The sequence below is a fragment of the Trachurus trachurus genome (genome assembly GCF_905171665.1).
Source record: "Trachurus trachurus genome assembly, chromosome: 9".
NCBI lineage: Eukaryota > Metazoa > Chordata > Actinopteri > Carangiformes > Carangidae > Trachurus > Trachurus trachurus.
In genome coordinates, this window is record NC_139895.1 from 32,281,782 (window position 1) to 32,425,960 (window position 144,179).

Consider the following 144,179-nt stretch of genomic DNA (forward strand, 5'->3'; position numbering starts at 1 on the left):
ATCAAGGATGGATTTGAATTTGATTTTTTTTTTTTTAATTATTATTATTAAATAAGGTGAGAGGTTTGGAAAAAAATGTAACAAATCAAGATAAGGAAATAAAACATAACAAAGAATGGGAAAAACTTGAGTTTGATTAAAATGTATATTGTGTAGTAAGTGTCTTTTTTTCTTTTCAGTTGGGTCATATTGTAATTCTTGCTGTATTTATTGCTGAGTATTGTATGTGTATGTCATTAAGAGAAAAAAAACAGTAGAAAGCATCATGGACGTTAGTTAGACAGTAAACTACTCAGTCTTGCCTCACTGTCTTACAGAGTTGAGGAGTTTAACTGCCTGTAAACAGCAGTAAATGTTACTGATGCTTTACGCTCCAGTGTGTGTTGTAACACTCAGAGCCAATCAGAGCTGGAACTGATAAATATCTGAAATCAAAGCAGGCAGAGGCCAGATGTTAGTGGGACTTGGACAAAAGACAAGAGAGTGTTAAAGAGAATTGAAGGAGGGCAAACCAAAGCTTAATAATCCTCTCAGGAAATCCTTCCTGTGAAGTGCTGCCGGGCGATCAGCAGCAGGATTTAAAGTGTGTGTGGTTGTAAAGTCTTTTATAGAAACCATAAAATCTGCTCTGTGATCAGCTCCAGCAGGGGGACTGTCAGTGAAGAGTAGTGGGGGTGGGTGGAGGGGTGGAGGTCAGAGCTGCAGCGAACTGTGTTGTACTTTTACATCAGCCCTTGACACCAATCTGCCACAGGGTGTCAAAGCCCTCCAATCAGGGTGAGAGCCGTTATCCTCCCAGTTTCAATCAGAGAAGTCTGGAGCCTCCTCATCACATTGGAACGACAACGACCACCTGCTGAACACAGGCTGCAACTGGAGGGCTCCACGTACCTCAGCCAAAGAACTCACACTTCACAGACATGTGAAGTCTGTCAAGTGAAAACTAACTTTCAAGGTTAGTTATGATAATAATAATAATGAACTTTATTTTTATCACACTTTTTTTTCACAAAGTTACAAAGTGCTGTACAGGTGAAATACATTGAGATTAAGGTTAGTTCAGGGCCAAAATGTGAATTGCCACTTTCAGTACAGTACATTACTTGAATGTAAGGACCAGTAGCACTGCAATAGTTGCATAGTGAAGAAAACTATAGATTTATATAGTACTGTATATATACAAATATTTCATTTGGTCTATTTGTTTTATGTTATTCTGAAGTTTTAGAGGGATATTTCAACATTTTGGCAAATTGGACTATTGCCATAATCCCTATAGTTTTAGGAGTAGGTTCATTACCTTTAATTATCGGTGCAAGCTGTTTTTAGATCGGCGGGGCAGAGAAATGAGCTAACGCAACGGGGGCTCTGCATGGCACACAGTATTTCCGCTTTTCCCTCATCAAATACGCAATCCAACTACTCCAAAACACTTTCATGGACGAGATGGGACCTAATCATGGAATGTTACGAGACAAATGCATAGCCGGAACTAGTATATTTCAGACACAACACCTCGGCAGAGTGACTTCAAAAGCACAAGTAGTTCTGAGTGTTTCCTAAATGTGTCGTAATGTTACAAAATTATACGTTATTATTTCATAGCGTGCCGAATGTGCAGGTCACAACTTGTCCACGAGAGTGTTTTGGAGTTGTTGGATTGTGTATTTTAGTTTGATGAGGGAAACGTGGAAATACGATGAGCCTCCGTTGCGTTAGCTCAGCAGCTCACGTCTCTGCCCCGCCGATCTAAAAACAGCTTGCACCAACAATTAAAGGCAATAAACCAATTTGCCAAAATGTTGAAATATCCCTTTAACAGAAGAAAGTCCCATGGTTTAATGCACCAAAAAAGAATCTCACCCTAGAAATACGTTAGTAATAGTAATAATAAGAAGTAAGTGACCACTGAACTAACTGAACAGGTTGTCAACATTGAAGTGTATAGTGAAGCTACGCTGTGGAGCCCTGGGACTGGCTTCAGTGCAAATCCCTTGATCATGGTGGTAGGACACACTGCCCCTTCCTGCAGCTGCTGTGCCCTCTGGGTACAGGGCTGATGTGCACTGAGTCCAGCCAGGGGAACACACAGGGCCACAGAATCTGAGTCCATCAGGGGGATCAGGGAAGCGAAAGATTGGACACCTGGGACAACAAAACTGCTGCAGGAGTCCTTAAACCTGGGAATAAGCTTGTTTCCACCAGGTGGGTGCCTGAGATGAGCCCTGTGGTCACGACATCAAAACATCCCTGTGTTCTTATTCTATGATTTAAATTGTGTGTTTTAAAAAGGTGGTTGTCCAGATGAGACTATCAGAGCAAACATGAAACTTCACCTTTATAACCTCCTTGTGTTTAAACTGGCGCTTTCACTGAACTTTAGAAATGACAGGCTTTTGTAAAAGCCATTTATATTTAGGCTTTAAATATCAAACCCATTTGTATGTCATTTCTTGCTGAATAAAGGCTCATTAATGCTCCACGTACGGACAAAATTGTATGCATTTGTTTCAAACGTTGTTACCGTCACCGCCCACATACTTTCATGCTCCCTTTACGTTGGCATGGATGTTAACCAATACATCCACCAGGGGGCAGCTCAGAGTCAAAAGTTTATGACAGCAAACATGGCGACTATGAAGGAGATCTTGATAATGTACATCATAAATAAAAGAAGAAAACTGACTCATTGTAACAGGCGGTGGCCGTTAAATTCATCACAGCATTTTTTTCCTCACCAACTCGCACAGTTTCTCCTCGAAAAGTTCAGTCATCGTGTCTTGTTCTTCTTCTGTCTCACACTGGATCTAGGCTACGTATCAGGTAGTGACAGCAACACCGCCCCCGCAGTTTCCCGTGGTACTGCTCCGTTTGGTCCGTATCTGTAAGCTTTGTGGAAATGGAAGAAAAACGGACGAAATGAACTCAGAGTACGGACGAAAGGCTCCGTCCGTATCTGTATGCGTATTTAACATTTAGCATAAATGGGCCTTAAAACATGTAAGCAATGTTACTCACAGAATTCATTTGGCAATAAGACCAAACCCACTGTAAAACTCCATTGACTTTTTGTCAGGGGAACCTAGCTGATGTTAAGTTCTGATTTGGCCTCCAAAAAAAAAAAAAATACATCATCCTCCCATCACTCTGTGGTGAGTGGATTACAAGGAGTTTTATGAGAAGCAGTCTACCCCTCTGTCGCCATGTGGAGATTTGAATGGGATTGCTTGGCAGTGCAGACAAGAGGCCGGCTGTGATGGTGAGGAAAGTGTATGGAGGGAACATCTATACTGACAGCAGGGGAATATGTTGATCTGTTTCTGGAGCTCCACAACTGAATCAACAGTCATGTGAACAGAGGTGATAAAATCCTTGCTTTACTGCTCTCTGTGCACACAGGTACAACAATAAACGTTAGAATAAGATTAATAGGACCAGTAAGGTCAGGTGGCAATAACTGTCTTGTGTGCAATCATCTTTCTATTTTATGTTTATAGCGTATGCTGGTAAAGTGTGTGTGTTGTGTGCAGCCTGTGCTCTCATTAATTTACTCTTTTAAATGACTTTTTATGACAACTTCCATTTTTTCATTTATTAGTTTATTTCTAATAGGACATACAAAAAAATAATAGTAATTTGTTGTAAATATGCCAGATTTAGCTCAAGAGCTGATTTCTATCTATCTGTCTGTCTGTCTATCTGTCTATCTATCTATCTATCTATCTATCTATCTATCTATCTATCTATCTATCTATCTATCTATCTATCTATCTATCTATCTATCTATCTATCTATCTATCTATCTGAAGGACAGGTCTGTGTGTAGAATCGGTGAGTTTTGTTTTGTTCTTGGTTTCATACTCCTGAATCGTCTCCCTTTGCGGCAGCGGTGTGAGGAGGCATGTGTTGAGGACGTGTCACCTGGGACAGATGGACTGCACTTCACAGATGATCCAGGCTTTTGTCACTGGGATGTATGGGTCTCACAGTGTTGTGCATGCGCTGATGTAACCACATGCAGCTGCAGTGTTTCTCCTTCATGTCCAGAGTCCAGAGTGTCCCCCCCTCTCTCAAAGCAGCAGCTTTAAACACAACACACACCCATGTTTTCACTGTCAAAACAATCCCTCAGCACCGCTCCAGTTTCTTCACTCCACACTTTCATGGTTTCTCTGATTGCCTGTATTCCCACCTTTCTTTCATTTTTTTGTTTTTTTCTCCCAGTCCCCAGTAGATACAATCCAATTTGTTGGAGGATGGAAGGATTTGGGGGCTGCATATACAAAGAAAAGATGTTTTCCTGCTGCTTCTCTCCCTCTCTCCTCCATCTTCCCCTCCTCTCACATGGTCGTCACTCGCCCCTCAGTCTCTCTGGCTGCAGCTCATCCCCTGGTTGTTGAGCTCTGTCTTTGTACTCGCTCTGGTGTGGTCTGACTCCCTCCAACCTCTCTTCAATTATTCATCACATGCTGGTTACTGTAAGGCTGCTGACTTCTAGGGGCTATACAGTGTCCTCATACACTGCAAAAACTCTTAACGAAGAATATTTGTCTTATTTCTAGTCAAAATGTCATTTCTAGTCAAAACAAATCTATGCCTAAAATAAGACTCATCACATTAAAAAAGTAGCTTGTTTTTAGACACTTTTTACTTCTTTCAAGCATATTTTCACTTGAAATAATCTGATAGTGGGGCAGGTTGTTCTTTCTTATTACAAGCACAAAAAAAACTTCCTTTCACTGGCAGATTTTTCTACTTATTTCAAGTGAAATTTGTTTGAAACAAGTGAAAATGATCTAAAAAACAAGTTGATTTTTAGGTGATGAAACTTATTTGGAAAGATATTAGCTTTGACAAACAAGAAACAAAGACAGATATTCTTGGAAAGATTTTGAGTTTTTGCAGTGTATGAGTGCATGTGTGTGTGTCTGTCTACACTTGTACAGCTATACATGTGAGGACCAGTTTGAGTTTTAAACCATCAGAGTGAGGACATTTTGGGAAAGTGAGGACATTTTGGCCAGTTCTCACTTTCTCAGACCCCTTCCAAAGGCTGTTTGAGGGTTAAGACTTTACAATAACTAGGTTATTATAATTAGGTTTAAGTTAGGTTGAGAGTAATGGTTAAGGTTAGGCATTTGTTTTGGATGGTTAATGTTAGGGTAAGGGGCTAGGGAATACATTGTGTCAATGAGTGTCCTCACAAAGATAGCCATATAAACTTGTGTGTGTGTGTTTTATACACTCCATGTATCCTTGTTTGGTTGTGTATCTTCAACATGTTGAACCCTGTTAGTCACACACCAGATTAGCAATCACAACATGAGTTTTAATGACTGTAGCTAACAATGTACATCTGGGGCCTCTACACATGTGTTGCTGCCATCTGTTCAGTTCATGATGACATTTGGTAATCGCAACGGAGCAACAATATATATTAGCACCCAAGGACACAGTTATAAAACATCTCACTTAGTCATGTCTGTTTGTCAGTCATTCTAGAGAAATTGAGACAGAAATTAAAGCATTAATGACATGGATATGTTATTGAGCATAGGCTATATATTATCTGATTAAAAAAAAAAACACACATCCCTCCTCTTACCAGTGAGTTCAAGTTCCATTTCTACATTGCTGTTTAAAAGGCAGAATGAAGGTGACACCCAGAGCCAAGCAGCAAGGTGGCCTAAATGACAGTTGCTGTGATCTGTGTCACTGAGACATGTGGTTACTTTTTGTGGACGGTGCATGTCAGATCTATGTAACAGTGCGTCTTTCTTCTGTACTGTACAAATTGTGACTTGAGAGAGATATTGTTCCACAGAATATTTTGTTGAGCAAAAACCGGAACGGTTGTTCAATATTCATGTGTTTACGACTGCTCATTTTATTCCCAAAGCCCTGAAAAGATAGTTTGTTTAATGAGTATTTATTTTCATTTCTTAGTTTATGTAATTTCCTGCTCAGTATTATTATTCAATAATTGTTTTTGACTCCAATTATGAATATGATTTGATTCATTCATTCATTTTCTTTACCGCTTATCCTGCACTAGGGCGAGCTGGAGCCTATCTCAGCTGACTTCGTTTTTTTTTTCTGATGTTTTGATGACATAGATAGATAGATAGATAGATAGATAGATAGATAGATAGATAGATAGATAGATAGATAGATAGATAGATAGATAGATAGATAGATAGATAGATAGAATAATGGTGATCCTCAGTTTTTCATCTACCACCGTCATTGTACTTCCCAACGATATTAGCATGGTACACAATAACAACTAAGTTATACCATGGTCTGGATAACTATTCAATTCTGATTGGCTGCAGGGTGTCCATTAAAAACAGTTACAGGACGCATATGAAAAGATTTGAATTATTGCACTGGCTCAACTGCTAGTTGATAACCATGGCAACAAAGATGTAGAGCATAACAAATTTTTTTTTTTTCAGCGCACCACCCTCTGACCACAAGACTCTGTAAGAGGTGCACTGGCCTTTTGAAATAATGTAATGTGACTCATTTCCCTTTCATTTTTCTTCCTCCAGATGAGAGGTTTAGTCCACTCATGGCTTGTGATTTTAACTATTGGGTTAACACATGTAAGTATTAATAGGCTAATTGATTTAATATTTATTTCTTTGGTAAGCAGCATGGGAGGGGTGAACCGCCCGACATGAAGCCCATCCAGCATTATCCCTTTACATAAAGAACATGGTAAACCTTTTAGGTAATAAACATCTGTGTGTTGTAGCATTGACTGTTGTCACTTCCTACTGTATTATTAATATTAGTTTAGTTGATTGTTACAGTCAGGCATCAATTAACAATCAATCAACCTTCAATAATTTAATTCAAACAAACTTAATTCATGAATGTTATTGAAGAGGTGTACAGTAGGCTGAAGCTGTTCAGCTTATAAGTGCCGACCCTTTAATTCTTCATTTCAGTTAAACCTATGGAGCTCTTTATGGTTTCAGTGTAGCAGAAAATAACATAAATCTTATAATCAACAGATGAAGCCTAAATAAATAAACAGCATTAAAGCTGCAGTCAAATTCCAAATGATCAGTCCTGTTTGTATCTTTCTAGCATACTATGTTTTAATTAAAGCTAGCTTCACCCCAGCCACAGAGATACACAGGGATACACATGCTTTTTAATGTAGTATTTATGCTTGGTTGTTTTAAGTTAAGTTTCCCTCTTAGCTCATAACTCCCCTCTCTTTCCTTAATTTTTGAATATTGTTAGGGTGTAAATTATTCTTTACTTTGTATATTATCTGTGCAGTTTTGATTTTCTCTAAGTCAGCGAACTTTAATGTTCTCAATTTGATAAACAAATTAGTGGTTGTATCCTGCATGATTTACTATCCTTATGAGCCTTTTTTTGCACAATATAAAAAGGTTGGAGGTTGGTTTTGTAAGTGTTTCCCCATATCTCTACACAGTATGACAGGTGGTAATATGAGCATGTTGCAATTGTTAATGACATCACTCAGTCAATAAGAAGACAGTGACACAAGCTGTGTAGAACTAAGGTTTACTGGAAAAAAGTTTTAAAAACAAAATTTTTTTCTCACATGTACCCACATTGTGCAATGCAATCACATTTCTTTGCTAGTAGTTCAGATACAATAAATTTGCCACACTGGATTCAAGTTCCATCTATAATGTTAATTCTAAGGAAGAACCCAAAAGCTCATCGAAGCTACCCAGATATATTTGTTACTCTTACTAGTATCAAAATCAACAGATACAGTATACAGTAATGTTAATTGCTATTATACCTTTTTATAATAAACAAAATCTTCTTTATCAAGACATATAGATGATCAACATGTTTGTTTTGGAGCCTTAGCGCAGCAGCTATCTCTCCTAGAGTCTCTAGCTATTTTAAAATCTAATGCTCAGACTTAGAAGTTGATGCAAAGTGAAACAGACGTTACATAAACGCATTATTTTCCACTCTTCCCAAAACACAATCGCGGCCTGACTGGCAGCGTCAGGGTAATGAAAGCAGCATCTATCTATCATCCTCATCAAACTCAATCACACTCCCAACTGAGCCCTGGCAATCTTCACAGAAGCTGGCGAGCCTGTGTAAGGTGGGGGTCCGCGCCTCAGCCGCAACACAACGTCTCATTTAGAAACGAACAGGAGGGGGGGAGAGGTATTCAAAGACCAATCTGTTGATTTGTTTAATTACTGCATGTTCTTGTGAAATGGAAATGGATTCTACAGTGAACCAGAATGACCAGCACAGAATCCAGACTCTGTGTAACTTTGCTTGCTCAACACACTTTTCTTAATGGATTCACATTAGGATCCACATATACGGCCTGAGATTTGGTTTTGTTACGTCATAGCTGCCAGCGTCCACCAAAGACTTGCCAGGGCTGTCCTCCCTGCAGAGCCCTCTGCTCAACTCCTTCAGTGTTAGGGAAACATTATGTCAGGTGAAGACTCCTGCTTTCTCCAGTGCTCATATAGTAAGAGCCGATTCTGACCTTAAAGGACAATTCTGGGTAAATTCAACTCGGGGCTGTATTTTCCTAACATTTTAGGTCTAAAAGAAGGAATCTGAAGATTTTCAGTTTAATTGTTCCTGTTTTGCGGTAGTTGTGTCTGTCCCCGCATCGCCATGGCAGCGATGAATGGGAGCGGATGGGTGTTCCGATGCTTAGGCTGTTTACATCCCTCAAAGCCGCAATTTATTTCCAAAGACAGTGTCAGATGGCTACTCAAACATGCACCGAGAAGTTTGTTTACTTCAAGCAAGCCAACGTGATTGTAAAACTAGATCTAATTCAAAGTCTCGCGCGAGACCCAAGTTGACGCGCTCGGTGTGTTCACGTGCATTCGGAAGCTCCCGTTTGTGTCATAAACACAGGAACTGATTTGCTTGAAGTAAACAAACTCTTCGGTGCATGTTTGAGTAGCCGTCTGTAGAAAAAAAAAGTTTAGAATAAAAGAAATAGAATCGGTTCTGACCTGGTTATAACGATAAGAACAATAATTAGAGTTAAAACTGAAATAATAAGTGTGAAACCAACCTTTTCATAGATAAGGAAGCCTAACAACGTAACTCAGAGAGGAGAAGCAAATGGGATGATAAATTATTGTTTTTAGTGAGATGGTAGCAGAAAGCTAACACAAGACAAAGTTTAATCAGCTGCACAGTTTGAGGTCCTAGTAATGGTTTGTGAGTTTATTCTCTGATCACAGCCTCAGGAAGGCTCAGTGAAGCTTGATGGCAGATAATGGACCTGTATTTTCTTTGAGATCAGAGAGCTCATTATAAATGCTTCAGGCACGTGTCAGTTCAACGTTTGCTATTAAACCCGGCAGCAGCAGGATTAAATACACTGAAACAGAGCTGAGCAGGTATGTAATTAGGCTCCGGGGTTCAGACTCTTATCTTTACTGTAACTGGTAGCAGAGGAGAAAGCAGACGAGTCATTTCTGAGCAGGATTAGCGCGAGACTGTTCACCAGGAGCCGAGCAGCAGGCGGCCCGCATTCTGCTGTCACTCTGCCACACATTTATCACTTTGTATCTGTCCATCATCCACAGCACTGTAAAGCAATAGTCATTAAAATTCAAAGGTATTACACGCTAATACAATACCCTGAACTATGTATTCTATTCTTCACATGAAAAGAAATTTGAAACAACCATACAGAGATATAAGTGTATACATAGTATATTGCTACGGAAGATTTGGAGAGCAGGTGATAAGGTTAAACAAGTACATATCAACATGAAGCAGAATCATCAATGTACAACTATTACAAAGGTCTGATTCTACCTTCAAGCAAAGAGATAAGTAAGTAAGCACAGCAGACATACTGTAGGCCTCCAGGTTCAACAGTCAGGATACAGTGTTTTCACATTACATTAACTTTGAGGTTATGAACACAGAAGACCAATAAGAAGAAGAAACCTATATGTGACATCATACAGCACTAGTTCTATCAGTATAACAGCACTGATATTTAAACAGCGCTGTGAAAATGTGCAATATATTGTATATATCAATACAATTCATTTTCCATTAACAGCAAACCTGTCAATAAAATCATAAAAAGGGCTGTTTAGAACACAGAAGAAATAAAACAGATGAAATTCAAATCAAAGCTGTGTTCCTACAGTTATATGATCTTGTTACAAATAAACACTTTTAAAGGACTTGACTACTATTATAGATCTATGGTGTGCTGGATGAAGTAATGGCACAAACAATGGATCATATCAATGAAGTAGTAGTAGGTATGCTATAAGTGTAAGTGTTGTAAACCTCCCATACACCGGTGTAACCAGCCACCATGGTCTTAGCTGTTCATTGTTACGTAGTGAGTGATCTGGTGATTTGTTGCTACTGTGGTAGGTATTGAGTTGCCAGCAGTGTGTTCTGTATGTGTGATGACCGGGACACACTGTCTGCATTGTGTTTGCTGAACTGCTGCAGCTTGCATTGAGTGTATACGTATCCATACTGCAGCTCTGTTAAAATATAATATCTATCAATAGCAGAGACTTGATTGTTAACTGTTGTCATAATATTACATCAGGTTTCTGCTATGATGATTTACAGTAGTACTTGTGGCCTCTGTGGTCTCTACATGCAATTACTAAAATATCACATTCAGATAGACATAGAGACAGTGGTGAAAGGTGTCCACTTAAAGCCCCAGTATGTAACTTACTTGGGTCAGGTAAACAATACGACGTCACCATGACAACATATTGTCACGCCTGTATTGTTTTGCCTCGTGCTGGCGGACCACTTGTTTACATAGACGCTTGTTTATCCTGTTACATGCAGCGTCTGTTGTCTGTCTGACGTCTGCCCAATTTCATGTGAATGCAACATCAAGAATATGTTCCGATATGCAACCGCACCGCTAGATGGGGGGAATTCCTACACATTATACCTTTAATGTCACTGCATCTTGTTTTGTGTGATGTTACTGTAGTATAACTATCAATAGATCTTTCAGTCTTTTGTATCATGAGTGAAATATTTGTAAGACACTAATGCTCTAGAGGATAAGTGGCAGTGTAATCTGCTCTAACCTGTTCATGTGAAAACCCAGATGTTCAGCAACCACCATGCAGCACAGTCAGTGTGTCCGAGACATGAGCATTTCGATGTGACATTTGTAATAGAAGAAAGAATGCAGAAACTCTGTCAAGGCCAATGTCAAACATACAGCTGACTTCCAATGCAAACACACAGGTGAAATCATAACCTCCTAGACAGAGGCAGTTCAGATCATTTACACTGATACATGGATATTTTAAATACAGATAATATTATATTAACCCTCCAACTAATCAATAAGTTTTCAGTAAAGTCAAGAATTGATTATTTCAATACTCCATCTACTTAAAGGGCTTCAATCAAGGCAGTTAATATTCAATAGTGGGACTAACCTATAATATCTTGTCTTATTTAATTTTATACATATAGATCCTCTTTGGTAACCAATGGGGTGTTTCAAATCCTCAGTGTTTGGGTCAATGCCAATAAACCTAAATATACACTGAGACACAACATGTTCAAATGCAATGGACATTTCTTCCAGCTCAAATGACTTTCATGGATCAAGAAGCAACAACAACAAAACATTGCAATGTACAGGTTAGGCTGATTTACACACACACACAACTTTACATATGGAGGAAAACTGGGATATAGAGGCAGGATGCATACAGTTATGTGGACATATGAAACAACGTGTTATTATTCTCAAAGTCCATCCCTGAATCACCCCTCGCCTTGAAACTAAATCCACATCCTAATCACGGTCCTGCAGCCAAGCTACTGAAGATATGAAAAAAGCAAGCAGTCATTACTCCCAGTGGATTCTGCTTATTCTTTCCTGTCTTTGTGGGGACATTGGGTCTGCAGAGGTTCACCAACACACACACATAAAGCGAGTTTAATCAAATGATGAACCTGCATATTTGAGGGAGAATATTATAACAAGAGGACATGGCCACCTCAGCACAAGCTTGAGATGGAGCAGTGTACATGCCACTCATCCGCTCTGACAGCACACGTATCCATTAAAACAAACAACTCTCTCCAAAAACGTTTACTGTTAGTTTTAAGTAACTTTACGCTTCATTAGTGTGAGTATTTTGCAGCTTTACAGTGTAATAGGGAATAAGCCCTTCTTTAACAAAAATAGAATTGCTTTTCATAAATACAAGCTATATAGGCCAATAATGCATTAGGCAAATACTGGCATTTGTTGTAAAATGGGTTATAAATTTGATATAAGTACGACGAGCGAGCGAGTAAACTTAATAATGCCTCTGTGGTGGAGTGTTCGTTTTTTTTTTTTTTTACCCTAGTTTTAGTTTTAGTACATACAGATAAATTCATTTGTCATGATGAGGAGGACTCAACATGTGAAAATAAATGTATAATATACAACGTCTTCTGTCTGAAGGAAGCTGTTTAAAGTTGGAGAAAAAACACCTGATGATGTCATCGTGTCCAATGATGTCACCCAGGTTTGTTTGTTTATTGGGCTTCAGACTTACACTGTGTTGCAAAAAGTGGAAGTTAGAAATTGAAAGACATTGGTATTTACCATACAGAAAAAGACAGTCTCTAATTGCATTGTGGGAAATATAGGACTGTATGATGTATGTATAAATGTAGGAGTTTGACCCACACTTGGGCTTTAAAAGTCAATATATTTCACCCTCTGCTGTTTTGCCTTCGACCAGTCTCTTTTGTTTTACCTCAATAAGCTCAGTCATAATAAATATTAATGTATCTAATGGGAAAAAAGACATACACATCATTTAAACTATAAAATATAACATCTAAAATCTAAAATGTCAAAGGACATAATGTCAGAAATGATTGCGGTGTGGACTGTGTTTTGACAGACAGGCATTCATATTGAGATATTCACTAAAATGAATTAGCTAGCACTGGTTTAAAGAGTATATTAACACAAAAACAACAATTTGGTGGTGAGGAGAAACACAAATAACAAAGTGTGATATCACCTCTGCCACTCCATTGCTACTTTGAATGATTCAAGCTAAGTGTCTAACCAGAAATTCTCATTTACTCCCCAAAAAAATATGAGTAAATTGAGAATTAAAGTGAATAAATTATACAGTACGGTGTGAACGCTATCAGTGTGTATATGTGCCTATTTCATATAAAGACGCTGCCAGTGGTGGTCAGAGTCTAGTGTTGTAGTGTCCGCCTGCAGCCTCAAAAATGCAGGTAAAATACAGACACGCACAAAAAAACACAAGCACACTAAAAAGAATCAGCACTCACGAACCGACAGCTCAAGAAAGAATCGCAGTCGTCGGCTCAGCGGGGTCAAATATAACGCTGTAATGGTTCAAAACATGCGTGGATACGTGTGTCTGTTCGGCTACAAGTTGACCTGAAAGACTATGAAAAGTGTGGAAAACCTCCGCCCCTCCACACACAAGCCGAGATATGACATCCCTGACGGTGGATTGGCTCTGTGTGGAGTGTGTAGGCCTCGGATTCTGATCTACAGTATGTTGCCAACAGTAAGTCTAAGTACAATTCTTAGTACCAAACAATGGGATTTAACCTGAGTTAATACAACAGTCTGTACAAAATACTATACAGTTATTTATCTAGAAAAAAAGAAGAAGCTGTGTTAAGTCAAGACATCTAAATTTTCATTAGACTAATTTAATGTCTAGATTTCCACACGATAGCACGGCTGGGATTCTCTAATGCTCCAGTAAGCACTTGTTTATTTACATATAGGCTCTAATTCCCTTGCAAATAACCTCCACACCCGACAAAGAAAGCGCTTCCATCCTCTCTAAGCCTCCGCCGAGAGAGAAGAGACGAGGCAAAGAAACAAACAGACAAATAAGATCTGTCACCCTCTAAACTCTGGCTGCTCTCTGCTGTCACTCTTAGATCCTCTCCGAACTCAGGAATCTAGTAACTCTACTCAGTGTCTTCTGACACATTTAGAATAGGATGATGAGTCCCTCGCTTCTTCTCCTTTTCCCCCAGTCCTTCTCCTCTTTTTTTTCTCAGAGAGATAGGCAGAAAGTGAAAATGGATAAAGGGGGGGAGGGAGAAAAAGTACACCACTGGTTGAAACTACAGGGCCACCGTGTCGCTTCAGAGTGGGACAAACAAGACCCAAACTTGCACCGCTTGCTTGCTCCACTTCTGCCACAGAGCCGGTCCAGGCACCGTCCCCTAAGGCGCCGCCTCTTCAACCAAACGCCCCGTCCACCGTATAACAACAGTAGGCTCACACTGCGAGATCACCGGCCGTCAAAGCCAAAGGAAGGCGGGAGACGTCACAAGAGGTCGTCGTAGTCCAGCAGCTTCGAGTGCTGGCGGCTTTTCCACAGGCGGAACAGACGGAAGTCAAAGTACGTCTCAATCATCTCTTTGCCTGCAGTGGAAGGAGAAAAAAACAAAGAACAAGTTCATTATGAAAGAGAATGTGAAGATTCGACCAACTTTACAGGCTTGTTAGAGTTTGATCCACACTGTAAAAAAAAAACTGTTAAAAAAACGGTGAGTAGATATTACAGTCAAAATTCATTAAAATACAGTGTATTATAGTTGATAAATGCCCATTATACTGTAAAATGACATACATATTATGTCAAAAAAACATTGAAAACCAGCTACCTCAGTGGATGTGTTGACACAGGAATAACTGCTGTAGAGCTAAATACTGAATGAGTGCATCATAAAAACAGAGAGCAGCTGAGTTGTCTGAGGGAAGGTAACTATCAGAGTGGGTGACCTGCCAAAAAAATCACATGATAATATTTTGTCTAGACTCCACAGTCCACAGTCTTAAAGGGATAGTTTAGTGTTTTTGTAGTGGGGTTGTATGAGGTACAAATGTCCCCTCAGTATAATATCAGCAGTAGACAGCTCTCTGCTCTGCCCCAGTTAGCCATAGCAGCTCATAGAGCTGGAGAGAGAGTATGTTAACCACAAACAAGAAGTCCTATCTCATACACCTATCTCATACATCAGTTTAAGTGTAAAATATAGCCTATACAATAATAAAAAAAAAAGTTTATCTGAACTAACCAACTCACTCAATATTACACGTAGGTAGGCTGGCCGAGGCGCTGTATCACTACGCCTATTTGGGACGGACTCTTAGTGGTATGAAGAAGAGGCGGAGTCAGGGGTGTTCCTAGACACTTTAAGGCCCCAGGCAGAAGCACTGTGAAGGCCCCTTCCCCAACCACGGGCCACAGCTCTTAATTAATCCCAAAAGCCCAAACCATTAGTGATTAAATTTTGCAAAGCATACTATGCACAATGTTCTACACAGCCATTGGCAACATGTTGTCATGATATATACCATTGTCAGCCATCTCTGGGGGCCACCCAGAGGTAATTGCCTCGGTTGCCTGCCCTGTTACAACGCCTCTGGGTGGAGTGATACTCACTTATGGTACTTTTCCACTAGTGCGGCACGGCACGGCCCGCTTTTTTTGCTTTTCCACTAGCCCTAGTACCTGGTACCAGGTACCATTTTTAGTACCTCCTCGGCCCTGGTTCCAAGCGAGCAGAAGCGATACTAAAATGTGACGTCAGCCGACTGCCTTCCACTGATTGGCCAGAGCGTCGTCACTGGAAGAGTCGCAGGCGCTACGTCCGACATGAGAATCAAACCCAGAAATTTCAAAAACAGAGCGGCAACAGCGGCCGCGGATCTGTACCGAGACTGTTGTTATTCCTTCACCTGAGTTAAATGTTGCTGTGTGTAAAACCACACTGTGGTCCGTAATCGAGGAACAGACGAGTGAGTTTGGAGCTGACGAGCGGATCGAAAAAAGAGACGGACAATGTGACCCAGCGATCACCCCCGTGCCGCCCCCGCCCCCGCTGAGGAGGTACTAGGAGAACTCAGCTGTAGTGGAAAAGCACCTTAACCGAGCCGAGCCGTGACGTGCCGTTCCGTGAAAGTGTAGTGGAAAAGTGCCATTAGACTAGGGGAAGTCTAAGTGAGTTGGTTATTTCCGGATAAACTGGTGTATTATTTTGAGATAGGACTTCTTGTGGGCAGAGAAAATACCCTCTTAGTTTGGGTCTGTTCACAGCTGTTTATCTCCTCTATCTCTGTCCAGCTCTATGAGCTGCTAGGGCTAACTGTGGGAGAGAGCTGTCAACTGCTGATATTATACTAAGGGGACATTTGTACCTCATACAACCACACTTCAAAAACACTGAACTATTCTTTTGATAAAGAATAATAGTTAACCTGTATCCTGTTTCTGGTCTGATTTATTGTGAAAGTCCAGCATTCGTATCCCTGCTGCTATTACGATGCTCAGGTGGAGAGCTGGTTCATGTGCTGCTACAACCAAATTTGCAGAGGCTGCAGAACAGGACAAGAACTGCTGTTTAGCTGTTTTGCTCTAGCTTGGCAGAGACTGAACTTAACCTTTGTCTTGTATTTGCTTTCTGCTACTATCTCTTCTGTTAGGGTCGATTTTGACCCGTGTCTTCAGCACTAAAAATATTTTTTTCATCCAATTAGTTTTTCTTCTCTTGGTTACATTGTTAGTCTTCCTTATCCATGAAAATGTTGGTTTTAATATTTTTGGTGTGGGCCCCTGGGCCTTTTATGTCAGTATACCCCTTGACTTCGATTTTCCTCTTGTCAGCTTTCTGCTACCATCACTTGTGTTAGGGTCAGTTCTGACTGTAAAACACAATTATTTACCATTCTATTTGTTTCTCATTCTGTAATTCTGTGTATTTGATCATTTTTATGTTATGTGTAGGGACTACAGATGGAAATTAGCTGTGAGCTAAATCTGGTGCAACAATCTTTTCATTTTTTCCTGCAAATGATTAATGTAATTGCACACTGTCCCTTATTAAACTAATAAACTAAACTAAACTAAACTCATCTCTTGGTTACGTTGTTAGGCTAAGAGGTTGGTTTTGCACTTATGATTTCAGATTTAACTCTAATTGTTGTTTATATCTGGGTCAAAATCAACCCTAACACCACAAAATCATAATTTTAACCAGAGCATTTTAGAAGTTTGTGAATTTTGTTTTATTTTGTTTATATAGGTTCCTGATGAAGTCAAAAAGCCTTGATGGAATAAACAAATCTATGCGGTACTTTTATGCATTAAAAACCTAAAAACGGGTCAGTAGCGCCCCTAACACAAGAGAAAGGTTAAATATGTAAATACACTGGAGAAAGATTTTATAGTGTGATCTGTCCAATTAATCTGCAGAGTTGATCGTACTGTATGCCACAATATAAGGTCATCAGATCAGATGAGATTAACACAAGTGTTTAACATGCCCATGTGTAAGAACTAAAATATGGAATGACAACTTGCTTATCTATGCTAATGAATTCTAGTCTAATACTTTCCATGACCTAGAAAAAAAAATGCTTCAGTCTGCTCAAGGCGATGTATGAGCACTTCACTCAAGAAATCAATATGCAAAAAAGCGATCTGCTCGGAAAGAAAAGATAACCTCATATTCAAAATGCAAAGAAAAAGCCGAGGGCAAAAAGACAGCGTACAAACATCTCAGCCTCTGGCTTTCATCAGATACGGAGGTTTAAGTGCTGAACTCTGCCCTGCGATAGGCCGTTAAATTAATAGATGTTTCTATTATCTTTCAACACTGAGTCCAGTCATATGAATAAAATACAAGTGCTGGATGTTTTCTCGCAGCTGGAGAAAGGATAGAGATGAAGCCGAGTGTGCTGGCTGAATACAGGACAGGAAAAGCCATCGAGGGAATAATGACATTTTAATAGGGAAATAATTAGCGCGGCGTCAATAGACGTCGGAGGAATGAGTGATGATGGATGCACCGAGAGCTCAGCAGAGTTCTCACCTGTGTTTGCTCACACTCCCTTATGTGCTTTTTTCATTGCTGAGCAGCTTTACTGGCATTGATTAATGTCCACTATTAATATTCAGTGGGTGTGCTGGTGAGGCCGATAGCACTAAATCAATACGGATACTGTACGCATACGGTGCAGACATGCATGGCAGAGGAGGAATAAACATGTTTTATCTGTGTGAAAACAGCAATAAAGGGACATCACAACATCTGTATAATTGTATCTGTATGCAGTGTGTGTGTCTATGTGTGTGGTGCTCTCACCCTGTGCAGAGAGCTCTAGTGGGGACTTGAATTCGACTGAGGAGGGTCTCATCAGCCTCTTCAGAGTCTGGATAAGCTGCAGGGAAAAGGGGAAGGACAAAGAAAGAGAGGGAGAGAGTTAGAGCGAGGGAATGCTGTTTCAAATGCCATCAGGCGTTGGGAAGGAAAGCAGAGGAACCAGTGACAGAGATCTGAGTGGATAGAGAGAGCAGGAGGAGCTCCCGCGGCACTTTGATTCTGTCTGTGTGGCACCGCAGCCGAGTGTGGTGTGAGAAGGTCAACGTGCCACTTACACTGCAGTAAATGATTGTGTGTGAAAAGCACATGAAGCGATGTTTTCTCTGATCTGTAGAGTGGTAAAGGTCTAACAGAGCAGGATTCATGTTTTTATTGTAAACATGTACAGGTACAGTGAGCAGGGGGGGAGGGGCGTGGCACTGCCATTTATAAACAGACCTGGTTAACTGATACCAATGCCAATGCCAACAATTACGATTACGAAAACTTTATTATCCATTGAGTGGAAATTCCTCTTTGGTTTCACCATAGACATCAATAAAAAACATTTCAAGAATAGAAAAATATAAAATAGCCTACAGCATTAACTGTACTTCACACATTACCCATTCAAGTACATAATTTCATAAAAGCAGACCACAGTATGAATTAAGTTTACAATTGTAGGTCTAAGACCTGCCTTAGAACCTGCTGTGTAGGGAAACCCTCAGCAAAGGAAAAAACAGGAGTAAACAGGGTAAAAAGCTACCGCATTCTTGTCTTATTTATTGCGTTAACAGCTTCTGGGACAAAGGAGTTTTTGTAATGGTTCTTCCTTGCCATCAGTAGTCTATACCGCTTCCCCGAAGGCTAAAGCTCAAATTTGCTGTACATGTGATGAGAGGAGTCATTAATTATCTTCTCAGCTTTAATTCATCATAGAGGCAGCTCAAATGTTTCAATGGCTTCCCTAAAATCTTAGAGGCCATGTTCACTATTTTCTGCAGTTTGTTTCTCCCTTTAATATACTTTTTTCTGCACCACATGATCATGTTAAATGATAAAATACAACAATATATGTTGATTGCATGATAATCATGTATAAAAGCTTTTCAAATTGACGTTTTCATTTTGTGGGAATGAAAAATATATATATATAAAAAATGTCTAATCTAATACCTCTCCAGACCCCCTAGGAGCTGCGGACCGTATATTGAAGACCTCTGCTCTAGATTAATGTGTTAATCATGACTCATTAGTACCTTTAGTAAAGATGGGAGCCACTTACACAGTATAAAGTAGTTTAGTAATTTAGTTAATCAAGTACAAGGTACATGTAAATGTGTAGTTTGATCATAAAGCTTAAGCTAAGCCCCGCCCACCCAGACCCACCATTCAAATTCACATGATGAAGTTCCTCTGTTCCTGAGTATTTACTTGAAACTATAAAACAACGACTATAAAAACGGCTATTACTGAATTAATATAAATGAAATACAGATTAACTCAGTCAGCGATTCTGTGTTAAATGAGTTTCCCTGGGTTGGATAGTAGATTACCAGATGATGTGAAAATGTCTGTAGAGATTTGAAGGAGATTTCTCATGATCGACTTTATGACTAAAAACATACCAATGACTCAACTGACAAAGAGACAGATGGTTAGTCTCCAAGGCCGTCTTTACACTACACGCTTCAAGTGACCCAGTTCAGATTTTTGTCCTCTCAAGTGGCACAGTTTGGATCTGTAACCTTAACATGTAAACAGGAAAAAAATATTGGATTTGGGCCTCCTCCATGTGTGGAAATAAATCCTATACTGTAGGAATCAGATACTTGCCATTATGTCTGTAATCTATACAGACAGATCAGATATTTCCTGGCATTGGGAGTCATATGTCATCAATAATGTGACAATTAATTCTAATGATAGTGTTTGTAACTGATGTAGCAGTGTTTCACGCAAGCAAAGCAGGTGTAAATTATTTAAATCAAGAGGAATCGGATAAAGGCAAAAAAATTGGAACTGGGCATCAAGACCTGTAGTGTAAAGACAGCCTAATAGAGTCCAAAGATGATACACCGGTTGATATTATAGAGAGTATACGAGGACACCGAGCTGGTTCATTCCTGTAAGTGACTGATTGGATCAAGAAGTGTAAGCAAGCAGCCCTTCCGGGTTTCCAAAGCAACACATTTGCTTTCAACAGAGAGCTACAGAGAATGTCATTCATCAAATCCAACACTAGAGTAGAATGTGACTTTATGAGAGAGGGTGCACAGTTGTACAGCTGACATTTTCGGCCTGGCATCAGTCACCAGTTATTAAAGAGTTCACAGTAAGGCCACATAGAGTTTATGTAGTGAAGGACTTACTCTTCCTGTCCTCCCACTCTTTACTGGAAACCAATTTTTCAGCTGCCTCGTTGAGCTAATCTCACTCAGCGCCTGTAGTTTCCTCTTTGTGGCTGTGACACAGACTATCTGTTCTGTACTTACGGTCCTCATTTTGTCTGCAGTCACAACCACAACCACAGCCCAGCATTTCCTGTTTCCACAGCAGGCGGCAGCACATTATGTTTTATTAAGTCAGTAAATCAATCACTCTGGGTTCCTCCTGTCCACATACTGGGCTCTAGTTTCGTCGACCAGGTGAAGTCTGTGATCAGCGCAGCTTCGCCACGCCAACGGGGCTGGACCAGGTCCATTTCGCAAGATTCGTGGGCCGCGCAGTCAGACTTAGACCAGCGTAAACCCTCCCCTCTTCCCTCCCACCGGCGCAAACGGCGAAGAGGGAGGAGAGAGGGCGGGAGGAAGACAGGAGGAGGAGAGAAAGGCGTGGAGTGGGTTTGACACAGCTGAGTCAGATCTTCACCAATCAAATGAGCTCCTCTCCTCACCTTTAACTGCGCGGAGGGCGATGCGCGCTGCAAGTTTGTCATTTTATACTTGGACTGGACGGAGGAGACAGCGACGCCAGAGGCCGAACCTCTCCCCGGAGGAAACAGCTGTTTCCCCGGAGGTCCGAGCTCAGAGTGACCAATAATGAGTTTACTAATATACTTAACCAGGATTGATCTGATACACTGAGAACCCCTACGCAATCTAAGAAACAACAACTATAAACTAATAAAGAAACTCACATTTATTCAAACCCTGTGTATAAGATCAGAGGTGTAGGCTACACTAATCACAACATAAACACACACCATGTGGATGAAATCAGCAAGGACGCGCTCTCTCTCTCTCCCTCTCCCTCTCTCTCTCTCTCTCTCTCTCTCTCTCTCTGTCCGTCTCTTTTTTTCTCTTTTTTTTCTGTGATAGAGATGCTGAGTAGGCCTACTGTAGTAGGCTATATACTGACTATCTGATAGCGAGGCTGTTGTGGTGGACTAAGAGAGATAATGATTTGTGTTTTGTTTTTCATTACGGCTGCGTGATGCGGTCGCACGTGCTTATGAATTAATAAGTAAATAAATAAATAAAGCGATCATCACAAGGGCAGAGTGGTATCTCAACACGGCAGTGACATGCAGTCATCCACCCTCAGTCCTGCTTGGGACATCCACAGCTGCTTTTCAGTGCCAGTTCGTCCCTGCTGTGTTAATTCAGGTGGAGTTTCCATTACGCACCGACAGCCTTTGATCTCTGCTTTGATCTGACGTCAGATGTGACGGGACAATCTATATAGATATAAATTCACGTGTTGATTCCGTTAGTTGCATTAAATAGTGGTTATTGTGGATATTTATTGCATTGAAATGTGTCTGGAACTGTGGAGATCTGCCTGTGAGGTCTTGGTGACGTGTGTGCACTGCAGGTCAGTCAGCCAAACTTCCACTGCACCTGCTGCGCTCCGCGCTGCGCTGAGACTAGACCTGGTTGGAGGTGGCGAGCTTTCAGCGCAACTTCGGCGGGACATTTTCGGACGAAACTTCCACTGCACCAAGCAGAATCTGTGACGCCTCCCCCTGCTGCGCCGCCACGCCTATCTCAGCGCAGCGCGATCTACAAATCTCCCAATCTGACTTTGCGCTAGGCTGCGCTGGTCGAAACTTGCATTAGACCGGCTGCGCTACCTTGCGCCACCTGCGCTGCGCCAGCAAACTAGGGCCCACTGTGTCTGTGAGGAGCAGTAGCTGAGGCGGCTGCGTAACAAGCACAACGTGACAGCATCAAACTGATTGCAGTTGGATTTCTGTTTGAGGATAATTTGAGGTTGAATCCTTGACCCACATGAGAGTGAACAGAATAAGCCAGGGACAGGTGGGGCAGTAACCTTTTTTTTTCTTTGGAAATGTTATAATTAATGTCTTATTATCAGTATCTATTGATCAGCACTGAACCACTTCTAATTGCTTTAATTATCTTAATTGTTTTAAATATTTTATGTACTGTGTTATGTTGTCTGTGTCGGGGGCTCTCTGTAATGGATGCATTACATTTTACTGCACAACAAATTGATCTACACTCTTAGAAATAAGGGTTCTTCTAGAAAGGCTCTACCAGGAACCAAAAAGGGTTCGGTAACACTTTACAATAAGGGTCCCTTAATTAACGTTAGTTAGTACATTATTAAGCATTAATTAACTTTATTTCATCTCGCATTGACTATTGTAATTGTAATGCTCTTTTTATGTGTTTTAACAAAAAGGCTGTAAATCGCCTTCAAACCGTGCAGAACGCAGCTGCAAGGCTCATAACTGGATCTAAGAAAAGGGATCATATCACCCCAATTTTATATTCCTTACATTGGTTACCAGTTAATTTTAGGATTCATTTTAAGATTTTAGTACTTGTTTTTAGAGCCCTCCATGAACAAGCTCCCTTGTACATCACTGAGCTGCTGAGACCCTATTCCCCCTTACGTTCACTAAGGTCATCAGACCAGAAACTCTTGATGGTCCCCCGCACCCGTTTTAAAACACGAGGTGACTGCTCTTTCCAGGCCTGTGCCCCTCGCCTTTGGAATGCTCTACCATCGACGTTGCGCAGTATAGAGTCCACTGAAGGTTTTAAGAAAGAACTTAAAACTTATCTTTTTAGACAGGCTTTCAACTGATGTTGACGTTGTGGGGCCTCTGTAAAGTTTTCCTGAAATTGTGCTGTTATGTATTTTTTGTTGTGATCTCTGTACTGTATTGTATTGCATTTTATACTTGTTGTAAAGCACTTTGTGATTTTACCTATGAAAAGTGCTATATAAATTAAACTTACTTACTTACTTACTTACCAACTGTTTACAGGTATATTAACAATCATTATTATGTATTACTTAGGATTAGGAAACACGTTAATTAATGTAGCCTATTAATAAGCAGTTAATTAATGTTTACTACTCAAAGTTAGTTAATAAATTATGAAGTAGGGGTGGTGCGTGGTGCAGTGGTTAAGGCGGCCGCCCCATGTAGAGGCTACAGTCCTCAACACAGGCGTACCCGGTTCGAATCCCGCATCGGGCAGACCTTTCCTGCATGTCATTCCCCCTCTCTCTGCCTCCCCCTTTCCTGTCTATCTCACTGTGTGCTGTCGAATAAAGGCAAAAACGCCCAAAAATATACTTAATAAATTATGAAGTAATAATAAAAGTTGAACAATGTAATTAGTTATCATTATGTATGCATTACTCAGCATTAATTAACACATTATATATTAATGCTTAATAATACTAAGTACTAACTAACATTAATTAAGGGTCCCTTATTGTAAGGTATTACCAAGGGTTCTCCTATGAGGACAAGCCAAATAACCTTAAATGGTTCTAGTTAGCACTTTTATTTCTAAGAGTGTACATGTACAGCAAAGTCACCTGGACCCTGAACCTGCACAGTGTACTGCACCAGCACAGGGGTAATAACAGCTTTGTTGAGCCGTTCACAAACGTGTTGTTCACATCACAGTGACTGAGTCATGAACTGAAACATGAATTGTTCAGCCAGGGCTCCTGCCGAGCACTGGAGATTCAATGAAGAAATCGTTGGAACAAATCTTTTTAATGAACTGATTCTTGTGATTCAGTAAAAAGAACTGCTTTCCCCAACACTCGATTTTATTCCTTCAACAGAACTTTTTCGCAATAAAACTCCACTTTCTGTTTGTTTATACAATAATTCCGTAGATCTGTAACAAACCACTGTGTCACTGATTGTATCCAAGAGCTCTGCCGGCTGTGTCCCATTTAACTGGTGACAGTCTACAAAGGATGGATAAGATTAAAGAGGATTAATCAGAGCGTCATCACCAGCTCTCAGACACCTCAAAGGCCCCAAACCCATGTCTCCTGCTGGCTCTGGGACGCTGATAGAGCTTCTGTTGGCCCGAGGAGCCTTTGAAATGCCTTTTTAACCAACTGTGACATGCTCAGTGTTGAAATGTGGATTTGATAGATGGCAGCCCCTGAAATGGGACACAGCGGCATGTCTTTTGCTCCTGAGTGGCCAACCTCACTGAGCGCTCATACGGCTACATGTGACGTTTCTTTTTTGTTGTTCTCGGCAAAGACGTTTCAGTCAGAAACACGCAGGATTAACAGATAAAGTGTCTCCTCTGTATCTGTACATCTGGATGATTATCACACCTGATGATACTGCTTCTGGCAAACACACCTTCACTACCCCCTTCCCCTCCCCCTCCCTGTCCTGCTTCTCACTCCCTGGGGTCTGGTCCAGTGCCAGCTGGTGTGCCATCACACATGGAGCTTTGCAGCATTTGCAGGTTTCATCTCCCCAACACTCTGCTGTGTACCAGCACTAGGAGAGGGTCAGATTCATCTCTATACAGTACTTTTTCTTTCTTTAGTGAAAATACACTATATATAATTGATAATTAAGTGAGGTTAAAGTTTATTTTTCAGTCAACACATGATGACATTATTATTTTATCTGCTTTCGAAATAATTAAATAAAGTACAATTTCTGTTTAAGTCAGGAGATTTGGATGATAGTAAATCCAAAATGAAATCATTGTTTTAATTTCCTTATTTGCTGTTTAAAATAAACATCATCCTCATGTAAGATTAAAAAAAATAGTACAGCTTATCTGTGGAGACAAACTTTGGTATATTTCCAATGGTTATTTGACACTTCTTAACGTTTTCAAAACATCTTCATATAATTATAACCCAGTGTAGTTTCCTTAACTTCATCAAGACATTATGGGAGGTTGACTGTTCGTTAACAAACTCATTTATCATTGTAAATTAACTTTTCATCCTCATCACTAATAATATCGCAGCAGTGAGTGTGGAGCAGCTGTCCTGCTGTTATCAGTGTGGTACTGAACACAGGGGGGCAGCGAGCAGGACTGGAGTTCAGTTGAAAGGTGAAAGGTGACACAACCTGCCTGACACTGCGTGCTGCTCGTGCTGCTCATGCTGCCCCCTCCTGGCGCTCGGCCTCGGCATTTCCCTGTAGATTCATGGTGACAGGCCGTCAACAGAGCACGGTTCGTCAACAAGGCAAATGCTAATGCAGGGAGGAGGCTTTTAGCTAGTATTAATGTTTAACTACAGCTATCAATCAGATTCTTTTCTTGGATGCTGTTTGTAAACTCGTCATTCGAACTCACAAGGGAAATTCTGCACTGTACACCTGAAGTGAGAGTGTGCACCAACAGAGGGCTCAGATGTAGGTGTCAGAGGGAAGGGGGTTATAGTTCCAATCACATGAATCCATAACATCTCCTCCTGTCCCCACGGGTTTGCCTGGAATGTGGCTCCAAGGCCACACCTAAAAAACGAGTTGTTTGTTGTATTCACTGAATTTTACTATTTAAAGGTACAGTGTGTAACGTATGAGTTGTTAACAAATACATAGGTGGCGGTGCACCCAATCGAAGCTGCCATATGGCACTGCCATCTTTGAATACGGTAGGCGAAAGGTGACAAACTTGGTTCGCCTTTCGCGTTTTACCTTTAAATTGCATATTGCAAGATGGCGGCATACACAAATCAGTTGCCAAATTCGTCTATACAGTGATACATAGTTTCAATTTTCAGGTCGTACACACTATGCCGCCCATTGATAGGATGCGAGACTCCGGTCCTTGTTACTGATGTTTATTGACGCCACACCGACATCACCTTTACACCGTAGAACTGAATGTTCACATAAACAAAATAAAGACAACATTACTATTGTAATCATTACAGAAATAGCATTGCTTAGCATTGTAGCTAGTAACGATAAATAATACTCAGAGTAATACTGACCACTTTGGCCTGCTCCTCAATCAACAGCAGAATCATTCCCAGTGGCAGTCTTTTCCGGTCAAAAAATACGATTCTTCAGCTTACACTTCTCATAACATCACATTCACACAGTTGCAGCAAACACCACGAAGCATGGAGTGATAAAAAAGGAAAACAAACTAGCAGGTAACATCACCGCTACAGGTGCTCCTCTGTCTCTGAGTGAAGCTCTCGGAGCTAACCGGCGCTACTTCCGGTTCTTTACTCGTTTCAAAATAAAAGCACGCATTTCAAAATAAACTCGAAAAACCGCTGCATTTACACTCCCACCATCACACAATGTGTGATTCACAATGAAAATTAACATTGTTAACAGAACTTTATGATATTCTTTTGTAAATACACAAATATACCTTCAAAAAACAAAAAACAATCTCATTGAAGAGAAAACTTACTTATTCAGCCTCAAGTAATAATACTGTTTTGTGTATGGACCTCTCTAAATAAACTGGCTTAGTTGTGCGTGTGCCTTTACTGTCTAGTGTTGTGCCACTAAGTAACAGTTTGAGTTTTCTGACTCTTCCGTCAGTTCCTTGGAAGACTTCGATCACCTTCGCCAACTTCCACTGATTTCTTGGCGCACCATCATCTTGCAACAGGACAATGTCATTCACTTTAGCATTTCTCCTGTCCTTGTTCCATTTACTCCTTTGCTGCAGATTCAACAGATACTCCTTTCTCCGCCTGGTCCAAATTCATTGGTCAAGAACTGAACTCTCTTCCATCTTTTCTGAAGATAGAGATCTTCCCTCAAAAACTCTCCAGGTGGTGGTGCAATGATTGACGATTTCATGGTCAATATGTGGTTTGGAGTTAGGGGTTCTGGTCCCAATGGATCATTTAGATGTTCCGTGGTCAATGGTCGACTGTTCACTATAGCCATCACTTCGTAAAGAAAGGTTCTTAATGATGAGCTGTCTAGTCTTCCAGCAGACTGGTCTAGGATGGATGAGAGGACACTTCTCACAGTCCGAATTTGCCTCTCCCAGATCCCGCCCATGTGACTGGAAGCAGGTGGGTTCATGACAAAGTTGCATCCTAGCTCTTTAACACGTTCTTGCTCTAGTCCTTTCATTAATTCCTGGAATTCATTGCGTGCTCCGACGAAATTTGTGCCTTGATCACTTCGTAGTTGACTTACATTGCCCCTTATGGCAATAAAGCAGCGCAACGCATTGAGGAAGGCATCAGTGGAAAGGTCGTCCAATACCTCAATGTGGATGGCACGTGAGCACATGCAGGTAAATAGGAGCCCATATCTTTTTAGTTCTTTCCTTCCATCTTTAACATAAAATGGTCCGAAGCAGTCCATACCGCTGTAGGTAAATGGAGGGGTAGCTTCCATCCTCTCTGTTGGAAGGTCGGCCATTTTTTGTTCTTGGTTACACTTTCTGAGTTTTCTGCATTTGATGCACTTGAAGATGAACGACGACACTTCACTACTGCACCCCAGGATCCAAATCCCGCCTGAGCGTAGTTCATTGATGGTCATTCCGCGACCCTGATGTTTCACCTTCTCGTGGTAGTACTTTATCAGCAATCGTGACACATGATGACCTTTGGGGAGGATAGCTGGGTGTCTAACATGGGGGTGGAGTGTTGCTTGTGTCAATCTACCTCCCACCCTCAAGATATCTTGGCTGTCCATGAAAGGGTTCAACTTGTGCAGCTCGATTGACTTGCCTTTTTGTATTTCTTTCTTTTGTGTAAGAGACTTGATTTCGTCACTGAATGCTTCTTCTTGAACTACGCGGATTATGAACTGTTCAGCATCTTTTTTTTTTTTTTTTTTTTTTCAAAGGAGGTTAAATCGAAAGCAACTGAACTTAGTTATTTGTTTCCTAGACAAATAACTAAGTTCAGTTGCTTTCGATTTAACCTCCTTTGAAATACTATGACCTGGGCAAATGAGAATATGCACCGGCTTCAGCATCTTTTCTTTCTTCAAGTGTCGTAGCTTCATTAGATCTTGTTTGGAGACCTCTTGCTTCCTTTGCAAGACGTTTTAGTCTTGCTATGGCCCTTACGGCTCTCTTCCAATCTGAAAACTTCTGAAGCCGGTCTGATAGAGACTTCTCCTCATTCGCCTCTGTTGTGTGAACCTGTGCTCTTTTAATTTCTGGGTCGTCCTCATCGAATTCTCCCACCTTAATCTCTCCTTCCTTGGGAAGATCCCTTTGCCACAAGAAGCTAGGTCCCGTTAACCAGTTAGACTCTACAAGCTCCTTAGTGGAGAGTCCACGAGAGGCATGGTCAGCCGGGTTATCTTCTGAGGCAACATATTGCCACCGACTTGGTTCCGTGCTTGATTTGATCCGCTGGATCCGGTTGGCCACGAATACATGAAATCGTTTTTCGTCATTATTAATGTAACCAAGGACAACCTTGGAATCGGTCCAGAAATATTCCTGCAGATCTTCTATCTCCATTTCTCTCCTTAGCAGATCACTTGTCCTCGTGGCCACGACCGCGGCTGAGAGTTCCAGCCTTGGGATTGTTGTTACCTTCGTCGGCGCAACCCTTGCCTTCCCCATAACAAGAGCGCAGTGGACTTCACCAGACTTCGAAATAGCCCTGAGGTAAGAACACATTCCATAGCCAGAAACGCTAGCGTCGGAAAAGTGGTGAAGTTCATACTGCTGAACTTCCTTGGCTGCCAGTGGTATGTGATGCCGTGGAATTTCCAACGAAGACAGATTGTGGAGGTCTTGGAGCCATGCTTCCCAACGCGGCCTGAGGTCGTTAGGAAGTGGCTCGTCCCATCCTACCTTGTCCTGGCACATCCTTTGTAGGATCTGTTTACCTTTCAAAATGAGAGGCGCCACAAATCCAAGAGGATCAAAAATTGAGGCTACTGTCGACAGTACTCCTCTTCTGGTAAAGGGATGTTCTTTTATCTTCACTTTGAACTGGAACTTATCCGAGCTAATGCACCATTGGACCCCAAGAGCCCGTTCCATCTTGTGTTCTCCCAAGGCCATGTCAAGGTCGGCTGCACCTTCAGCACGTTCTTGCTTTGGGATTGTGTCAAGAACCCTCTTGTTGTTGGTAATGAATTTGTGTAGGCGGAGCTTACCAGTGTTGCAGAGGTCTCTTGCCTCTCTGACGAGCTGGATAGCTTCTGCTTCACTGTCCAAACTCGTCAATCCATCGTCGACATAAAAATTGCGCTATATAAACTTCACTGTAGCTTCATTAAACTTGCCTTCTCCTTCTGCAGCCAGGTGCTTGAGCCCAAAGTTCGCGCATCCAGGTGATGATGCGGCACCGAACAAGTGAACCTTCATGCGAAACACTGATGGTGGAGCTTCCATATTGCCTCTTTCCCACCACAGAAATCGGAGGTAATCTTGGTCCCTCGGCGAGACATGAAATTGATGGAACATTCGCTCCACGTCACACATGATGGCTACTTGTCCTTTGCGGAAGCGACACAAGACACCTACAAGAGTATTTGTAAGGTCTGGCCCGGTGAGTAAATGCTCATTCAGTGATGTATCCTGAAACTTAGCTGAACAATCAAATACCACGCGAATCTTTCCTGGTTTTTGGGCGTGGTAAACCCCATGGTGAGGGATATACCATGTGGTCTGATTGGTTAACTCTGACTGTGGGACCCTCTCAGCATCATCTCTTGTTATTATGTCCTCCATAAAAGCCACATAATCCTTGTGATATTGGTCATTTTTCTTGAGCCGTTTTTCCAGACCCCTGAGTCGATGTTCTGCACACACTTTGTTGTTAGGCAGACTTGGCCTCTCTTCCTTGAAAGGCAACGGCATTTCGTAATGCCCATTTGGCTTTTGCTTGATGCCTTCTTTCAGCTTCGCCAAGAACTTAATATCTTCTTGTGATATTAGAACTTCTTCACTGAACTTCTCAGTGAAGTCTGACTCGAAGACCTTGAGCATATCTGCCGGAGTGATCATTTCCTTGACTTGAGTTCTGTAAACAAAATGGACCTCAGACTTGAGCTTAGAAGAGGGTTTGTTAGCTGGCAGAACTTTCTTTATGATGATGCGGTGGCTGACACCGATTTCATCTTCCTGGTCATAATCAACATCAGTGCTGCTGTAGCCGATGATGCTCCAACCCAACACAGACCTTTGTGCATATGGCTGGCTTTCATTGCCTGTAATGACATCTCTGGGAAGTAAGGCTTGGGGACAGTTATAACCGATTAACAGTCCTACTTCACAGTCAAGCTCAGGAGACATTTCATCTGCCAAATGTTCTAGGTGACGCCAGGACCTTGCCGTTGTGCTTGTGGGTATATGGGATCTATTTGCTGGTATGTAGTCTCTGGTGTAGGTTGTTGGGAGTTTGATTTTAGTGTCAGAGCTGATGCCTCTTACCTGTAGTCCTTGCACCTTTTGGCTGTTCACCACCTTTGTTTTTGATGTTATTGTGGACACTTTAAGTTTTACTGGCTCTTTCTTGACACACAATGTTTCAACGGCCTCTTTCAGGATGAAGGTTGTGTCGCTCTGACTATCAAGTAAGGCATACACTAGAACTTCCTTATCTGGTTCAGTTGTCGTGGAGACATAGACTGGAACAATAGATGAAGTATGAGTGCTGCCCTTCTCTTGAACAACTCGGTTAGAGGTAGCCTGCTGTGTTTCTATAGGTTCAGACTGTTGGTTCTTGTCTCCTTTGTTTTCATTTGACCTTTCTTGTTTGTTTCTTACAGCTTGTTCTTGATCCTTCTTCCCACGATCTTGATGTAGGCATGTGGGATGGCGTTTTCCACATAAGTCACACACACTCCTGGATGTACAAGCTTTGGAGTTATGGCCGATCCTAAGGCAACCAAAACATAACTTCTCCAGTTGCACAAACTTAACCCTTTCTTCAACTGGCTTCTCCATAATCTTGCGACACCTAAGGAGAGTGTGGCCTTTCTTCTTGCAAAAAATGCACATGAAGCTTGTCTTCTCACTTGTATTAGTGGTGAAAGTCTTAGCACTGAAGTTTTGATTTCTTTGATACTTGTACTGTTCTCTTTCAGTTGGCTTTGATCTTTCTTGGTCAGTTGGCTTCACTGCATATAATGATGTGATGGGGTTACATGCAATTCGAGCCTCTGTATTGAGAAATCTCACAAAGTGTCTGAAGTCAGGGAACATTTTGTGTCCATCTTGATAAATCGTGGCTTCTCTATTCCAGCGTGAGCTCAACCAATCTGGTAGCTTGACAGTAATCTTTTGGTTTTCCACACAGTCGTTGAGAGTTTGTAAACCTTGAACATATGGCATAGCTGATTCCACACTGCTCAGAAAATCAACAAACTCACGAAGATTTTCACTGTCTTTGGGGCCAATTTTATGCCATGTGTGTATTTTGTCACGATATGATTTGGCAACTATAAATGGATTACCAAACCTGTCTTCAAGTATGTCCCAGGCCGCGCGATAAGCTATTTCTGTTCCCACAAGGAAATGGCCTTCAATAGCTCTCTTGGCCGAGCCACCAACATACTTGCGTAGAAAGAAGAGCTTTTCTTGAGTTGGCAGGTTCTTGCGATCAATCAGAGTACAGAAAGAAAGCTTCCAATCGTTGTACTTGAGAGGATCTCCTTTGAAAACGTCAGGTTCTGGGATTGGGACTCGATTAGCTGTGATTGCTTCAGCAAGAGTTCTCACAAGGTCATTGGGAGCTTCATGTGAGGTTGGAAAGGCTTGAGTGGCAGGAACTTGAGTGGGTGGGGCTTGTTGCATGAGCGGAAGGGCAGCTGGGGTGATGACTTGACTAGCAGGGACTTGAGTAAATGTGGTTGTCTGTGGAACTAAATGTGATGTGTACATGGAGGGATATGAAAGGGGGTTTTGGGGAGTTGTGACCTCATGTGGGCGATGGACTTGACTGGGCTTGGCTCGTTGAGCAGGAAGAGCTTGGGAGACTGGGGCTTGATGAGGGGGAAAGAATGGATCGATTAAAGGGTTAAGTGCAAGTGGTGGGTGAAGAGATTCTGAATAAACTTGCAGCCTTGCTTGTGCTGCAACATGCCCTTTAAGTTCTTCTAGCCGTTCTACTACTCTTCTTTTCTCTTCCAGCTTCATTTTTCTATCAGCACTTTCTGCTATGAACTGAGCTCTTTTTCTAGCACTGTCTGCTTCAACTTCCCTTTCTTTAGCTTCTCTTTCAGCCTTTAAGATTTGTTCTTCCACTTCAAGTCTTTGAATTTCTTCCTTTTGTTGATGTTGTGCATTTGTTATCTTTATCACCTCTTGCGTAGCTACAACTTCAGCTGCTGCTTGTTTTACATTCAGGGACAGGATGGAAGAGTGTCTGGATGCCTTGGATGAAGCCTTTGACCTAGCAGTTTGAGCTGAGGAGACACTGGACACTGTGCTGTCAAACACTGACTTCGCATCAGGCCATGATACATCTTCTGAAACGTCGCCACTACGAAAGTGTTGAACCTTTATATTTGCAATCCTAGTGAATGCTTGACATGTATCATTCATTCTCCGAACGTCAGGCTCAGGACTTGAAATGGCTCTTATTTCGAGGTAAGTTTGGTCAATATCAACTTGGATGGTGTTGATTGCATTTGCAATTTCATCAATCAGATCAGCATCATTATTCTTAATGGACCTCTTTAAGCCATTGATGTGATATTTCCATCTTCTGTACATCTTTACCAAACTCACGTTTAGATTATTTAATTTGTCATCTAACAAGGCTTTTCCCTTTTCAGTGAGCTTTCGTGTGCGTCCAGTTTTCCTGGTTCCTGGTGGCAGTTGTGTGTCATCATCACCAACCTGAGAATGTGTGTCTTCAACTTGCTCATCAGCGTCGGCTTGCTGTGGTAGAGTAGTCTGCTCTGCGTCACTATATTCTTGAAAGTCTCCATGAGTGACCTCTTCAGTTGGCAGAAACGTATCTTCTTTTGTGTGTGACATATTAAATGTGCAGAGTTTTAAATGTGTTGAAATGTGAATAAAATGTATTCTGTTCTCTGTGTGCAAATATGAAAATAAAAAATGTAAATATAATCTCTTTGATTACCTTAGCTTAGACTTTGCATAATGCACCTTTTAAACACAACAGTATCATAAAACACACTTCAATAAATGAGTAAAACAGCAATTAACAAAGTGTAAATACTCTTGGCACAGTCTAAATATGAAACACTCACTTATGAACAATACTTTGATATTAACTTCTTAGACTTAACTGGAAGAATGATTAATTTACTTAATATGTACTTAGTTTCTTTGCTTATAACTAGAAAGTCAATTGCAGGAAAAATGTCCACTGCGCCTTTAAGGAAAAACACAAATGAAATGTCTGTGTGATAGAAACTTAATGGCAGCTAACAAGTACTTGCGCTACTTTCAAGACACTGGCTTCGACGTGCTTGCTTGTGTAGCCTTGTCCGCTTGCCCCTTGATTCACACGAACAGTTCACGTGGCCTCTCCTTCACCGCATGTGGCCTGCAGCCGTCTTCCTCCGCTCGGAGTCTTCACCGATGCAGAAGTGTTCTACTATGCCGCCCATTGATAGGATGCGAGACTCCGGTCCTTGTTACTGATGTTTATTGACGCCACACCGACATCACCTTTACACCGTAGAACTGAATGTTCACATAAACAAAATAAAGACAACATTACTATTGTAATCATTACAGAAATAGCATTGCTTAGCATTGTAGCTAGTAACGATAAATAATACTCAGAGTAATACTGACCACTTTGGCCTGCTCCTCAATCAACAGCAGAATCATTCCCAGTGGCAGTCTTTTCCGGTCAAAAAATACGATTCTTCAGCTTACACTTCTCATAACATCACATTCACACAGTTGCAGCAAACACCACGAAGCATGGAGTGATAAAAAAGGAAAACAAACTAGCAGGTAACATCACCGCTACAGGTGCTCCTCTGTCTCTGAGTGAAGCTCTCGGAGCTAACCGGCGCTACTTCCGGTTCTTTACTCGTTTCAAAATAAAAGCACGCATTTCAAAATAAACTCGAAAAACTGCTGCATTTACACACACGTTTGTTTTCACGCAAAGCGTCATGTTTCCATGGCAACTGACGGGAAAAAGATGCACGTAACGTTATGTTTACATGACTCCAAATTGTAAAAATAAGTCTTGAAAGTATTGATAAACGTTAAAGGAGCATTATCGCAAATACAGCAGTAATAGCATAAAATAAGCTGAAATATGCAAAAGATGGGTCGGGGGGAGCCATAACTAAATTTACAAAAAAAAATCGCCAACAGTGTAGTGTCCGTGGGGCAAATGCAGCATTTGTCTTTGTTATGATCCAAGCCGGCCCGGCGCTTGCTGCGTTAAAATGCACTCGGAACTCGCAAATCCAACCCCCGAACCGGACAAATATGCAACAGTAAGTAATGTAGCAGTGTCAGGCTGCCCTACAGTCACTGAATCGCTGGTAGAACACTTTGTCTCCACGTCCCTGTGTCTTTCTTCAGCTGTCCTCTCAGCGTTATTAAAGCAGATATCAGCTTCACGGCCGTTTCGGCTAATGCTGCGTTCAAGGCAGGCTTTTGAAACCGTAAGTTACAGCTTCAAGTCACAACTACGACTTGGTAGCGTTCCAGGTAACCCGTAGCTCGTGTTTTTACCATCCTGTTGTCTGTGAAAGTTCCCTATAACGGCCACTCGTAACTTCCGACCCGTGAACTCGTACCAGATTGAACTGGTATGACTTCACAGGAAGGAAAAACACAAAGTACGAGTTTCTTTGAACGCACCATGAGTTAGCAGCCCCCGCCCTTGTCAGGCATCAATTGGTCCTCGTGCTACGTCACCACATTCACGCGCATCCCTTGGCTGCACACACAGCCCTTCATGCCGTTCTCTCTCCTCATTGGATAACACTTGTATCCCACAAGGAAAATTTTCTCCTCGGGTTACAGCAGAGCAGAGTGACGGAGAGACTCGTGTTTAGGCTGAAATACTTCATGTAAGTGATTGCTGACGGAAAATAGGACTATTTAGGACTTATATTAACAAAAACATTCCACTGATATCTGCTTTAAGGAGGAGGAAGTTGCTGTTGTTGTCGTTGTTGTGGTTGTGCGCGACGTAGAGCTGCCGCTTCCACTAGCGAGTTTTCTTTTTGTCTTTTTCTCATTTTGTTTAATAAACGGACAGCTACAGTTCAACTGTAGCTAACGTAGCTAACAGCGCTAACGGCTTAACATAGCTAACACGGCTAATGGCTGGAGCTAACAGGTACTCGCTGATGCCGATGCCGGCATATTTGGCAGTATTGTTATATAGTCATTTCCGATACTGGTTTCGGAATCAGAACAACTCTAGGAATGAAACACTCCTAACCTTTCACTGCTAATCTATAACATACAGTATCGTAATATGGTTTACATCTTCATCTCATCGCTTTATGATCCTGAACAACTCCCAGTCGTCTCAGTTTTGAAGACGGCAAGTTTTTTGGTCCTCGGAGTCCACTGTCACTTTGCCGACGGTATGGGTGAGCGCGAGCGCGCAAGTGAGCGCTGCAATCAGGAATCTGAATGCTAGATGTTACAGTTCCCTTCCCACTTTACACACTGGGCCTTTAATAATTTTTGCAATTATTAGGGGAAATAATAGGCCACATGCCATTCAGTGATTACATAAATATTTATGGTGAAGGGCAGTAGTTATAAAAAGCTCTCTTCTTCTCTCAACTAAGTTAACACAGTTTTTTTTTATTTTCTTACCTATCAGCGTATAGAAAATGAATGAATGAATGAATGGCCGCTCATATCAGATAACAAGATACAACTTGGAAAATAAGAATTAAACACATCGACAGTCTTGCTTGGTGAATGTGCATAGAGGCCATGGAGGTTGAGTGCATTACTCCTTGTTTTCTGTTTGGAAACAACTAAGATTTAGGCCTAAAGCAGCTTATATTAAAAGAATAGTTCACCCAAAATTCAAATTGCACTCATACTCACCCTCATGTCGACTAAGGGCTGGGAGAAGTCTCGGCATAACAGTGCAGGTCCATATAACGGTTGCAAATGGTTACCAACTGTCTTCGTAACAAAAAGACACACCAAAAAACATCCAAATACCTCCATGCTGCTCGTATGTAATGTCCGTCTTGTATTGAAGCCCTGAAATGCGAAATTGTTCCGAAAAAAATAAAAGAATTTCGCGAGATTTGGACAGACCAGGAAGAGGAGCTTCCGTTACCAACAAGCTTGAAATATAGACTTATTTAATTTTTTTCGGAACAATTTCGCATTTCGGGGCTTCAATACAAGACGGACATTACATACGAGCAGCATGGAGGTATTTGGATGTTTTTTGGTGTGTCTTTTTGTAAGACAGTTGGTATCCATTTGCAACCGTCATATGGACATGCACTGCTACGCCAAGACCCCCTGTAACTCAGAGAAGCCACGGAGGACTCTGAAACTTCTCCCAGCCCTTAGTCGACATGAGGGTGAGTAGATAATGAGTGAAATTTCAATTTTGAGTGAACTATTCCTTTAATGAGCACTGATGGGGAACGGCTGACTTTCTAAACACTGACAGATTCCAGCTGCTTTATTGTCTTTCATTCCTTTCTGCACCTCCTCATTTTGCAATACCGTGCAATACTTATTACCTGTGTCATTCCACTTTATTACACAAAACTTCCTTTATGGACATATGTTTTGATTTATTTGTATGTGTGGATTACTTGGATTGTTACCAACAATTTCATGTCAACAAAATGTGGAATGACAGTCATGGTGCAGGCCAAAACTAATGGACCACCAGAAAATATCCATGTTGGGCTGTTCACCACCCTTAAGATACATGACAACCACGGTTTTCCACTGGTCAAAATGAACCCAATACCAGCTAATTTAATTGAAGTCACAATTTGGACTGACTGTGCTGCTGTAAAGGAGCATTCAAAGTTAGACTGCTAATGTCACGAACCTTAGTGTTGATCTGACATTATTTGGGTCTGTAAATTGGCTGAAGACAGCTGGTGAGGAAAAAAGGAAAGTTGAATGTGTTTCAAACACAGCCAGCCAATGAGTGTTATTAAATCTGACAAACCATTAGTTACGTAGCCAGAGTAATTAAGTCGATTAACAACTGAAAGCAGCAAGGAAAGAAAGTTCTTCTGTCATGTTTCAGACTGATGGAAGTATTGGCCTGTGTTGTGCGGAGGGTGATGGCATGGGCTGAGGGGAGTGCTGCCGGGTGGAGTGAAGCATCATCTGAAGGTACATCAGTCTGTCGGTCTATTAATAGTGGCTTTCCAGCTGAGCTTGCAGGAGCGCACACAGGCAGCAGCAGGGGGAAGATTGTTAAATGCAGCGAATAAGCCCTTCCCCACTCATACCCCTCCTCTGTTACATGGACTGACTCACTGTGGAGAAGATGCCAAATGTCACCGCGGCTGTCACCCCCCGGCCCAGGGAGGAAGATATCTATCTATCTATCTATCTATCTATCTATCTATCTATCTATCTATCTATCTATCTATCTATCTATCTATCTATCTATCTATCTATCTATCTATCTATCTATCTATCTATCTATCTATCTATCTATCTATCTATCTATCGTTCTATCTATCGTTCTATCTATCGTTCTAACTATCGTCCTATCTATCTATCTATCTATCTATCTATCTATCTATCTATCTATCTATCTATCCATCCATCCATCCATCCATCCATCCATCCATCCATCCATCCATCCATCCATCCATCCATCCATCCATCCATCCATGTATCGTTCGTTCATTCTATCTTCTCTGTTACTGTAACATAAAGGACATCAACATACAGTAAACTGTGTGTCTGTGTTTTTAGTTTTTCCTTACAGTAAAGCTGTCCCTATAAAGAGTGGGAGCACAACCAACTTATTCCATCATCTTAGCTGTTTGCACACTTTGGATTACACAACACAACATATAACAAAAACATCCACGAAGCGATAACCTGTACAGTATATTTTCATTTTTCATTCTGGCCGGTAACGCAGTGTTCTGGTAGAACATCCCACTCCTGCACTGCAGACAGATAACATATCCAACAGTATGGACATTTGACAGAACAGAAAATTGCAACAGTTGCTTCCCCTCATTTTTACTTACTTACTTTTGCAGGGAGTCTCTTTTGATCACATTCAAGCTTCACCACTGACTCATTCCTAGGTGCGTATTGTTTTCTGAGAGTAGAACTGCAAGTTTTGCACAGCAAGTTGTATGCACATAACAACTGCATTGAGTAAAACAAGGGAAATGTTCATTAAGTCACTAATTCACTGTTGCCATATCGATCCAACTCCAAGCTCGGCACAGCTAATTGAATTCACAGTAGTGTGCAGTTCAGAGTGGAAAGGAAAGTCAGTCTATGGTTTGATCAAATAATTCAACATTGATTCACTTTGAGGGTGGCACTGTGGCGGTTAGTCTGTCTGACTTCCTCCCACTGTCCAAAAGCATGCACGATGATGTAGCTACCCCGCCCTCACCCAATTGGCTCCAGCGGATTGGCTTAAAAGTTTAAAAGTCAGAGGTGGAAACAACGGTGAGATACGATGTTGATTTGATTTCCAGAATCAACCTGGATCCATGAGTTTGTCTGACTATGAGCAGTAGTTGAACCGCTGTGCTGGGACATTTAGCATAAAGCCAATCACTCTCTCCTGAGCCACGTTCATGTCACACTGTGCAGGCTGTGATTATAGAAGCAGCCAAGTGGCAAAACTCCTTCATCAGCCTCCTGATTTAAGTCAATGTGAGGAGGTTCTGACTCTGCTGACCGGCTCAACCCTGATGCTGCCATCCATCCATCCATCCATCCATCCATCCATCCATCCATCCATCCATCCATCCATCCATCCATCCATCCATCCATCCATCCAACCACACGATGCAATGCGGTGCGATATGATACGATGATACATATTTTTTATCCTTTTTTTGCCTGCTAACGCTCTGCTTATTCAGTGCGATTGATTTGCTTTGCTTTGCTTTGACTGGATTTGACTTTATTGTCATTTTTATGTAAGTACATAAAAAATGGAATACTGTGCACCAATTCAAAAACAATTTTAACAGAAACAGTGCAGTAATAGATCCAAAAAAAAGAAAATCCAAATCCAGAGCCATTAGGTCGATAGTCTTAAAACATTCATATCAACAATATTACAATGATGTGTTGTGATTAGTGAAATTCAAATGTTGCTTGGCTGTGTTGGTCTGTGTCGAAAGAACAAAACGTGGAAACAAAGTTAACTAATAAATCAAGTCGGAAAGATGTCATGTGACTTCAAACCTGGACTGCACAGACATCAGGGGCCTCATTTATCATTGTGGATACACGTTTTTTTACACGCTCTTTCCCCCGTTTTGTGCGTACGCACTTTTCTCCGCCTAATTTGGGATCTATCAAACCAAAACCTGTCGGGAGAAAGTGCCGAAATTTACGACCAGTCCGACCATGGCGTACCTGCATTTACACGCTTTTTGAAGAACAGGAGGAATTGGCGACGCCGCTGCAGAGTCAGAGAACTGCAGTGTGCGAGGAAGAGAGGAGCGCGGACGCTGTTTGAAGTAGCAAGTGGTGGTGATGAAGACCCCCCCCACCCCCCAACCACCACCACCACCACCGCACACGTGTTGACGTCGGCACTTTACATGAAAAGCACAGCGACTCAGATTTTTCCCCTGTGCATTTACACCAGTTTGCTCCTAAATACTGGCTTTATAAAACGAATTTCGTTTTCTTTTGATATCATATTGATATTTTTCCCTTGCATGTAGGCTACAACTCTTCCACAACCAGTCTGTCCAGTCTGGAAAATAATTTCTGCGACGTGCGTGTGTTACGTAGCCAGACTGGACACACACAAGCAAGCAGCAAGCCCAATAATGTAATAATCAAAGCAAATGAGAAAACATGATCGATATTTTTTGTGTGAATAATATTTATTGTATTTAACAAAAATGGGTGCTGCCCAACATCATTTTAGGAAAAGTCACAGACTGGTGGACTTCAATGTTTTGTTTTGTTTTATATATAGCTATGCACAAATGAAAATCAAAGTCGTCCAGTGAACGGCAGTTGGGGGTTAGTGGAAAGGGGTGCAAAGTAGTACTAACTGGCAGTGGAAACCCTGCTTTAAATTATTATGACATAATCTAAAATAAGGGGCAGAATAAATATGATTCTTCTTCTTTCTGTTCTGTTTCATTTAGATTTGGGAGTTTTTTGTTTTTATTGTAGCCTTTCAATGCAAGATGATGTTTCTGACTGATATTGCCGTGTTACCGTGTATCTCGCTTTCAGAGAAATTCCGCTTCTTTCTCCGCTCTCCGTCCGTCTATTGTCTTCACCGTCTTCCACTGACGTCATTCCACACGTTTCCAGAGTGCACATGGCTACTTAATATGCACGTAACTGATTTGCATTGACCACATATGGTTGTGTGGGGCCGTTTAGGGGGCTGGGTATGAGGCGTGTTCTCATCCACGCTTTTCTCAGGTCCGGTGTGATTTATCAAGGGAAATACCGTGCAGCCGTGAGTACGCGGAGTTTGATAGATCTGAAAAGAGTGTATATTTTTTGGTCGTACGCACATTTTGCCTTTCCGTCGTACTGAAAATTTAAGAGGACTTTTACACCCTCTTTGATAAATGAGGCCCCTGGCTGTTCACCTCCAGGTGTTTACATGATGGCAGTAAATAGAAGGTCACATTAATGCGCATTTCCAATTTATTTATTTTAATATTCATCCAACATTTCGAGTTAAAAGTTGTGAAAGTATTTTTCATTCAAAGTTGCAGCACTTAGAATTTATAACCACCGTAATCCGAGCAGATGCTTTAGCCTAATGGGTCATACATAATTTGCTGCACTGTAAAGGCTCCAAGTCTCATCAGTGTTGGTTAATTACGGTAATAGTGGAAAAAATAACTACTGAAAATGAATCTGATTCTAATTGTCTTATCAAATGTGTCAGCATCATTCATCCTCTCTGTTGCTTTCCCCACCTTTGTCTCTCATGCCTTATGCAGACTTTCTCTAACTCAGACTTGTTTCTAAAGCGGGGAGGAAAAGCTCTACATGAGTGTTTTGTGCTACCAAAGTGCAGAAGAGCTGACGGTAGTGCAGGTCTACTGTAGATGGGGCTGCAAGAGGAAATATGAATATTTTAGTGTGTTTGCATGTTGAAGCACACACGCTGTATGTGAGTGTGTCTGCATATAGAAAGTCTCTTTTGCACTGGAAAGGTCATGGCAGGGGTTTTATGTGTGTGTGTGTTTGTTGGTGTAAGCGTGTGTGTGTGCGACTGGGTGTAGCTTAATTAAGAGGATGTCAGGGAGTCTGTCTATTTTCCTGTCATTCCAAAGTGCTGTGTGTGCCCCGCCCCCCTGCAGCCTGTGTGGCAGCCTGACAGCAGGACGGGAGCTGCAGCCAGGCAGCAGAAGGTGCTGCTGAGGTCACAGCTCACACACTTGTCTCCAAGATTCCTGAAAAAAAAAAATTCACTTTCCCCTTACAATACTCTATCTCTGGCACGCACAGAGCTTGCACATGCTCCGTCTGTCCCTCTGACCTCATTACACCCCGCAGGACTCCACGCCATGTCAAGGGACGAAGCCAACAGATTGTTTTAAATGATTTATCTGCACCATGCTAACAGCAGCATATGGCTCTGAGCGTGTCTCCAGAGAGAGCATGAAGACATTTCAAGTCAACTTTTCTTGTCTTATTCAATAAAGACCATTACCTTTTCTCCATTAGCGCTGCCCAGCACGTAGCAGCCCATGATGTGGATGAGGTTGGGCTCTGGGTTCAGCTTACTCATCAGCCTGCTGAGGCGCCGCCAGAACCTGGTGACAGCAGAGAGGTGAGAGGAGGGAGTGACATCAGTGAGTTAGCAAGATAATTAGGGAGTAACCACAAAACACTGCATGTGTATGTAATGGATGCATTGTATAAAATGTGGCATATGATTAGACGGCATTGGGCCTCATCCACAAACCATTTACTGTATAAGAACAAATTTGTTCTTTAGTCTAAACTTACGCAGTTTTTTACAAAGATTGTGGCATTCATGAATGTTTTCCTTATCCAGGATTTGTTCTTAGCTAAGAACAAAATCCATGCACACTCAGGAGCAAACTTACGCACATTTGAGAGCTGACACTTGTGCAAAAAAACTGATTATTGTGTTTTCTTCTGTTCTGCAGTTGTATAATATTATATGATTTGAATTAGAATAATTTTCTTATCATTTAGGATGTTTTTAGTAGTTATATTACAAATCATTGTGGTCTCTTAAAAAACACTATAAACCAGAGGTCTTCAACAGGGGGTCCGCCGAGGTACTGCAGGGGGGTCGCCAAATCTTTGGTCATTTAGACAATTTTCTAAAAATTGTTTAGTTTCCACAATTACGTTCAACATAAAAATGTCAAGAACAGCCTGTGTGCATGATTATCATGCAATCGACAGACACTGATGACAGTGGCGTTGGTATCAGTTAACAAGGTCTGTTTATATACATGTATGGCAGTGGCACTGCCCCCTACTCACTATACCTGTACACGTTTAAAATAAAAAAAATACATTAATATGAACCAGTGTATTATTTGAATAGATTAGTATTGAATGCACAATAACAATGGGCCTCATTCACGAACCGTTCTTAAGAACAAATTTGTTGTTAAGTCCTACTTACGAAGTTTTTACGAAGATTGTGGCATTCATGAATGTTTTCTTATCCAGAATTTGTTCTTAACTAAGAACAAAATCTACGAACAGTCAGGAGTATACTTACGCACTTTTAAGTGCTGAGACTTCTGCAAAAATAACTGATTATAGCGTTTTCTTTTGTTCTGCAGTTGTATGATATTATATGATTTGAATAAGGATTATTTTCTTATCTTTTATGATGTTTTATATATTAATAATAATAATTGACAAATCATTGCAGTCTCTTAAAAAACATTATAGACACTTAATTCATATCAGTTTTTTTCTCTTTTTTGGGGCTGAGGGGGGGTAAATGTGTTGTTTGTTGATGTGCGCAACATACAGCTGCGGATATGATTTTTTTTCCTAATTGCGGGCTGCAACAGTGCACTTACTGTAAGTGTTCACACTACACACAACTGTTTTTTTTTTCATATGTGATAATATGATGATATTTATGATGGCACACGTGAGAGCGTGGTCTCTCTGATAACAACCCGAAGAGCTGCATCCACTGCTGACACTACTAAATCTAGCCTAAATATAAATATAAAAATATAAACTAAATATAAGCTTTTTGTTTGTTTCTTTGTTTCATTCCTGCCGCAGTAGCGCCACTTCACTACTTAAGTTCTTTTTACGTTTGGAGTCTGGTGCTCCCTCCCAGATTTTCATTTGAGCATTTCAACTTTCTTTCTCACTTCACCTTCTCTGCTCAGTGCCTGTGGGTTCTGTGTGCACACGGCCCTGCAGTCTCATGCCCTTTTACGGGCATTGATGGGGCCTTTACCTATGCTAATCCTATGTTAATTAGACTCACCTGGCACACGCCCTCAATTTACGAGGAGTTGGCATAAGAACACAGCTGCGAACAATTCTGAGGCTTACGAACGCGTTGATGAATCTGACGTAGGGTTTTCTTAAGGAACTTCTTAAGAACAACTTAAGAAAGAATCTAAGAAGATTCTTAAGAAGATATTGGTGAATGAGGCCCAATGTGCGTTTATACCTGGCACTGGGCCCAGTTTATTATAAAACACAGCTTTATACATTATACAGTAGGGGGGCCCTGCTCTATCTCTCGGGTCCTTGACCTGAAAAACGTTGAAGACCCCTGCTATAAACACTTAATTCATATCAGTTATATCAGCTATGTTTATTGGGAATCAGCATCTGATAACAATTAAGTGACTGATCATATAATATGATGATATTCATGACAATTGACAGCATCACATGCATATTTGTTTTCCTGTTACTTTGCATCCACTGCTGACGCTACTAAATATAAGCTGTTTTTTTGTTTCACTTCCTGCAGCAGCACCTCCACTTCACTACTAAAGTTCTTGTTAAGTTTGGAGTCCGGTGTTTTAACTTTTTGGGCCCTAGTTTCCTTGACTAAGCGAAGTCTAAGTTCAGCGCAGCTTCGTCACGCCAACGGGGCGTGGACCAGGTCCATTTCGCAAGATTGGTGGGCCGCGCAGTCAGACTTAGACCAGCGTAAACCCTCCCCTCGTCCCTCCTACCGGCGCAAACGGCAAAGAGGGAGGAGAGAGGGCGGGAGGGAGACAGGAGGAGGAGAGAAAGGCGTGGAGTGGGTTTGACACAGCCGAGTCAGATCTTCACCAATCAAAGGAGCTCCTCTCCTCACCTTTAACTGCGCGGAGGGCGATGCGCGCTGCAAGTTTGTCATTTTATACTTTGACATGGACGGAGGAAACAGCAACGCCAGAGGCCGAACCTCTCCCCGGAGGAAACAGCTGTTCCTCCGGAGGTCCGAGCTCAGAGTGACCAATAATGAGTTTACTAATATACTTAACCAGGATTGATCTGATACACTGAGCCAATGTAAGAAACAACAACTAATAAACTAATAAAGAAACTCACATTTATTCAAACTCCGTGTCAGCAAGATGAGAGGTGTAGGCTACACTAATCACAACATAAACAAACACCATGCGTAACGGATGAAATCAGCGTAAAGGACGCTCTCTCTCTCTCTCTCTCTGTCCGTCTCTTTTTTTCTCTTTTTTTTTCTGTGATAGAGAGTACTGTAGTAGGCTATATACTGACTATCTGATACAGAGGCTGTTGTGGTGGACTAAGAGAGATGATGATTTGTGTTTTGTTTTTCATTACGGCTGCGTGATGCGGTCGCTCGCTCTTAATAAGTAAATAAATAAATAAAGCGATCATCACAAGGGCAGAGTGGTATCTCAACACGGCAGCGACATGCAGTCATCCACCCTCAGTCCTGCTTGGGACATCCACAGCTGCTTTTCAGTGCCAGTTCGTCCCTGCTGTGTTAATTCAGGTGGAGTTTCCATTACGCGCCGACAGCCTTTGATCTCTGCTTTGATCTGACGTCAGATGTGACGGGACAATCTATATAGATATAAATTCACGTGTTGATTCCGTTAGTTGCATTAAATAGTGGTTATTGTGGATATTTATTGCATTGAAATGTGTCTGGAACTGTGGAGATCTGCCTGTGAGGTCTTGGTGACGTGTGTGCACTGCAGGTCAGTCAGCCAGACTTCCACTGCACCTGCTGCGCTCCGCCCTGCGCTGAGAGTAGACCTGGTTGGAGGTGGCGAGCTTTCAGCGCAACCTCGGCGAGACATTTTCGCACAAAACTTCCACTGCACCAAGCTTAATCTGTGACGCCTCCCCCTGCTGCGCGGCCACGCCTATCTCAGCGCAGCGCGATCTGCCAATCTTCCAATCTGACTTTGCGCTAGGCTGCGCTGGTCGAAACTTGCATTAGACCAGCTGCGCTACCTTGCGCCACCTGCGCTGCGCCACCAAACTAGGGCCCTAAGTCTCACTTCACCTTCTCTGCTCTGTTTCTGTGTGCACACGGCCCTGCAGTCTCATGCCCTTTTATGGGGATTGATGGGACATTTACCTATTCTAATCCTGTGTTAATTAGGCTGACCTGGCGCATGCTCTTAATTCATGAGGATATGGCATTCGTCGATGTAGGATCACAGCTGTGAACAATTCTGAATCTGACAGAGTTTTTTAAAGAAATTTCTTCAGAACAACTGAATGAGGCCTACTGTTCCCTCGCTGTAAACACACTATTACTTTATGACCGAACAACTTTCTGATACGACTGTCGTTACCAGTGAGCCACAGTGATCATAATAATCATTTATTTCCCATGGTTTGTGTCGATGTGACTCAGCCCTGAACAAATACCCACATGTTAGATGTTAGAGCTACAAATATGAAGTAAGTCTTACTGGATCATGTCGTCTTCTTTCTCCACCTTTGCAAATGTTGCCACTTTGTTCTTCAGCAGATACAAATGTCCTGGACCTCCCTGTGGAAAGGTGTTTGTGTTAGGACAGATGCAGGTATACAAGTTTAAAAGTCACCTCATCCCCTCAGATTCTAAAGAAGTTAAATTGTTTTTTATCCATTAGCCAACAAATAAACTTATATTAAAATATTTAGCTTTACTTGCTGACTTTCTGATTATAACACCGAAACGTGTTGAGCAGAACAACTCTAACTGTGCATGTTATAATGAAGTGGTTTATTAGACCAATTTCTATTCCGTGTGTATGAAAATGTGGCAGGCTTAAATGTGATATTGGACATTGATTATGTCTACTATATTTCACCAAGGCAACGGAGGAAATGTTACATTATTCAGCAGGACTGCAAATGAGAGCAGCATGCAGGAGACACTATCAACAAGTACAGACGCTCTGGAAGAAAGAAAAATGTGGAGCACTGGTTCACTGACTGAAGCACACGTTTCAGCAATACTCTATATATCTATCCCTGTGGTGACTTAGAGAAGATGCATGTGTGTAACCCGTCCTGAGTCTACAGTATCTGCACACCGGGAAGTGTAGGCAGATTATTTACAGGAAACCCATCACAGATTCACACCATGCTAAGCACAGACCACTTTATACTGTCATGAAACTGAGGCTCTGGTCTGAAATGAATTGATTTCTCTCATCTAAGCTGCAACCAACCAGCCAATATCTGTCACACAATATTAGACAGAACACCAAACACACCAAAATGTGCATATTATTTATATAAAGATCTTGTTTTAGTTTGTTCTTCTACTACTATGTGCTGCATTGAGTATGGGTAACACTTTACAATTAGGTCAACAAATTTAGAGAAGTTACAGAGGAACTAATGAAGAACTATTGAGGAACTAATGATGAACTAATGACTACTTACTGAGGAATTAAGGTACAAAAAGATTAGAGTAGCTACTGAGGAACTAATGACAAACTAACTATTAGTTAATGGTCAGTTCTTCAGTAACTCCTAATCAAATTACTGAGGAATTAATGACAAACTAACTTAACTGTACTTAATCATTTGTTACATTTGTGTGTACCCTAAAGTAAAGTGAGACATCAGAATGAGTAACTACTCTAATTTTGTGTATCTTAGTTTCTCAGTAACTGTCCTCTTTAGTTCCTCATTAGTTCCTCAATAACTACTCATTAGTTCCTTATAAGTTCCTCAGTAACTACTCATTAGTTCCTCATTAGTTTCCCAGTAACTACTTATTAGTTCCTCATTAGTTCCTCAATAACTACTCATTTGTTCCTTATAAGTTCCTCATTGGTTCCTAGTTCCTCATTAGTTCCTCAGTAACTACTCATTTGTTCATCATTAGTTCCTCATAAGTTATTAATTAGTCCCTCAGTAACTAGTCTAATGTTGTGTACCTTATTGTAAAGTGTTACCTGAGTACCCACACTACATACAATAGGAAATTCTATGTGTGCGAGAAATACCCAGAATAGACTTGCAACAATCTCTGAGCATATGCTGTGAGCAAACTGGACATACAGTACTTTACTGCCCCATGATGCATTGCAGCTCTTCAAAATACAACAGCAAACTGCGAAGTGGAATCTCATAAATCCCTGCCAAGTTGTCACCGTTGTTGCAAAATGCATTCTGGGATAGCGGCTGAATGCTTCAGTCAGCTTGGTAATAGCATACTAATTGGTTGGTTTGGTAGACAGAATGCGGCATGGAGTAGGCTGCTCTGAACAACAGCCCATGACACGATAATGATGTCACACTGTTTGTCACACTTGGCTCTGCTTTCACTCACCTGACAGAAAATGAGCATGTTCCAGATTTTACAGCCCTTCCTGTAAGCACTCAACTTCTTCTCTATCTCATCTACAGAGAGAGAGAGAGAGAGGAAGAGAAAGAAGGAGCAAAAGCAAGGTGTCACTTTTCCCACTCAGCCATACCGGTGAGACACATAAACTGTCTGTCTCCTGAGACACACACACTCTCTCTCTCTCAAACAATGAGTCATCTCTGCTCGCCAGCAAGCTCAAATGTATTCCACCCTCGTGTTTTCCATATTTTCACTGGGAGTGTAATTTTCACTTGAGAATAGACGTTTAAAAAAATAAGAAGAAAAACAAAAACACATGTCACACTCACCGAGGATGTCATCAAACGTGGCACGTTCGTGGTCCTTAAAATGGAAAATGAAAGCAGAGTTAGTATTTAATGAAGTCACGCTAAACAGAAATGGATTTAAACAGGCGCGACCTGCTCATGATAGAATCACATTACATTCAGACATTAGTGCTGATTATCTGACCAATTAGATGTTAAATTGTGACTTACAACAACAACAACAACAACAACAGACTACACCATCATCAACTTATCATCATTATACTATCAGGGTCATTCCTATGTTCCCACAACCCTATGTTCCCACATTGCTAATTTGCTTATTTTCAAAACTCAAATTCCTAAATATGTTTACCATGGATATATTAGATTAGATTTTAGATTGTATCGTCCTTTACAAGGATAATTGTTTCCACTTCCGTACATTCACCATTTTGTACACATAACATCGCGCCCACGTCTTTCCACATGTATTCAAACGGAGGTGTCGTCGCAGCAGAGCATGCGCCGTGTGATGAATCTCAAATGTGGGAACGGTCTGTGGGAACATAAGGCTGTGGGAACATAGGGCTGTGGGAACGGTCTGTGGGAACATAAGGCTGTGGGAACATAGGGCTGTGGGAACGTAAGGCTGTGGGAATATAAGGCTGTGGGAACATAGGGCTGTGGGAACATAAGGCTATGGGAACATAGGGCTGTGGGGACATAGGGCTGTGGGAACGTAAGGCTGTGGGAACATAGGGCTGTGGGAACATAGGGCTGTGGGAACATAGGGCTTTGGGAACATAAGGCTGTGGGAACATAGGGTTGTGGGAACATAAGGCTGTTGGAACATAGGGCTGTGGGAACATAGGGCTGTTGGAACATAAGGCTATGGGAACATAGGGCTGTGGGAACATAAGGCTGTGGAAACATAGGGCTGTGGGAACATAAGGCTGTGGGAACATAGGGCTGTGGGAACATATAGCTTTGGGAACAAGGCTGTGGGAACAAGGCTGTGGGAACATAGGGCTTTGGGAACATAAGGCTGTGGGAACATAGGGCTTTGGGAACAAGGCTGTGGGAACATAGGACTTTGGGAACATAAGGCTGTGGGAACATAGGGCTGTGGGAACATAAGGCTGTGGGAACATATGGCTGTGGGAACATAAGGCTGTGGGAACATAGGGCTGTGGGAACGTAAGGGTGTGGGAACATATGGGAATATAGGGCTGTGGGAACGTAAGGGTGTGGGAACATGAGGCTGTGGGAACATAGGGCTGTGGGAACATAGGGCTTTGGGAACATAAGGCTGTAGGAACATAGGGCTGTGGGAACATAAGGCTGTGGGAACACAGGCATGGGCCCATACTATCCCTGGAGTGGGATTAAGTCAGGTTAATAGGAGGAAAGGAAATGGTTAAGTTTCTGTCCTTTTTTTACTTTTTTTATTTCCTCAAAAACTTGAGTGTTGACTCGTATGGCATTTTATGACCACCACAGGCATAAGTCACTGTGAGATGAGCATGTGTACCTAATTCCACGCTGTTAACTGTCCACCACAGAATCCTACAGAGACACTAATGATCACCAGAGTGAGTGGGACTGATCATGTGAGAAATGTCAGTATTTGTGCCAATGAACCTATTTAATGCTGCATATATTTCAGTAGATGAGTGAGAGAAATGGGAGCAGTGGGTGGTGCTGGATGAACAGCCACCGTCAGCGGGGTTCGTCACCTCGACCACACTTCATGTTCATCCATCCACAACTTGCTGAGACGCAGCTCCCTGTACCCTACACTTACAGTATGTTCCTGTTCCTCGGTGTGTGTGTCTGAGCAGTGACAGACAGAACAGACTATACTCAAGTCAATGTGATGGTTTCAGCTTCCGTCAGACTTTAGACAGGCTTACTTTCATCCATCCTAAAGCCTTTCAATATACACTGAGTTGATATGAAACTAAAAATAGTCCAAAAGTCTGAGACGACCTTCCCACACAGGGCAGATAGATGTGGTTGAACTTAACGAGAATTTAATTAAAAAACATATTTCAGCAGAGCAGCAACATGTCTTTGTGTGTATGTTATGTATGTTTAATTAAATAGTGTCAATAAATTAAATACTATACTGTTATTATACAATAATATATGATCAAAACCAGTATATAATATACTCTAGATTACATGATCATCATATAGCTATCTTAATAATATACTTGTTATATCTCCCTTTACCACATTGCATCCCTATTTTTCACCTATACAGCATAAAGCTGTTGTTTTCATTGCAGACGAGCACTAAGAATAATGTACAATTATAATTTCAGGGAACACACAAATGGTTGTTAGTAAAGTCAGGACTGTTGAAGTTTAAATAGTTGGGGACGTTGTTGGCTGTGTTCAGAGCAAGAAATTCAAGATGTGTAAGCAGATAATAGGGAAGTTATATACAAACATGTTGTAATGAATATGTTTTTTTTTAATGGAATTTTGATTTGTTTATTTTTCTTTTGGCTGTCACGTAAACCGGTTTCATTATATTGCCAATTCATCTGATGTAAGTGGTTATTTGTTTTAAGGAAGGAGCAGGTATTAGAAGTTCCCTTCACCCTGCTCCTCTCCACTCACTGGACTGGAGTGAACAAATGAAATAAAATGAAGGAAAATGAAATATTAAAAAATCTGCTTTGTGTTTATTTGCATATAATTCAGAATGGCTGATGCAAATACAGCACACAGTGTCATGAAGCTAAATAGAATGGTGGCTGATACTCACATAAAGAATGGGGATGATGGAGGGGTCATCCCTGCGTATGATGTTGGGAACATACTCGGCCTTCGGGACCTTGGAGGATATCAGCTGCAGAGAACAGGACACCACGGACACGAACAAACAATGAGCTCGATGAAAATATTTTGCACAACTTCACACTGTGATTTTTTTTTTTTATTCGACCGTCAGGACCCTCACCATGATTTTGGGCGGGATGAAGTCGTCCCCCTCGCAGGCCTCTCTCTCCAGCTCCCTCTCCTCCTCCCACTCAGCATCCTCATCCAACCCTTCATCTAACGTCCCCGACGAGGTTGGAAGCTCACCACCTGGCTCACACACACACACACAGACACACACACACAGGAACAAAGGGGCGAGATGAAAGGATAACACACAAATACGATTAGAGGAGGTGCTCCATTTAAAAGTGCTGCACCTGTTATTTCATTTTTCCAGCGCAGAGGGGATGAGAGGAGCAGTTAAAATCTGACGACAAAAACAAAAAAAAACAACAGCAACAGCACAATGACACCCTGCTGATGCACTCAGCCAGATGCACAGAGCTCTGACACAAAGCTGCAGGCAGAGGGACAGCAGGTTGGAGGATGTGGACGGCTATGTGGATGGATAGAGACAGCCATGTACAAGTACAAAGAGGAGGCCAAACACACACACACACACAGGCAGACTGAGTGGAGTGAGTGGCCACACACACTGTAAACGGATAAACATTAACCACTCAGTGATTACAGCAGATCATGTATGTTTCTGTGTGAGGACACGCACATGTTAGAGGGGACATATTATGGAAATATCACTTTTTGAAGGCTCTTTGTCTTGGTTTTTGGTTTTGTAATTTGTAGGCTCCCTAGGGTGAAATCCATGTGGGTCTTCCAATGATGTAACTAGTTTTCAAATTTGCATAATGCCACCCCACCTGGTACCAATAGAAGGGGCGGGGCGGGGCGAGCAGCGGCTCATTTGCATTTAAAGAGACAGGCGCTGAGACCAGCCGTTCTGAACAGGGCTGTTTTGAGTGAATGAAAAGAGCTGTGATGTTTGATCCGTCACAGACATGTCTTTAAAGCAATACTTAAGAACGTTCAGTTTTGGTTGAGTTTGGCGGCGCCAGTGGACCAAAGCGGTAGTGTTTTGCCTGAAGGAAGACCCCATTTCCCATGAGCACCGGCGCGTAGCGTCGTAAACATCCTGATCTCACGGTCGCGTGCAACAACTCGCTGCTGACCTGTTGATCTGTCTAGTATCCAGTGTGGGGAAGTGACGTATGTCGTAAAGCAGTCAGCACATTTGTAGTTTTTTTGTGTTGAGGGGTTCCTCCCATCCACCTGGAAGCTGCTTAGTGCCAGTGAAGGCGATACAGACCCCCTCAGGCCATGACAGAGGTGTCATTCAACCTGTTGTAAGTCCATGTACCATCACAAAAGTTCTTAAAATATTATATGAAGGTTGAAAAGTTACTTAGTGTTGGTTTAAGACACCTGGGAACTATTTTAATTTGTGGAAAATGGGCAGAATATGTCTCCTTTAAAGCCCCAGTATGTAACTTATTTGGCATTTTATTTTTTATAAAAATCAAATATTGCTTTCATAAATACGTATTTCACTGAAGTGGAATCACACCCGCATACAAATGAAAGCTTTCTCGTACCTTAGAATGAGTTGTTACAAGTTGTTACAAATACATAAGTGGGCAACGCACCCCATGTTGCATCGCCATTTTTTACGTTGAGTGGCAGCGTGACCGTAGGTAACCACGGAAACTCAGCGGAGCTGTCGGCTCGAGGAGAAAGTTTTCCAGGTAGCGCCTGTTAAAACTGTCACCACTGTGTAGTGTGAGGAAGGACGGAGGCAATGATGTTGCATTCAGGTGCAGTCAGGCAGACGGCCGTCGGCAAACCAACCGGATGTCATGTTACTCCACGAGAGAAAGATGGTAAAACGTGGGTCAGGTAAACAATACGACATCACCATGACAACATATTGTCACGCCTGTATTGTTTTGCCTCATGCTGGCGGACCACTTGTTTATCCTGTTACATGCAGCGTCTGTTGTCTGTCTGACGTCTGTCCGATTTCACGTGAATGCAACATCAAGAATACGTTCTGATATGCAACCGCACCGCCAGATGGGGGGAATTCCTACACATTATACCTTTAAAGTATGAAATGAGATGCAGTTTTCTGTGTGGATAAGCAAAAGTGTACTATATGTCTGTAGGATGACAGTGTGTTTGTTTGTTCATGTGTGTGAGTGATGGGGAGGGTGTCCACTCACTGTCTCTGGAGTCATGCAGTGAGTCAGGCTTGACAGGGGTGGGGTCACTCCACGAGCGGCTGAAGCTCTTGGCTCGGCGTTCGGCGAAGGCTGATGGGGTTAGGGGAGGAAGAGAGTCACTCACATGCACACACACACTTCAGGCACAACCAACCTCTCAAATCAACTGTTCTGTCTGTCTGACTCAGTGTGTGAAGAGCAGAGATATGAAGGTGAGACAGTGCTAACGACTCCCTGTTCCTGTGTGTTTTCTTCATTAAGTTAAATTATATTTTTCATCACACTATTGTCATTCATTATTGTTAATTATTGATGCCAGTCAAACTGTAGTGGCGTCGTATAGCTCAGTGGGTAAAGTAGACATCATATGCAGACGCTGTCGTCCTGCAGCGGCCCAAGTTCAATTCCTTTTGTTGTTCCCTTGTTGCATGTCATTCCCCCTCTCTCTGTCACCACATTTCCTGTCTCTCTACTATCCTATGGCCTAACCCCATACACAAAATAAAAGCTCTTCATAAGCAACTCCTTCCTGCCTTTTTAGCTTTTTTTCTGGCTGAACTTTAATATGAACTGTGTCAGTGCATTGAAACAGCACTGTTTTATGTGGTTATTTATGTTATGCTATTATTATATTATTATATATTGGTGCAAAAAGGCCAATTGAAAGATATCTGACAATATATTTAGAACATAAATCCTTTTGTTATTATTTTATTATACAGCATAGCCTAGTATGGTATTTGCTACTTGATAAATATAGTATATATTTTATATATATACTTTCACTTAAACAGGCTTTTTATGATATTTATTACTAGCTGGTGTATTTTTCCTGTCTTGCTCCTACAAGCTGCATTTGAACTCAGAATTTGCATTTCTTCATGTCTGGGTTTCCAAACTCCCTCCACCAGTCATTTGATTGGCAGGATATGATGATCTGCCCTTCACCCTAATGAGACATATATTTTCATTTTGAATAGAGAGGGACTGTCAAATTTGAAAAATGGTGGTATCCCAAAGAGGGTTAGACTTTACTCTACTCAAATCAAATCAGAGGTGTCAGAGACAGAGTGAATACACGAATGCATGGAGGTGCTGGTGCTCAGATCGTGTCGTGAGCGAATAAATTAAAGAGCAGAACTTTCCTGGATGTTGAAAAGCAAATGTGAGTAAGACAGAGTCACAGTGACAGACAACCACTGACATACTGTGCAAATAAACCAGTCTGTCAAATATATCCACACACACACACACACACAGGTCTGTCAGTCATTGCAAAAAGCATGACTGAGTTCTGATTACCCTCATTTCTCATGTTATGATGTACAGCATGGATGAAAACGCAGTGACGTCAGATCACATGCAGGAAGGTAAACGGAGAGACTTACTCTGGGCCTTTATCCTGCGGCTGCCCACCATCCGAAGGTGTTTGCGAAAATTCCTTCAATTACATTGAAAGAGACAAACAGGCAAATTAGGATGGAGGGGCATAATTAGAGAATAATAGAACATGTCAAACTTACAGACACAGATGAAAAGAAAAACACAGACAGGAAATGACTCCCTGGCCTAACAGGTGTTGCAGATGTCAGGCAGTCCACTTCAGGATTAAAGGGATATTTCAATATTTTGGCAATTTTGCCTATTGCCTTAATCCCTATAGCTTTAGGAGTAGGTTTGTTTCCTTCAATTGTCGGTGCAAGCTGTTTTCAGATCGGCGGGGCAGAGATGTGAGCTCTGCACAGCATGTGGTATTTTCAAATACACAATCCAACAACTCCAAAACACTCTCGTGGACAAGTTGTGACCTGCGCATTCGCCACGCTAATGGAACGTAACGAGACAGAGTTGGTTTTGAGGCGAATGCATAGCTGGAACTACATTCCAGACACGGCTGCTCGGCAGAGTGACTTCAAATGCGTAGTTCCAAGCACCATAAGTCAGTATTTGCTTCATGTGTCGTAATTATAACATAATTATTTCATAGTGTGGTGAATGTGCAGGACACAACTTGTCCACGAGAGCGTTTTGGAGTTGCTGGATTGTGAATTTAGTTTGATGAGGGAAATGTGGAAATACTGTGCGCCTCCCGTTGCATTAGCTGAGCAGCTTGCGTCATGCCCCGCCGATCTAAAAACAGCTTGAACCGACAATTAAAGGTCAAAGGCCAATTTTCCAAAATGTTGTGATATCCCTTTAAAAGGTTACTTCAACTCCTGGGAGCTTTGGCCGCTGGTCGACATGTCAAACAAGAGACCAGACATGTGCTGGGAAGACTGGTATCAAAATCACCTCTGAGGCTTTACTGTTAGGTCTGTCCTGTGCACAGCAGCAGTCATTTGGGCTTAGTGGCTGCACAAGGTGCTGCAGCCTCGTTATTCACTGTGTGATGCAAGCTCACTCAAAAAGCATGTAACCTTATAGTAGCCAGTCACTGTGGGAAATAAAAGTCCAATAACTGGCCCAATATCAAAACCAGATGACAAAGAAATTCCCACAACATGCAAATGTAAAAATGTAGCAAACCACTGCTGCCAACATTAGCACTGTAGCCACTTTGTTCTTTAGTACAGCACAGGGAATTTCAGAGCAGGTAATACTGCACTGATATTCACATTATGCATGGTGCAAGGCCTTGTTTTCCAGCATCAGATGCAGGTGCATGCTTGCATCCAGTTCTACTGCTGTATTCATCTACAGTATGGCCCGAGAACGCAAAAAAGTAAAGTGACACCATGGCTTTTCATTGGTGCATGTGCCCTCTGAGCAACTTGTTAGGGATGAATGGGCGCCTCTAAATGTGTTTCTTTAGCCATCTGGTGAAGAAATAATATCAATGTGACTGACTGAAGTTAGCTTGCCTAGCTCACCACCTAGCCCTGTGAGATAACTGATTGTTATTTTAGGCGTCATGCTAATTGGTACACATGCTGCATGGTTTTGGTATCAGTCCTTGTATTGTGCTTTAAAATCAGGCCAAACTCCCAAGAATCCAGAGCAGTGCTGTAAATGATGAGTGTTTGAAGTTACTCAGACCTGCAAAATTCCATTTTAGGTCCAATATTATTCTCCCTTTACATGCTGCCAGTCAGCCCAGTTATCCAACATCACGTCTCTTTCCGTTGCTATGGATGACACAGACATACCTTGTACTAGAACATGATGACTCAGAAAACCACGTTGCTGCTTGAGACAGTCTCAAGAATGTTAACTATTGGATGGTACACAATTTTACATCAGACCTGACCCATCACATGAAAAAAAGTGTCCAGGTCTATCTCCTTCAAATAAGATCCACCTCCAGAATGGAGCCCATCACCCTACAACTTGATTTGATAAAAAGTTTTAAAACTGGCTGAATGTAACTTTCTCCTCTCCAGCACAAACCTAAAGTGTCTGTTCCACCTCCAACTAGTTCAGAATAAGGCATCTTGGCTGGATACTGGCTGCAACATCACATCATCCCAATCCTTGCTTAATTTAAAGATTTTTCTGATCTTGTTCAAAGCACACTGGGGCCTGAGCTCCACTACAGAATTATTAACCACATGTGAGCCAGTCCTCGGCCTTGGATCCCCAGGCAGGGCCCTTCCAGCTGTTCCAAAGTCAAGTCAAGCTGTTCAACGGAAAAACCTGAAACTGATATGATGTTGTCTTTTCATCAGCTCAGAGCCCTTTTGTGGTTTTTATCGTGGTGGTGCATGTGTGTCTCTAGACGGCATCTGTTTACTTTAATTATCCTTATTTATACTGTTTGTCCTCTCTCGTTCAATTGATTATGTCCCGCATTGGACTATTGCCTGGGATGCATTTGTCAAAGCTCTTTGTAAAGATTGTTTTTAAAGGTGGTATCATGTTTGTACAAAAAAAGTAGAAGAGACTATAGTGAAATGAAAAATCCTAAAAAGGACCAACTGTCTCATTAAAGGGATAGTTCACCCAAAATTCAAATTTCACTCATTATCTACTCACCTTCATGTCAACTAAGAAATTTCAGAGTCCTCCGTGCCTTCTCTGAGTTACAGGGGGGTCCACACAGCAGTATTTGTCCATATAATGATTGTGAATGGATACCACTTTTCTTTGTCCAAAAAGACACACCAAAAAACATCCAAATACCTCCATACTGCTCGTCTGTAATGTCCCTCTTGTATTGAAGCCCCAACATGAGAAATTGTTCCGCCGGTGACACAGTAAGAGCAGTGAACTGAGACACTGGGAGCTTCTGCTATACAAACAAGCTTAAAATATAGACTTATTTAATTTTTTTCTGAACAATTTATCATGTCGGGGCTTCAATACAAGAGGGACATTACAGACGAGCAGTGTGGAGGTATTTGGATGTTTTTTGGTGTGTCTTTTTGGACGAAGAAAAGTGGTATCCATTCACAACCATTATATGGACAAATACTGCTGCGCGGACCCCCCCGTAACTCCGAGAAGTTCACGGATAACTCTCTAATTCTCTAACTCTAATTCTCACAGCTCTTAGTCGGCATGAGGGTGAGTAGATAATGAGTGAAATTTGAATTTTGGGTGAACTATACCTTTAAACAAGCGTTCCATTATCACTACTCTCAGAAGTGAATCTTAAAGTTGACTCTCTTCCATTTTCATCTTCTCTCATCCTCCCCTCTGAGTTCGGGACCTGACTGATGCTGCTTTTCCAAAGTTATGCCCCTGATTACAGAGTCCTGGATTGTATTTTTTTTTTCTTGAAAGCCGATGTATGATTAATGATTTGATAGGGAGCAAGAGAGAGAAAGGGGAGGAAATGGAATAAAGGAAGAGCTGTAAGTGTTAGCAAGTGGAACAATGTGCAGAGCTTTTCATTATTTATTGAGGCTTGTCTGACTGTGACGGTTCGGTGTAGTGCAAGAAGGTCTCGCACTCACTTTAATTTTTGTAAATCTTTAAGTGAGGCTGACAGAGAGCTTTTTGCAGCAGAAACGCACACTCCCCCGGCCCATGTACTGCCAAATTACTGTGGCTGCCTGCGAACCCAACAGATTTTACACATCAAGATCGGTTCGCTCAAAAATAGGAGAAAGCTTTAGTCATGTCAGAGTCAGAGATGATGTCATCACGGGTGATCTCAGACCGTGGAGATGAAACATTTCTTTTGAAGGATGTGGGCCACAGGGATTTAAGGCAGTGAAGGCCGTGTAAAGAGAAACTGTTGAGAAATGTCAGGTTTACAACTTGAGTACTTTTAAAAAGTCTTTTACAATCCTTTTTCGGGGGGCTAGTCCCACACTTTTACTAAAGTACAATATATAAAATTACTTAAGTTACAAAGTTTGCTGAATCCATGTATTTGGCCACCAGTGTTAGGCACGTGTTGTCCTTCTGGGTCAAATTGACCCAATCTGTTCCCTTCCTCCTTCCTTCTTTCCACAATCCTTTTTTTCCCCTTCCTTCCTTCGTCCTTACTTCTTCCTTCCTCTTTTGATCCAATTGACCTGATCTGTTCCCTCCCTCCATCTTTCTTTCCTTCCTTTTCCCCTTCCTCCATCTTTCTTTCGTTCCTTCTTTCCCTTCTTCCTTCCTTCTTCTTCTTCCTTCCTTGAACAAATCTGTTCCCTCCCTCCATCTTTCTTTCCACAATCCTTTTCCCCCTCCCTTTCTTCCTTCCCTTTTGACCCAATTGGCCCAATCTGTTCCCTCCCTCATTCTATCTTTCCTTCCTTTTTCCCTTCCTTCTATCATCCCATCTTTCCCTTTGTCCTTCCTTCCTTCCTTCCTTCCTTCCTTCCTTCCCTCCCTTCGTCCTTCCTTCCTTGACCCAGGAGGACAACAGGAGGCTTAAAAAAGTAATATTAAAAGTTACAGTTACCAGTTACTTTCCCTCAAAAGTAACTAACCCCCGTTTATCTGGAACTAACCAACTTGCTCAGTATTCCTCCACATAGACAGGCTCCACGACGCACTGTATCACTACTACTGAGCAAGTTGGTTAATTCCAAGTAAATGGCTTTTAAGTAAGTAACGGTAACAGTGTTGTAACGGGAGAAACAGTAACTTTTTTGATAACTTGTTACTGAAATAAGTAGCGCCATTAGTAACACCGTTTATTATAACACTGTTATTCCCATCACTGTTGGCCACAAGTCAGTAACACTGAAGTACCTCAGTAATCTAACACTTAGCCTACACAAAGTGTGTAGGCTATATGATTACTGAGGTTGAATATTCAGTGTAAAGCGCAGCTGTGTTAAATGAGCAGCTTTCTACTTATGATGATACTAATCCACCACAGCAGGCCCAGGATCAGCTGTTAATTGCACACTGAACTGAATAGCTAACTAATAAAAGCAAATAAGGGCAGCTGGCTATTCAATATGACCTGAGTTAGCACCTTAGCTACCAGCTAGCACTCGACCCGCCAGGTCATTACTGGATAAACATCGCCAGTCTCTTTGTTTTGAATCCCTGCCTCCTGTGCAGTGAACACACACACTCCCTGTATAACACCAATATGTTTCTGATGACTGTACGAGTCTGAAGGATGGTTCAGACCTGTCATTGGCTCGTTAGCTGACCAATCATACTTAAAAAAGCCCTAGGGTTGTACTACATGAGGAGGGGGCCCACTGATCCCCCACATGTAAATGTAGTTGTTTGTAACTTGCATGCTGGGAGAGACTCAGTAATGAACAACTGAATTTACATACTAACAGCAATGTCACACAAAGGTTGTCAGGTTGTTTTATTTTCTTTCCTTTTCTTTTTTTTTTAATACAGGCTGTAGCCTAACAATATGGACAATGTATCTAAGAGCTAAATAGTGTGTTTAAGCAGAATGCGGTGGTGTGTGTGAGCAGTGGAAGGTGAATGATGACTCCTCATCACTCCCGCAAGTGGAACGTGACGTCACGTGCAAAGGGTCAGTACTGGGCCTATTTGTGGATCTGTAATTTTAATTACACAGCCATGTGTCTACAAGCTGGTGGAGCTTTATGGTACAATAGACTGGTGTGAAACAAATCTATGAGAAAGTGCTGATGAGGCCGCCCCACTATCCCAGAGCTTGTTATATTCTAATGAGCCCCCCCTCTCTCATCAGTATTTTTTCCATTCCATAATAATGAATGACAGCATCTAGAAAAAGACTTCAGTTTGTTCATTAAAAAAGCCTATATCAGACCAGGTCTGCCATGTGGGTGGGCCTTTAGGGGCCCGGCCCGCCCCCATAGAGCCCACCCATTGGCTCTCAAATATTTGTCATTTAAATTCCTTATACATCATTTTCTATTTTCTGTAAGGATCCAGTAAGGATACTGCTTTCATATTTCTTATAAATAAATACAATAAAAACAGAAAAATAATGCTGTTTTTCAGAGTTAGGCTACTAAAAATGTAATCTAAAGTAATGTGTGGGTGCATATGTGTGTGGCAAAAGCAATCAGTGGTCTGCTGCTGTGATATTATAACGTGTCAGCCTCTGCTGTGGTGTGTTTTGATTGAGGGCAGCTTTGCACCTGGTGTTATATTTAGGCCGGTGACGTCATATGTGTTGATGGAATAATGAGATTATCACATCTGTCATAACCTGTAGTATCTTATACTGCATAGTATCCTCCATAGTATCTCTTCATTGTCTAAGCTCTGACAACAAAAACAAGGTGTGACTGATTGGTGCCAAAGACTGTGAATATCTACACATCTGTGAAAGGTCTAGTTTTGGTCTGGCTTTCCATGTTGTAACTTTTGAAGCATTTAACCTGAACTTTGGAACTTTAAAACATTTTAATTGATCCAGTTTGATTAGGATGTTTGCAGCCTCACTAGTTGTGGGTCAGCTGCACAAATACAACTATCAGTAGCATAGCAGTATAAAAACTAAGAATCTCTAAGAATGAGTCCTGGTGATGGGTGGTATCAGGCTAATGTAGTAGTGTACTCCTATAAGGAAACAGTGGAGGGGTTTGGGGGAAGTGTCAAACTAAATGCATCTTTTGTTTGTCTGAAGTGATTGTGTATCCAGGGCGCAGTCTGAAGGCAAAAAACATGTTGACGTGTCAGTGGAGATCGCAGGAGTCGTGAAGGCAGAGCCCGAAATAGAGGGATGACTCAGAGCAGAGGGGGATCCATCAGTCAGCCAAGGGTTGTATTTTCATACTGAGTGACAACAGCTTTTAAAATCACTAACAGCCGTGCACCAAGACAATCCAGTCAAAACCGTGTCAGTGTGTGGCGGTGAATAGGCGTTTCCACAACTCTTTGACTCTATCACCTGACTCTCTCAGTCTGACTGTGATTGTTCAGAGGAAACGTCTTGCTTATTCAAAAATACCTAAATAGATGCGTGCAGCAGCAAACTCTCTTTCTATTAATATCATTGTATTCTGTTTGTCACCCAACTCTAGTGCGTACACTAGAAACGTAATTCTACGCACATGCACAGGCGCACACAACAAATGGCGTGTCTGATTTGTTGGTGGATGTGAGGACTGTTGCCAACTATTGATTGATTTGTTCACTTTGAGAGGCAGCCACAGAGCAGTGAGCTACGGCCCTGTATTGATAGACCTTGCTTTTTACATGTCAGTGTTCAGTGAGGAACACTGATTAAACCTGTCACTCACAGCCTGCAGGATTCACGGCGCACACACACAGACACACACATAAACACACACACACACACACACACACACACACACCACAAGACAATGTTACGAGGTTCGTGATGGTTTTATAACTGTAGTCCAGGACAAGAGTCAGAGTGTTTGTGTCAAAACATAAGGCCGTAAATTACATAAGCGTTGTGTTGCTATAGAGAAGCAGCCAAAATTTCTAGACTAAAAAGGTAGCCTACATTTTGCAACAAAAAAATAACATCATCATTTTTTTTCATTCAAAATGTAATTCTAATATAACTCCACAATATCTGCTAAAATAATGTACCCATCGACCAGCCCGGTATAATAAACTACCTCTGATGTTATTGCCAAATCACCAATGTTTAACCCCTCAATTCACCAATCAATATGTTCTTGTTTTTTTTATGTTTTACACAGATTCTAATTCTGGCAAAAACATTAATTCAGCATTCCTGTTAAATGAGAAGAAAATACTATGTTGCTGCCAAGATGAAGATGATAACCTAACATGAAAACTCATCCCTCGCTAACACAAATATACAACAAAGGAAAAAGGACACACAAGAAGAAGGAAAAACAGAGAGCACTTATTCTGAAATCATTTTCTACAACTACAAAGAGGAAATGCCAAGTGTCAACAGACACTTCCTGCTGTTGAAAGCAATGGCTTTAGAAAGTTGCTTACACTTGCTGGAGGCAAAAAAAAAAAAAAAAAAGTTCAATCAAGACAACACTTTTCTGTTGTAGTCATACTAAATCTCCACACAGGAGAAGACTATATGTCATGCTGGAAACCTTGAGAGCTGCCAGCTGCATTTTGCTGACAATAGACCGGTGGACCTGCTGCACCAGTCAGAGTTATATCACAACAAGAGCTCTCATCATGAGGAGGGGCTGGGAGAAGATGGATGGCAAAAGTCCTCAGACTCACCCATATATTTTACCAGCTGGATCTAAAAGTGGAGTTGAGACTAGACATTTCTCATTTAGGTTTATATCTTATTCTTTAATGTGATTTATTTTGACATTTCTTTGTATGGGTGTTTTGAGATATATCAAATCTCAGCGAGTGAGAAAGAGAAAACTGTTCTGCAGTCAGATTGTGGAGAAAAGATCTATTGAACATACATAATGTACACTGCCCTGCCAACAGTCACATCTGAATGTTTAAGGTTTAACGTTCCTTTTTTGTCACTGTACACTGATCCGGCATAACACTGCAACCACTACCAGGTGAGGTGAATAACACTACATCATGGCACCTGTTAGTGGGTGGGATATATTAGGCAGCAAGTGAACATGTTGTTCTCAACATTGATGTGTTAGAAGCAGGAAAAATTGGCAGTGTAAGGATTTGATCTCCAAGGACTACAGGGTCTCTCATGTGCTGCAGCTGCAGCTCGTGTGGGCTGTTCCCGGTCTGCAGTGGTCAGGACCTATCAAAGTGGTCCAAGGAAGGAACAGTGGTGAAGCCAAACCACCTCTGAAGGTGGTGAGGGTCACATTGTGACCACGTTGAACAATGCGTCTTGTATCCGCATACAACTAAGCTGGTGGAAATGTCAATGTGGCGCGCTACGGTTTAAAAACTAGCCTGGTGGGTAGCAGCGGTCGGCAACGGAAGCTATGGAAAACTTTGTGGATACTCGTGGATGAAGATATAGAAGACAGCTTCTTCCACCGCTTCAACAAGGCCAAAAAAAGTACGTACAATAGCGCAACTTCACAGATTTTCACTTCTTCTTCTACTATTTATTTTCTTTTTTAATTTTCCCTTGCAAATACAGTATGTGATTAGATCTCAATGTGGACACCAGAGATGCATGTTAATGCCAGGTGTTGCTATCTGGTCAAATTGTATCCAGATAATCTGGATATGAGACACATGTTGCCAGGTGTAAACGGGGTGACTCTAGAATCTGCTGTGAGCATTATCGATATCTTGTGTAGTGTAATAGGGGAACTGTGACAGGGACAGTTGTGCACCACACAGGACAGGACAGGACAGGACAGCCAGGACACGGTACCTCTCCATCATGGTGGCTGCCTCCTGCTCTCTTTTCCGCCTCTTTCTCTCAGCAATGCCGCGGAAAGCCCTGCCGGGACGTCAAAGCATTAAGTGGTTTTGTGGGCAAATAGGATTTGCTGTTTTTAGCTGTACCTCACCGAATACCAAAGGGCTTTTGTCTGAACCCAGACCGACCCAAGGGGTAGAGAACCTGTACAGAACTTGTATGACGTAAAGTTTACAGATCATTTCTACATCAGCGCTAATGCTTATAGCATTTGTTTGTTGATGTTCGTCTAAACTACTAGAATCATAAAGCTGAGACAAACTGACCAGACATATACGCCCTCTGGGTCCAGTCGGGTTCGGGCATGAGTACATAGAGGACGACAGTACAGGGTTGAAGGTGGGAGGGAGGGAGGTATAAGTTCATAAGGGTTAGTGGGGGGTTTGGTTAGCTTTGCTAAGTGGTTAGCGTGGTTAAAGTTGACAGCACAGGGACGTTTTATCCACTACAGCGGATATTTTCACATAGCGCACAAACACACACGCACACGCACACACGCACACACACACGGATCACAATGCAAGATAAAGGTTTACAGTAAAGAACAATGAGGAGTCACCAAAAACTGCCCAGCCTGCCTAACCGTCCGGTTCCTTGTTGTATCTCACTTTTGAGTCGTGTCTTTCAATCCACTTAATAATGGATGTTAAAGCATTACGTTTTGTGCGACTGTCTTGATGTACATTGCTTCTCATTCTGTCGGTGTGTGCGTTGGTCAGCGTGGGAGTGCCTTTCCCAAAGGGGACAGTAATGGCTCTGACAGGGTGTCAGACATAATGAGAATCATCTGTGACAGTGTATGTCTGAGAAGAAGTCGTGTCCTGTCCATCAATTTTTCTTCCTTTCTCCCTGAAAAGATGTGCAGGACACGACTCTGTCACACTCTCCACCATCTGCCATCAACTCTGACAGCTCACAGCCCTCTTTTTGGGGTTTTTGCAGTCCAACAATCCAGCAGATTTCCCGCCCAAATTCAAGCCTTTCTGCGTCCCAAACTCTGAGCCTACATCTGGAGCAACATCAGGAAAACTTTATAACAACCACAGTTTATCTTATTTGTACATGATAACTGATCTGGTTGATATTTAACTAACTTATGACCACAACTAATGACACAGCTCATAGTGTTTCTGGTAATGGTAATGCACAATCACCAAGGCTAAGCGTGTTTCCACTCCGTGGTACCAGCTCGATTCAACTTGACTCCACTCAGGTTTTATTCTTTTCCATTACAGGGTAGAACCGCATTTAGAATAGAGAGTTAATATGGAATGATCTGTTCATTTTAGAACATTTATTTATGTAAATGTGGTAATATCTGAGAACCCCGAGGCAGCGCTGCTCTTCTGTCCAGTACAAACATGAAGCTTCACTTTACATTCAGACAAACTAATGTGGCTGCCACAGTTCTTAGATTTCACTGTGAGACCAACATTTATCTTCCAAAAGGAATTATATCAGCCTGTGGTAAATCTCCAGAGGTAAGTAACTTCATTAGATTGCTTTCTCCCCCAGGATGACGACGGAGGTTGACCGGCTGATCTCTGAGATGACACGCTGGTCCCATAGGTGGCTCTTCACATCTCAGAAAATGTTGCAGCAAAAAAGGTGTCATTTGGATAAAGTGACCATTTATCGGGATCTAAATGGTTACTTTCTCACTTGAAAAAATAGAAAATAAAACTTAATAAAGTGACATATTAAAAGTGCTACAGCGGGGATTAAAACAGCTTTTAGCCATGCAGGATATTCCATGCATGCGTGTATGATGCGGTAACAATTCTCAACAGATCAGTGGTCTGCAAGATTTCCCGTTACCTTTTAGTACCTCTTTATCCATTTTTCAACCTCACGCGAGGTGGTACCAGAAAAGTCGTACCAGCTACAAGATTCCAGGTACTTTTACCTAACGGAAATGCAAAAAGGGCGAGTAGAGTAGAGTCGAGTCGAGCTGGTACCATGTAGTGGAAACGGAGCATTAGTATTAATACGGACTCATCACTCTGTACAAAGTGAAACAGGCCACTTTCTACCTGTACAATAACTTACAAATGAATTCAGGTGGATCTTCTTTGTTGGAGAAACAATGTCTCCCTGAGCATAAACTGTACAAGAGAACTAACTGACCAGAGAACAGCCGAGAGGTTTTAGATCTAAAACATTCATTAGCTCATGTTGCTGGTGTCATATCAACAGGATGCACACAGCAAGGAACTTAATCAGTCAATCGGTACAGCATGATTAGATAACATACTAGCACTACTACTACCACTATTACTTTTCAATTTCAATTTTGGCAATAAACAACAGAGCCACGGTCTGTCTCACTCAGAGCTAATGCTCAGGATAAAGGCAGACTGAAACATTTGCCAGCATGAAAAACCACTCTAAACACAGATGGTGTCATTCCATCGCCATTCCATTGTGCCATCAACATTTATTTTCTGATAAGCTACGACAAACACTTTAAAATGATTAAACTTGTAGCTCTATTCTGATTCTGTGTCTATATTTATGCAAAAGGATTCCTTTATACAGTAAAGATAAAAGCCACCTTAATGCTACGTCGGGTATATATGAATACACATTGTTACTTATCCTATTCATCAGCATCACCCATGTCTATCTTTAGATCTAACAACAATGAAAAGTGGCTTTGCTGGGAGCCGAGCCTTGCTTTGACCAGTATGCTGTTTGCGACGGTTGCATAAGCTAATGGCTTTAGGCACACATTAAGTGTGTAATACGCCATCTGTGTTGCATTGTCCTCGTGTGTAACATAAAAGAACACTTTAATTAAGCTACTGTCACAATTCAAACACAAGGTACCTCAACACTGCAGCACTTTAACTGGATGACGCGTTCGTGTAAATCATGAGTGTAGATTGTTCCAGTGAATTTAGTACCTCCGAGTATCATTTCATTCCTACGGTACGTTACAGAATCTGTAACTTCAAACACTCAGTCCAGCAGACATTGAGGCTGAGGGGGTGAAGGACACAGCGGACTGTATAGCGCAAAAAAAAAAAAAAAAAAAAAGCCACATGAGGAAAAGGGTTAAAGACATGTTACCTAACTGACAGTGAGAAAAAGGAAGAGCAACAAGGAAGAACAGTGGGGGCGGTTCAAAGAGTTACTCACGATATTCTACAGTCGTGGTTTGGAAAGCCGCCACGCAGAGAGGAGAGGAAGAAAAGAAGACCAAATGAAAAGAGAGAGAAAAAAAAGAAGAAGTTAGCAACAGGGCCAGTGGGATACTGTGAGATACTCACACATACACATATACTTCAGAGATTTCAGAGCCGGCTTCATGTTCCAGTTCTCCAATCCAAGTGATGTTGCAGAAAAAAACTCACCTCGAGTGGAAAAGTCCTGTTTATGTACTCACAGTGTTATTGAACAAAAACAGAAGTCGAACTAGGACATGGATGTTAGAATCAATGGTGGAAAATAAGAGAGAAACAGTGGACAGATGGTGTACAGTAGCCTATATGTCAGGGAGGAAATTGACAAACTGTTTCTAAAGCAAATGTGTAATCAATCAAACCTATCAGATCGAATTCGAGGTACAAGACAGTGACCAGTGACGACCAGGGAATTTTAATCAAGGGTCCAGTGTCTTGACCATCTATCAGTCCGACCCCGGTGACACAGACAGATGGAAACAGATGGAGGGAGAGATGGGAGACGCTGACATTTGGAGAGAGGAGAGGCAGCATGGGAGAGACAAGGCTAACGACGGTGGTGGGTGAGCTCTGACTGCTCCAGGGTCATAATTACAAGATCTGGGTGATAGGTGATAATTAACTAGTCACAAAGAGTGGAAGGCACAATGTCTGTGTGTGTGTCTGTGCATGTGTGTGTGTGTGTGTGTGTGTGGTCAACGCACATCCTCTACTTTCTGAAGTCTAAAATGGAGAAAGCTTTTCTAACTCGTAGCTGTGTGTCACCATCTATGAACAACTACACAAAAGAGCAGGAGTAGAAAGCAGTACTAATGAAAATGCTTTCACACATATTAATTCAAGTAGTGAATTTGTGTGAATTCTATTGCTCTGTTAGCTGACGGCTGTGTATCTCTACTGTCAGTACTAGCACATACCAGCTGGCTAGCATATCAGATAATCTGCTAAAGCTACCTGTCACCTTGTATTCTGGTAAAATGCATGGATGAAATTCACTGACTCACCAGAAATTCACTGACTCACCAGAGAAAGCCACTGTGCGTCAAAGTGTGGTGTATGAGTTACTTTAAGAGCTGTGTGGGTGAAAATTTTGGTTGTAATTCTGCACACTGAAAAATTGGTGTTTGATTTTTTCAGTGTAGCTACAGTTGGAGTTCACAATGGGCCAGCCTGACCAACCTGACCAACCTGACCGGCCCGACCGGACACGCCGTGTTCGGCCGGGTTTGGGGTGAAAAAAATGTACAAATGACTAGGGTTGGGTTTGGGCCCTGAATTAATGCCAGTGGGTCGGGCCGTATTGGGTCTAGGCTTCAATACCATCAGGTAGGGGCCGGGATGGGTTTTAACTTTCAGTCCCATTGTTGGAATAAATATGACACTGGTAATTAAGGTGATATCTGTAAAATCACCAAGGAGGTCAGTATGGTACTGACAAGTGCATTCATGTATGAAAAAGATCTGATGTTTTTCAGAATTAACAAGATCTTTAGCTCTAAATTTGTCTTGATGTCTTGTTAATTAAAAACTGGAGCAATTCTTGAGTAGAAAATAAATATGAAAATGTAATTTTCAATTAGTGTGCAGATTTTGAAGACCAAAATTAAACCCCCAAAATGATCTTACTTGCAATTAACCCCTGAAAACCCACCCATTAGAAGCAATAAGACCCACAGGCCAGTGGGTTATCATACATTATATTTATAACATGATGTACTCAACATAACATGACAACAACAGTATGACAGATGTGTGAAAGCTCATTGTGCCACAGGATTAAGGTGAGTCCATGCCCTGCACGCAAAGTCGTGCTTCAGTGAGAAACTTAAATGTACAGAGTGGGAGTGGGCGTGGATGGATGCCATACTCACGCCTGCATGGTGGTGGTGGCTGTCTGGAAGCTGAACATATTCTCTTTGGGAAACCAGCTATTAGTAGCGTCCTCTGAAAACAGAAAACACAAGGAAGGTGTGGCGTCAGCCAGCAGAACATCCAAACATAGACCTTACCATTAGCAGAGGAGGAGGAGACCGGTGAATGCACCATGGCAAAGACAGTATTACATAAGTGAACCATCTGAGGTTGAATGGGGTGTTGTACTCTTTGGTTCATTCTACTTTGTTCCCTTAACATTTCAATTTACATACATGTGGCACAGTTCTTTTCAAACCTGTTACTTGACAAAGTTTACTGAAGGTGATTAATCACAATGGTGTCGACATGACGGATCTATATATCTACTACTCCCTCCCCTTTTCCATATCAATTTACAACTCCATGGATTTTCCCATCCATCTTTCTTTACCCCTGTCATCAGTAGATGCTCTCTCCTCGCTGTACACCCTCTCCAGTTTCTTGCGTTGCTTCCCTCCATCCCGAGGTGAGGTATCCAGGTCGAGGGAACGCTGGCTTTGGCATGGAGCTCGGATGCAGGCCACACAGTCCGGGGTGTAGTCGTCCCGCGACACCCCTCGCCTTAGCCCCCATTCTCGGTTGCTGGAGTTCCCCGTGCTCTGTAGCGGCTGAGAAGACGACGGCGGGCCTCCGTGGTGCTGGTGGGCGTTGTGGTGGCTGCTTCGGTGGTGGCTGCTGCGATGGTGGCTACCGCGGGCGGTTGAGGCAGACGGTTGGCTGGTGCAGGATGGGTTGTGGTTGGCGGTGGCGGGTGCCTGGGACAGGGACTGCTCCCTGGAGCCCTTCAGGACCTCCAGCTCCAGGCTCTCCTCCGTACCACGGCCCCCGAGGGTCATCCCTCCTTCCCTGGTGATGGTGTAAACCCTAGACGGCTTCACCGCAACACTCCCCTCTGGGCCTCTGGCGCCCGGCGGCTCCTCCGCAGACAGGCTACGCTCAACAGAGAGCCGACGTTTGGAAGGGCCCGAAGGTACCGGAGCCTGGAGGGTGTTCACCAGCGGCTGAGACTGTGAATGAGCACTGGGGTTGGACTGGCTGGACTGGTTGGGTTCGGTTACGGGTAAACAGCAGCTCTGTGGTGGCAGGTTGTTGTTATGTAAGCGGCTGACGTCTGGAGACTCACAGTCCTGGCTTGGGAAGGTGTCAGACAGGAGATGATCTGGAGATAGATGGAAAGAAAGAGGGTCTGTTTGTAATTTATACAGCTCTAGTAAATAAGTATCACATAAATATCTAAAATGCAAATCTAAATGAACAGAGGGATTGTTTGTCTCTCCTTTAGGGTTTGTAGGCTTGGAAGCAGAGCCATAAACATTATGAGCCAGCAAAGCTTTCAGGTAGCTGAGTGATAGAAAAGAGCAACATGAGTAATGAGAAAAGATTTGGAAATACAGCACATGATGGACTGGCAAAAATAAAAGCCCCGTCGTCGTGGACGATCTTGGAGGATGGATGTTTCTTCTCACAGAGTAAGCAGCTGCAGGGCTGCAGGCTTGTAAATAAGTGTTAGCTCATGGGAATGGGTGAGTTGGGTTTTTTTTAAAGCTCTTTTTGGAGCGGAAAAAACAAGTATAGCACACGCTTTTAGCAGAGTGATATTGGTAAAAGAATGAGCAGGTGTACTATTTTGGGTATAGGCTTGTTTTTTTTAAAAGGTATAAACCTGAAAGTGGTACAGCGGATTCAAACCGTGCATCCGTGCAGAATAGGTTGTGCTGGCAGCGGGGGGGGGGTACTTAGTTCAGGACAGTCACAACTCATTCATGTATGGACAGGTACAGATTTGGATCCAAAGTGAGGTGGGTACATTTTTAGCAGAATTGATGACAACCATAAGCTGCTGCATTTTTCTGCCATGGTACTAGTGGTGCAATGGATCATTGTTGATCTGTGATCTGTTCGGATCGCTCTCCACGGATCGGAACACAAGTGGTCTGCGGATTGGTTGATGGAAAAAATAAAGAAAGTCATGCATGTAGTGTGGGAACACTTGGCATGTCCAAACTATTCCACAAAGGGCAGAGTGGCTGCAGGTTTTCTTTCCAACCAAGCAGCAGCACATCAGACTTGACTCAGTTAATCAGCTGATCTCAGTCTTCAGACATACTGCTGCTAGGTATGAGTCATTATTTCAAAAGCTGTGATTGGTTTATCCTAAAAGCTAGATAAAAAATATACTTTTAGTGATAATGGGCAAAGGATGGACCCTCAAATCGATAAACTTAACCATAGAATCTAATCTTATGAAGAATGTGTAATTGTAAATAATATTTTACATAAAAGAAAATATCTGTTAAATGAACAGTAAGATATACTTTAAAATTATTTTACAAAATGTGTGAAAACTTAGGCCCACTTGCACAGTATTCACATAGTGATAGTTATATTTATTTGCTTATATTAATTGCCATGCTGGTAATTTTTGTACTTTCAACTTTCAACATTTCAACTCAGTTTGGTATTAACAAGGGTAACATGGCTCAGCTTTCATCAATGTCTGTGATTGCTGACCGGCCTATAAGAAGCAATGTTGGTTCACTTTCAAATCTACCACAAACCAGTGAACAGCAATGGAGAAGAAAAGAACAAGGAAACCCAACTGGACAGAAGAACAGTGTTTGCTTCTGGCTCAATTGGTCAATGAGCATAAAAGTGTTTGAGAGGTAAATTTGGCCGTCCACCATTTTGTCCTCTGCTTAGGGAACTCCCCAGGGAAGTCCTCTTCCCTGCTCTTAACAGATCTCACCTTAGGAGCTCTCTTAAGAGCTAGGATTCTTTAGGAAAAGCTTTTATCTTTACTAGGATCTACTCTTCACTTTTAGGGGAAATTCTAAGAAAACATAATGTTCTAAGAATTTTCTTAGAATTTGGCCACTAGGAGCAACTCTTTGCACTACGAATCTTTAGGAATACGGCGCAAGATGTCTTGAGACAGATTTCAGCTTTGTCTTAATTCAGCAGCTGTATCCTTAGGACGCATTTGAAGGCCGATTATGTCACAGCATCGCAACAAGGCCTGTCCTAATTCAAGAGCTCTTCTAAATGCAGCTACAAATCCGGCCTTCCTTCCTGTTCTAAAAGGACACACCGTACCTAACCTTTGTGGCCTACGCCAAGATTCTTTATGTGGCGTTAATAATTAGCCGCCTAGCACGCTAGCTATTGGAATGTTGAGGCAGCTCTGAGTTGTAGCCATAGTAGCCTCACTTTACTGCCGGCTTGGGAGGCATGGTCGTCACAAGAACAGCCGTTGGAAGTAGGGATATCCGATATTATCGGCCTGTTATTAGCATAAAATTGTAATATCTGTCCATATCGTAATTGGTTTTTGTGCCAATAATGAAAACCCCATAACGTTGTGCATAGCAAATGAAGTAGTAACGGTCCGCCACTACAATTATTGCCGGCATCGGCAGCATCAGCATATTAGATATTGGCAAAACTGTCAATATTGGACATCTCTCGTTGGTAATGTAAAATAGCCACCACTTTCAAATGTTTGGCATTTGGAGGTGCCTCCGAAGGATGCAGCCCCTGAATTGGGACACACATCTCTGACAGAATCAGGAAAGTGCAGTGCTAATCACTACAAGCGTATTGGAAGGTTTTCATCCAGTCGTGAGGTTAAGTCCAAAGAGCAACAGCAAGAAATGTATAACTGCAATGCAGCTGTACTTCTGGTGTAAGACTAAGTTTGGACTGGGTTGCGGTTGTGTGTGTGTGTGTGTGTGTGTGTGTGTGTGTGTGTGTGTGTGTGTGTGTGTGTGTGTGTGTGTGTGTGTGTGTGTGTGTGTGTGTGTGTGTGTGTGTGTGTGTGTGTGTGTGTGTGTGTGTGCGCGCGCGCATCACCTACCTGCTCCGTTGCGGTTTTCTGGATTAGTATTGGACAGGTATTCTCCAAACGCTCTGGCTGCTCTGTAGAGACACAACAAGTGCAGCAGTTAACCCTGATGCCTGCTGCTCAGCCGCTATTGGACAAGTGACTCACACAGAGTCGAGGTTTCACAGGAATATCTCCACAATAACAGTCACTCTCAGCTTTTTATGTGCGAGGCCTCTTCATGCTACCAGTCGAGTAGATTACACCACTACATCAGCGTGTGGAAGAGGCGGTTTTTTACCGTTAGTGTCCTCAAAATCTACAACGTGTAAACAGCCGTCTCTCACCGAGGTAACACCGTGTTCTGATATAGTGACTGCAGGACTGGGAAACAGCTTGGAAGCCACAGCTTGCCTCCTCTGCACAGCTGATAGGCCCCATAGGGGACTGTGACATCGCATGAGATGGCCGTAAAGCCAGGAAATAAATTCAAGCATGTAGAGGCAGTGAGGAACTGGCATGGTGCGCAGCGCAGCGGCATGTATGCGGCAGACTGTCTGTAGTTTATAAAAATGTACTGCCCTCTCTTACATGTGATTTAATAGCTATCTCGTCCAAAAGTATCTAAGTAACCATGAGTTCATTTTCCAGTGCTGGTGGATACAACATGCCACAACATGCCACAACCTGCACTGCTGCAGGATCACATCTACTGCACTAAAGCTGTGCACCTGTGAGAGGAAAACAGCCATGTAGAACGGAGATTAGCTCATGAACAATAGGTCAAGCTCTGTGCCGCTGAAGTCACAAGGCCAGACCTTCAATATAACACTTCACTGCACCTATCAACACCACTACCCTTCCCCTTAATGCATGTGTTATATGAGATCTTATACATTCTTCAAGGGATTCAACATTCGATAGTGATCACTGCATTTATATTAACATAGAAAAACTACTTGAATGAAGTCTGTTGAGAGTGATGATATCTATGTAGACAGGCGGTTTTGTTTTATTGCTTCATTTGCTTGCCACCTGTCATTTTATATTTGTCTTTAAAAGGTTCATTAAGTGCTTTGTTGTTGTTGTTTTTTTGTTTTTATTGTTTGCACTGATCGACATACAATCATAAAAAAAAGATCATTAAAAAAAACTGTTAAAAAAATGTGCAGGAAAGATGAAGTAAGTTTATTTTGAAAACAGGCACAGTGCACATTAATAACATAGCTGTGCCAGAATTAGCCAAGAGGCTACTTTTCATCTGTAGTCCCTAGACAGATGTTAAAAAGTCACCCTAAAAACAGAATATGAAAAATAAGATTAAAATAAGTTTAACACACATTTAATACAGTCATGCATGTGTTTCACTGATTTACTGAATTTGTTTTTTTTTTTGTTTTTTTTCACAGAATACTTTGTATGTCCACTTATTACTGTTGAGCAATTACAAGAACCTTTGGAACTTCCTGTCTCAACCTTTCAAAACAAACTCAAAATAGCCTGGTATTAAGTACTGCTTTGAATGAAAAATCAAGAAAAAAAAGAAAATGTGTGACTCTTTGTATCTGTGTCAAGTGTCAAAAATAACAGCTAGTTAACGTTAAATGTTTGTTTGAGGGAAATCTTCTCTTTCTTTTTATCATGCCTCTGTGTCATTGACAACCACAGCTAAAGGCCTATTGTCCAGTGAAGATGATGACCTCAGTAACAACAAGGAACATGTTCAACTTGGGCTTAAACATTTATTTGGACTCAAGATCAACTGATTGGATTTTGGTGGGCGAAGGTCAAGGTCATGGCAATGTAAAGTAACGAAAATGTAAGTTCTCTAGTCAAGGCATCTCAGCTCCACAGTGTACACAACGGTCTACATGAAGTCTTTGAAATCAGAGGTAAACTGCTCTATAGTGTGAAATAATGTATAATGTAATAATAATAAATATTGGTTTATAGTCACTTATACATGTCATATCACACATTTCTCCAGCTGCACCGCCCACATTCTTTTTGTCATAAAAGATATAGGCCACACACACACACACACACACACACACACACCTACAGAGAAACAGTAGAGCCTGTAATCACTTTCCTCCCACTCATTACAACATGGCATTCTTGCCATCTGCACACAAAGACACACAGACAGACTCATACATCCTCAGAGTGTGCATGTGTAACAGCATGCAGAAAAAAATAAATAGGCTACACACATACACACACACAAACACACAATATGCTTTCTACATGCACACATGACTAAATCCCAGGGGGCCTGCAGTGAAATGGAATTGCTGTGTTGTTGCAGTACCCTATATGGCTTCCTGCTACGACACTGTAAGTAATTAAATATGAGGCGGCACGTGCAGCCAGCAGCACTCCCTGTGAAAACTTCCCTCCCAGCTCAGATGATGGGAGAGGAGGAGGGAGGAGGGAGGGCACGGGGAAGAAAACGCTGTCATCTCTGATATGTCTGCTTGACTCCGTGAACTCCTTTCAATAAAAATTCCATACACAGTGCTGAGAGAAAAGAGATGTCAAAACAGATCTGCGTTATAAATGTGTGTGTGTGTATAGGCTATACATATATATATATATATATATATATATATATATATATATGCCAATATGGCAAGGGTATGCAACATTTTATGGTTATAGCCAAACAGGCATTCAGTTTATTTTTATTTGCAGTATACCTTATAACCCAGTGGTTCCCAACCCTTTTTGGTTCGTGACCCCTTTTTGAACTCCCCTTATTTGAACTTAATTTATATTTGAGAACGTGACAGTATAGAATTCAGTTGTTTAAGATTGTGTGGTGTTTTAATCATAATTTTAAAAATAATGAGAATTACTGTAGTTAAAAGAATATTTTCATCAGTAATTTTTTTTATTATCAATTAGTACTAGACATTTCAGGCGACCCCATTTGAATTCCAGGCCCCATGGTTGAAAAACACTGTTATAACCTGTCTTCATGTTAAATATTTACAATTTCCATCACACTTTTAAAGGGGCTTCCAGACCGGACACTGTGTGTGCTGCGCTCACCACATGGGCCGGCGTACTGATAGGAGTTGTGGAGAACAGAGCAAACTCCCTCTGTGTTTGGATTGCTAAGAAATGAATGTTAGCATCAGCCCTGATAATGATAAGGAGAAAGGTATAGAGAGCAGCACGGGAAGAAGCTGGGTTTACGGTTTCCATACGGTTTCTACTTTACATTTTGGCTATCCTCCTTCGGCAGCAGGTGGATGATGGTCACAACACACAGAGGTCAAACTTTAACCAGATTAAGCCTCGACTGCGGCGCTCGCACAAGGTCGGCCAACGGTGCAGCGACAACGCTTCCTGACACAGTGCAAGTAATTTGAAATAAAGGGTTTCAGAGTGCAGCTGTGATGTTGCTGATGTTGAAAGCCCCCTATGGTTATTCAGTTTTGTTTCTATATCAGATTTTCCCATGACTGTTTAGATCCGAGTCCTCGGGCTCCAATTAGTGCTCCTCTGACAAGAAAATGTCTTTACAATATATCTTAACAAGTACTATCATTATTATATAATAAGTGAATGAACAACATTAACATGCTTTATTTTGTATTGTTCATTATAAAAGAGGAATTAAATTCTCTGAGCATTTGGGCAGTTGTGGCTCAGGAGGTAAGTAGAAGGTTGGTGGTTTGATTTCCGGCTTCTCCAGTCCGTATATCAAATGTCTTTGGGCAAGATACTGAACCCAATAATACACTGATATTGCTTAACTTTATGCCTTTTGGAGATCATTTCATCTTCCACTTGCTTAATTGTTGTTCACATTAACAGAAATTTTGACCAGTGGTGCCCAAACTTTTGCATTCCACCGTATAAGTGCGAGTCAATTTACTGTTTAGACTGTTAAGCTTGTTAGTTGATTATGAGTCCTCAATAAGTTCAAATTGAGTACTTAAATTTGTGTAAATGTGTAAATCCCTGTTCAGTGACCAAACAAGTTAATATTGCACTTAACTTCATTGGATGGACATAAGCATGTGTCTGATGCATGCTGCTAACATGGCCACAGTAGCTTCACATGGTGGTCCTAGTAGCCTAGATCGTGTTTACAGCTTGTTTTATCCTCCCAAGAAATGACTACACACAAGAGGACATGAGGTGCAGTCATTGACTTTGTTAAGACTCCATTAGTAAATGATACCATTTGCAATCAGCCTGAGCTGTGAGGTGGAGCTGGGTGTGGGGTCTTGGTTTCACTGGAGACATTTTCCACAGCCCATAATCTGATTAATAAGAGAAATAGCACAGCTGGAACTAATGACCACTGATGATGTCTCTCTGCTCTTTAAGTGTTCCATCATGACAGTGGACAGTACCAGTACCAGTACCAGTACCAGGCCCTGGAGCTGGGGCTGGGGCTGGTGCTGGATCAGATAAGAGCAAGAGAATACAGTGCATTAATATTATTGGTTGCAACATTCACTGGAAGAACTGTACAGCGATACTACTACTAACTACACTACTACTGCTACCACTACTACCACTGCTATTACCACTACAACTGCTACTACTACTATGACCACTGCTACCACTACACATGCTACTGCTACTACTGCTACTATCACTACTACTACTTACTGCTACTACCACGACTACTATCACTATGACTATGACCACTGCTACCGCTACTACCACTACCACTATTACCACTACTAGGACTAGCCTACTCTATTACCACCGCTGTAACTACCACTACCACTACTGCTGCTACTACGATAACTACCACTATTGCTACCACTTCTACTACAACTCTTACTATACTACTGCTACTACCACTACTGATAGTACCTTTGACTATTATAGCTGATAGCTGACTGGACATCATCACACCGGTTTTTTAAATATATTAATTTATTTCACCTCAGGAGACACAAAACACAACACTTAAGTGTCAGACAGTAAACAAGACATCACAGTTGGACTCTCCTGACCTCCATCCAGCTGTGCCTCATTTTGCAGTGATGATACACACACACATACATATATATATGTATATATATATATATATATATATATATGCCATATATATATGGCATGCTTTCATCCATGCTGACATCATTACAAAAGGATGGAGTGGGATGGGGAGGGAGGTATAATAAGCTAGGAGAACTAATAAAAATGGAGTGAAGGGGGGGGGACAGGTAGAAGACAGATGATCCAGAAACAAGATGATACTATGCTCTTATGTGTTCATCATATGTCAAGCTTCTCCTCCTCCTCCTTTCTCCCTAGCAGTTGGACGACTACACAGTGTATGTCAGGGCGCATTGAGGTGGTGCAGTGTATAGATGCCTTGGGAAAAATTCACTTCTAATTGCACGGTTGGTGAAAGCCACAGAACTGGAGAAGAAAACAGAGAAAGCCTCAGCAGCACAGATACAACAATAAAGGTATTCTCTGCTGGTTTGATTGAGTGGCTGCGCTTTGTCTGTGTGTGCTAGAGTGTGTTTTCTGTGTTAAGTAGCTACAGTGCTCACTGAGTACATGGTAGTGTGTATTCTATTGTGTATTGAACCATTAGTAATTAGGTGGTTGTGCATAAAGTTCCTGTATTTAAAAACGATGTAACACTCCACTTACTCCACTCCTTTGACTTAGTAAATTACATGTACAGTACATTATTCCTGGTCCCCACTCTCTAGTGTTCACCATGTGTATGTGTTACTGTATTCCTGTCCCTGTGGTCATGTAGTCACTCTGTCTCTCTTGTGACTTCTCTAAGGTTAGATGCTCCCTCTGTTCAACCAATCAGCTTCCAGCTCACATTCCCACACTGACGTCCTTCTGCTCCTTTTCTCCTAACCTGCATCTCTCCCTCACTGCCTCTTTCTCTTGTTCACGACTACTTGTCTTTGACATTTCCTACTCTTCCATATCTCTCCCTTTTCCCTTTTTTTCCCCCTTTTGTCAGTCTTCCTCTTTCTTTATCTATATATATCCATGTCAGGTTGTGTAAAAGGGGACTTGTGTCCTCCTTTCTGTGGAGGCATCAGGGAGTCATAACAGGAGAAAGAAGTGGATTTGATCAAATGCCTGACTTCTACAACAGCAAAGTTCCCTGCTTCCACAATGGTAAAGCAAAGTAATTAAACATCTGATTAATGCTTGGCAGCAGAAATGTGGTAATCAGATGGCAGAGCAACAAGTCTGACTGATGACCATTGATCCAAACCAGAAAAATACCAGCATTTCTCCTCAGTCTGGAACCAAATTAAAGACACTGATGGATTCCAGTGAAGTGAACTTGTTCCAGATTGATTGGCAGCACTCGACAAGGACGAGAGCGAAGTTTGAGAGAACTTCTCTGTGAACATCTCCGCTCAGAACACACAACCATTGAACAGCTACTTGAAAAAATGGATACAAGCCTAATTACACAACTAATGTGCTTAGATACAATAGTGGGAGCACTAATGCTACAGTGCATAAATATCATCATGACGGGTGACTATTAACGCCTGCAAATATGTATTTGAGTTTTTTTAAGTGCCAATTGATGGTCAAGGGACAAGTTGTAAACATATCTACGAGATAAAATTAGTCTTTTAGAGTTCTGTTTGGCAAATCTGAATTCACAACATTCTCTCTCCCATGGGGCTGTTCTGTTTTGGTTTTTACCAACTCCTGAGAATCATTTCTGGCTCTTAAACTGCTAATTGTTGCCAGCTGTAAAACTAAGACAAGAAACTGAACCACAAACTAAAATAGATTTTAAAACACAACAACTGAAGGAAATGTGCCACCCATCACATTACATGTAGTCATCTGACCTCCAATTAATATACAAATATTTTGATCAGTGCAGCTGATGAGCTTACAGTATAAGCTTATGAGATCTGAGACATTTTTGTATGGGGAATTGACTGCTGTATGGGTTCTCTGTAGTGTTATAGTTAATTTGCAATTCATTAATGAGTTTATAACCCTTTTAATTCTTTTTTTTTTAAATATATGTTTGGGATTTGCCTTTAAAGGTACATTGTGTAGGAATTACTCCCATCTAGTGTTGTGGTTGTATATCGCAAGCAACTCAATCGTATTTTTCATGCTGCATTCACATGAAATTGGGCAGACAGCAGACGGACGACAGCCGCTGCACGTGACGGATGTGAATGATATGAACGGTAAATTCAGAGCTTACCGGAACACTTAAGTTTGTTGATGGGGGTGAGTACTGATTAATGAAAACATACTTTAGAATGAAATAATCGATTTTCGTGAATAGATAACAGGAGAAGTTACACAATGTCCCTTTAATCGATAGTATAGTAGTAGAGAGAGACAGGAAATGGGGAGGCAGAGAGAGGGCCGGCTGCGCCCCAGCCCTTTTATTTCTTAACCTATATGTATGTGTAATGCACTGTAGTTCATGAACATCCATTTCAAGGATGAAGGCCTTTCAGCAACCATGTGGCTGCTCTGTGTTCACCTCCATCCATCATACTGGTGCTTTTAGATCTTATTATTCAGCAGGTACACTAAACCTTCCACTGAAAGGTGCAAAGAAATCTAAACTTGACTGGGTTTTTCTAGGCTTTTCTGGAGCTGCAGGAGGCAGATACATCAGTCATAAGAGAACTCAGTGATGGTGATGGGCCGGAATTCAATAAAACGACAATATCAGCCCAAATGTATATGAAGCAGCAGTCATTTTTCTTTAAAGTGAGGCTGCGTCATTATAAAGTCTGTGACTGATCACTCCACTGTGACTGTAAGGTGAGTGCAGCCTCAGCAACCAGCTCCAGCTGATGGAAGAGGTTTGACCCCATGTTCCATCCTGACTGGAAGGTGATCAGTGACACAATTAGTCAGATCAATGAAGGAACACCCTTTCATCTTAATGCTCATTAAACAGGGCATCATTATAGCCCTGAGAGTCACCTGCTATTAAAGCCAACAACAGTATACAGTATGTGACTGGAGGAAACCACACTGTGGAGAGGGGACAAGAAAAGGAAGATAGCTGCTTTACAATAGATGATTGCACATTGTTTCCATGCATTGTTTCTAAAACGGGGTGTTTACAGCCTGACTAGTGCCAATTTATTGCTTTTGATTTTTTTTTTTTTGACCAACAATTGGTGTGAACCAGATACATGACTGTGCACCCGATAGACACAGTGTCATTGGAGAGAGACAGATCACTGTAAAAAAAAAAAAAAAAAAAAAAAAAAACATAAAAGAAGAACAGTAGAAACTGTATTAACAGATTCCCACCAATGCAGCTGGAATTCTCCCAGTGCTCCTGATGGACTGACAGTGACAGATGGGATGTCAATATAGAGAAACAAGGAGAGAGAGGGGGAATAAGACTGGAGCAAAGAGGGGCTGAGGGGAGTCATGGCTCTACTCTGAATGACTGCCCCATGTGTCCCGACTCCAAGGGAGGCGGTGGTTGTCAACGGTAACTGCTAAAGAAATCTGAATAACATGCAGACAACCACCAGTGAACCATAAATTAAATCTTATGTTTTTCAAACACAGACACAAGGGGGCTATTAATTTGAAACTTTCACAGAGTGATAAGTGTGTTTTTAAAGGAATAGTTCAACATTTTGGCAAATTGGCTCATTGCCATAATCCCTATAGTTTTAGGAGTAGGTTCGTTACCTTTAATTGTCGGTGCAAGCTGTTTTTAGGTCTCTGGTGGACAAGTTGTGACCAGCACATTCACCACGCTAGGAGATAATAACGGAACGTTACGAGACGGAGTTGAAACCAAGAAATCCCATGAGCCTCCATAGCGTAGCTCTGAGCAGCTCGCGGCTTGGCTCGGCCGTTCTAAAAAAATTTTTTAATAAGTTCATTTTGAATTGTGCATTTGCGTCCTCCCTGTGATGTTGAAGGTCATTCTAAGATGAGGATTCATAGAATACACCATTAACCAACTCTGTTGTCAGAACCTGCCTCTAATGAAGGTCTGTTTGGTCACTTTCTGATGGAAATAAAAGTAACTTTTATTGATCTCAGACTCTGAAACTGTTGAATCCTGTTGCTTTTAACCTTCTCTTTACCTTTAAATAATATGTTTGTGTAATCGACAATTGCCCTTGACACACTTACTGCGCCCTCTCTTCCCTACCCGTAACCTTAGCTTCATTAAGAGACACTTGTTCCAATACACTCCACTGACGACAAAGGCGATGAGTCAGACAATTACCATATCTCCCAAGAGAATGTAAGAGGTTCATCAATGGGCACTAGAGGGGAAAAAACATATGTAAAGTATCTCATCCAAGAAGACAAGAGTGTGCTGACACAGAAGCAGCACCAGGTTCACATGGGTCAGACCCTTATGATGGTTAACATGCATAATGGACCGACATTTACTTTTAAGGCAAGAGGTTTATGGCCCTCTAGCAATAAATGGAGGAACCTGATATCACACTAAAAATACTTAAATAGGACAATATATCAACACTTTAACAGGACATAATGTTCAAAAGGTCACCAAATACAAATATTTGGTTAGACCAAAAACATACATTTTAATTTCATATTGATGACCTCACAATTAGACACTTATCAAGCTTCCCGCTGCCCTACAGGAAACAGATCATCGATGCTGTATTCATGCCTGTTCTGGACTATGGTTGGTGACATCATCTACTCTTGCCTCATTGGACTCAATATACCACTCTGCTCTCAGATGAATCACTGCAGCCGGTTACTCCACCCATCATTGCACACTGTAAGAAAAAGTGGGATGGCCACCCTTTTCTATCAGGAGAGACATTCACTATTACCTTTTATTATTATCTTTTTATTTATAAGGGTTTAACAGGAAACATGCCACCATACCTCAGTAACTTATTAGATGGCCACTCCAAAACTACTCAACCCACTCAAGCGATTATTTAACACTCCATGTTCCCCAGACAAATTACAAATTCAGTAAAACTGCTTTTAGTTTCTCTGCTGCACACACCTGGAATAATTTACAACAGACCCGAGGGGCCCTAATTTCTTGGCGCAACTCACGGGGGCGCAGCGAAGCGAGCCCTGACGCAGCTGGCGCAGTGGCATTTTCCTCCAGTGCAACAAGGTGCGCAGCGGATTCGGTAAATTGGTGGACTGCTATGCGCTGAGATGGGAGTGGTCGCGCAGCAGGGGGAGGTGTCGACAGATTCGCCGTGGCGCAGTGACAATTTGTTGCCGATAGACCGCGCGGAGAGTGCGCCGAAAGCTCGCCAGCTCCAACCTGGTCTAATGTCAGCGCAAGGCGAAGCGCAGCCAGCGCAGTGGCAATTTGACTGCCCAGCGCGCAGTGCGTACACGTCACCAAGACCTCACAGGCAGATTTCCACACTTCCAGGCACATTTAAATGCAATTAATAATAATAATAATAATAATAATAATCATCACAATAACCCCTATTTATTGTATCTGAATCAGCACATACACCTATATCTATATAGATTGTCCCGTCACACTGATGACCATCAAAGGCTTGCGTAATGGAAACTCAGCCTGACTGAATTAACACAGATGAAACCAGGGAGGGACTGAGACAGCCGTGGATGTCCCAAGAGCAGGTGTTGACACTACACACTGTGCCGTTGCAGATGATCAGCTATTTATTTATTTATTTATTTATTTACTTATTGATTTATTAGGGGCCAGCGCCGCATCGTCACGCGACCATAACAAATACAACTGAAAACAAATAAACTATCATCTCTCACAGCAAACCACAATCAGCCTCGGCACCATAGTGAGCAGATATTAACATCTCCATCTCAGGTAAATTCTAAAGAAAAAAGAAAAAGAGAGACGCTCCGCGATGCCTCGTTACGCCCAGCTGTTTGTTATGTTGTGATCTGTCAGAGCAAACATCATAACCTCCTCCCTCCCAGACTACTTTTGCACCATCAGCCCGTGAGGTCTGTTCGCGTGACCTGACACTGCCAGCTTGGACCGGACCAGAACATCAGTTTCCTCCCGTCTCACTTGCTCTGACAGATTGAGAGCTGTTGCCCAGTAAAAAAAAACAAAAAACAAAACACACACACCCCTTTTCCATTAATAAAGACACTCATATTTAGTAACCTATATTTAAACACGTGTGCACAAACAGCTGTGCGTAATGGATGCATCGCGGAGCGTCTCTCTTTTTCTTTTTTCTTTAGAATTTACCTGAGAGGGGAGATGTTAATATCTGCTCACTATGAGCACTATGCCAGGCTGATTGTGGTTTGCTGTGAGAAATGATAGTTTATTTGTTTTCAGTTTTATTTGTTATGGTCGCGTGACGATGCAGCTCAATAAATCAATAAGTAAATACATAAATATAGCAGATAATCGTGTAGTGTCAACACAGCAGTAATCCATCCTCATCTTTCATCTGTGCAGCCTTTGATCTGTCATCAGTGTGACGGGACAATCGATATACTGTAGATGTGCTGAATGTGTATGCTGTAATCTGTATGTGCTGATTCAAATCTTCTCTTCCACGGTGAAATCAAACGTCCGCCTTGCGCGCGCGGCGGATTTAAAGGTGAGGAGAGGAGCTCATTTGATTGGTGAAGATCTGACTCGGCTGTGTCAAACCCACTCCACGCCTTCTCTCCTCCCTCTATGCCATTTGCGCCGGTGGGAGGGAAGTAGGCGGGATGCGCTCCGCTGCGTCTCGAAGCAAAATCGCAATCTGCTCCTGGCCACTCCCCGTTGGCGAAGCGAAGGCGAGGCGCAGGGCAGATGCGCCTCGCCTGCACCTAGTCTACCAAAGTAGAGCCCTACAACTCAATACATTTTGTTACCTTAGGCCAGTCTAAAAACACGATCAAAACGACCTGTTCTTTTAATTGCAACTGTTTTTAATGATGATTGAACATGTTGTTGTCTGAATTTGCTTGTATGTGTCTTCCAACTCTGCTCTGTGTTCTGTTCTTCTTTTTGGATTGTGCTCTTTACATCATTGGCTTTCAAGATATAAATAAAGGTTGACTGAAAAAATGAAAATAGTATGTTTTTTTTGTTATTTTTTTAAATCTGGAATAAATACCTCCAGTGTCCTATACCCCTAACCCTTACTGTACCACACCCAAGTCAATAGTTGAATCTTATTTCTGATGCTGAATATTTGATCTAACCTTACTGGTAACATCAAAGCTGACAGGTTCAATACCATACGAACATTAATACACATCAAAAGTGTAATGAAATTCTCAAAATGCGATGCATAAGATCCATGGCCTTTACAACTTTTAAAATCAGTTTCTGTTTCTTTATTCCTTCGAAACCTCATGTACACTTTCCATCCAGTGATTCTGAGAAGTTTATGTTGTAGCGCTGGGACACAGATGTTTCCTACACAACAGCCACAGTGGAGCAGGAGGAGCCAATCTGTGCAGTGATGAGGACAAGGTTACTGCTGGTCACTCAGTCTTGTGGGAAAGAGGCCATGAAATCACATTTTCGCCGAAGTGGAAACTATTAAGGTCTGAAAAAACTGTTGTGCTGTGCAATTCTCTCAGAAGTGACTCAAACATTCTTGAAATATTAAAGGCGATGTGAGCTCAACTGCTTCTAATCCTCCCTATCGGGTGACTAATCAAAGCGGACAAGCCTGGTTCAGGTGTGCTTTTCCACAGAGATTCACTATAAACAGGACAGTGAGACACCACTTCTTCCAGTACAATGCACACGGAGGGGAAAAAAAAACTCATCTCCCCCAAATTTCCCTTAAAAACTGAGATTTCAAGCACGATTAATGTTTAATGTCTGAGTTTACCCTTCCCTGGTAAACCGAGCTCTGCCAACTAGATGCAGCAATAACCCATGCAGCAATAACAAAATACCATGAATAATGGAAAGTGGCTGAATGGTCTGAAGTTAATATCAGCATTCAGCCGGAGGACAACACATTTAGGAGGAATTGGTCGAATTTGAACCTGATTTGGGGAGAAAATCTTCCAAACAACATCAACATCGCTGTGATCCTGCAGGGTGTTATCACTGGACTGCTGCACACAACACACCGACCTCAACACCTCAGTCTACCAAACAAGAAACAAACCTGCACAGCACAGGAAATGTCATTTTTAAAAAAAAAACATGTAATATTATTTGAACAATACATTTTCTAAGCACAAGTCGGTAGGGATTGGAGCAAAATATAGACAACGTGTCACACAGGGAAAAAAAAAACACACACGCAACACATATTCTCCTCAGAGGGTTTTTTTTTTTCTTGGCGAGTGCTGACTGTGCCAGAGCATTTGCTGAGATCAGATACGATATATATTCCACTGTTTGTTTCTCTTTTTTTCCATATAAATCCTGAGTTGGGGTAAAAGCTCACTTATGAAATCTTCTCCTGCCGCGCTGCTGACAGCGTTGTCAGCCGGTGGTAACTCGGCACAACATCAGCAGTTCCTGCTTCAGCTGTGTGCACGTTCCCGCGACAAGCACGAGCCTCTCGGCATGAGGCAGAACACCTGACACAAGAGTTTCCTTTTCCATTCCTTGTTTCCATCACACTTAGGTCTGTGGTTCAGTCATTTTAAGAAAAGACCCGATTGTTAAGTTTACAACCTGCTCCTGCTCTGTGTGTATTTTGCAAGTTGAACCAATGTTCATCACTGCATCATCTACTGTATGTTGATTAAAGGATAATTACCGTTTTTTACAACCTGGACCTTATTTCTAGCATAAAATACGATCATTTACTCACCCAGATAACTTTGGTGTCATTACAAGTCGTTCCGACGAGAGCCGCGTATATCTGTATAATGCGAGAACACGGGGCAGTGCAATGCAGCCTCTAAATAACACATTATCTGCCACGAATCTCATTCATTCGACCAATATTTTGTTATGATAGGCTAGTGCTATTCTCCTCCGAGCCCGTGGTGGCATGTTATCAACATCCTGGGTCTGTAGGTTGACCTACTGACCTCTGACCTGGATGATGTCATCTCCGACCGCTGCCCGGCGCGGCTAACTTGCTACCGCTAATGCTACGGTTCGTTTCTGCGTGTTTCCGACTTTTCAGAACAAAATGAGCAGCTGGATGAAGTTCAGCTTCCACAGGCTTCCTCTCCTCAACCTGGACTCACTAAAGCTCCGGCTAGTTGCGCTAAAAATGGACCCAAATGCGAAGCGGAATGATTATTATCAGAATGAGCCGGGCAGCGGTCGGAGATGACATCATCCAGGTAAGAGGTCAGTAGGTCAACCTACAGACCCCGGATGTTGATAACAGGTCAGCCCGGACTCAGAGGGGAATAGCACTAGCCTATCATAACAAAATATTGGTGAAATGAACGAGTTTGGCGGCAGATAATGTGTTATTTAGAGGCTGCATTGCGCTGCCCCGTGTACTCGCATTATACAGATATACTGTACGCGGCTCTCGGCTGCATCTAATTTCATCTGAATGACTTGTAATGACACCAAAGTTATCTGGGTGAGTAAATGATTGTATGTTATGCTAGAAATAAGGTCCAGATTGTAAAAAACAGAAATTATCCTTTAACTTGTGGTGGCCAGCACCTGTCAATTTTATATCTACACACACACATACATATATTACTGCTCGAAATGGGTAAAATCTTATTTCGCTGTGGAGCCATGATTCCCCTCAGCCCCTCTTCGCTCCATTCTCATTCTCCCTCTCTCTCTCCCTGTTTCTCTCTCACATGCAAACATATTGACAACCCATCTGTCACTGTCAGACCGGCCATCGGGAGCACTGGGAGAAATCCAGCTGTATGGGTGGGCTGGTCTACCAACAAGAATCTATTTCTTTACAGTTTCTCACATCCCTGTCTGTTCCTCTATATGAAGCTGCGTCTGTCAGTCATGGTGCGCTGAGCTGCACCCACTGGCCAATCACAGACAAGATGACAAGGAGCATGCATTTATATTGTTCAGGTGTTTCTATTTTATACATAGCATTATTTAGACTTTTTTTATCTTTGTTGAACTTGTTCCAGCCTGGCTGCACTCCAGTCTTAAAAGTGTAAAATTGATGTCACTGTTAGTATGCAAATAGAAAATGCAGTGTTCACATAACTGGCCACACATTTGTTTACTTTAAATGGAAACTTAAAATGAGCTTTTCATAAATTGGAAGACATCTGTAAGCTTTAACTAACCAGATCTGACCTACAGTGCTGTGTTGACGTCATGGTTGCGATACGAACACGTGCAATAAACATCTCAAAAGATGGACCCCATGTGGACCCCATCGTTTGTTGTCATAAATGCACCCTTCAAGGACGATCGGAAAGCGGGAAATCCCTCGATTCAAATGCAGTTTACAGCTCATCTCTACCATAAACGGTTCATAAGTTATTCAATGTTGTGCTCTTCGTCAACTTTAATCGTCATTTATGTGCCTTTTCTCAATTATCTGGACTATGAAACTTTGGGAGATTGTTTTTGAATGTCATTTCTTTGAAATTAGCAAAGAATTTTCAGCTGATAATCTAAAAATAGAACGTTGTGACTTCCGACTCAGTTCGCCAGAGCGGGTCACATATAACAAATCCAATAAAAGGGAATCTTCTTTGTTACTGTATATAGTTATATCATACAGTATAAATACATTTGAATACATTTTAATAGGCCTAAGTTAAGTTACTTTATGTTACCACTGATGCTATTTTGAAGACACCTTGGCATAATGGCTGCATCTTCCTTGATTACAGATTCAATACACAACCACAGAGCACGCTAAATGAGATGAATCAAAAACACTCATCCACCTGCAATGTAACTACTGGACTGAAAAGCACTTATTGTTTTCATCCACAGCACCACAGTCAGCCACTCAAACACAACTGCTGAGCTCAACAGAGAGAGAAAGGAGGAGGGATGTGGATTGTGGAGCAGTTTTTAAAAAAAAAAAGTGGATAAAATGGATTTGTGTCAGACAGGTGTGTGAGGCACAGGGTCAAAAGCAGATAGCAGGAACACAAGGAACCCAAACACACACACACACACACACACACACACACACACACACACACACACACACTTACTCACTTCTATCATAATCCCTCTATTGTAATACCATCTACACTCACCCAGAAACAAGGGATTGGATTTGTTAGAGTAGGTAAAACAGCTCTGCCCTGATCATTCAGTGTTCAAGAGATAAACTCAGACCATCAAGCGGAAAGGAGACACCGCTAATCCAGGATTCAGTTGAAGCTATTGTTCACCGAGATCCATTAAACTCCTTGTCAACTGGAGGAGCATGCTTATGACTGTCGATAGAGCCGGGAAGTATATGTACGAGGCCTGGCTGCGGTCCACGTTTGTCTCCGGGACGCTATAGGCTTCGATCCCATATGATTTATGGAGCGTTAAGGCTGAGGTGTGAAAAAGCAAGCGAGGCGATAAACAGATAAACAGCAAAAGGAAGAGAGAGAGAGAGAGAGAGAGAGAGAGAGGCAAACTGAGTCGGAGACCCGCGTGCATATAGGGTAAGGGAGCGAGCGTGGCGCTGACTGAGTAAGTAGATGGAAAGGTCATACAGTGTGTGTGTGTGTTTGTTTTACTCCGGCGTAGCAGCTGTGCACAGGATCATGCATTCAAGAGAATAAAGTAGGAGTGTGAGCAGAGGAGCTTGGTTTAAGGTCAGCAAGTGGGCGACAGAGAGCATCTCCTACCAGAAGATCATTAGTCATCCTCCAGCCTTCAGACACGAGGACACAATGATCTGACACCCGTGACACCGAGACCTTTCATGAAGTTAAATGTCATTACTAACAAGTCCAGTGAGTCTATATAGCAGCCAGAAGTTTGTGTATAGCTACATCTATGACGATGACTAAGTGGTTGCTTTTGGATGGACCGACCATGGCAAAACATCATTCTCCTACCAATGCATCATGGTCTTGGAATAATTTACAAAAAAGTTCTTAATTTAACCCTCCTGTTCTCCTTCTGGGTCAAACTGACCCAATCTGTTCACTTCCTCCAACCTTTCCTTCTTTCCTTCCTTTCTCCCTTCCTTCTTTCCACAATCCTTTTTCCCTTGATTCTTTCCTTCCTTCCTTCCCTTCGTCCTTACTTCTTCTTCCTTCCTCTTTTGATACAGTTGACCTGTCCTGTTCCCTCCCTCCATCTTCCTTTCCTTCCCTTTTCCCTTCCTTCTTTCCACAATCCTTTTTGCCTCTCTCCCTTCCTTCCCTTCATCCTTACTTCTTCCTTCTTTTTTGACCCAATCTGTTCCCTCCCTCCATCTATCTTTCTTTCTTTTCCTTCTTTCCTCCCATCGTTCCCTTTGTCCTTCCTTCCTTCTTTTCCTTCGTCCTTCCTGCCTTCCTTCCTTCTTTCTTTCCCTTTGTCCTTCCTTCCTTCCTTCTATCCCTTTATCCTTCCTTCTTTCCCTTAGTCCGTCCTTCCTTCCTTCCTTCCTTCCTTGAAGAAATGAAGAATGCAGTGAGGGAAGAGTGTCATTGTTTTTACTCGTATGAACTGTGTGTGAGTATCTGAGTTTTGTTTTATTGTTGATTTTATATATTTTTATTGTTTATTTTATATCTTGTAGCCTATTTTACATGGCTGCTGCCTTGGCCAGGTCTCTCTTGTAAAAGAGATCTCAGATCTCAATGGGATTTCATGGTTAAATAAAGATAAATAAATAAAACTATAGCAAATAAAAAAACATAGCCTACTCTAGCTACATAATAGGCGCCAGTAAAGACAAGCAGATATACTAATAATATAATATATAATATTAGCTATATTACATTATATTATATTATAACATAGCTAATAAAATGGACCAAAATCAGTTTTATGTTCACAAGCATAATTCAAAATCAGACTGAGCCTGGATGTTTCAATTAGTCAGTGCAAGAAAAGGCAAAATATTAGGGACTCTTCCCACTGCATGAAGCCGGCTCAGCTGATCTGATTCACAGCATTCACAACGAGTTAACAAAGCTTTGCATTACAACTGTTAAGACGCTATAAAACTATAAAGAGCTTTTTCATACTAAATAGTAATCGAGGCAAGAAGCCAAAGTGAAAGTTGCAGCGGAGCGGAGCGGCTCCTGTGATGACAGCTGGACCGGCGGAGCAGTCACGAATCACAGGAACGGCTTCTCCTCAGTTTGGGAATCTAACATCTCTGGTTCTGCCCCTGTAGCTTTAGATCCTGTTATCATCTGTCCAACAATCCAACATCACCTAACACTATCCACTTCAGTAGTTGCGCACGAGCCTGATCATCTCCCGGCATCTCCGTGCCTCCTCGTGTTTTACCGAGCGGCTTCAGACTCAGCAGCCACACACACCAACACACACACCGGCCACACTCACCTAACTTTTGCGGCCACGGAAGATATCGCGTCACTCTTGAGATTCTTCCTTCTGGACACCGCAGTTCCCATGCTGAAGTGGAAGCGACCCAGAGGAGAAAAAGCAGACCATTCCACTGACTGATTGGCGAGGGAAACTAAATACGAGAATAATTATTAAAAACAAAAAAAAGAAGAAAAAAAAGATCACCAAATGGATAAATATAAAATCATCCTAATGCAAAATAGGTCACAGTGGTTGTGACTGTAACTGTTAACTGTAATTATCTCATATTTCTCCTGCTCGTTTCAGATCTGTAGTGAAATAGATGCTCCGGGGAGCTGCGGCTCCGCTGGATGAGAGACGGTGTGTGGTGTGTGTGTGGTGTACTGCTCTCCTCTCCTCTCCTCTCCTCTTCTCTCCGACTGAGGCTTCCAGGAAGGAAGCGGAGACCATAAAAGGAAGGGTTAGGGTTAGCCCGCCCGCCCGGCCCTGGACAGGTGCGGGGTGGGCAACAGCAGGAGAACAGAGCTGACATGTTTCAGTGTTGATGTCAGTGTGTCTGTAGACTGAATCTCAATAATTGAGAATATCATGGAAAAGTGCATTTATTTCTGTAGTTCACTGTAACTAATGAAACTCATATTCTAGACTCATTACACACTGTCTTTATTTCTTTTAATTGTAGCCTAATGGTTATGGCTTATTTGATTAAAACCCCAAATTCAGTATCCCAAAACATTAGAATATAGTGAAAAAGTTCACTTTTGTAATGGTGTCACATTCCAAACACCTGTGAAGGTTTCCTGAGCCTTTAAATGCTCTCTAAGGGCGTTTTCACACAGGTCCAAGGCTGGTGTGTTTATTACACTGTCTACATTTGATCCAGTTTGTTCTGGTTTCACACTGCATAAGCACACCAAAAAACTTATGACATATTGAAGTCCTGTCCTCATTACGCATGCTGCATCTCCCTACATCGATTGGTTTGTAAACAGGTGGGTGTATGGCATAGTCACATTACCAAGACTCACCGCAAATTAGTTAAAGTAGCATTCTAGGTAAATGAATGAACACGTTTGCGTTTTGGTTCTGATGAAATGAGGTAGGTGTGAGCCCCAACAGTAGGTAACACTGTCATGGGGAATTCTGCACACCTGATGAGTGCAGGTAAAACCTGGATGGGCCAGAGGTTTTTAAAGCCCAGATCCTGCTGCCCCCAAAACACCTGCAGTTAAGTTAAAGACGTCTGATTTGCATTTCCCAGAACCCTTAATTGTCAGGAACAGAGAGACTGACAGACACAAATGCAGGCAGACAGTAACCAGATCTCAAGGTCTTTCGGTCCAAGGGTCAAAATCCAGAAAGGCAATCTGACAGGCAGAGGTACAAAATCAGGACTCGGAAGCGACTATCAAAATAAAACAGGAAACTGACACAAGACAGACCCTGACTGTCCTTAATTATTCTCCTCAGATGTTCACTTTGTATATGTTACGTTTTCCTCTCAGTACAACATTTTAGAAATCACTGAAACAAAAACAGTCTCCGTGGAAACTGTATATTTATTAGCCCTGTGAAATCTTTTTCATTGCTGTAGATGCTTCACTTTTTCCCTAACGAAGAAGGAGAGATTACCCTTAGGTTATTTCCCCAATGAGAAATGAAACCTTAAAGGGATAGTTCATTTTGGCCCATGTGTGGTGAATGTGCAGGTCACAACTTGTCCACCAGAGCGTTTTGGAGTTGTTGGATTGTGTATTTGATGAGTTTGATGAGGGAAACCAAGAAATCCCATTAGCCTCCGTAGCATAGCTCTGAGCAGCTTGCGGCTATAAAAGAAACTATAGGGATAATGGCAATGGGCCAATTTGCCAAAATGTTGAACTATCCCTTTAACTGTCAAACTTAAGGTATTTTACTTACCTTTCTTTATTTTATTTTTTTTTATTATTTTTTTTTACATTTCTGATGTTTCCTTTTGGTTTTGTTAAAGTGTTAAATTTATAGAAAATAAAGAAAGAAGTTTCTGTTCCACTTAAGGCTGCACCACTACACGCTGTCTGTTCTGTGTGTGGAGCTAGACACCAACCAGAGTTATTCATGTTTGTTTTAACTTTTGCACAATTGTTCAAAAATGCGGTAATAGTTTTATTAAGCCATGTCAACCCTGCACACTTGATCCATCCATCCATCCATCTGTCTAGATACTGTTTATCTATGCAGGATCGCTGGAGCCCTGATTTGTTGCGCTGAGCCCGTCACCTGTAAAGTGATTGTGAACCCTATAACCTGGCTCATAACCGTAGTGGAGTGGAGCTATAGGGTTACAAGGACATAATAAACAATATAATAAATAAATGCCTTTACTGTATATTTCCATCACCGTTCCAAGGTTACATGTGTGTCATTATAAACATCAGTGCAATTTTGAGTGATGATCCTCTACCTCCGGAACATAAACTTGACACACAAGAGTAGGCCCTATACAGTATAGTGCAGGCCACATAATAAACGCAGAATCTGTCTATTTCTTCCAGTGACAGCCATGTGCAGCCCCAGCCTGACACTCACCCTGTCAGAATCACCTGTCAGGTCCAAGACTGAGACTGTGAATCATCATCTTTAATAAGCAGAAAAACCCATGATGTCAGCGCTAATCAGGTGTATGGGCACTGCACAGTGAAAATGTCTTTTCTCCTGATTGACTATATGCCAGTTCAGCAGGTAATGACAGCTTCAGCCACGTCAGTGCAGCACAAATACGTAAAAGAGGTCTGACAAATACATCTAGAAAAGATAGTGGTATCTGAAACTTATAAAATAAAAAACAGGATTATGACTGAAGCTAAGCTCAGAAAATCAATTAGGAATTTCAGCATCTCAAAGAATCCAGCTACTGATTGTTGAGGATCTGTGCTGATTCTAACAGCAGCATGCTATTGTGACTGTATGATAAGAATAGCACAGGGGAGGGAACCTCACTATCTGTCACCACAGCCGTGGAAATAAGATGTGTCACACAGGATCAGACTACAAAGACTTTTACCTGCTGCTAATGAACGCCTTGGGTTAAGTTGACGTATTTCCAGCTAAAGCCGGGAGTTCACACATTAGAACAACAAACTTAACCCCATTTAATTAGCATTAATACGACATGGAGAGATGGGGAAGTGAATGACATTTAACTCATTGTTCCCTCTCTGCAGCTTCCAATTTTTATATGAGACTGGGGTGAGGATGAAGAAGGTATATTTATACATAATGTAATCTGATCTCTGAGCTGTTCCTGGAACAGACCATACACAGTTGGCAAGCGGCCAACTGTGAGTACATTTTTCTACACAAACGGATTCTTTTTATTGTCAGAACCTTATTGTATGTTGGAGCTCAGCTCCTGAGGAAGACACTGGACACACCTTATAGGCACAAAAACATGGACAATTAAAGGGATAGTTCAACATTTTTGGCAAATTGGCGAGAGGGCAAGAAGCTAATGGGATTTCTTGGTTTCCCTCATCGAACTCATGAAATACACAATCCAACAACTCCAAAATGCTCTGGTGGACAAGTTGTGACCTGCACATTCACCACGCTATGAGATAATAACGGAACGTTACGAGACGGAGTTGTTTTTGAGGCAAATGCAGAGACTGCTTGCTGAAAAACTGCCCCCAACGGTAACGTGCATCAGCGGTTTTGCATGAATTTACCTCGAAAACAACTCTGAAAAACACACTGTCTCATAACGTTCCGTTACTATCGCATAGTGTGGTGAATGTGCAGGTCACAACAAAACCAAGAAATCCCATTAGCCTCCGTAGCGTATAGCTCTTCTCTGCCGTTCTAAAAATAGCTTGCACCGACAATTAAAGGTGACAACGCTACTGCTATGACTATAGGGATTATGGCAATTGGCCAATTTGCCAAAAATATTGAACTATCCCTTTAAGGAAATCTGGTGAAAAATGGCCTAGGCTTATAGATGAAGGAGATCAAACCATCTTGTATTCAGTTCATCACAACACCTCCATGCCTCCCTGTGGTTGGATACATTTCATTCCGGCCTGATTCATTCATTTCCCAGATGTTTTGATCTGAGTTTTATATCTTAATGAGTTTATTATGAGTTTTTGACTTGATTTAATTAGAATTGAATTGAGCTCGTTTAAAAAGAGCAACTCTTGGATATGAGTCATGCAAATGTTCTGTCTTGAGAAACCCCAAAATAAATCAAAGAAGAAAAAGAAAAAAGAAAAATAATGTGATTCTTAACTGACTATTGACAATTTCACAAAGTGGAAAACATTAAGAAGACATAAAAAGAGACAATAATCAGAGCCACATGTTTTAGTGCAATAAATTTAGTGCAATTTAAATTACAACAATGAGTAATCAGCGTTGATTACATTTCACTTGCTGATATAATTCACCGTATTATGGCTGTGATCTGCTTCCAGGGGAATTGCACCAACATTTGCATGAGTATATATTTATTTTACAACTTTCAGCACCCACCCTGTCTGCACACCACAATGTTGTCAATCAGACATTACCATCCCATGATGCTTAGAGAGAGAGATCTCATAAATAACTAGATGACACTGCTCTACTTTTTTTTACAGTTATTTTTCACTTTAATCCAATGTGTGCTATTCTATTCCGTTCTAATTGGTTGTTTGCAGTCAGATTTCTTCCTTTCTCTCAGAGAAACCAAAGCCGTAACACTTTACAAGAGCTTCTTGATATACAAGCATAAGTATATTTTATTTTAGGAATTTCATGAAATGAGTCTCATGAGAAAAACACTGTCTGATGGACGTACCGGTGTGTATCCCCCACAAACACGACTGCAAAAAGTTCAATCAAGGCCATGAAGCAAAATATGATGAAAACATTTTCTTTTATTTGTGCCGGGGCTTTGGGCGACCTTGACAGGCTGCACATACAAATTTAACTGCCATGTTTTATTTGAAGAATAAATCACCAAAGAGCAGTGCTGTGAATTTATTTGAGCTTTTCTTCATCAGATTTCCAGTCACAGCTGAAGAGATTAGGCGGCAGTAGACATTTCTTACTCGCCGATGCTTCTTCCAGATTGCAAACAGGAGAAAGATTCAGGCCTCAAACCCGTAAAGTCAACTGTGGCGGAGAAAGTTTCTGCACCTCCATAAATAAAGCAGGTGGAGCAAAGTGACTGGATTTTAATCTTCTTGTTGGGTTAGCTTTCTGCTACCATGGTGTTAGGGTCAGTTTTGATCTGTTTTTGTCAGTATGCCCCTTGACGTCAATTTAATCTTCCTCTTGTCAGCTTTCTGCTACCATTTATGGTGTTAGGGTAACACACACAATTACAGTTGTACATACCCTGGAAGGTTTTGTAACTGTGTACCATTCTTTAAAGGTATAATGTGTAGGAATTCCCCCCATCTAGCGGTGCGGTTGCATATCGGAACGTATTCTTGATGTTGCATTCACGTGAAATCGGGCAGACGTCAGACAGACAACAGACGCTGCATGTAACAGGATAAACAAGCGTCTATGTAAATAAGTGGTCCGCCAGCACGAGGCAAAACAATACAGGCGAGACAATATGTTGTCATGGTGATGTCATATTGTTTACCTGACCCACGTTTTACCGTCTTTCTCTCGTCCAGTAAAATGACATCCGGTTGGTTTGCCGATGGCCGTCTGCCTGACTGCACCTGAATGCAACATCAGTGCCTCCGTCCTTCCTCACACTACACAGTGGTGACAGTTTTAACAGGCCGAGCCCACAGCTCCGCTGAGTTTCTATGGTTACCTACGGTCACGCTGCCACTCAACGTAAAAAATGGTGATGCAACATGGCCGCCTCGGTTCGGTGCGTCGCCCACTTATGTATTTGTAACGACTTGTAACAACTCATTCTAAGGTACAAGAAAGCTTTCATTTGTATATGCGGGTGTGATTCGACTTCAGTGAAATACGTATTTATGAAAGACATATTTGACTTTTGCTAATAAAAAGCCAAATAAGTTACATACTGGGGCTTTAAAGCAGAAGTAAGCGGAATGTTTGTGTTAATATAAGTCTTAAATAGTTATATCTTCCAACAGCAATCATATAGTGTTTGATCTGAAACACGGGTCTGTCAGTCACTCTGCTCTGCTGTAAGCCGAGGAGAAAACTTTCCTTGTATCCTACAACCTTTATCCAATGAGGAGAGAGAACGGCATAAAGGGGCGGTCCTCTCTGTGTGTGCAGCCAAGGGATGCGCGTGAATGTGGTGACGTAGGGACGAGGGCGGGGACTGCTAACTCCATCTGCTGACAGAAAGTTAGCCAAAACCACCGGATTGCTTACTTCTGCTTTAAGGGAAACATGAATGATCAAGCAAAACAGATTTCTAACCCTAACCCTTTTAATGAGATTCAAATTAAATTGAGAGACATCCCAAAATAACACAATAATTACAAAAAAAAGATCACCAGAGAGTCTGACCCACACATTTTTGATGGTACCAGACCGTGGCTTGGTATCAACAGAACCCCTCAGTTTTCACTTTTATGAGAGCTTAAACACTATATATAATATATTTGTTATATTCTTTTATAAAGTTGAACAACCTTCTTTGACAGTTCTTTTGCTTTCCCCACGGCTCAGAATCCAGCAAAGTCAATGCAGCAATGGATGAAATGTGCAGGTGTTCGTCAAGAGCCCAGAATCTCATTGACTTTTTATACACAGACAATTAACTAATTACAAGCAATCAAGTCACAGGCCGTGGACAGTTCCCCTGAGTAGCCATTTAGACCAGTCTGTGTCAATGTGTGTTTATTATCAGGGTCAAACTTTGAGGGTATGTAAACTTTTGATCAGGGCCATTTTGGTGGTTGCACTTATCATTAGGATTTATAAAGATCAAACACAGTTGTCTGATAATCAATGGCTTCGCCCAGCCACTAAAAGTTTTGTTGCATTATCAATTATACTTTCTGAAATGTAGCCAGTATTTCACCAATTTTGCCAGGGTATGTCAACTTTTGAGCACAACTGTATTTATCATCCCATGTGTTTCTCATCTCTTGGTCACGTTGTTAGGCTTCCTTACCCATGAAAACGTTGGTGTTGCACCTTGATTATTTCAGTTTTAACTCTAATCTAATCTTCAAAAATCCAAACCATTTTCCAAACATTTGACAGAGAATCAACATCCTTATCAGTTCTACTTTTTAAGCTTTTTTCACCTATTTCAGATTTCAACCTTTCAACCGTTTAACTATAAATATGCAGGATTTCTACATTTTCCTCAAAATCATTTTAACATTTCTACTGATACATGTTCTACTTTTACCCTTCAAATGTGGTGTAGTTATTCTTACTTATTCTTCTCTTTAACGGATTGTAACTACTTCTACTTTTACTCTTCAGATATTGTTTCATCTATATTAGTAATAGTTCAACAATGTTTTCAAGCTGTCAGTTTTGAATATATTTGAGTAGTCTTCAGCCTTTTAATTTCTTCATACTAATCTTCAATAATTCAAGTCATTTCCAACCATTTCATACAGCCTACGTCTTACATGTTTTAGTTTTACTCTTCAGATCTTTTCAACATTGATTCAACAATTTCTTCACTTAATTCAGCAGTGTTTCAACAATTTATTCAGCTCATTCAGCTTAAAGCTTTCAGCATTCACCCGTATTTCCTTCGGGAAATGCATTTGTTCTTATCGTTGTAACCGGGTCAAAATTAACCCTAAAAACACAAAATGTCATAATTTTAACCAGTGCATGTTTTGTTTTATTTTGTTTAAATAGAGGTTCCTGACAAAGTCAAAAAGCCTTGATGCTATAAACACATGTATGTGGTACTTTTATGCATTTAAAACAAACACAAGCGGAAGGTTAAAGTTGCTGGGAATAAAAAATAAATTAAAAAAACATCTAAAGGAGGGTCAGCTCACTGCAGAGACCACTGCCCCCAAACTCATCCATCACTCCACCCTGCCGTAGCTCTCTCATGCCCTCCTCCATCTTTGTTATCTCGTCTTCATCCTCCTCCTCCTCCTCCTCTTCACTATCCTCTTGCTCCGCCTCCCCTCCTCCTACTCCTCCTCCAGCACGTGAGGCCAGTCAGGCAGAGGTGAGCGGAGCATGTTAACAAATTGACTGTATGAATATTTAAGCAGCCATCTGTTTTGTTTTGTGTTTTTTTTTTTCCTCCTTTGCTTCTAGTCTGTGGCTCCCACGTCCGTCCACAGCGAGAGTTCTTCACCAGCCTGGTGCACACAGTCACACACTAACACATATACACTGCTCCGGCGCTTGGAGCCTATATACCGACACTGATGCTGCGTGCGCCTCGTGCAGAAGGAAACTCAGCAGAGATGAGAGAGGGATGCTGAAATCCTACACACGCTCCTCAGCGAGATGTGTGAGCACACTGTACGTATCTATAATATACTGTAGTCAGGAAACTGTGATGCTTTGGAGTCCTATCAGTGTGGGTGAGGTCCCCCCCCCCCCCCCCCCCCCCCCGGCTTATATATGAGGACGCTAATGACTGGCAATCACGATTTAGCTGTGAAATGCAGTTTTCAAAGATTCATAAATGGCAGCATAATGATGCTGATCAGCTGTTACTGATGTAGTCCATACCACCCACGGGGTACTCTACTGTAGAGGGCTGATCAGGAGAAGGAGCTGAAGACAGACAGGCTGGCACTGGATACAGCTCATGTAGAGCGGGGAGGGGAGGGGAGGGGAGGGGAGAGAAAAAAAAACAGAGCCAGGAGCAGTTCATCACCTCAGCTTCAACCTCACAGCAAGGATGCATATTTTCAACCTCGGTTGGCAGACTTCTGTTCAAACCAATAGACTGAAGTACGACCTGATGCATGCGATTGGGAGAGGTTGCTGGGGGCGGTGAACCTCCTGGGGGAGTCGCGCCCTGGAGGCTCAGCTCAGCTTAAGGGGGTGGGGGGCTGCAGCATTTCCGGAGCCATTTATCATCAGTGTCTTCGTGTAGTGTTATCCTGTGCGATTTGGGATTTGAATTTGTGTTTAAATCCTCATTTTTACTTATTGCATGTCTACACTGTAGATGATGATGACGCTGATGAAATTCTTTATTCATCACATAGCTACGAACATTTCATAATAGCTACAAACATTATCAACAAGGTAGTGACTGAAAAGGCACAGGCAGAAGCGTAATGCGTATACCAATGCCTGTTCTACAAGCTATGCATTCTTACAATATGAAAAACAAACAATCAACCAAACATAAATGAAAGCAAAACTAATCCAGAAAAAGACCAGAACCAATAAGGTTAACATTATTTAACCCTGCTGTTGTCCTTCTGGGTCAAATTGACCTGTTCACTCCTCCATCCTTCCTTCTTTTCTCCCTTTCTTCTTTCCGTCCTTCCTTCCCTTCGTCCTTACTTCTTCTTCCTTCCTTTTTTGATCCAGTTGACCTGGTCTGTTCCCGCCCTCCATCTTTCTTTCCTTCCCTTTTTTTCCCCTTCCATCCACAATCCTTTTTGCCTCCCTCCCTCCCTTTCCTTCATCCTTACTTCTTCCTTGACCCAAATTGTTTCCTCCCTCCATCTATCTTTCCTTCCTTTTTCCCTTCCTTCTTTCCTCCCATCGTTCCCTTTGTCCTTCCTTCCTTCCTTCTTTCTTTCTTTCCCTTCGTCCTTCCTTTATCCTTCCTTCCTTCCTTCCTTCTTTCCCTTTGTCATTACTTCCTTGACCCAGGAGGACAGCAGGAGGGTTAAATATACTAGTAAAGAAATTATTAAATATCAGAGAATGCTACATTACCTATGGAGCTGATAAAGATGCTTTAGAAATGTAGAAAATCTGCTACTTTTAAGGGATCCTCCACAAGAGGATTGCGTGGCAATGCGTTATAAGCTGCTGTTCATTTTCATAAAGCGTATCCCAGCATGCATTAGAAAGGAAGTGATGGAAATAAAACCCTGGAGATATAGCAAACTGTCGACTGTTATGTATGTTAACCATTAGATACTAGCAGGCAGCATGCTATCGTATGCTAATTAGCACTAAAAGTGATGCATCGTTCAGGCCGGTGGGAATGCCATTAGTGGGTAATGTGTGGTGTATTCATGGGATCAGGTTAGAGTCATGTTAGACTGATTCTACATCAGGGGTGATCACTATAAGACAGAGAAGATCTGCTTCCTCTAAAATGTCCAAAAATAAATGGTCAAATGACTGTTCAACGTATGCATTTCATTTCCATTGTGCATATCACACACTGTAAATAAAACACAATTATAGCATTTCCTTGTTACAGTTTAATACAGTTGTGTTGGTTTGTTCATTCATTCATCCTGTTGGCCAGGTCCCGGGGGACAGATTTCACGATGTAGGCCAAACACGAGCTTCCTCTTTTTGAAAGACCAGCAGCCATCACTGTTCTACATTGAATAACTTGTAGTACTTTGATCAGGCTTTCGTCAGCAATGAAAAACACATCACCATTCAAATTCACACAGAGGTCAATGAATGGGAAGACCCAGGTGAACATGGTAATTTTCTCTTTCCCATACTGTGATGTCTACTTTCAGATCCCACACACTGTAAACAGACCTGACACCTGCCTATTACATGCTGCTGTTGAACCATAAATACTGCAGCTGCCTCCTACACTATTAGACTGAGCTGTAGTGCCGTAGTAACAGACATCTTAGCTCTGGCTTCATCCCCACAACGCAAAAAAAGAAAAAAAAGAAAGGCCATTTGTTCAAATTAAACTCACCAATCATAAACTCAATCATGCCACTTTCAAATAATCACAGTCTGTTTCTATCTGATTGTTTGGTCTGACTGTATAACTGCATGAAGAGCCCTTCACTTCATCACCACACCAGAGCTCTGGTTTCAATCAGTGACTTGACACCATGACAACAGTCTCATTTTCGTTTTAGTTCACTCATGACATTTGGCCTCTAGATCTTTCAGATTTATTTGGCTATTTGGAAATTGCAAATTTGTGCATTATCAACTTTCAGGCATAATGCTTAGTCTTTGCTAAGACAATCTAACTTCAGTAAGGGGTGGGGGGTAGGGGTTGGTTTTTTAATTAAACGTAATGGGCCTTTATATTATTAGATTTTAGATTAGATTATTAGATATTACTTGTGTTTTAGACAAAAAAAGAAACTAAAAAAGTACTAAAGAACAATAGCATCAAATTTGTTGTTTTTTTTCACTTTCCAGATTTATATGACCGACCTGTAGAACAGCAGCAGTAAAAATCCCAGCCAGTGGAATAATACTACATTTTGTCAATTTAGCTTTATGGCGGAGGGAAAGAGTGCAAAGACAAACTGAGAAACAAAACTAATTTATGGGGCCCAAAGGAAAATCTGAAATGAAACAATTCCACACGTGTTTGTACATCCTAATGTGTATGTTGGCTCTTGGATTTAAATCAAAGTGCAAATAAAAACGACCAAAAATGAACAAACCCCAACACTTTGCAAATCACACATCTTTGTATTTAACATAGCAGCCAAATGTCTCATCTGTTAGGATGTGTGTGTGTTTGTCCGATAAATCTCTCCATTACAAATCTGGTTTATTGGCATGCTCACATCACTGTCCAACAGCAGGAGACTGCTGACTGTCCTCTGCCTGCAGTAATGCCATCCTGTAGACTATGTAAGAACTTAGGTTATGAGGTTGTTTCACAAGTTATGGAAGTTCTTTAACACTGAAATTTGATGGAATAGGTGGCAGCAATAGGTGGTTGAGAATTATTCACAGCAACTGCACCTGAACACACAGTGGTTGTGTTGTTCAATATAAGACACATCCATATCCTCACCTGGTGGTAAAAGACCACTAACTGTATAACCAATGAGGTATAACAGCCCATGTATGTCACATGTATGGTACTCAGTACACATCAGCTGTGTGTGTATGAGTGTGTGTGCCTGAATGCTTGAGTTCAGTGCAGCTGGACTGACTGTCACATTTATCTTTGTGCATTTACAGATTTTACATAAAGCTCTCAGGTTCATTCAACAGGATTTTTTTTCCCCAGGTTGCCCACGTCACGTGAGTGTATCATGACAAACTGCATGTGGGAGTTGAAGCTTTAGATCAGGTTAACTTGACTCGTACACCTTTACTGCATTGAAAAAACGTCCACAGGACTAAACTAAACTAAACTAAAAAGAAGACAGAATGTATTTATTTCTTGTTTCCAAAAGTATGTAGTTACAGGAGTCATCAAAAATCAAGGTTTTCTCATCAGAAAAGCACTACGGTAAGAAAACTATGTCGTTCAGTCCTAACCAAGCCTCAACCTCTGTGTTAAGCGACAGTAACGAAGGGTTACAAAAAAATCCTTTTTAACGTATCATGAATTAAATCACATCATCACTAATCTTTTGCCTATTTTAATCATCTATTTATCCAATCAAATCAATTATTTATTTACACTCATATGAACTTTACAGTATAAACAAACCAAACATGTAGAAGCACACAAAACACACGTGTTGGTTCCCACACTGCATCTCAAGTCCCAAATGCCATAACAATATGCATTAACCTGAGTAAAGAAAAAAAACTGTATATACATGGAAATGTGGGTGTGTAGCGCAGGGCAGTGAGCAGTGAGCTGACAAACTCCCCCACGACAAAACAAGTTTATAGCTGTGATATACCATGATGTTGTGGGGCCATATAGGGCTGTAAAATGCAATGCTCGTACTGTAGGAGGGAGGACAGTAATGGAAAGCATTCATGAGTGTACAGACAGTGTGTGTGGGGGGGCAAAACATACTGGAACATTACCAGGGAAACATTCCTGAAAAAAATAAAAATCTACCCAGAACTGATTTGGCTGAAGAGCTTGTACTCATTAAAATGAACTGACCAGTTTCTGATACATTTTAACATGGTTTAAATCATTTAGAATGTAATCAGTAGAGTGACTAATTCCTCTTCTACTTTCTGTCCATTTTGGACTAATGACTACAGATTTTGACACATTTCAGTCACAACTGACAACTTTTATCACAGACAGCCAAAACAAAACAAAAAAAATCACACTGTGTCAAGAAATGCCAATCACACAATCTCTGCACAGCACCATTTGAATAAAGCCTACACCCATCTGTGCCTCTTCTGCCACCTGTGCCCACTTTGGAAAATCTAATTTCAAAGTCAGGAAAATGCCAACAAGGAAGCCTGGCTGGTGATGGATATCTAACTTTGTTTAAATCCATATTTATATTTCTCTGTGGATTTGATATTTTCACAGTATTAATATAGAACATAGAGTTGCTCCACAATCAAACAACACATGGATAGGGGTGCACCGAATGGCATCTTTTGCCCGAAGCCGAATACCGAATAAAATCAAAACGCTTGGCCGAATAAAGTGGTTATAAAGTTTTTAAATAAAATATTTTTTTAAACTTAATTTTCAAAGAAAGTTCATGTTTATTGACTATTCTGACAGTTTTTGAATATTCCAGTTGCCGTTGCTCATCGAAAAAGCACAACAAGTTAAAGTTAAAGTTTTTCATTTAGGCCTATATTGGCCCATTGTGAGTGCTGAAAGATCTATGCAAGTACATTCCAAAAAAACCCAAGTGTCTTTTAAAACAGTGGTTCCTAACCTTTCTTGGTCAGATTTTTTTTAATTCATCAATTAGGCTGCTAGACATTTCAGGCGACCTCATTTGAATTTCAGGCGACCCACCGTGGGGTCCCGACCCCAAGGTTGGGAAACACAGTTTTAAAAGCTGTCGGCCACGGACGGAGTGGGCGACATGCTGGGACGAGGAACTTTAGTTTTAACTGCTGCAGCCGTCTCTCCCTTCCGTAGCCTACTCAGCATGTTGTTCAGGGTGTTTGGTTCTTAAATGATTCATTAAAAGGCGCGTTCCTAAGGAACGGTCCCCTCACTCCGTCCTCTCAGTGGCCGTGTCTCCGCTGCAGACAGGACAGGACGCATCGCGCTCTTGGAGACGTGCAACGGTGCGCGCAGTGGCTGTGCAGCTTCCCCACCACTGCTCTTGTTTTTCCAGCAGTAGGAGTCACTTACTAATAAAGCTCCATGGGGTTTAAGCTGCCGTTTCGATCATCGCGGGATCGCGTATTTATCAGACTTTCTTTTTTTTTGATATTCGGCCTTGCTTTGCGCTCATTCCACCGAAGGCCGAATGTTGCTTTTTTTTTGCAATATTCGGCCGAATATATTCGGTTACCGAATATATTCGGTTACCGATTATTCGGTGCATCCCTACACATGGATATTAGCGTTGCTCCAATTTCAATACCAGAATCCCAAATGCCTCCGATACTGCTGAAAAAGCCGGCCTTGCTATTGGCGAGTACTGGAGTCCAGGCACCAATCTGATACCACAGGAATCTGTTTACCAGTTAGCTCCATTAGCATGGCTACACTCAAGCTCTGGGGCGATCCATTTACTACATACTTGTGTAGCTGTGTCTCTGTTGTTAAAGTTTAGTGTTACTTCCCAGAATTTCACTTTTACAATTTGGAGTCATCTAAACATGTCGTACTGAGACCTAAGCAAGCCTTAAAGGGATAGTTCAACATTTTGGCAAATTGACCCTTTACCATAATCCTTACAGTTTTAGCAGTAAGTTCGTTACCTTTACTTGTTGGTGCAAGATATTTTTAGAGCAGCTGAGCCGCAAGCTGCTCAGGGCTACGCTACGGAAGCTAATGGGATTTCTTGGTTTTCCTCATCAAACTCATCAAATACACAATCCAACAACTCCAAAACGCTCTGGTGGACATGTTGTGACCTGCACATTCACCACACTATGAGATAATAACAGAACGTTATGAGACGGACCCGTTTTAGAGGTAAATTCATGCAAAACCACTGATGCGCGTTGCCAGTTTTTCAGCAAGCAGTCTCTGTATTTACCTCAAAAACAACTCTCTCTGGTAACATTCCGTTATTATCTCATAGCATGGTGAATGTGCAGGTCACAACTTGTCCACCAGAGCGTTGTGGAGTTGGATTGTGTATTTGATGAGTTTGATGAGGAAAACCAAGAAATCCCATTAGCCTCCGTAGCGTAGCTCTGAGCAGCTCGCTGCTCTGCTCCGCTGTTCTAAAAATAGCTTGCACCGACAAATAAAGGTAACAAACCTGCAGCTGTGACTATAGGGATTATGGCAATGGGCCAATTCGCCAAAATGTTGAACTATCCCTTTAAAACAATAATAATCACATCCATGCAGGGATTGTAGTATACTAGACACAAACACACAAAGTATAAAATGATTTTTCTTTTCATAACACACTGGTATTGGTATCAGCTGATACCAACGGCACAAGTATCAGAATCAGTACCGGGAGGGATAAAATGTTATTGGAACACCTCTGGACATCTACCTTTACAGTGTATGGGTCCTTTAAGAGGCTCTCTACATCCTCCACTCCTACAGTGAAAGGCACACTAGATTGCCATCAGAGTTCACTTTCTCATGCTGCATTTTTCTTCCCAGTGGGTCGATTCAAAGAGAAGCCCTTCCATTCACAAATCATCTCCACCCATTAGATTCTACCCTCAGTATATTCTCCCCCCCCTCCCTCCATTTGTCTTGTGACAGAGAGGACGAAGGTGTCCCCCCCACAACGTGCCGATGGGGCCGTCTTTCCCCTGCCCTGCTGTCTTTTCATCTGCACATTAGAAATACTTTTATATCCGGGCACATTACGATTCTGACCTTGCTCAAGGACACAGTGTCCAATCCAATCTCCATAAGTCAGCTGCTTGGAGAGGGACATTAAGAGCAGCCATTTAAATACAACCCCCTCCTCCCCCATTCCCTCGTCCTCCTCAAGCAGCTCCCTCTCCAGCGCTATACCTCGTCTCCCGGTCCGGCCAGCACCTCCTGGTGATGGATTGGGCCCTGTTGACTTCCCTATACGCGCTCCCAACACTGATACTTTGTTCCCGTTTAACAGTCACAACCGATGAAGGGATTGGAGGATGGAGTGTGGTGTGGTGAGATGGGGAGGGGAGGGACGGGGGGAGCCGGAGGAATCATGAGTGTGGAAGAACAGCACGTGCCCGTACTGACAGATTGATATCTACAGTACCCGACCAGTGGGTGTTGATCATGCTCAGCATAGCTCGGATAAATTGGATAAGGCTTCTGGCAGGCCCAGCAGTCAGTGAGCCATCAGTGTCAATGTTCCAATCAAATCCACCTCTCCCTCTCTCTCTCTCTTGCCCATTAGTTCTTAATGTCTCTCTCCCTCCAGCACACAGATGTTTCCTCTCACTGCCTCTTTATCATTGTCTTTTCCTCTCTCCTCCTCGCTATGTCTAGTTACACGCAGACACACACACATAGATTTTCTCTTTTTTTAATAATTATTTTTTATTTGTATCCTACACACACACATACACAAACATACACTCACATGCACACATATATTAAATTAATAATATATAACGCATTATTACCATACTTATGAGTTATAATGTAGTTATAGCACTGTTATAAACACTCATAAATGATCATAATGCTTTATAACAATAATCATAACACACTATAAAGCATTTTATCATGACTTATAAGGTCAGGTATTAGAATACGTTATAATTGTTAGTAACGTGCTGACAATGCCCACATCGATAATGCATTATAAATATAGTTATAATGTGTTATAATTGTCTTATAAACATGTTTATAACAATAAGCATAACACATCATAGAGCATTTTATAATGGCTTATAAGTTCAAGTATTATTATAGAGTTATAATGCTCTATGATGTGTTATGCTTATAAAGACTTATGATAGTTATAATGTTATGATGCATTATAGGCATCAAATAAAGTGTTACCAGACATTTTTTCTCTTTATTGTTGACCTCCATACTGCCCTTTCCATATTCAAATAATATTTAATTACTTTTTTTTTGTAGGGGCTTCATTATCTTTCCAGTGCTGAAGAATTAATGGCATAAAAACTAAAGATGAAAAAAATATTTGCTATGTCGTTGGATATATTTCCTTCCCCATACTTCAGCTTACATCAGCTTAAACACAAACAGCACAGAAACACTTATTCCCTGTATATATGAGAATAATATCTAACAGTCGAGAACATAAAGTAATACTGTTTCTGTATCATGACCCATAAATGTTATTTTTACTGTAATATCTGACTGTAATTCGTCTCGCAGCATGTGTGTCGTCTCCATCAGTCTCTCCTCCTGACTAGTGTTTGCCAAGAGAATTAGGCAGGCTTCCCATTAGCAAGTGTTGAGTCTCATCCTGCTTGTCTCAGGAAACACACACTAAATCATCTTGACCTAAATATCCCGCCATACTGTAGCTGCCAGCAGACACACACACACACACACAGACACACACACGCACACAGAGGAACTGATGAGAGTCCCATCTGAACTGTATGAGGAAGATGAGATTAAAATCTATGCTTCAATTTAAAGCTCAGATCTTTGATCATGTCTGGTTACCCCTGATGGAAAGAAGGTCAGAGGAAGGCATGAAGGTATTAGGAAGTTGATTTTAGAGATGTGTAAAAACATACAATATGAAATGTATCTTTGTGCCACACACATATTGATACTCAAAATCGTAATTGATCAAATTTTTAATCTTCTTTAAAAATCCAATCCACAGGATACACACACAAAAAAGCACAGAAATAACTGCTTTCAATCACATATTTATTCAAATCAGTTTTACTTTGTTGTTTATGCTGTTGATAATACAATTATTAATAATAATAATAACTTTATTTATATAGATCCTTTCAAAACACAGTCACAAGGTGCTTCACAATAAAACAACCAATGTACAATAAAAACAAATAAGCAAGTAAAAGATCCAGCATCAATATAAACATAGTAAAATAGTAGATCAAAAATATAAATATAATGAGTGGACAATACGATAAAAAATAGTCTTAAGAAGAGATTTAAACGTGGACATCAGAACATCAAAAGTGTTGATGTAAAGCCTCAGTTCACAGAACACTTCTTGTTTCAAAATAAAAGCCCACAAGGAAAGAAACTGAGTTTGTCCTTCGTACACGTGAAACATCCCTCCAGGGAGTATTGAGTTTGTTATGCTTAAGATTGGACTCCTGATTGATCTGGAGACAAGTGTGGTTTAATACCACCACACAGACTTAAGTGGCTACTTCATCAGATAGGCTACATGACACAGCAGCTGTTACAGTGAGGCCGAACAGTCTGTAAACGCACCAGCAATCTAATTTCATGCTTCACACGGTGTGAACAGTGTTTTCCAGCAGGACACGGTAGAAGAAGGTAGTTAGTTGAACGTTTGCGGTTTGTCACCTGCAACTATTTATCAAACAGCCCTGTGAAGCTGAAGCTGCACCTGACTCTCCCATTACTCCTTCTCATTAATTAAAAATGTCAAGAACATCCACTGAATTATCATAGTCAGTTCAGTGGTGACAAATAAACCGTGGCTCCTTCACAGTCACACTGCTCTTCAGACTCCCAACAGTCAGTTAAGTCGAGCTATGCTCACGGCTCAGGTTGGGCGTCTCATCAGAGTTCTGTCCTCGTCCCAGTTTACATGTGTAACCGAGGGTCCGGGTGCACTCACTCATCCATATAGGACATGCAAACTCAACTGCTAAGTGGTCATTGACCTCTTGGCACAACGGTTTGTATCGGAGACCAGGGTTTAGGGATGGAGTGATTTTCGATCGGATCGTCTATCGGCGATCGAAGGGACGATCGTGATTTTTTTTTTCAAATGGCGATCTTTAAGGCGATCTTTAATTAATTTACTGCCATAAGATGTTAAAGAAATAATCTCTAGAATCTGCGCTCTACTGTGAACTTGAAAAATGTTTCGTGGAGCAACATGTCTGCATACAGAGCCCTTGGATCTGTGCAACAGAGGAGTGAATATTAAACTCTTAATTACACACTCTGTTGCATCTTTTTTTTCTCCTTCTCACTTTTTTTCGGAGGTGAAAAAAACGGGTCCCAGTTTACATGTGTAACGGGTGGGGCGGGTCATTAAAAAAACTGATGATGAAGTCCAGAGTGTGTTATCAGGGGTGCACTGATGTTGACGGGAAAGCCGGCGGAGGTGTGAAGGAACCGGTGAGACGGCGGCTGGGCGCATCAGCAGAGCGGGGTTGGTTTCACTGAGAGCAGAGAGCAGACCAGGGAGAGAGAGAGGCGGCGGCGGCCGCAGCGGCTGCTGCACTCGCGCTGCGCTGTGACTCTCCCACTCCTCATGAGCTCCACACTGACAAGCTACCGGCAACACAGCGCCTCTGTCTGCCCTTTCAAAATAAAAAGCCCGCTGTCTGACGTTTAATAGCGGCGGGGCGGGTTGTGAAAATAGATGCGGTGGTGCGGGGCGGGCTGGGGCAGGTCAAAATACTTAATAGATGCGGGACCCGCGGGAACAGAACTATATTTTTCAAAATTACAAGACCCCTTCGCTCTCTGGTGAGCAAAATAAAGTGTAATGTACCTTATTCCTTTGTGTCTTTAACCAACCTCTGAAAGTGCAGGTCCAGGCACAGGTCCGACCCCCGCAGCTCCTCGCCGCCACGACGGATGATCTTGTCCTTGACTCCTTCACGTCACCAGCAGAAGCACCGCTCAGCCCTGGTTGCTCCTCCGTCAGGGCTCTGTTGTACTTTCAGTCCGAAAGCGTCCCCGAGTGTCACTCGTCCAACCGTGGGGTTAAACTGTATCTAGAAATTGTCCGTTCACTTGTAGTGTACCGACTGAGGCTATAATTCACTTCAACTAAACATTAGCATTAGCATTAGCAACCGCGAGTAGCGTTAGCATTAGCTCAGACATAAACAATCACGGAGCTTCGTGCAGAAGTCCCTCTTGTTTCGTAACATGCACCACGTCTTCTTTCACTCGACTGCTGTGTTAACAATCGCACAGAACAGGATACACACGGTCTAACACACTTAAAGCTCACTTTTGCCTCTCTACCATGCTGATGCTCACACTCTGCCTTGTTCACACTGTCCCACCCTCTCTACCTCCGTGCAGAAACAGCGCACCTGACACTCTAACCTGTTCACTCCATAGGATGATCATTCTAGACAATTATCAAGACAACATATTAATTGTTCACAACCATAAATCAATACCATACATATTTAAAATGACTTTAACACTTTTATAACTTTTTTAATTTATTTAATCCCCTTTTTGAATGAACCCTTTTTTTTAAAATGATCAACAATCACTAGCTACTTATTATGTAAACTATTTATACTATAGCTTCAGGCTTTTTTAACAGGGTTACATAAGTGTTGAATAAAAAGTTTTCAATATCAAGGTTTTGTCATAATACCTAATGTTACATCTCACCCCAGTGTATTTTACAATGTTACATCTCACCTCAGGGTTTGTTACAACTAACCCAGATTGTGGGGTGAATTGTAACATTTCACTCCTTGTGTGACTAAACCATGCATTTTCTGTTTGTGCTACAGAGATAACAGCTATGCCATTTAAAGGCAGATACATGGAACTAGTTTGTCTCACATTTTGAATGCACTATGGCTTAAAAGAGCTCCAAGATACAGACAGAAATGTCAAAAATGTTACAACCATCCCCGGTCTCCCCTACTTTACATATCTGCTGCTCTGGCTATCACAGCTCTTCATGATCTAGAAAGTAACACTGGATAATAAACTACATAGCAGGCATTTCAGGTCTAGCAGTGTCGAAGGTCAGAAGAGTAATGTTCCGGCAGCTGGGTTTGGGAACACAGATTGAGGTGAGATTGGTTAGTAGAGGAGGGGTGACCTGGTTTTTGGTGAACGTGTCCTAAATGTACTGTAGCACCAGTGAGACAGACAGCAGCACCGAAGGACCGTTTGCTTCCATCACCGAGCCAAAGCAGCGCCTGTCCCCACAGACCGCAGTGGTCTCCAGCTCCACCTCTACAAGGAAAATGGGTCTGGTGAAGATAATATCTGAAAAATTAAAGAAATATGGTAATAGTGACAGGACAACACATCCAGCAAATGACACACAATCATGACCTGCATATGTGATGAGGACACACACACACGCACACTCCCAAAGACTCACCACTCACTCTCCTTGTCCCTCCTCTGGGCTAAAAAGACCAAAGACAATCGATGTATTCTCTGGAGCTCCTCAGTTCTGCCACGACATTTTCATTGCATCACATGTGTGTGGTAATGACAACATCACATCAGATGGACTGTGGGAGCCAAATTGTGTTTCGGTTAAATAAATAAGAGTAGGCTAGTGTGTATTTTGTTTAACAGTTCATGTGAATGTGAATAAATAATTGATAAGAAATTGAATAAGAAGTTCATTCGATTGGCAAAAAGTCAGTTAAAATCATTGATTTAATTCATGTTCAAGTAGAAATGATGTTTTGTAACTTTCTGACTGAGCCACTCAGTTTTCTGACCTTAGTGCCTTTGCTAATTAGGAAAGCTTGACTTTTGAACACTCCTGTAATAAGATGCAGCAAACCTTGAATAAAAATCATTTAGTTGTATCTTTTAACATCAGAGTCCTGTGGAAGTTTTTTCATACCCAACTCAAGTTGGTCAAGTTAACACCGTTTATGAGCTTCACTCCCACATGGACTGACATTGTGTTGATAGTTATTAAGGGGGGAACATAATCAAAGCTCCACACAGGGAGTAGAATGAACTATTCTGAGTGTCTCCTTTGATAGGAGAGTCTTAAAGGGATATTTCAACATTTTGGCAAATTTGCCCATTGCCATAATCCCTATAGTCTTAGGAGTAGGTTCATTACCTTTAACTGTCGGTGCAAGCTATTTTGAGATCGGCGGGACAGAGACATGAGCTGCTCAGCTAACGCAACGGAGGCTCATGGTATTTCTGTGTTTCCCTCATCAAACTAAATACACAATCCAACAACTCCAAAACACTCTCGTGGACAAGTTGTGACCTGCACATTCACCACACTATGAGATAATAACGTATAATTATGTAACATTAACATTAACATTATGTAACATTATGGCACATGAAGCAAAAACTTGGAACTACTTTTGCTTTTGAAGTCACTCTGCTGAGCAGCCGTGTCTGAAATGTAGTTATGATTTTGTCTCGAAAACAACTCTGTCTCATAACATTCCGTTAGTATCTCATAGCGTGGTGAATGTGCAGGTCAGTTGTTGGATTGTGTATTTGATGAGTTTGATGAAGGAAAGCCTGGAAATACCGTGCACCATGCAGAGCTCACACTTCTGCCCTGCCGTTCTAAAAATAGCTTGCACCAACAATTAAAGGTAATGAACCTACTCCTAAAACTATAGGGATTATGGCAAATCGGTCAATTTGCCAAAATGTTGAAATATCCCTTTAATAGTCCTAATATTATTGACAGATGAGTTACTGACTGTATGTTTAAGGACCACAGATGAAAATGTTCATCATACCGATTGAACAGAAGTATCAGAACAGCTGGGTCGATTCCCATAAAACTGCCCAGAGGATGAATCCTCCCGTCTGATGATGTGGTGGGATGTCCTCACATACTCATCTGCATGTTAGTATTGTCATTGCGATCACGTGACTCAAAGCACAGCTCTTCAGAAGCACATCCCAACAATTTGTCTACAAAATGTCATTTCCACACCCTTTAGAAAACCTCACACAGTAAGCTTTGACAGAAACAATGAATATAACTGTTCACAAGGAAACTCCACAGAGCAACTTTAAACTGCTGTCAGTTATTTGAAGTTCGGAGTCATTCATTTCTAATGGTTTGTGCAGTAGAAATGAGACACTTAAGGACCTTTCACACGTATTTTTTGTGTGATTAATTGGCACATTTATACTTTTTTTTCAAACTCTGGTTTTCATCAGGAGTCGTTTTACACAGGCAGCAAATGTTACGCAGCGAAATCAAATGCAGCATGATTTTTTTTTTTAGGTCGATTTTTCTGGGACTTCGCCGGACTAATAAATGCATCAACCAATCATGTTGCGTGGAAAGCAGGTACTGTAGGCTACGTCACAACCCTACACAACACCATAACTCATCATTCTGTGTTGTTTGACAAGAGACACAAACTTTACAAAGACAATGAAATGAGGGACAGTGTGTGGTGAAACATTGCCTAACAACTTTGCCATCAAGATAGTGAGTTCCTGTTTTGGATGTAGTACGAGGCAAAAACCCACCTGACGCCCTGCAGTGGTGAATGGCTCTGATGTGAAATATTCGCCAGCAAATGTATCTCAAATCCATTTGCATTACTTGGTCAAAGTCATGAAAATGCCATGAAGATCTGTGGCTCTTCATATTTTTCAAAGCACTCTGAATTAAACATGTGGGACCAACATAATGGAAGGTGATGGATCAATACATTAAAACATAAATCCATTAAGGAATGCGAATGGCTGATGGCATCTGAATTACCTTTTAGTCCTTCAGGTCCTCCAAACAACCCTGATTTACATGTATATGGATGAATGCATAAGTCCTGATTCGTTCTCTGTATCAATATACTATTCTTATTCAGCTCTCATTTGAAATGAGCTCTGCGGGTGGTTATTTAGTGTTTCTTGACATTCAGGCCTTCGATAATGGTATTTGTCGTGACGTAGCCACTGAGATCTGTTTGTCCTTCATTCATTTAAAAGGGAAATTCCAACCTTGGATCCTCAGTGCTAATGTGTATATATCAATGTGTGTTGCTGAATACATGCCAGGAGAGATTTTAAGATTAAGCGTTGCAATTTATTCCTCTGATGGTGTCCTTGAGTTGGCTCCTAAATTCCCTACATTTTTCAGGGTGACTTTAAACAGCCAAATGTAAAGTCATTTACTGTGGCCATTCATTGTCTGCGGGAGAGACTAAAGCTCCATTAATATTGGATATAACGTTAACACATGCAAAGTTAAAACCAACGACTGTAAATTCTTCCTCTCCTGCAGAAAGCATACATATATTTAACAGTTTGTTCAACTTTGTTGTAAAAGTCTTTTACAACTGTCCTTGGACATTTGTTGGGGACATTGAAGAGGCTCAGTTTGTCCCAGCAGCTCTCTGAAGCTGTAGCTGCCACCAGCGTGCTAACATGCTAAGAGTGACAATGCAAACATGCAGGAAAAATATTGATACTTTCACATCGTAGTGTACAACCAGTCTGTCCGACGTCAATGGCAGTGAACGGTTGTAATTAGATTGACGTCTATAGACGTCAATGGCAGCCAATGAGTTAAACATTTGGCTATAGTCTTAGGAGCAATCGTTACCTTTAATTGTCAGTGCAAGCTATTTTTAGAGCAGCAGAGCAGAGCCGTGAGCTGCTCAGAGCTACACTACGAAGGCTCATGGGATTTCTTGGTTTTCCTCATCAAATTCATCAAATACACAATCCAACAACTTCAAAACGCTCTGGTGGACAAGTTGTGACCTGCACATTCACCACACTATGAGATAATAATGGAACATTACCAGACAGAGTTGCTTTTGAGGTAAATTCATGCAAAACCGCTGAACGCTCCCGTCGGGGACAGTTTTTTAACAAGCAGTCTCTGCATTTACCTCACGTGCGTGTACGCGGAGTCCACACAGTAGAGAACATTGAGCTGTGCACTAACACGTCCTGCTGGTGTCCACGTGGACCTCCGCAGGGTCTGTTCAGGCCTTCACCGACAGACAGACCAGTGCAGCATCAGCAGTAACAAGGATGTTGTACTGGGCTGTTGTGGTGAAGGAGAAGCCGAGGCGAAACAGCAAAGCTCTCAGTTTTTACCAGTCTGTCTTTGTTCCAGCACTCATGAGATCTGGGTAGTGACCAAAACAATGACATCATGTGTGCAGTCAGCTGAAATATTCCACTGAGTGGCTGGGCTCAGTCATAGAGATAAAATGAGGAGCTCTGACATTTGGAGGGAGCTCAGTGCAGAGCTGCTACTCCTTCATTCTGAGAGAAACCAGCTGAGGTGGTTTGGAAGTCTGACAAAAACGCCTCCTGGATGATTTTGGGAGGTTTTCCAGGTACGTCCAACTGGGACAAAAACCCATTACAGACACTGAGCTTGAAATTACCATAAAGTAATTCTCAGATGCTTACAGTATGAATATATATTTTACACAATAGTTTCTTGTTTGTTATTAGCAGTAACTAATCTTTATGGATCCAAACGCACGACAGTGGTATTTGAAGTGAGTTTATTGTTAAGAAAGGTATAGTGTCTGACTATCTACTTGTATATATATTTTTTTTGTTTGTTTCTTTGTTTTTGTTGTTGTATTGATGGTTTTATTTAATTTATTTAGGTATTTTAAATGTAATTTTATTGTTTATCTGTCTGTATGTCATTGAATTACTTATTTTTTTAAATTTTTTATCAACATCATCCACCCTGTTAATGCCCCGCGTACTTGTATAATTTCTATTTTTACTTTCACTATACATGGATAAGAGAAGGCACAGTATGCACAGTATGATCAGTATGTGTATAGGGTGACTTATGCAACAATTGAGGGTGGCACTGGGACTCCTTTACTTTTGGGGTAAGGATAGTCATGAGCTACGTCATTTGGGTTTGGATGGTAGCTTGTTTTTCTTTCTGTATTGATATCTGTGTGAGTACAGAGAGCACTTGTACGTTGTCAATTTTTTATTCAATAAAAATCTATAAAATCTATTGAAAAAAAAAGAAAGGTATAGTGTCAGGTGAGGTGAAGGCTGGGGGAGGACTGAAAGGTGGCAGGAGGACAGGGGGTGGGGGGCGAGAGGCTGAGTAAAGAGTGTGTCAATAAGGGATGGCAGGATGGAACATGTGCATCTGGCAGGCAGACACGAGGAGTACGATCCCGAGGCACAGGGACGGTAAAGGTTGAAGCAAACGCACCAAGACTAAAATCTAGTGTTCACTCCGAAGCCAAGACATTAAACCACAGTGACTGGATGACTGGAGAGAACCAGGACTGAGGGACTGAGATGACGCAGGTGGGGTGCCGGAAGTAACCAGAGACACCTACTGAGGAGAAAACAAGGAAAAAGAGGAATACGCCTGGAGCTTCGCGAAGGCAGTGCTGACAGGTCAATACAGAGCCCAGGTGAAAACTAGACCTCTAGGTTCTGCTCCTCCAGGTGTGAGAAGACCTCATTTAAAATCCCACTGACATTTGGAACAATAAACAAGAAGACACGGCCTGGAACACAGGCTTTCACATGCAGCTTGAATCACATGCTTAGATCCTGAGGTTTTTTTTTGTTTTTTTAATGTCATTGTTTGTTAAAGATTTATGCCTTTTTACCTGTATTATTCTAACACTATTCTCATGAGCTGTAGACTACTGACATTACGTCATGCTCCCAACACATGCACTGTTCGACTAAAACATGAAAAAGAAACAAGCAAACTCTGAAATTAGTCTCAAAACCAAAATGAAGTGTAATTTTAGATGGTTAAAACACAAGAATACAGGAACACTTTCACACGTCCTCAGTCTCACGTCTGACATGAACGCGGCATCATTTTCATCAGGGAAAGCAGGTCAGACAATATGAGACTTTGTGCTTCAAAACAACTGGGGCAGAATCACATCATGATCTCACAGCAAATAACAACCGCATCGGAAATTAAGCTCCGTTTCCATTTGCACTCAGACCTGCTCGGTGCTGCTCTGTGATCTGTCCCAGGCTGTCTGTTAAGAACAGATCACTCTGCGCCTCTGCTTCCTCTGACCTGAAGTGAGGCTCTGCTGTGGGAGAGAGGGGAGGGAGGCGTGGGGGAAGAAGAGGAGACACAGTTGTATTACAGAACCTTTATATTGAAAAGAGACACAGTTGCACAGTTAGACAGACAGATAGACAGACAGATCTAGCAACAAATCATCTAAAGAAATGTATGAACAGATGAAAAAAAACAAAAATCTGTGTTACAAAGACATTTCTAAAGCTTTGGGGCTCCAGTGAACCACAGTGAGAGCCTTTATCCACTAATGGAGAAACCTAGGAACAGTGGTGAAAACCTTCTCGAGATGGCTGCCCTACCAAAATACTATTAAAAAAAACAACAAAAAAAAACATTTAAGTGTGACAAATCTGCAAAAGCGTTAAAAAAAAATATATATATATATATATATATATATCAGCAATGGAGGAGGAACAATACCTGATATTCTCAGCTGTAAACGATCATTGAAGGCTGAAAACCACAGGGCATTTCTGTTCTGATAGTCAGCGGTGTAAAGCTCAAGCATGTGGGAGCCTCCTTTCATAATGGGTCTATAATGATAATAATAAAAAGTCTAAGTCTATTGTATATAATTGTGGGTCATTTTGATGTGATTATGTACAGCCTATAAAATAACTACTCGCTAAAGGGGTTCAAAGTAATGCATAGTTTTTTGTCAAATAATGTGAACGTTTTCCGCAGCTGACCCAACCCCCCTCACCAATTGCTAAACCCTGGCTACGGCCCTGGATGGTACAGTGGGTTCATTCTGAGAATTCCTCTCTACATGGGGTTGATGAGCGCAGCACTTCCTGGAAATGTGCAGGTCACAAAGTCAAAGTGGCCTCAGAACTCTGCAGTGCTGCTAACAAGTGACAATCACATCATATGATTCAGTTAAAATAAAAAGGAATGCTGCTTAATCTGTGCTAAATTTCCAAAAGTTTTGAGTAATTTCTGCTGAAAGTGTTAAAGGCATTTTCATACATCAAAGGCAGAATGGAGCATGCCTGCACACTTCATAATCAATATTATATAAGTGTTGTGTCTAGTCTGTGGTGAAGTATGTGTTCGGTGTCCCTGTAGTATAAAGGCTTATTAGGAGGAGCACAGCTGCTCTCTCTGATCATCTTGCACCACAACTGAATTTGTCACAACAGCTGTTTGCAGTCATTCATCACGCAGTCGTTCATTCTGCAGGCCGTCTGTGAAATGGAGCCTCGATATCAAACCTGCAGTTCAGGGTGTTCCATCATTATTATCTGGACCGGTGCAGGTTCAGACTCTCCACACAGTAGACTAGGTGTGAAAAACTGGGTGTCTGCGCTGACGGTTGATGGTGGTCATGAGGGTCGCTCACATCATCATGTTTGCAGCGCTGTTTTTAGATGTCTGACGAGGGGGTGACGCACACGAAGAGACACCCGCCCCCCCCGCCCCCCTCCCTCAGCTCCCCAAACTCCTCAATTCACCCGGCTATCATCACTGAACTAAAATAGACTCAGATCCGTGTAGACAACCCCTCCTCCCCCTTTTTTAACAAAATTAGCATAGAGGAGACAACAGACAGCCCACCTGTACCTGCCAAGGATGTAAATAGGCTCTGTATATTAGGCTCAGCACAGTGTGTTTCCTTTCAGAATCAGAATCAGAAAACCTTTATTGTCCCCTGCACATTGGGGGAAATGCATTAGAAATACATGAAAATATGACTCTTACCCTCATGGTTCAGTAATAGTTTCAATGAAAGGCAGAATGATTGATGTGGTGTCACGCTGAAGTCATATTGGACTGGTGTTAGATATTTGTTATGGACATTTTTTGCAGTCTTGTTCTGAAATAGAAAGTACACAGAAAAGAACAGAATAACACAAAATGATACAAATACATAGCGCATAATTACTTTTAGAGATCCCATATTTGTTACTTTAGTATTGTATTTAAAGGGCTGATCCATAAGAAGATTTGTGGTTTTAAAGGAGACATATCATGCCCCCTTTCCACAAATTAAAATAGTCCCCAGGTGTCTTAAAGACATGTCTGTGACATGTTTTGATCAAAATACTCCAAGGATCAAACATCACAGCTCTTTTCATCCTCTCAAAACAGCCCTGTTCAGAACGTCTGGTTTCAGTGCCTGTCCCTTTAAATGCAAATTAACCACTGCTTGTCCCGCCCCTTCTACTGCTACCAGGTAGGGATGGTATTATGCAAATTCGAAAACTAGTTACATCAATGGAAGACATCTGACTGAACAGTTCGTAAAACCACATGGATTTTAACCTTGGGTGCATGCCTGAAAATTACAGATTTATTTATCAATTCTCACATTTTGGGGGCTGGAAGGCAAGACAAACACCTAAATATGTTAAAGAGCCTTCAAAAAGTGATATTGCCACAATGTGTCCCATTTAAGAAACATATTATGCAAGGTTAGAGGGTGGGCTCAGGTGAGGCATGGCTGACCGTGAAGTTGTGACATAACAAAATTCCAGAGGTCCAGTTTCCGAATATATGTGTGTAGTATTTCTCTGTGGACTGAGTCTTTGATACTTTCACATTATCAATATAGCAACTCAGGACACATGACCAGTTAACTTTGAACATGGGAAAAATCTCCTTCTACATTGCACCAAGACAGACACTGACAGGACAGACATTTGGATAGTCTATGGATATTCTCATTCATCCAGGTCATCATTCTTTTCTGGGCAAATTGAATCATAGTCCAGCCAAGTCCAGTTGCCTACGATTCAATTTGCCCAGAAAAGACATTTGGATATTACATCCTCATGAACTTTGCTAGCACCATGACTAACCAGAAGCTTGGACCAAGCTGAATGTCAGCTAACCAATCTCTTCCATTTGATTTCATTAGTGCAAAGAGACTGACCCCTCTGCTAGGTGGCTAGTCAGTTGAAGTTAAATATGTCGCAATGAGCAGATCAAAGCAGAAATAAATGAAAATTGAGCAGAAGCACGTACTTACTAAGTGTAACATTAGAAATACATCACTACTAATAATAAGTCAAGTATATGAATTGTCTATTCCATTTCCATACACTACATACAGCACTGTACATGGGATTAGTACAAGTTCAGGAACTTTTTGATGCACCATAATAAGGCAACAAGCACAACTCTTTTCTGTCAAATCCAATAAACTGGCTGACACGGCTTTTGAACATACACACACCCCCACACACACTTCATACATGCACCTGAAAAGAATCCTTGAGTTCCTTGTTCTCAGCCTGCTGTGGCCTCTGCTCCGTGTTGCAGTTACCTGAGGGGGTTGTAAACATAGAAATGCACTTTGACTCGTAGCATAAGTGTTTTAAGGTGAATCCATCACAGCTGTTTCTGTTAACACTGCGAGGCAAAACCCTAAATTGACAAAGTGGCAGAATTTAGGTCAACATCACTTTCAACTAGGCAGAGCAGCCATGTTTTGTTGACTTTCCTCTGCTCATTAATTTTCCATAAGTCATCTTTAATTAGCAGAGGGAGCGCTCATTTAAAAACAACTTTTCCTAGATAAGACACTTGAAGCACTGCTTCAAACATTTTGAGGACAGAATGACAGACAACTCTGAAGATCACGGGGAGCTGCACAAGACACAGCAAACGCTCCAGAGGAAACTTCTGAACATGTTAATGGAGTAATAACTTGGCTAAACTATCCCTGGGTGGAGAGAGTGAGCTGCTGGCCTATTACTGCATTAAGTCCTGCCAGATTACCAGGCCATCCCATCACTGCTGTTCTGCTGGAGCCCGCTGCAGTAACAGACCTTGCTGTGATATTCCAACGATGCCTGTGCAGTATGTTTCCTCCCTGCCTTCTGAATAGGTCTGTGGTGTTTTTTCACGCCTGAAAGTCGGAACCAAGGTCTATTCACAAAAATCGATTATTTTGTTGAATAATTTTGTTTCAATAATTAGTAATTACCTCCTCCACCAACAAACTGAAAGGATAATTACTGTTTTTTACATTCTGGACCTTATTTCTAGCATAAAATACGATCATTTACTCACCCAGATAACTTTGGTCTCATTACAAGTCGTTCCGACGAAATTAGATCCAGCCGAGAGCCGCGTATATCCATATAATGCGAGTACACGGGGCAGCGAAATGCAGCCTCTAAATAACACATTATCTGCTGCAAAACTTGTTCATTTCAACAATAATGTACAACATCGCCATAACAACATGTTGTCAAGTGAATGCAGCATGAAGAATACGATTTAGTTGGTTGTGATATACAACCTCACCACTAGATGGGAGTAGGCCAATTCCTACACAATGTCCCTTTAACATTTGATCCAGTTGGTTCTGGTTTCACTCTGCATTAATGTGAGTGTGCCAAAAAAAAACTTTTATCCTGTCCTCATCACCTACGTATGCTGCGTATCACTACACTTGACACTGATTGGTTTGTAAACAGGCGTGTGTATGACAGTCACATCACCAAAGCTCAACTCAAATTAGTTAGTTAGCAAAGCAGCCACCTAGGAAAATGAATGAACAACTTCACAACAATAATTATACTGTAATGACATTGCTATCAGCAGCATCAACACCATGCCTCACCTAACGGGTTCATGCTGAGATATGGTTCATTTGACTGTGTTCTATTAGTCTTTACCATCAAATAATAACAAACAGGCACACCATCTACACCAGGGGTGTCAAACACATTTAAGTTCAGGGGCCACATAGCCTACAGCGCAATTTGATATCAAGTGGGCCGGACCAGTAAAATAATAGCTTAATAAACCTATAAATAATGAGAACTAAATATCTCATTTTGTTTTACTGACAAAAATAGATTAGAGTAGATTATTAACATGAACTATTATTTTACAAAGCATAACAACCTGACATTTCCTGAGAAAAATATGTACAATTTCAACAATATTATGCGTCTTCTTTGCAAATTCATCCTGCGGGCCGGACTGAACCCTCTGGTGGGCCGGTTTTGGCCCGTGGGCTTTATGTTTGACACCCCTGATTATACACACAGAGATTTGCACTTGCATTTGCACCAGAAACTAATAGAACATGTTGAATCTTTCCAGAGGGTAAACACAGAAGACACTGCTCCTGTTCAAGAAATCATTGTAAGAGAATTAAAGCAGAAGTAAGTGATATATTTGTGTTAATATAAGTCTTAAATAGTTATATCTTCCGACAGCAATCACTTACATAGAGTGTTTGGTCTGAAATACGCACAGCATGAAAAGTGGGATTTTCGTCCCCATAAACGCCCGCAGATTTCCCTAATTACTGGCAATTAACGACAATTTATGGACTGCAAACTATGGGGTGAAATTACTGCCAAAACCCCACAAACCCGCAAAGCATGTTTTACTCACGCCCAACAATTCACAAACAAACTCAGTGTGTTTTGCAAATACAAAACATCATTCACAAACTAATGCATTTTGTTTCACAAATAAGAAATGCACCTATCGAATAAATACACCATGCTTCAGAAACAAAAAACATATTTCTTCAAGTAAAAGGAAAAAAATCCTTCAAGTATAAAAACACAATTCTACAACTACAAACACAATTTTACAACTACAACTACAATTCTGCAACTACAACTACAATTCTACAACTACAACTACAATTCTGCAACTACAACTACAATTCTACAACTATGGAACTGTCACGTGACTTTTGGCAGTAATATTCCACCCTCCGCGCTGATCCACACACTTGCACTCACAGCCAGACCTGTAATTCGCACTCCACAACAACAGGTGGTGCTGCTGAGTCAATAGGCCTATGTCACGGCACAGCTGATAGCCCGAAGTACGATTCTCCCCCAGCTGCTCCAGGGAAAGCAGCTGGGTGTAGCCTATGGGTGTAGCACTGGGTTTTAGCCTCTTCCACCCACTTTGGAGCCCGGTACACCACAACAACGCCGGCGTCCAGCGAGGGGAGGCTGCCTTAGTTTATTATATATCCACCACTTGATCCATTGCGTCACACCACGGTTTTAGTAGCATTGTAGCGAGCGGCTAACTGGTAGCATTAGCGGCTAGCTGGTAGCGTTAGCTACCAGCTTGGTGTAGGCACCAAATGTGGGGGCTCTGGGCTGCCAAAACCGTTGTGACTAAATCTGATGTTTGTTAAGTTTATAAAACTAATTATTGAACAAACATTACTATTTCTGTGTATTCTGTGTGCACGTTTTTGTAATTAGTCATGGTTGTCATAGTTGTTAGCTTTGCTGCTGCTGACAGCTAAGTTGACAGCAGCAGCAAACTAACATCAGGACGTCAGCTGTCAAAACCCTCCCGTTGTGGGACACGACATGAAACTACTCCAGTTAGCTCAGTCCAGAGCGATATCTATCGCTCTGGCTCAGTCATGTTGGAACTAGGATATCCGCTGGAAAATAATATTTTTTTCATGGGCCGTTTATTGAGTTATTGTTTATTGACATTGCTAACGGCTAACAGCTAACGGTTAGCCCAGCTAATCTAAAATGTTTGGTCAACAATTCGTTTTATAGACTTAATTAACATCAGAGTAAAGCTAAAACCTCGTCCGTATTGTTCTCATTAAAATTACGTGATGATTATAAATAAAGTCATCACGGCCAATGTCTATCAACCAGTCTATGCTATCAACAATACAGCAGGCTAACGGTGGAATGGAGCGTCATTCTCCAGGAAGTGGTGGATATAACCAGGGTGACTACCAGGGATTTTTAACGATCCAAAATCGCCGAGCAGTGTACACCCACCTCCGATAGTCACCCTGGTTACGGAATAAACTAAGGCAGCCTCCTCTCGCCGGACGCCGGTGTAGTAGTAGGCCTACCCCGGCTCCAAAGTGGGTGGAAGAGGCTAAAACCCAGTGCTACACCCAGCTGCTTAGCTGCTTTCCCTGGAGCAGCTGGGGGAGAATCAGATTAATCAGCAGTCAGTTTCACACCTTATTCAACTGTGAGGACTAGTGCGAGGAGGCTGAGGCCAGAGCGATAGATATAACAATTGTTACAAGATGTTATATCTATCGCTCTGGCTGAGGCTAGTGCTAGTGCTAGTGCTAGCAGGAGCCCAGCCCACCACAACGGCTCTCATGTCTGTTACAACATAAAGTTGCCGGTGTTTACAAACTGCATGAACAAAACGCCACACTCTACCTAAATTAGTTCATAACAATTATTATAACTATTTATTGTTCGTTTTCAAGTGGCACCACATCGTCTGGACCCCACTTTTGGGAGATCTGTCATCTGTTTGGGTTGAGCAGGTACACTGCACTTCGGGCTATGAGCTGTGCCGTGACATAGGCCTATTGACTCAGCAGCACCACCTGTTGTTGTGGAGTGCGAATTACAGGTCTGGCTGTGAGTGCAAGTGTGTGGATCAGCGCGAAGGGTGGAATATTACTGCCAAAAGTCACGTGACAGTTCCATAGTTGTAGAATTGTAGTTGTAGTTGCAGAATTGTAGTTGTAGTTGTAGAATTGTGTTTGTAGTTGTAGAATTGTAGTTGTAGTTGTAAAATTGTGTTTGTAGTTGTAGAATTGTAGTTGTAGTTGTAGAATTGTGTTTTTATACTTGAAGGATTTTTTTCCTTTTACTTGAAGAAATATGTTTTTTGTTTCTGAAGCATGGTGTATTTATTCGATAGGTGCATTTCTTATTTGTGAAACAAAATGCATTAGTTTGTGAATGATGTTTTGTATTTGCAAAACACACTGAGTTTGTTTGTGAATTGTTGGGCGTGAGTAAAACATGCTTTGCGGGTTTGTGGGGTTTTGGCAGTAATTTCACCCCATAGTAAACGTCGCGTTTGTCCGTGCCACATACTGACGGAAACGAACCACTGGTGGAGGGGCTAATTAGCATATGAATAGCGGCGAAACAGCGCCTGGTCAGAAGATGTTAATGGCTCTAATCAGCATGTGAACAGCAGCGGCCAGGCGGGGCTTGAATGGCCTCACTCAGTATTGGTTGAAACCACTACTCTTAAACCAGAAAAATGACTCGTGATTGGTTGATACATATACTTTTAAACTAGGAAAATGACTTGTGATTGGTTGATATGTATACTTTTAAACTAGAAAAATGACTCGTGATTGGTTGATATATACTTTTAAACTAGGAAAATGACTTGTGATTGGTAGATATGTATACTTTTAAACTAGAAAAATGACTCGTGATTGGTTGATATATAGGCTACTTTTAAACTAGGAAAATGACTCCTAATTGGTTGAAATATACACATTTTGTTATCCTATGGACATGAATTTATTGAGCAAAGAAAAATTGCCAGCAACATGTTTATTCACAGAAAGAGCTTTATTGGCATAAATAATAATAAAAAATGTATGTATACATAGCACAAAACACAACACACAGCAGTCTCCTCCATGATCCTACGGCACAGCTCTGTTTGCTGCGTCTGGGATGTAGGTAACAGATGACATTCTTTTTTAATTTTGTCCATGTTGTAAACGTCTGTGGTGTGTTGCCCTGTATTTAGGATTTGCCCCTGAATGTGAGGCTGCAGAGCTCCAGAGAACTTTTCACAGCTTCCGCCTGCGCTGCAAGTATAAGACAGATACACTTAAGCACATGTCATTAACATGCATCCCCTTACATTGAACAGTAAGCAGAAAGTAGTAAACGTTACTTACACACAATAGTGTCTTTATCGGCATCAGGCACGGTGGTCACGAGGTCAGTCTGTGAAAACAAAATGTACGGTTAAGATGAGTATCTATTTTACGTTTTTCCTTATGCAGCAGAATGAACACAGCCTATTCTTTAAATCTTACCCTTGCTCTGGTTTGTAGCTCCTCCAAGTTGCCTCAGAGTTGTGAAGACGGCGTACTGCATCCTGTAAATACACAGAAACACACTTTGATAAAGCAACACACTGGTTCAGGCTACTTTTAGCTTGGGCTACGGAAAGAAAGCTTTACTTTGAGGCTACTAGCTTAGCAAGCAGGCACCGAACATATTCATCTTACCGCAATTTGGGGATTGCATCCGTCTTTTCCACTTAGAGTTGGGCTCCTCTGGCCTGTTTTTCATCTCCAAGGCAGTCAGTCCGAGTCTAGTCGGCGGTAGTTATCTGACGAGACAGCCCACTAACAGCGTTCAAAAGCACTCTCCTCTCGTCGGTGTGCGGACTTGCTGTGGAAAGGTGTTCGCGTCCATGCAGAGGAGTTGAGGGGGAGGCGAAGTTAAGACGCCGTCCAGCCATTGTAGTCAACGAATCAGCAAAGTTAGAAAAAGTTGTGAAGAAGTCTGTTTACTCCTTGTAGCCTCGCATCACCAGGCTCTTCAGACAAGCGAAGAACTCCTTGCAAGTACTTCCGTGTTAGTCCCGCCCATGACCTCACGTGATTGGATGAGGACCCGGAGTCTCGTCGGGTCCTCCAATCACAGGGGAGTTCATGGTTATATGGAAGAACTCGCGAGATGTGGTTTGCCCATCTCCCAACACTCATTCCAAACGTAGCCTAATATGTTCAAAGTTGTATTCATTTAGACAAACCTGGGAAAAGTCCTGGGAAATAGTGTCCCATTTAAATTGTCTAGTTAAAATGCGGTTGCTTTTCACTGTTGTGGTTGTTGTATTAATCTTTTTTACATAACATTGTAGTAGATAACAAATTTTACATAATTTTTAAAAACCTATTTAGATGATGATTAAAGTCAATTTGTTTGTTTTTTCTCTGAATATATTTCTTTTAAAATAGTTTTTTTTTTTTTTTTTTTTTTACATATGGCCCTAATACACCAGCGTACTTCTCAGTATTGACAAAATGTGTTAAAATTCAAATGCATAAAAACTTTTTGTGGATGTTTTAAATTGACAGTGGGTTTTATAAGGATTAAAATGAAGTTAATACCTTTTAGAAAAATCTTACCTGGAATAACACTCCCCCTACTACCATGCTACACTGATTTGCATTTATATAGCTCACAGCATGATCATTTACATGTTAAAGCCTTCCCTTGAATTAGGGAGAGGGGGGTGATGGGGGGGAAACTGCCCAGCAAAGCCCACGGCAATTTCTGACCATTCACGACAATTCCCGACAGTTGTGGGTGTTTCCTGCAAATTGTCGTATGCAGTCGCAAACCTGAACTTCCACGACAATCTACAGTGCCGCTAACTGTTGAAAATCCCACTTTTCATGCAGTGACGGGTCTGTCAGTCACTCTGCTCTGCTCTGAGCCGAGGAGAAAACATTTCTCGTATCCTACAGTTTTTATCCAATGAGGAGAGAGAACGGCATGCAGGGCTGTGTGTGCAGCCAAGGGACGCCGTGACTGTGGCGACGTAGGGACGAGGACTGTTATGGTGCGTTCAAGGAAACTCGTATTTTTCCGACCGTGAAGTCGTACCAGTTCGATCTGGTACGAGTTCACCGGTCGGAAGTTACGAGTGGCCGTTATAGTGACTTTCACCGGTAAAACAGGTCGGAAAAACACGAGTGGGTTGCCTGGAACGCTACAAAGTCGTAAGTTGTGACTTGAAGCTGTAATTTACGATTTCAAAAGCCTGCCTGGAACGCAGCATTAGCGAAAACGACCGGACCACTTACTTCTGCTTTAACTGCACCTGTATTTGTACTATTATGGTTTTCAGATTGACTGTAAATGACTGTTGCTGCCTCTTATCCTGACATTAGATCACTGTGTGTGTGTGTGTGTGTCTGTTTGTGTGTAGCCTACTTGCTGTGTACACTCACATGATATCTTTAGCTTCCATCTTCCACCAAGAGTGTAATGCTTTTACCCTGACCGCTCAGAGCAGGAGTGGGCCGCAGTGGAGTTACCGTGGTTTTATCCTTAAATCATGAGATGTGATCACTACAAACTGTTCCACACGATGAAAAACAAGCACTTCCTAGACGTGTAATTTGGTGTTGATGTATTATTACAGTCTCGGAGGGAAGGGGTATCTGTATTACAGCTGAGGATGAGTGAGGTGAAGTGAAGAAAAGGTCTTGAGATTGGACATGGGTGCTATATCCCTGCAGCCAAAGAGGAAACAAGGGCTCCTGGGAGATTAGTATACTGTATAGTGACACAGTAGGCTCTGGGGATAAAAAGAAATAACTAAACAAACAAATGCTGCAACGAGCAGAGAAGAAAAGGAATAAATCATTTTTATAGTGACAATTCAATTACGGCAAAGTATAATATTCAGAGTCAGAGAAGGAACAGGTCACTTGGCACATTGATTGAGCTCCCTGGAGGGAAACGTGCCGTGTCTCCACATGTCTGATGCCTGAGCGGCGATCGGTAAGAGTCGCAACACATTCAGAGCATAATCATGTGCCGAAGCCGGAGGGATTCGCAACTTCAGCTGTGCCGTGACCTACTTACCTGTGTGACCCGCTTTGTTTTACGTTAAAAATGGATGACAGAAGCCCTGAGACACCTGAGGAGTTCAGGAGCGCTAACAGTGGAGATGAAAAACACCAGATAAAAACTAATTATTGCCAAACATGAAGGAACATGTCACAAACACAGATTCAATTAATGATGTTTCCCAAGTGGACAGGGAGGATAAAAAATAAAAGCATTAAAATCTATGACCTGCTCAGATATGATTCAGAAAAAGCCTGCTTCAATGATCATCAGATAAACAGGAACAGAGGGGTCTACATGTCATGTTTGGCATAAGAATCATTCTTAAATTTATTAGAGGACTTCATAAAAACAAGACAACGTTTGGAACATTGCGGTCTTCGTCAGGTTGCTTTCAGGTGTTTTTCAAGTAGATACACAGGATCCACCCATAAAGCACCACCGGCACATGACAATTGGTGACGACAAGGTCTTAAGAAATCAACAATAAAAACACAGTATATACAAAGACACATGTCGGCCATTTTAAATGAAAATAAACAAACATGCAACTGCGGGACTAGATAAGCTTTTGCTTCTCCCGCTTTCCCTTTCGGCCATGTGTATTGTATTATTTGAACTAAGATGAAGTGTGATGATGATGATTTAAATTGACATGCCCAAAATAAACAAATTGAAAATACTATAAATCTGAGAACAACAAGAGTGACTTAATTTACCAAAAAAACACACATCTTATCTGTTCCCCCCCAAAAAAAAGAAAGAAAAGGGGAAAATGTGTATAATAAGGGGTTCCCTATCCCTAAAAAGTAAGGAAAACTAAATACACATGACAGTAAGTTCTACCAAAGTGTATAAATTCATGACGGTATCTCAACTTAAAGGGATAGTTCAACATTTTGGCAAATTGGCCCATTGTCATAATCGCTATAGTCATAGCAGGAGGTTCGTTACCTTTAATCGTCGGTGCAAGCTATTTTTAGAACAGCGGAGTGGAGCAGCAGGCTGCTCAGAGCTACGCTACGGAGGCTAATGGGATTTCTTGGTTTCCCTCATCAGACTCATCAAATACACAATCCAACAACTCCAAAACGCTCTGGTGGACAAGTTGTGACCTGCACATGCACCACGCTGATGCGTGTTGCGTTCAGGGACAGTTTTTCAGCAAGCAGTCTCTGTATTTACCTCGAAAACGGCTCCGTTTCGTAACGTTCCGTTATTATCTCATAGTGTGGTGAATGTGCAGGTCACAACTTGTCCACGAAAGCGTTTTGGAGTTGTTGGATTGTGTATTTGATGAGTTTGATGAGGGTTGTGTATCTACTTAAAGAACACCTGAAAGCAACTGTCCTAATTGACCTGACGGAGAGCGCAATGCTCGAAACGTTGTCTCGTTTTTATGTAGTCCTCTAATACATTTTTGTAAACTTTGGGAGCATCTACAGTGTGGCGAGTCCCCTTCCTCTTTTTGTTGTTCACCTCCCTGGACTCAGCACCTGGCTACACTCTGGATGTGCGTGAGCCTTATTTTGTTCATAAGAATCATTCTTTCCACAACAGAAGTCACCTTTGTTTTAATAAGCTGTCACTTTGACAATGCCATTGATTTGACATTATTGCAATGTATGCGGAGAAGTATGTGCATACTGTTGTTCTTTCTCATATAGAAATTATTGAACACAATTCTTGTGACTAATGTTAATAAATTCACTTTGGTCATACACATCCTACTTTGTGTTTATCACTAATAAATACATACATGTTAATGTGTCAGCTGTTCCCTTGAGAAATGTCTAAATGTCCACTCCAGCCTTTCTCCTGTCCACTAAAGTGAGGACGGTGTGTATGTGCCTCGCTCTTCCTTAGTTACATGACCTCTATTCTAGAGACACTGCCCCAGATCTACCTTAGTGACCAAACACACACACACACACACACACACACACACACACACACACTGCTGACATGTACAGCTGTTTTCAATGGACAACACAATGCTCCCACCTAATGGCAGCATTCATGTTCTACAGTTTTATACGTCCATTTAGAAGACTATTTTGCTTACAATCTACACATTCTCCCATCACAAATGAGTACTATGTATAGTGCATTACACAATAGGGACCTATGATGGCAAAAAAAAAAGTAGCTGCATTTTTTTTAAAGTAAAATTACCAATGTGTGGCAAAGGGAAGTGTATGACTGAAATTAAATAATTCACTAAAAGATAAACCAAATCAACAATTCCAGGAATGAGCCCAGAGGAAATAGTGAAAAGAAAGACAGACACTAAGCACAAAAATATATTTGACTTTGGGATGACATTTCAGAATGCGCCTAAAATGCACTATGACCTTTACAGGTGAATTTAATTTGACCTTCTCTAAACTTTCAAACACAAATGTCTAATGTTTCAGTACTTTGAACATAACTGTTCAAAGTCGATCAGACGAGATCTCTAGGACGAGTTTGTTCAAATACCAGGTGTAAAATGTCAAAAACGGTGCAAAAATTGCCAAAAATGGCAGACACAAATACAAACTGCTGACTTTTTGTTGAGTTTTGGGCATGGGCTCTTGAAGCTGTTTCCTGTGTCTAGCAATTTGAAAAAGAGCCTTCACTCGAAATGTCACACTAATAAATTCTTTCTCTACGGGAGCTGCATTGGTGTGTGGATTTTTATTCTTTATCCTCTTTTTCCTGCGTCTTGACATGATCTACCAGCCTACCAATTTTCATGCATGTAGGTGAAACTCCCACGAGGGGCTCAGCTTTTGATAAGTTCTTGAGGTTGCTATCGAGCCAAGTTGCCTTGCTCATGTCCATTAACTAAAAAAAAAAAGTATAGCATAGCATATTTACCAGGCCTGACTTGCTTGCAGACTTTCATGAGTTTCAAGCATGGGAAAGCTGCCAACAAAGCAAATCATTGGAGCTAAAAATAATACAAAACATTCAAATTACAATAAGATCCTCACACCCTTCGGTGCACCCAGGCCCTAATTAAATCCACAAGCAGCGTTGAGCGGGCCCCTGTGCTGCAGGTGTTGCTGCTTCTCTGTGACTTCTGTCTGTGCTGCAGTGGTGATGTTCACATAATCAGGATGAGACTCCACCTGATGGACAGAGGTGACAAAATGAGACTCATTGGACCTTGTTTATGAATTATGAATTCACTCACGTCCTCTGTAGTTGCCAGAGAATTTACGTTCGAAGTTGTGGAGTTTTGGATCTCTCTGTCTCTCACCTCCGTCATCTCAACTTCATTTGGTCCAGTGTCTGAAGTTTTCTTCTTCCTGGGTTCAACCCAACAACAACAAACACAAAAGTCAACATAAAGAAATTCATAATACCAAATACGAAACAAATAAAGGAAGTGTAGTGTATCAGAATATCAGAAGTGCGTTTCCCAGTGTGCTCCCTAGGTGACACTGTAGCTTTATTGTGTTGTTAAAGGGATAATTCACCCAAAATTCACATTTCACTCATTATCTACTCACCCTCATGTCGACTAGAGGCTGTGAGAATTTTCAGAGTCCTCCGTCCCTTCTCTGAGTTACGGGGGGGTCCGCGCAGCAGCTTTTTTTTTTTTTCCATATAATGCTTGTCAATGGATACCAACTTTCTTCAAGCTTAAAATATAGACTTATTTAATTTTTTCGGAACAATTTCTCATGTCGGGGCTTCAATACAAGAGGGACATTACAGACGAGCAGCCTGGAGGTATTTGGATGTTTTTTGGTGTGTCTTTTTGGACGAAGAAAGTTGGTATCCATTGACAACCATTATATGGACACTGCTGCGCGGACCCCCCCGTAACTCAGAGAAGGAACGGAGGACTCCCAAAATTCTCACAGCTCTTAATTGACATGAGGGTGAGTAGATAATGAGTGAAATTTGAATTTTGGGTGAACTATCCCTTTAACTGTGTTGGTGTTGAAACCACAGAATAAATACAGCGGTAGACTGACAAGACATGGCTTCGTCCACTTCATATATTATGGTGTCAGAGTAAAATAAAAATAAAAGAGCTCTGAATGAACTGATGCTTCTTTCTGTCTTTCTTTGTCTTACCTCATCCACCGACTCACAACAATGACTGGAATCAGCATCAGGACAATCAGAGCCGCCCTGATGATGTTCATGATGATCATTGCTGATTTCCCTGAAAGTGAGAACAACAGATGGAGATATTATCAGTGAGGTTAGACTGACAGTTCACAGCCTGGAAATTTGTATATGTTGATGGTGCAGCGAACAGGTGTGTGATGATGAATGTGCACAGCTCACCTGACCCAGGACTGATATTTAAGGTGGAGTTCTGACGTCCCCTTGAGTTCTGGGCTTCACAGATATAATTCCCACTGAAATCGGGGACGGTGATGACCTGTCCTGAAGCTGTTGGTGAGTCTTCACCCACCTTGTACCAGATGTAGTTAGCTGGTGGGTTAGCATCACTGCTACAGGTCAGAGTCACTGTACTGCCCTCCACTATCTCAGCAGAGTGGCTCACTGACACAGAGGGAAGCCGCGGAGCATCTGGAACAACAGACATCAACAACACACTTTTACTGCACAGCTACATGTTGTGTTTTAATAGTTTTGTGTTTGGGCTCATAAGAAATAGTATATCTGGAAATCATTGTTCTGGTTTCTGTTCAGCTTCACAGGGGTGGGAATAACGGCGCTACTGTTTTGAGTAACTAGTAATCCACAAAGTTACTGTTTCCCCCGTAGCGTAACCATGGGTGCAGATCCCGGGGAGGACGGGGGGGACATGTCCCCCCCAATTTCTGAAAAACATGAATTGTCCCCCCCAATAAAAATACCTCAAACTATTCAAAATTTAACAAATGTATTTTCAGACTTTACATTCTTCACATCTAAAAATAAATTATTGAAATGGTGGAACAAATAATGTTTGACAAAAATATTTCTGACTCCACATCCCATCTCTGGTCTCCTCCACTATAATGCAAATGAATGGGTAGTTTCTTACACAGACGCTGATGATATCAGCAGGCTTTAAAAAAAAAACGACCCCCTCAATCTTAGGGCTTCATATTTTGATATTCATCCATATCAATTAATCATGCATAAAGTTCCATACACTGGGAGAAAAGGAAGATGGTGAGAAGAATTGGGGATCTGGGAGGGTCGGTGGGAGGCGAAAGATAAGAACGTAAGTATGTCTGAGACCCTTTAAATTATAATTTACTATAACAGCAGTGATACGGCTGTTGGCTGTTTAGGACAAATACACAAGAAAGGTAAGCACAATAAATGATTCCCTGTGCAACATCTATTGCACGTCTGCCCGTCCTGGGTGAGGGATCCCTCCTCTGTTGCTCACCCTGAGGTTTCTCCAATTTTTCCCTGTTAAAAGGGTTTTCCATGGAGTTTTTCCTCAGTCGATGTGAGGGTCTAAGGGCAGAGGATGTTGTTGTGATGCCATGTAAAGCCCTTTTCGACAAACTGTTTGTAAAAATGGGCTATACAAATAAAATTGCCTCGCCTGTGCAGTACTTTTTGAATGATATGCCGAGACTTTGCAGAGTTGTGATTTATGGCGGCATGGTATGAGTTGCATAAGGGTAACCATTACCAGTGATGCCAGTAACTCTAATGTGACCACTTTTTTCAGTAACGAGTAATCTAACGCGTTACTATTTCCAAACTAGTAATCAGATTCTATTCTAGGTCTTTTGTAACTTCTGCCATTAAATTGTTGAATGCTGAGCTGGCTTGAAGCTGAATTTAGTACAAGTAGGCTACTGTTGTTGACAATGTGTTTTTTATGTATATTGCCCTATTTATGTATTTATTGTCCTACTTATTGTACTTTTTTATCTTACCTGATCTTATCTTATCTTTCCTCTTCACTTGTACTGTATGTATACTCGTGTAAATGAATGTGGTTCAATGCTCAACTGTAGAAACAGAATTGCCCAATGGGATAAATGAAGTAATCTCAACTCAACTCAACTAAAGTTACTTATCCAAGTCACTGTGCATTACTATTTTTGTCATTTTCCTTAGTAAAAAATATATATTTGCTTTCTTCTTGCGTCTCAGCATGAGGACAACTCATGTGTCAAGCAGCCAGTGACACAAATGTAAACAATGGAGGGAGGAGAGAGATGCACGTTTTCTATCTGGAAAATGCAGGAACTATTTTGAGTTTGTGTCAGCTAAAGATGATAATATTAAGGTTCGTTGTGCTCTCTGTGCTGGCGACAAAGTGTTATCTAGCTTGTTTAAAAAAAGAAAAGAATACCGTCATTCTGACCATAGGAGGAGTTCCAGATTAAAGGGATAGTTCACTCAAAATTGAAATTTCACTCATTATCTACTCACCCTCATGTCGACTAAAGGTCGGGAGAAGTTTCAGAGTCCTCCGTGCCTTCTCTGAGTTACAGCGGGGCTCCGTGCAGCACTGCACCGCTGCAAACAAGCTACAAACAAGCTTAAAATATAGACTTATTTAATTTTTTTCTGAACAATTTCTCATGTTGGGGCTTCAATACAAGAGGGACATTACAGACGAGCTGTGTGGAGGTATTTGGATGTTTTTTGGTGTGTCTTTTTGGACGAAGAAAAGTGAGCCCCGTTCGCAACCGCCATATGGACATGCAGTGCTGCACGGAGCCCTGCTGTAACTCAGAGAAGGCCCGGAGGACTCTGAAACTTCTCCCAGCCCTTAGTCGACATGAGGGTGAGTAGATAATGAGTGAAATTTCAATTTTGAGTAAACTATCCCTTTAAACAGTAGGTTAGAGTTAGGGGGTTAGGGGGGCGAGTAATTTGACATATTTGAGCAATTTATAAAAAAAAAGGCAATAGTTGCTTTTCCTGGTAATTAGTTACCTTTATAATGCAGTAATTCAGTTACTAACTCGAAAGTAACTAACTACAACTAATTACTTCTTAAAAGTAACGTACCCAACACTGAGCTTCACATAGTTAAAAACAAACAAACAAAAAAAAACTCTCACATTCTACATCAACAGAGAGACCTGGTGACAGCTTCCCCAGTACATTCTGAGCTTCACACTTGTACTCTCCAGAGTCAGAGGACCGGATGGAGGAGAAGACCAGCTGTGGTTCGTCACTGAGATGTCTCAATGTTTTCTCAATTTTGTACCAGGTGTAATTAGCTGCTGGGCTAGCATCACTGCTACAGGTCAGAGTCACTGGACGGCCCTCCACAGCTGCAGAGGGATTCATTGACACAAAGGTAATCTTTGGAGCATCTGGAGGAGGAAACATGAGGAGAAATCAACGTTATCTCGCTTTTCACAGTGGAAGTGAATATCATGCAGTGGAGACCTGGGATGGTTCTAACATGGGTCAGTTGTAGCAACACTGACTACTAAGTTGTAATAACACATCCAATTTCTCCAATCAGAACAAGTTCTGAATCACCTTGTTCATGTTCAGTCTAGTCCTTCTTTCATATTTTAGAGGGAAAAAACTAATTTTCATGTAAGAAAGTATTTTTTCTCCTCCATTTATTTTTATGATATCACGTCTGATGAGTTTATTGGTAAATAACCTAAAGACATTGTAGCTAACATGCTAATTAGCTTGCTCTTCTTCTCTGGCAAAACACAACCACATTGCATTGTGGGATACGGGAGTAGAAAGTAGTGTACATTGCTTGTTCACTCAATTTTGCGTTGCATTGTGTGGGTGTTTTCTCATCCACTACATAGTGGATAAAATTAATCACGGAGAATTCAAACAACACTACAAAATGGCGAACACATTATATAGTGCACTACATCCGTGATAGGGGGCGATTTCAAACACAGCTCTTGTGTTTGAGAAAACCATGCCGTTTCTGTCTGTGCTGCAGAGATAACAGCTATGCCATATAATAGCAGACACATGGAACTAATTTGTATCACATTTTGAACGCTCTGGCTTAAAAGAACTCCAAGATACAGATGGAAGTGTCAAAAATGTTACAACCATCCCCGGCCTCCCAAAGTTGATAGTTTATACAGGGTTGATTGGTATGAGACATTAACTGTGTGGTGGAAGGCTGAAGTTTGACACTGTGGAGTAAACTCACACACTTGAGGAGAGCGGTGATCCTGACATGCTTCAAGAGCACAGGAATGTCTGTTGTTGGTACCGACAGCGACTGTAATGGAAGTTTCTTCCTTCGACTTCATTTCGTTCTTGTACCAGACAAATGAAAGACGATCAGCTGCTTTAAAACTGCTGTGACACGTCAGCCAGACCTGGCGTGATGATCGTCTTTCCAACAGCACCTGGAGGTCTGGATCTGTGAGGAAAGAACACACATGAACTAAGCTGAAAAAGTCCAAACGCAGTGACTCACAAAGATTCTCAATCACCAAACTGATAAATGTTTCAGTGGTAACGTTACCTGTGACGGACAAAGTGACCCCAGGATCCCAGGTGTATTTCCGTCCTTCTTCTGATGTAATTGTGAACCTATAAACAGCCGAGTCGCTCTCTCTCAGGTCTCTGATGCTCACAGTGCAGTTTTTTCTCTTTTCATCACATTTCTCATCCACACGACCAGTGTAGTCTGAGTCTGTTCCCAGAGCCACAGCAGTGTTATTAAACCCCTTAATGGACCAGAATGTGTCAATCGTGGGTATGTTACTGTAGCTGCAGCTCATCTCCACTGTTGATCCTTTAGGGGCACAGATGTGAGTGTCAGTGTAATTCACTCTCCAGTCACTCTGCCCCTGTATCACTGTAACACAGAGCACAGCAGAAACCACAGTCAGACTCGTAACAAGTTAAGTTTAAATGAGCTTTTTCAACGTGTAAACCTGCAACATGACTAAAATACATTAACTAAACTACTTGGCTCCAATACAACACAATAATGTTCATCTTCTCTGTTCACTACGCACAGACTGAAATATTTCATGTCTTTATTGACTTACAGTTAATGAAAACCCAAAATTCGGTAAAACAAAGAATTTTAGTGAAAAAGTTCACTATTGTAACCAAATGGTGTCACAGTCTTATCAGCTGATTAACTCCAAACACCCAGTGTTGCCAACTCCTCAGTAAGCAAAGTCGCTATTGGCTGTCGTAAAAGTCGCTAGAAGTTGCTAAATGATGTCATTATCTTAGCGGGGGGGGGGGGTCGCGGCCAGCGGCGCTCTTTATATGTCAGTGGCGCGGAGCAGTGCGTCTCTGAATGCAGCGGAGGCAGCTCCGTGACACTACTGTGTGTAGGCTGACTACTGACTACTAGGCTGATTTCAGGTCCAGAAACGTTTGTAATATCACTGGAAAAAGTCGCTAGATTTGTCGCTAGTCGCTTTTGACAAAAAAAGTCGCCAAGAGGGTTTGGAAAGTCGCCAGATTTAGCGAGAAAGTCGCCAAGTTGGCAACACTGCAAACACCTGCAAAGGTTTCCTGAGCCTTTAAACACTCTCTCATGCTGCGTTCGAGACAAGTCAGACCTTGGATCTTTCCCAGTTGAAAGCTCTGAGTTCCGACTTCAAAGCGTTCGAGACCCACCATGCCAGAATAACCAAAAACATGGCGGACCGGGGCAAAGTTTGCATTCGAAGTGCTTCACGTAAGGCATAAAAACATTACAAAGGGCATGAAAACAATTTTTATAAAACGTTTCAATGTATTTTGGCATTTAAATGCATTTCAAGTGATGTTTTACCGTTGACGGTGTGCCTCTGCACAGGTGCAGATTGTTGTGTTACGTCAGACAACTGATTCTCGGGTTAGATTTTTTTCTCCAACTTCGCCAAGTCGGAGCTCCAACTTGAGTTGGCGTTCGATTGCACTTTTTCAAGTCGGACGTCGGAAAGATCCGAGTTCTGACTTGTCTCGAACGCGTTGAGTAGCTCCACTATATTTCCTTACCCGATACCCTGCTCAGTCATATTCACACACCAGTTTCAAACAAACGTTTGGAGGGAAAACAAAGCAAAGAGACAAACACAACAACTAGCCTTTAACCAGGTGTAGCATAGCTTAGCTTAGTTGGCTTACAGTAGGTTTGGCATAAGACAACAGCACCAATCATACAACATGGCCTCACAACAATAAACCACAGTACTTTTCCTTCATAGCTCCAGTGAGCTGAATGAGACTGAGTTAAAGGGATATCTAGTTCAACTTTTTTGAAGTGGGGTTGTATGAGCTACAAATGCCCATTAAGTACACTAGATGCAGTAGAAAGGTCTCTGCTCCCCCCACGGACAAACACCGCATCGCGCTACACCGACACACAGACAGTACACTATTGAGGGACAATTAAGCATGTTTTCGCTGCCTACGAGAAGTCCCGTCTAAAATGAATGCACCAGTTCAAGAGTACGATCTAAAGTAAACATTTACAATGCATCAGCTGATCGGAAAAGAAGTATTTTTTTTATCTTGAACTAACTCACTCAGTACTCCTCAGTACTACTCCTCCACACAGTCAGGCTCCGCCATGTGCTGCATCACTCCGCACTGCACCAATGGTGCTGTGATAGGCTACAGCGTGTCGCGAAGTCTAACTGTGTGGAGGAGTACCAAGGAGTACTGAGTAAGTTTCTTGGTGGGGTAGAGCAGAGACTTTTCTACTGCATCTGTACTTTATGGGCATTTGTAGCTCATACAACCCCACTTCAAAAAAGCTGAACTATCCATGTAAATTAAAATTGTCAAGAAAAATTAAAGCCGCAAGCGGTGATGATCTGGCCCCATGCCACCACAGGGGGCCTGCATGACATGAGAAGGAACCAAGTAGGAGCGGAAAAACGCAATGTTTCGTTCATCGACCAGAAGGCGCTAACCAGTTGTCAGTAGGTGCGTTCAGGGGCGTCATCACACACGTGAAGTTTCGAGCAAATCGGACAATGCATGAAGGAGTTATCATGACTTGATGTTCCATGGCGAGGGATCAAAAGTCACCACCGCCACCACAAAGCGACCCACCATGCCAGAATAACCAAAAACATGGCGGACCGGGGCAAAGTTTGCATTCGAAGTGCTTCACGTAAGGCATAAAAACATTACAAAGGGCATGAAAACAATTTTTATAAAACGTTTCAATGTATTTTGGCATTTAAATGCATTTCAAGTGATGTTTTACCGTTGACCTCTGCACAGGTAATCACACACAGAAAATTATTTTAAAAAATTAAAAAACACCCCTGCGTTCAATTAGATGCGCCCCCCTTGCCCTGCGCCCCGTTAATACCGCCCCTGCATAAGTATTATTTTTGCATAACTTAATGGACCAAGTCACAGGACACTCAAGAGCCAAAAAGAAAGCCATCATGCCAAGGCTGCGAGTGCATGGCAAAGGGAGGAAGCGTTATCACACTCCTGTCGCTCGCTCTCTCCTCACCCTCGAGGATGGCGCCATTTAAACGCCACTCAACACGGGGGGGCAGTGAGAAGGGGGAAATGTTTACTTCTCCCACACGCTTGCTACCGCTGTATGTGCTCACATCACCAGGTTACACAATTAACTGGCAACGTTTGGTTCCTTATTTTGGGTCTTGGCACATGTCCTCTCGTTCTCTTTAACAGAATGTACAGATATTTAGATAAATTCTACTGAATCCTTCAGCTGAACCACACACAGCTCCATTCATACAGTCCATTGAGACAGCACCAGCCTCACTGTGCAATAACACAGATCTAGTATAACAAAGAATCACGTGTTTTAATGATTTGCATCATCTGAGATTGTATCAGCCATTAAACCTACAGGAGAATGTCGTGTCCTCTATGTGTTCCCCTGTTTACTTTGAGTTTTTCCTCTTTTATTTTGAAAATCCCTTGTCTTCCTGTCCTCTTGTTTTCCCCCCTTTAATCAGCACCTTCCCTGTCCAAATGTGTTATACTCCCTTGTTCTACCCTCCTGTTGCCACTTTGTCTGGACTTTTTCTTGTCTCCCTCATCAGCCTGTCCCTCCGCTCTGCTTTTATCATTTTCTCAGTGAGTCGTTGGTTTCTTAAGTCTTTTGTGTTCCTCTTTTGGTTGTTACTTTGTTCTGATTGACTTGAAGACCACTTTGTGTTTTCCTATTCAAATAAATATATTTATACTTTATATATAATATATACTTTGCTATTTGGTCCAGTTCCTTCTGTGTTTTTCCCCTGATCCTGACAGAGAATATTAAGGAAAGTAAATGTAGATGTACAGTACCTGGCCCTGTGAGAAGAAGGAAGAGAAATCTACTTGATGCTGCTCTTAAACTCATGACTGGTCCTTTCATCTGTGTGTGTGATCCGATGCTGAACAGTCTATGAATCTAAACAAAAACCTGTTTTTATCTAACAAGTTGGCAGGGTGATGATTATCTCTGCTCACAGGAAAGACGTCAAGAGGAAAAGAAAAAAAAACTTCCTCTTTACATTCTAAATATTCATGTGGTCGGTACAAGTGGGACTTAGATTCATACTGTCATCATACAACCTACTGAGTAACTGTGTGTTCGTGTAACAAAGGTGCACTCACCCACCCATAAAGGACGTGCAAACCGGCTGCCAAGTGCTCATTGAGCTCTTGGCAAAACAGTTTGCGTGGTCGTCCACCGTGCAGGAGACCGGAGTTCGAACCCCACCTGGGACAGTCCGTACCGAGAAACACAACGCAGAGGGGCCAGATTGACATCGGCTACACCAAACGCTTCCAAAGAGGCAAAGTCGCCTGAGGATGCGCTACAGACAAGACAGCTTACAAGTCGGCAAAATATTTTAAGCTGCTTCGGTCACTCTACACGTGACTGATGTCAAAGTTCAATCGCGCTGGTTATTTGAAGGAGCAGGACACATGGGAGGACACCTCTATTCTGACTGGTTGCCTCCGAACACAGATAATTAGCATAGAGTTAACCGAGACTCAGCTTCTCGTCTGGTGACGCTTTGGACACTTTGGATACTTTAGAAGCGCGGCTGACGGCAGTTGACGCTTTGGCCGCTCAGGTCGCCAGGCTCTCATTGAAAATGTATGACTTATGGCGTTTTGGAAGCTTTTGGTGTGAACGCACAGTCAGTCCTGGGAGACAAATGAGAACCGAAGAACAGATTGAATCCGTTTTAAACAAGATGATCTCTCTGAAGTTCTTATATTCAACCAAAAACAGTCTTTGACCGGGACATAGGTGAAATAGACCAATCACAACATTGGAAAAGGAGAAAAACACCCTGGTTTTCCCCTGTTAAGAGTTTTCCTGGGAGTTTTTCCTCAGTGGATGTGAGGGTCTAAGGGCAGAAGATGTTGTCATGATGCTGTGTAAATATGGAGGTTATTTTCTATCATAAATCAAGAGCATATTATGTTGATTTGAGAGCATTACTTTTTGATTTGACGTTCAGAAAACTCTGCTCTCATATTCAAATTTACTCTGCTCGCGCTCAAACTATGTGCTCGATGTTTAAACCTGTGCTCTCGGATTCAAAGTTGCCCTGCTCGTGCTCAAACTGTGTGCTCGCACTTGGTCACAGCTGCCTGCGCAGAGTGTTTCCTCTTGCGCGGAGGAAAGTCCTGCTCTCGGATCTCTGCTCTGCTCACGGAGTTTCTGTCAACTGTCAACCAATAGAAGACCGGCTACTGTTGACCAATCAGATCATCCCTACTTCTATGCTTCTTTGTGGGTGCGTTCACTGTAATTCAAGGAGCGTCACATACGGGCGGGCACTCTTTCTACCGGGTTTATCTATTTCCGCCCCACAGGCTGTTAAATGTGGCGGCTCCCTTTATGTTTTGACAACTTTTGGAATAAAATATCAGTTAATTAATACACGAGCGCCCGTGCTTTTCATTACAATAGGTAGCTATATAAACATAAACTAGCAGTAGTAGCGGATGGGTGCCTTATGTATTTTTTTTTATTTTTTATCCACGTTCATCGGTATATATGTTTTATAGTCTAAATGCCAAAAGACACTTGTAAGTGCTGTGAGGGTACAGTGGTTAAGGCAGATGACAGTAGCTTCTTTTGTTGATCATGGGACCGCTGGTTCGAATCCCGGCCCTGCCGGCACCCTCATGTTATGCTATTTGATTTTTATGATTTTTTTTTTTCATTGAAACGCTTAACAAGAGATGGTGGGTTACCATGCGTGATTAAAAACATGATGAAATGAAAATTAAAAAAATATGCCATGATGATAATAATTTTGGTGCGTGACACCCGGGGGTCAAAGCCAGGGGGCGCACTACTTTGGATCAGTGCTTTCCCAAGAAGAAAGAGACTGAGTGAGCGGGGAGACAGTCACCATGGCCGACCGAAGTACTCAAGTAAGTTTATTGTTTCATGTTGCCAGATTGTACCTCTTTCATCTTTTTACAGTCTATGCTTCCATATCGTTTCAATATAGGCTACAATTTGTAGTGTCAGGGAAGCTAATGCTAAGCCTAATGTGGCCATGCATAAATCAGCCTCGCTTTCAAAACACACACTTGCGTTGCGATCAGTGAAATGTATAATATCTACAACACAATTAAAAATGACAGTTGATGTTGCTCTTTTATGAATAAAGCTTCATGTTTAAAAGTAGCGCAAGAGCTGTCAGAAATTAAAAGCTGCATCCTCTTG

General features: G+C 41.7%; 1 protein-coding gene and 1 long non-coding RNA gene across 2 annotated transcripts; both read right to left on the reverse strand.

Annotated features, from left to right (window-relative positions):
* Positions 1-14,348: 14,348 nt before the first annotated feature.
* Positions 14,349-91,607, reverse strand: nsmfb (NMDA receptor synaptonuclear signaling and neuronal migration factor b; the record flags this gene model as incomplete). Its single annotated transcript, XM_083978221.1, has 15 exons — positions 14,349-14,446; positions 18,172-18,247; positions 42,154-42,256; positions 46,370-46,449; positions 48,229-48,299; positions 48,573-48,606; positions 51,310-51,393; positions 51,505-51,632; positions 53,603-53,692; positions 54,991-55,043; positions 64,233-64,301; positions 69,337-69,409; positions 69,771-70,538; positions 73,233-73,294; positions 91,537-91,607. 15 exons carry the CDS (start codon positions 91,605-91,607, stop codon positions 14,349-14,351), a joined length of 1,860 nt encoding a protein of 619 aa, XP_083834347.1.
* Positions 91,608-126,581: 34,974 nt separating this feature from the next.
* LOC310991552 lies at positions 126,582-127,621 on the reverse strand. The gene is made up of 4 exons (XR_014595634.1): positions 127,261-127,621; positions 127,066-127,127; positions 126,925-126,973; positions 126,582-126,826 (listed from the first exon to the last, which is right to left on the reverse strand). It is a non-coding gene; the product is annotated as an uncharacterized lncRNA (long non-coding RNA).
* Positions 127,622-144,179: the final 16,558 nt, after the last annotated feature.